General features: G+C 43.1%; 3 protein-coding genes and 1 pseudogene across 3 annotated transcripts; 1 reads left to right on the top strand and 3 right to left on the bottom strand.

The window, feature by feature from the left end:
* Window positions 1-8,900: 8,900 nt before the first annotated feature.
* LOC139168638 (cytoskeleton-associated protein 5 pseudogene) lies at window positions 8,901-12,746 on the bottom strand (annotated as a pseudogene).
* A 9,118-nt stretch (window positions 12,747-21,864) lies between these two features.
* SST (somatostatin) lies at window positions 21,865-32,038 on the bottom strand. The gene is made up of 2 exons (XM_070754181.1): window positions 31,841-32,038; window positions 21,865-22,276 (listed from the first exon to the last, which is right to left on the bottom strand). The coding sequence occupies exons 1-2, from the start codon at window positions 31,982-31,984 to the stop codon at window positions 22,064-22,066; spliced, it is 357 nt and encodes a 118-aa protein (XP_070610282.1). The 5' UTR covers window positions 31,985-32,038; the 3' UTR covers window positions 21,865-22,063.
* Window positions 32,039-52,011: 19,973 nt separating this feature from the next.
* Window positions 52,012-125,167, top strand: MASP1 (MBL associated serine protease 1). Its single transcript, XM_070753807.1, is given in 18 exon segments — window positions 52,012-52,390; window positions 59,193-59,418; window positions 79,487-79,664; window positions 80,060-80,191; window positions 82,024-82,094; window positions 82,096-82,221; window positions 82,467-82,614; window positions 84,850-84,968; window positions 89,695-89,773; window positions 106,181-106,318; window positions 108,589-108,663; window positions 112,835-113,567; window positions 117,187-117,321; window positions 117,552-117,665; window positions 118,912-119,097; window positions 121,437-121,504; window positions 123,675-123,774; window positions 124,244-125,167. Coding segments are annotated over 15 exon segments (2,331 nt in total). The 5' UTR covers window positions 52,012-52,385; the 3' UTR covers window positions 118,964-119,097; window positions 121,437-121,504; window positions 123,675-123,774; window positions 124,244-125,167.
* Window positions 125,168-128,063: 2,896 nt separating this feature from the next.
* On the bottom strand, window positions 128,064-140,612 carry LOC139168637 (programmed cell death protein 1-like). Its single transcript, XM_070754260.1, has 6 exons — window positions 140,497-140,612; window positions 140,260-140,381; window positions 134,326-134,628; window positions 132,066-132,239; window positions 129,913-129,947; window positions 128,064-128,375 (listed from the first exon to the last, which is right to left on the bottom strand). The coding sequence occupies exons 1-6, from the start codon at window positions 140,610-140,612 to the stop codon at window positions 128,154-128,156; spliced, it is 972 nt and encodes a 323-aa protein (XP_070610361.1). The 3' UTR covers window positions 128,064-128,153.
* Window positions 140,613-144,179: the final 3,567 nt, after the last annotated feature.

Here is a 144,179-nt window from a genome sequence, read left to right as displayed (position 1 = left end):
CTCTTCGGCTTTGAAGCGGAGATAAGCAGCGCCCCCTAGAGTCAGAAACTACTAGCACATAGGGGAACTTTGACTATTACCTTGCTTAGCAAATGGAAGTTTTGGACTCTATTTTATTTGTTTGTTTATTGACTTATTGACATATTTATTGATTTATTGATTTATTGATTTATTGATTTATTGATTTATTGATTTATTGTATGATTTGATTTGATTTGATTTGATTTGATTTCAATTTGATTTCAATTTGATTTGTATGCCGCCCTAGGGACTCTAGGCAGCTCCCAACAAAAATCAAAACACATAAATCACATTAAAACCTCTTAAAAAACCCAATTGAAAACAATTTAAATCCCACAGTTGAAAAACTTCCCCCCCACATACATGACATTTATGGCTGGATCTCGAATAATGCATTCCGGTCGTAAGTCGAGGACAAATGTACCTGGGCCTCCAAGTCACGATTCTAGCTGCATTTAATGAAGTCCGACTCTGATTTAATTTGTTTAACGTACCAGGCAGACAATGCACAAGAGAGAGAGAGAGAGATGGTGTAGTAGGAAGAATGAGAGGCAGCCCAGGCCTAGTGGAAGATTTAAGGCAAAGCAAACACAAGCTGGATAAACAAACCCATCAAAGCCATAAAAACCCTTAAAGAGAGGCACGCTAATTAAAAATATAATAAACTCCATATTCACACCGGAGGCGCATTTAACCTTTCGTGGAAAGGACAGGCTTTCTCGCTCCGCTGGAGTTTGCAGAGAAAAAAAAAGAAAAGTGCAGGCAGGCAGTAGGGAAAGCGAGTAGGATGCTTGGCTGCATAGCTGGAGGTATCACAAGCAGGAAGAGGGAGATTGTGATCCCACTGTACAGAGCGCTGGTGAGACCCCATTTGGAATAATACTGTGTCCAGTTCTGGAGACCTCACCTACAAAAAGAGATGGATCAAATTGAAGGGGTCCAAAGACGGGCTACAGGAATGGTGGAAGGTTTTAGGCATAAAACGTATCAGGAAAGACTTCATGAACTCAGTCAGCATAGTCTGGAGGACAGAAGGAAAAGGGGGGACATGATCAAAACATATATGTCAAAGGGTTAAATAAGGTTCAGGAGGGGTTTTTAATAGGAAAGTGAACCCAAGCACAAGGGGGCACAATATGAGGTCAGCTGAGGGAAAGATCAGAAGCAACATGAGAAAATATTATTTGACTGAAAGAGTAGTAGATGCTTGGAACAAACTTCCAGCAGACGTGGTTGGCAAATCCACAGTCACTGAATCTAAACATGCCTGGGATAAACATGTATCCATCCTAAGATGAAATACAGGAAAGAGTATATAAGGGGAGACTACATGGACCAGGAGGTCTTTTTTCCTGCCATCAATCTTCTATGTTTCTTTGGGTTCAGTGCAGTAGTGGAACAGTAAAGAACGCCACACACCAGTACTAAAAGTTGAGCTGCACGCACAGCTCCAGGTCTCTGGTGTACGCTCACATGCTTCCCAGCATGGTGCATGCACAGAAAATCGCCAAAATCTCTCTCGTGTGCATTCCTTCCTTCCTTCTTTCCTTCCTTCCTTCTTTCCTTATCCTTCTTTCCTTCCTTTTTTTGTTATCTTTCGTTTCTTCCTTTTTCCTTACGCATCCTTCCTTCCTTCCTTATCCTTCTTGCCTTATGCATCCTTCCTTCCTTATCCTTCCTTATCCTTCCTTCCTTCCTTTCTTCCTTATCCTTCCTTCCTTCTTTCCGTATCCTTCTTTCCTTCCTTTTTTTGTTATCTTTCATTCCTTCCTTTTTCCTTATGCATCCTTCCTTCCTTCCTTATCCTTCCTTATTCTTCCTTCCTTCCTTTTTTCCTTATGCATCCTTCCTTCCTTATCCTCCCTCCCTCCCTCCCTCCCTTCCTTATCCATCTTTCTTTCCTTCCTTCCTTCCCTCTCTCATTGTAGGGAGTTAGCCTACTGACCTCTTGAATTATCTCCCCCTGCCTACCTTCCAGATCCACCCATGGCCCACCCTTGCGAGGGCTTTGTGGGAGCTGAAGTCCAGCACATCCCAAAACCACATTGAGGATCCCATTTTGGGGGTTCCAAAGCCCTTTAATAAACCTTCTCAGGAGGCTCTCGAGGGTGAAACGGGGGTGTGAAAGGGTGGGGGGGTTTTGCATCTTGGACTGCCACTTCTGACCTCTGCTTCTCTCTCCTTGGATCCTCTAATTGGAAATGGCTCTTTTAATTTCATCTCGCCGTCATTTGCAGCCTGCCAGTTAAATGCTCGTGACCCATTTATTTATTTTATTTTATCTTATTATTTATTATTTTATTTTTCCTCTTCTAGGCTCTGGGTATGTATTTCCTATCGCAGTAAATGAGGTTGAATGTGTATCATTTTAGAAGAGCTGTGTGTGTGTGTGTACATACACATACAGTTTATATAGTAGATCAGTGTTTCCCAACCTTGGCAACTTGAAGGTATCTGGACTTCAACTCCCAGAATTCCCCAGATATCTTCAAGTTGCCAAGGTTGGGAAACACTCTAGTAGATAATGTCTATTTTTGTGTGCCTGGGTATAATATATATATACACATATGGCATATACACATAGAATTAAAGAGTATGTTTTGGATGTTCAGCAATAGTAAATAGAGAGGGAAATTGTCTCTCTTTGAGACGAGGAGAGGCCGGGCACCCTAACTCTAACACTTGATGTGATTGACATCAAGATGGCCAACTTTAAGCCAGTCACATGACCTTTAAGCCACTCTCCCGGTCACATGATCATCAAGCCACTCCCACCTGGTTCCATGGCCAGCAAGCCACACCCACAAAATAAGCCACACCCAGAGTGGGATAGTAAAAATTTTTGCAGCCCTTCCCGGAGGTCGTGAGAGCTCCAACACTTGAGACTTTCAAAGGGAAACAGGATGTCCATTTGTCCGAAATGGTGTAGGGACTCCCGCTTGAGCAGGGGGTTGGACTAGATGACCCACAAGGTCCCTTCCAACTCAAATGATCATAATCTAATCTACAATTTTTCAGCTTTAACTCCTGGGCGAAAGTCGAGCACGTGCTAGACTCGCTTGGGCCAAATGGCTCATTTAATCTGGCCTTTTGCAATTATATGAGGAATAAATATAAATATTAACTTTGCGGGAGGGTTAACCCCACCCTCCTCCCCCCGAGCCCTCCCGTTTTTAAAATGGAAACATTGCGCCGTCCAGCTAATTAATCAGATTAGGCCTCCAGAAGCAATTTCCCTTTTCTGGGCTTCCTCTCTGTTTTGCCAGCAATTAACACTGATGACTCGAGCGAGCAAGTCCTTTTGCAAAGAGTCCTATTGGAAGGAGGGAGGGAGCGAAGGAGAGGAGGAAGAGGAGGAGGAGGAGGGGGAAGGAGTGGCGCGGTGGGTTTAATGGAGCTGTAATGGGGAGGAACTAATCGTGTGTGAAGGCAGGGTCTGTTTGCCCTCGGCTGGGTAATGATTTGAAAGCTTTTTGAAAAGCGTTGCCAAAATCCTTCACTTCCTCTCCTCTTCCTTCGTTCCATCCTTCCTTTCTCTCTTTCTCTTTCTCTTTTTCTCCCTCTTGTTCTTTTTCACTTGCTCTTCCATCCTTCCTTCCTTCCTTTCTCCTTCCTTCCGTCCTTCCGTCCGTCTTTCCTTCCTTCCTTCCTTTCTTTCTCCGTCCTTCCTTCCTTTCTTTTTTCTTTCTTTCTTTCTTTCCTTTTGCTTCCTTCCTTCCATTCCTTCTTTCCTTTTCTGCCTTCTCTCTCCCTCTCTCATTTTTCTCATTCTGTCTCTCACTCTCTTTTTCTCTCTCCCTTTCTCTCCCTTACACGCTCTCTTTCTTTCACCTTTTTCTTTATTTCTTTCATTTTCTCTTTTTCTCTCAGGTTATTTTTTTCTTTTTTTCTTTCTCTGTTTCTATTTGTTTCTCTCTCCCTTTCTCCTTTTTTCTTTTTTTTTCTCTCCCTTTTTTCCTTCATTTCTCTGTGTGTGTGTATCTTTCTTTTATTTCTTCTCTCTTTCTGTCCTTTTCTGTCTCTTTCAGTTTCTATTTATATGTCTCCCTTTCTCTTTCTTTCTTTCTTTCTTTCTTTCTTAATTTCTTTCTCTCCCTTTCTTTCTTTCTTTCTTTCTTTCTTTCTTTCTTTCTCTCCCTTTCTTTTTTTCTCCTTCTTGGTCTTTCTCTTGCCCTTTCCCCTTTCTTTTCTTTCTTTCTTTCTTTCCTTTTCTCCCTTCTATCTCTCTCTCACATGTTTCTCACTTTCTCTCTGTCTTTCACTGTTTTTCACTCTTCCTTTCTCTCCCTTTCACACTCTCTCTCTCTCACACACTTTTTCTCTTTCTTTCTTCCTCTCTTTTTCTCTGATGTTATTTGTCTTCTTTCTCTTTTTTCTTTCTCTGTTTCTATTTGTCTCTCTCTCCCTTTCTCTGTTTCTTTCTCTCCCTTTTTTCTTTATTTCTCTCTTTCTTTCTTTTACTTTTTGTCTTTTTCTTTCTCTTTCAGTTTCTATTTGTCTCTCCCTCTCTTACTTTCTCGCCCTTTCTTCCTCTTTCTGTCTTTCTTTTACTGTTTCTTTCTCTCTGTTTCCATTTGTATCTCTCTCTGTCTCTTTCATTTTCTTTCTCTCCCTTTTTCTTCCTTTCTCTTTCTCTCTGTTTCTTTTACTTTTTCTGTGGATCTTTTATTCTTTCTCTGTCTTACTCTCTCTTTCACTTTTTCTAGCTTTCTATTTTTCCCACACTATTTCTTATCTCTCTCTCTTTTTGTCTATTTTTCCTTCCTTCCTTCCCAAATTAATCCAGACTCTGCCTTTGCCTTCAACCTGACCAGCTGCCTTGCAATTATTAAAATAATGAAGGGAGTCTCCATTCTGCTTTCCTGCTAACTGTTATTGGAATTCAACTAGGTTATGATTATATCGTAGGAATCCTAGACAATTTGTCTGAAACAAATTGTAGCTATTATCCCAATTTATAATAGGGACAAGGAAATTGATATAAAATTATTCTAATTCTGTGCTTATGTGACATATATAATCAAGGCAGTTCTTTCTATGGCTGCTCTCATATCACAAGCCAAGCGTGGTTTGTGTTAACCTGGTGTTAGTTGTCCCAGATGGAACAAAGCCAGATTGAGTGATGAATTAACTTAAGAGTCGAAGTATGGTACAAACCCAGAAAATCAGTGAATCGGCGAACTGGGGTTAAACATGCTGTGTGAATGTGGCAGTAAAACCTCGGGAGAATTTGCTGTTTCCCTAAATCTTCTAACAGAAATGGAGCGAGACTACGAGACTGATTCAAAAATTAGCCTTTGCGGGGCCTCAAGAGGAGCTTTAAATGGCCCCATCAACAATTAATCAGCGGAACAACTTGCCCCCAGCAGTTGTGGATGCTCCAACACTGGAAGGTTTTAAGAAAAGATCAGATACTCCCTTGTCTATATTCTATTCTATTCCGTTCCATTCCATTCCATTACCTATTCTATATTGTTCTGCTCTGTTCTGTTCTAATCCATTCTATTCCATTCTATTCTATTCTATTCCAATATATTTTCTATTCTATTTTATTCATTTGTATTCTATTCATTTCCCTATTCTGTTCTGTTCCTATTCTATTCTATGCTATTCTATTCTATTCTATGCTATTCTACTGTATTCTATTCTCCAATTACAGTATTCTAATCTATTTCAATGTATTTTCTATTCTGTTTTATTCTATTCCATTCCATTCTCTCTCTCTCCTTCCTTCCTTCCTTCCTTCCTTCCTTCCTTCTTTCTTTCTTTCTAGCAATAGTGTTAGCATTTAGACTTATATCCCACTTCCTAGTCCCTTTCCAGCTCTCTCAAAGCAGTTGACAGAATCGGCATATTGACCCCCAACAATCTGGGTCCTCATTTGACCCCCCTTGGAAGGATGGAAGACTGAGTCTACCTTGAGCCGGTGGTGAGATTTGAACCGATGAACTACAGCTAGCAGTTAGCTGAAGGAGCCTGCAGGGTTGCACTCTAACCACTGCACCACCCCTGGTTAATCGGGGTTCCTTGTTCTGGGGCTTCAAGATGTGGCTTAAACCCAGTTTATATCCTTGCCAGAAGTTTGGGAAATAGCGCATGTTTCATTTCCCCTGCCTGCTGTTTGTCTTTCCTGACATAACACATTTCCAAGTTGCATGCAAACTTGCTCTCCATATTTTTCACACCATGCCCCCCCCCTCTTGGGCCGCTGTGTGTATATTTATTTACAATATATACGTATACAGTAAATGACTCTGTAATCATAGAGCTCTCTTAAGGCACCATTTGGCCCGAAGGATGGTAACGCAGCCCCCAAACTGTAATTTAATGCTTGATGCATTAAAAAGAGCCTGGCATATAAATACGACAAATGCAATAAAATGAATAAATGAAGGAAATACAAAGGAGGGGGGAATGGATGGATGAAAAGAGGCCCCATTAGAAATATTACTTTGCTGGTTTTTAACTTCAACTCCAAAATAAGAGGTCCATGAATCTTCAGCTGTCACCAAATGCAGGGGGATATTTTCATCACAAATGCATGAAAAGAAGGATCAGGGGAGACATGACAGCAGCCTTCCAATATCTCAGAGGTTGCCCCCAAAAAGGACTCAACCTCTTCTCCAAAGCACCTGAGGGTAGGACAAGAAGCAATGGGTGGCAACTAAAGAAGGAGAGAAGCAACTTAGAATAAGGAGAAACTTGTTGACAGTTGGAATAATTAACCAGTGGAACAGCTTGCCACCAGAAGTTGTGAATGCTCCAACACTGGAAGTTTTTTTGCAAAAAGGATGTTGAGACTCTAGAAAAAGTGCAGAGAAGAGCGACAAAGATGATTAGGGGACTGGAGGCTAAAACATATGAAGAACGGTTGCAGGAACTGGGCATGGCTAGTTTAATGAAAAGAAGGACCAGGGGAGACAGGATAGCAGACTTCCAATATGTCAGGGGTTGCCACAAAGAAGAAGGAGTCAACCTATTCTCCAAAGCGAAAGAAAGAAAGAAAGAAAGAAAGCAGGAAGGAAGGAAGGAGAGGGAGGGAGGGAGGGAGAAGGAAGAAGAAAAAAGGAAGAAAAGAAAGAAGAAAGAAAGAAAGAAAGAAAGAAATATCAATCTGAGCAAACCATGGATGGACAGAAGACATGGCTAGTTGAATGAAGAGAAGGACCAGGGGAGACATGATAGCAGTCTTCCAGTATCTCAAGGGTTGCCACAAAGAAGAGGGAGTCAGTCTATTCTCCAAAGCTCCTGAGGGTAGAACAAGAAGCAATGGGTGGAAACTAAACAAGGAGAGAAGCAACTTAGAACTAAGGAGAAACTTCCTGAGAGTTAGAACAATTAACCAGTGGAACAGCTTGCCACCAGAAGCTGTAAATGCTCCAACACGGGAAGTTTTTAAAAAGAGATGATTGAAATGGTATAAGGTTTCCTGCCTTAGCAAGGGGTTGGACTAGATGACCTCCAAGGTCCCTTCCAACTGTTGTAGCCGACAAACTCTTCCAACTCTTCCAACTGGGGACGGGGCGAATCTCTGGGGGGAGCTGATTCCAGAGGGCCGGGGCCGCTACAGAGAAGGCTCTTCCCCTAGGCCCCTCCAAGCGACATTGTCTAGTTGACGGGACCTGGAGAAGGCCGACTCTGGGGGACCTGACCGGTCGCTGGGACTCATGCGGCAGAAGGCGGTCCTGCAAGTCATCTGGTCCAATGCAATGTAGAGTTCTGTGGGTCATAACCAACACTTTGAACTGTGTCTGGAAACCAACCGGCAGCCCATGCAGTCCACGGTGTGTTGGAGAAACATGGACATGCCTTGGAAGGCCCATGACCGGCTGCGTTGGGCACGATTTGCCATTTCCGAACGCTCTTCAAAGGCAGCCCCATGTAGAGTGCATTGCAGTAGTCAAACCTCAAGGTGATGAGGGCATGAGCGACTGTGAGTAGAGACTCACAGACCCATCCTTGAATACAGCTCATCTATCTGGAACCCATACCACATCTCAGACATCAAAACCCTTGAAAACGTCCAAAGATATTTCACCAGAAGAGCCCTTCACTCCTCCACTCGAAACAGAATGAAAGTAGACTAACAATAAAGCCTAGAACTACGGCGCCTAAAACACGATTTGAGTATTGCCCACAAGATCATATGCTGCAAGGTCCTACCTGTCAATGACTACTTCAGCTTCAACCTCAACAACACAAGAGCACGCAACAGATTCAAACTTAATATTAACCATTCCAAACTTGACTGTAAAAAATATGACTTTAGCAATCGAGTTATCGAAGCGTGGAGCTCATTACCGGACTCAGTAGTGTCAACCCCTAACCCCCAACATTTCTCCCTTAGACTATCCACGATTGACCTCTCCAGGTTCCTAAGAGGTCAGTAAGGGGCGTATATAAGTGCACTGGTGTGCCTTCCGTCCCCTGTCCAATTGTCTTTCCTTTATCTCATATATCATATATATTTTCTTCCTTTCATATATCCTCTCCTCTATTTTTACATATTATCTTTATATATATTACTTCATGTCTATTCTCTTCCATATGTATTGTGTATTGGACAAATGAATGAATGAATAAATAAACAAGCAAACAAGCAAACAAACAAATAAATAAATAAATAAATAAATAGAGTTATAGCTTTGGGTTGGGGGCAGAAGGGGAACCAAACCCTGCCCACGAACCCCAAATAATGTTCTTGCAAGCACACAACATTTTGAGCAAGAGACAGCTGATTTTATTGTTTTAGTTTTTCACCTTGTCGATGACTTTCTGGCACGCAAGGAGGGGTTGTGTTCAAAAGTATAACCTAGCCCGTCGTGGGCTCTTCTTCTGCACCTGGAATTCCTTACTTAAGACATTTGGGGGACATGATTTCACCCAACGTTCTCGCACAAAACGTTGGTTTCCGGTTTGTTTTCCCTCTCGGACATGATCACCGCTAAGCCGTGTTTGACGTAACTCCGGAAGAGGAGGGAACAGTTTTTCAAGTAAGGTTCCAAATCTGCTTCGGGATGCCTCTCCTTGAATTCGTGGAGATCTTCCAAACCTGCCCTGGCGGTTTCCTTAGAGTTGATCTTCTTGAAGATCTCAGCCAACGTTTGGTGGACGTCATCCTGGGCTAGAGAAGAAGAACCACCCGACGCTCCGTCCATGCCCGGCTGCCCGTCAACATGGCTGAGAACTTTCCTGAGGTTGGCTTCCAAATCGGACTCTTCCCGGTCCTCGATCAGCGTGAGATGACCCAAGATCTCCCCGCCCTTCAGCTTGCAAAGGGTGTGGAGAAGAATTTTCAGGGCCCGCAGTGGATAATTGCTCTGATATTGCTTTAATCTCTCCTTGGGCAGGACCTTCATAAATAGGTGGACATCCAGCAGGATCTGGTCTAGGTAGATGCCTTCAATGGTCTGAGGAAGTCTCTTGGCCGTTTTCCACAAGCATTTGGCCACCATTTCCGCAAAAGCAAAGAGGTTGGCCGAGGCGGTCATACTTTCCCGTAGAAGCAGAAGCAAAGAACTAAGGATTCGGGTCTGGTTGGACTTCTCCAGAACCTTCATCACCACCTGTTTAGTGGACTGCTCATCTGGGAGCTCGTCGACTGGAGAATCCAACAAGAAGCCGATGAGACAACTGATGAGGTCCTTCAGAACTCCGGCAGAAGCTTCCTGGGCCAAGAGGTCTACCTGGAAGAGGGAGACCAGGTTGCAAGTGATGGAGTGGTAAAACTCGACCACCTGTTCCTTCCTCGCTTCTTCTTCTGCCGTAACGTGGAGGTGGTGGATGAACTTCAACTGCCGGAGGGCGGCTATCAGGAACGGGTTGATGTGGCCAGACATGAGCTCTACGTTTTCCTCCTGCTCCAAAATCTCCTGTATCTGGACTAAGGCTTCCGAACTTGTGACGATACTGCCGCTGGCCACGTGGCAAATTATCATATTGACGTTAGGCAAGACCCTCCTCTCAGCCCGAAGCTCCGTCTTCATCGTGGGTGGTTTTCCAATTGCTGGTTTGGGATTTGGGGAGGGGTCCCCCTGGTGGAAGTTCTCCTGCTCTTGGACAGCATCTGAATAGTCCTCTTCAATCTGGTTCCCGGTTGTGATGTTCTGCCTGAAACCTTCTGCCCAAGTCTTGGAGAGATGCGTTTTCATTTTTTCCTCTCGGACAGTCACAACGCCTGCCTCCTTGATGCTCTCCTCCAAAAGGACCATGTGCTTCTCCGAGATATTCCCGATGACCCGGAACGCTTCCACTCCAAACGCATCCCGAGCGGTTGCGATGACTTTAAGAGCAGCTGTATGGACTGCGTTGTTGTAGTCTCCGGTCAAGACAAGGATAGTCTTCAGGATTTTGCTGGGGTTCGGCTGGCAGACCTCTGGGCCGTAGGTTTTGAGCATCCAACCCAACTCTTTCAAGCAGCCTACCCGTTGGTTGGTGTTCTTGACCTGGGCTCCTTCCAGGAGGAAAGAAAACGTCTTGAAGGCCGGATAGATGAACAACATCTGTTTCACAATTGCCCGGACTTCTTTAAGGATGGATTCCTTGGTTCCTCCCAGCTTGAGAAGAAGGTAGGGGAAAAAAGAGGAGACTTCATTATCCGTCAGCTGGTACTTCTCTTCCATGAGCAGGTGGAAAAGTCTTTGAAGGTACTCCAGAGTCTTCATGAGGACCCAAGTGTTGGTGTCAAACAACCGAAGGCTGAGCCATTTCAAGATGAGGTCCAGGCAGCTGAGGACTCCATCTTTCTCCGTCTCCAAGTGCTTGGACATCACCGCCAAGGCTTTGATGTGGTGTTGAAAGTTGGAATGAAACATCTCCTCTTGAAGCCAGTTGGAGACGCAACCGGACATCTGAACTTTGAGTTGCTCGATATATTTGCTGCTCGGGGTGCTGAAGTTCCATCTCAGGACTTTCAAAGACTTCTCCTCCTTGACCCTTTGCTCTTTCCCTTTGGGGACAATCATAAAAATGGGGCCGAGCTTGCTGGGACCTTCTTTTAAGGCGACTTTGGATGAGGACTTGATGGCTGGGAATCGCTTCGTTTTGGGAACGGTCCCTTCCGAGTTGGCTTTTCGGACATCCACACTCAACTCGTTCAGCCCGACGTTTTCCGTCGAAGAGGAAGGGGCTGGTAGGCAAGTTTGAGGAGGGTCCAATCTGGACACGGACTTGCCTCGTGGGAGCTTGGATAAACTCCTGGAGAAGATAAGGGTGCCCTTGGAGGATCTGCTTTCTTTGACTTTTTCCAGGAGAAGGAGGACCTGGTCTCGGGAAGGTGGCTTCAGCTTGCTGGTAGCTTCACACATCTTCTCGAAGCCGAGGTGGAGGAGAAAAAACGGCAGGGCCTCCTGTGCAGAGAGGCGCGTCTCCTCGTGAGAAGTCTCCAAGGCCAAATAGAGGTGAGGGACACAACGGAGAAGGTCAGTAGAAGCCGAGTTGGAAGATGGCAGCTTGTCCGCCAGCCAACCCAAGAAGCCCTGCCTGGGGGACGCCGCGTCCTTCTTCAGATCTACCAAGAGGTCGTCTCCTTCCAGCCATTCCTTCATGCTGGTTTGCTCGGCCCAAGCCTCGATGGTGGTAAGAGCCATGGGCCTCAAGTTACTCTTGCTGTCTTTGAGAACGGCCAGGATGGACATTCCCAGGGTCTTGACGTGGTGCTTCAACCCCGGACCCAGGGCCATGGCCAACTGCTGCAAGACAGCCAAGGTTTGCTTCACCACAGCCTTGTTGGAATCGTGCAGGCACGCTTTCAAGGCCAACGGGAGATCTCCCAGGTTGGGCTGGATGGAGGCGACGTCGTTGAGGATCTTGGAGACTTCCTCCAGGCCTTCCTTCCTCACTTTCCAGCTGGCGTCCTGCATTTTGGACAAGAGCTCTACGGAGACCTTCTGGCTGATGTCCACCGTCTTTTTCTTCTTCCAGTAGGGTTGCGCATCTCCGCCCTGCTGGACGTTGGTAGCATTTCGACAGAACCTGCAGCGGCCTCGGGTTTGAGGTGGCGGGATTTGGCCGCTCAGCTGTTCAAACCTGGCGTCGATCTGGGAGAGGACGGGGGGTCTCTCGTCCTCAAAGAAAGCCCTCAGGGGGCTCCCCACGTAGAGGAACATGACCCCGAGGAGGTTGAACGCAGAGGTCCTCACATCCGGGTGGGCCGCAGACAAGGAAACTTTAATGTAGCCGACAAACATTTTGGCCTCCAGGCCATCGAAGCCGAAATCACGGATGGCTTCGGAGAGCCAGTTCAGAGTTTCCGCGTGAGTCCTGGGGCTGTCTTGCAAGAAAGCGGCTTCGGTCACTTTCTCGGCCGTCCAGGGCAAGCCGCAGGCCTCGGCCACTGCGGTGAGGGCTTCCTTGGTGTCGCTGCTGCAGATGACGTCTCCGATCTTGTCCACCAGGTTCCCCAGGACGAAGAGCGCGGAGGTCCTGGAGAAGTTGCCCTTGCGGGCGATGAGGGTGACGATGTGCAGCTTCTTCTGCATGACCTGGAGCTTGGTTTCGTTCCAGCCGGGCTCTTTGCGGAGCAGCCTGACCAACGCTTGGCAGGGCACCTGGTGGTTCTCCATCCCTTCGACGGCCTTCTCCAGCGCCTCCAGGCAGGAGATGCGCTCTTTCCAGTCGCTGCTGTCCAGGTGTTGGAGGCAGGAGTCGGGCAGGACCGAGGCCGCTTCCAGCTCACATGACTCCTCCGAGAGTTCCTTCTCTGTCATGTCCTTCGGCATTAGCATCCTGGCTGTCTCTGGGTTCTAGAACCTGGGTCGGCCGTGGGCAACATGGCGGCTCAGCCCTCCGTCGGGTGGCGATCAAGCCGGTCAGCGCCGAGGACATTCCGAGGAACCAGGTAGATAAGCCAAGGTCTCCTTCCTAGCAGGGGAGGGGGGAAGTCTGGCTTGCGAACTGCCACTCCGCCCTTTCCAGAGAGGAGATGGTGGTCCCTCACTCTTTGGAGCGGGAAGGGGGCCTTCTTAAGCGGCTGCTATACTCCGTCTTATCAGTGGTCCCCTCTGCTTGAAGACCCACCGGGGGCCTTTGTGATGTCACTGATGCCACAACAGACAGGAGAAAGACTCCAGGAACTTATGAATTGAACTTGTAGACGACCCTCACTCTGTCAAAAGGACCTGGAGTACTCCTGTCCAATGCCCTAAGTCAGTGATGGCGAACCTATGGCATGGGGGCCACAGGTGTCACAAGGAGCCATACCTGCTGGCACGTGAGCCGTTGCCCTAGCTCAACTCCAATGTGCCTGTGTGTGCCGGCCAGCTGATTTTTGGCTCGCACAGAGGCTCTGGGAGGGCGTTTTTGGCTTCCAGAGAGCCTCCAGGGGGATGGGGGAGGGCGTTTTTCCCCTGCCCAAGCTCCAGGGCACTTGGGCAGACGCAATAGTGCGCACATACACTTTTTCAGCAACCGAGGAAAACAAAGTTCACCATCATTGCCTTATTACAAGACCTCCCAATCCTATGCTAGTTAATCTACCATGGTGGGTTACAACCTATAACAGGGATTTATTGTTATTATTCCTTTCAATTGGTTTGCTTGGAATCTCAGCTCTTTTTATAATTATTTTACTTTTTATTATTTTTGCTTTTTAATTTTTTTTATTTTATTATTAGAAACATAGAAACATAGAAGACTGATGGCAGAAAAAGACCTCATGGTCCATCTAGTCTGCCCTTATACTATTTCCTGTATTTTATCTTACAATGGATATATGTTGATCCCAGGCATGTTTAAATTCAGTTACTGTGGATTTACCAACCACGTCTGCTGGAAATTTGTTCCAAGGATCTACTAGTATTTCAGTCAAATAATATTTTCTCACATTGCTTCTGATCTTTCTCACAACTAACCTCAGATTGGGCCCCCTTGTTCTTGGGTTCACTTTCCTATTAAAAACACTTAAACCCTCCTGAACCTTAATTAATCCTTTGACATATTTAAATGTTTCGATCATGTCCCCCCTTTCCCTTCTGTCCTCCAAACTATACAGATGGACTTCATGAAGTCTTTCCTGATACGTTTTATGCTTAAGACCTTCCACTGTTCTTGTAGCCCGTCTTTGGACCCCTTCAATTTGATCCATATCTTTTTGTGGGTGAGGTCTCCAGAACTGGACACAGTACTCCAAATGTGGTCTCACCAGCACTCTATATTTTACTTTATTAATTTACTTATTATTTTACTTTTTTCAAATTTAATTTATTCTTTGTTATTTCAGTTTTTTAAAATTTTATTTTATTTTAAGGGATGCATGCCTGAGGTTAAACCCCACGGCACCGCTGCGGATGAGTGCCGAGGGGGAAATATCCTGCTTTTTTCTGCTTCCCCCCCCCCCACTCCTCCCCGTTGTCCCTTTCTCGTCTCCTTTAAATAAACCTTCCCTAATGAAAGCTGTTTTAGTGAGAAGCACATCAGCCCAAGAGCATCGCATCACCTATTTGCGTCGGTCTGGGTTTTTTCCAGGAAACGCCACCATGGGCCTCGCGGACCTTCTTAGAAATTTTTCAGAACAAATAAATAGCATGATCTGGGAGAGGGTCAGCCCAGCCACCCCAGCCCAAAGGCAGAAAAATAAATTGTGTGTGTGTGTGTGTGTGTGTGTGTGTGTGAGTGATGTTGCGTGCATTATTTTTTTTTAAAAAAACACACAGATTGTACTCAATTAAATTGACCCAGATTCTCAACAGCCATCAAAACAAGGAGTGCGTTTTCTGCTCCAAAGAACTGGACATCAGTGTGTTTGTGTATGTTTTGTGTGTGTGTGTGTGTGTGTGTTCCTTACAGGTGGTCCTCAAACACAATTGAGCCCCAAATTTGCTAAGTGAGACGGGTGTCCAGTGAGCCTGGCTCGACTTTACGACCTTAGAAACATATTTATTTATTTTATTTTATTTGTCATACAAGTATAGTATTGCATTGTAGTATGTTTAACATAATATAAGTATAAAGTAGAGATAGAAAAGATAAAAAGACATTAGGACAGGAATGGTAAGCACGAAGGTGCACTTATGCACGCCCCTTACAGACCTCTTAGGAAAGGGGAGAGGTCTATTGCAGAAACATAATAACATCCTATTGTCTCTCCTATATCTCCTATATCTTCTCTTCTCTTCTATACCTATATCTTTTTCTGCTATTCTCTCATAGTTATATCTCACTCCTTTATTTTCTCCTCTATTCCCCCTTTAATACATTCTACCTGATTACATCCTCTATAACCCTCATTTTGTATTATTGTGTATTGGACAAAACAAACAAACAAATAAATAAAATAAATAAGATTGACGGCAGAAAAAGACCTCCCGGTCCATCTAGTCTGCCCTTATACTATTTCCTGTATTTTATCTGAGGATGGATCTATGTTTATCCCAGGCAGGTTTACATTCAGTTCCTGTGGATTGACCAACCACGTCTGCTGGAAGTTTGTTCCAAGTATCTACTACTCTTTCATTTTCTCACGTGGCTTCTGATCTTTCTCCCAACTCACCTCAGATTGTGGCCCCTTGTTCTTGGGTTCACATTCCTATTAAAAACACTTCCCTCCTGAACCTTATTTAACCCTTTAACATATTTAAATGTTTCCATCATGTCCCCCCTTTCCCTTCTGTCCTCCAGACTCTACAAATTGAGTTCATGAAGTCTTTCCTGATCCGTTTTATGCTTAAGACCTTCCACCATTTTTGTCGTCCGTCTTTGGACCCCTTCAATTTGATCAATATCTTTTTGTAGGTGAGGTCTCCAGAACTGGACACAGTATTATTCTAAAAGTGGTCTCACCAGCGCTCTCTACAATGGAATCACAATCTCCCTCTTCCTGCTTGTGAGACCTCTAGCTATGCAGCCAAGCATCCTACTTGCTTTCTCTACTGCCTGACTGCACTGTTCACCCATTTGGAGACTGTCAGAAATCACCACCCCTCAATCCTTCTCTTCTGAAGTTTTTGCTAGCACAGAACTGTCAATACAAGACTCAGATTGAGGATTCCTTTTCCCCAAGTGCATTATTTTACATTTACCTTCCTTGGCACAGTTGTTGAGCAAATCACTGCTGGTTCTAAATTGAGTCACACATGAATTATGTGCAGAGGTTGGTGACGTATCAACAGTTTGCTACACTATCTATAAGAGGCCTGATGTTGATGGGAACTTGGGAGGGGGGATTTTCAGGAGGGAACAGTAGCAGCCACAAAGCATTATTTTGAGGGCTTCAAGATCATCCTATGTCCACCATCTGGGCGGAAGCAGAAGGAGGACTGGTCACGCTGGCACAATCTGAGTGGGCATCGTGACAAGGTTTGTGAGTGGATGATGTGACAAGGGAGGGAGGAAGGAAAGAAGAAAAGAATGGAGGAAGGGGGAGACAAGGAGGGAGGCAGGGAGGAGGAAGGGAAGAAGGAAGGAAGGAAGGAGGGAGGGAGGGAAGGAAGGAAGGAAATGGATGGATGGATGGAACTTAATCCTGGAGACAAGCATCTGACAACTAAGGAGAAATTTCCCGACAGTGAGAACAACCAACCAGTGGAACTACTTGCCACCAGCAGTTCTCAATGCTCCAACATTGGAGTTTTTTCAAGAAAAGACTGGACAATCCTTTGTCCAAAATTGCACATGGCCTTCTGTTTGAGCGAAGGGCTGGACTAGAAGACCTCCAAGGCCCCGTCCAACTCTGTTTACTCTCTCTTCTCTATCCAAGCCAGCTACTATCCATCGGGATGGGGCTGAGCTGAGAGGCCTGGTCTGGCTTCTCCTTTCCCTTTGCAAAAAAACCCCCATTAAGCCCAAACACGCAGAAATAAATCCCCTCTCACTAAATCAGGACTTGAAGTTTTCAGCTCTGGCAGGTGCAGCTTGTTCTGCCGGCAATTAGGTGCGCGGAGTCTCCAATCTCCCTAGATTATGGCAGAAACATATTTTGCAAGGAGCCTTTCATTCTGCTTCTGCAGGGTACAATTTCTCCGGGCTCAGCTGCGCACAGGGAGGACAGGGTGGGGGGAGCAACGGAGCTGAAATAAATTTGATTTCCTTCCGTCTGGCTTTCTCGGAAAATTAAATAGAGTCGGCTTGCATATTCGCCCGGGGAATATAATAATTCCCCCACCCTCTTCCTTTGGCTTTACATTTCATTACTGGTCTCACTGAAAAGTTCCAAGAATTACCAAACAGAAGAACAGAGTTGGAAGGGGCCAGTGATGGTCAGGTACGCAGAACCGGTAGAAAAAATTTGGCCAGGTAGAAACATAGAAGATTGACGGCAGAAAAAGACTTCCTGGTCCATCTACTCTGCCCTTATACTATTTCCTGTATTATATCTCAGAATGGATCTATGGTTGTCCCCGGCATGTTTAAATTTCGTTCCTGTAGATTGACCAACCATGTCTGCTAGAAGTTTGTTCCAAGCATCTACTACTCTCTCAGTCAAATAATATTTTCTCGCGTGGCTTCTGATCTTTCCCCCAACTGAGCTCAGATTGTGCCCCCTTGTTCTTGTGTTCACTTTCCTATTAAAAACACTTCCCTCCTGAACCTTATTTAACCCTTTAACATATTTAAATGTTTCCATCATGTCCCCCCTTTTCCTTTTGTCCTCCAGACTATACAGATTGAGTTCATTAAGTCTTTCCTGATACGTTTTATGCTTCAGACCTTCCACCACTTTTGTAGCCCGTCTTTGGACCTAAAGATGTAGAGCCAGTAGAAAAAATTGTAGCCCATCTTTGGACCCAAGGTACGCAGAACCAGTAGAAAAAATTATTATTTTTTCTTTCTTTCCCTTCTGGGCTCTGGGTATGTTTTTCCTATCGCAGTAAATGAGATTGAATGGGTATAATTTTAGAAGAACTACAGTATGCTTGTGTGCATGTGTGTACATACAGTTTATATAGTAGATAATGTATACTGCTCAAAAAAATAAAGGGAACCCTCAAAGAACCCATCCTAGATCTGAATGAATGAAATATTTCCACTGAATACTTTGTTCTGTACAAAGTTGAATGTGCACAACAGCTTCTGAAATTGATGGTCAATCAGTGTTGCTTCCTAAGTGGACAGTTAGATTTCACAGAATTTTGATTTACTTGGAGTTCTATTGTGTTGTTTAAGTGTACCCTTAATTTATTTATTTTTTGAGCAGTGTATATTTTTGTGTGCCTGTGTATGATGTGTATGTACATATATGGCAATTCTATAGATAGAATTAAAGAGTATATTTTGGATATTCAGTGATAGCAAATAGATAGGGAAATTGAAGGCAGGAAGAGGCCAGGCACCATAACCCTAACCCTTGATGGGGGTGACATCAAGATGGCCACATTTAAGCCAGTCACATGACCTTTCAGCCGCCCTCTAAGTCACATGATCTACTCCCACCTGGTCACATGGCCAGCAAGCCACACCCACAAAATAAGCCACACCCACATGTTTATCCATTCCAGGTGAAAATAACTTTATTTTAATTTATTAGTCTAGGACATACTAATAAAAAGCCATGGGATTGTTTGCTGGCTTTCACCTATCATGGATTTTGTACCGAAAGAGCCCAGAATTGCACCTAAATAGAACACAGAATAGATAAAAGATAGAAGAGTTGGAAGGGACCTTGGAGGTCATCTATACCATAATGGCACTTAATGCTTTTAATGTTGGGTCTTTTGTGTTCCTATCATAGCACTTTTTTTTTCAATGATGCTCAGGTTAGCTGCATTTCTCATTTATCTCCAAAGTGGAACAAGCAGATTACAAAAATAAATAAATAAATAAACGAATAAAAAATAAAGCAGCCAGAGGCGTCTCTTTTGAAGTCGTGAAAAACCCCGTCGCTTCCGTGACTGATCTCTATTTTTTATTTCCCTGTAAAGAATCTATCGATTTTCCCCCCTTCGGTTGTGCTTTGAAAGGTGGAAGACTTGGGTGCACAGTAGATGCACAAAGCCATTTCCTCGCACACTCTTTTAGATTGATGCCACAGCCAAAGTTCTCGTACTATTTACGACTCAGGTTAAAATGGTTTTGCACAACTTGCAAAGATTAGTCGATAGGAATTTTGGTTCATGCAGTGTGCATTAAGTCTGTGTGTTGTTCATGCATTGCGCAGAGAGGCCTATTGCTTCTTGGTGAATCCGTGTAGTGTGGAAATTCAAGAAATGTGTTAATTCGATAACTTTGGTTTAGTTTTTGTGGCGTGCACAGAACTCATTGTGCTTAGTTTTATGCGTTAAGTGATGTAGTGCTTATATCACTCAAGATAGCCTATATACATTCCTATGAAATTGTTGTGGGTTTTATTTTCAAACTTGGCAGTTCTAAAAAGTTGCTTCTTAAAGTTGCCAAGGTTGAAAAACAACTGCTATAAAAAGAATAATCCATACAGAAAAACAAATCTATAAAAATCCCTCTGTCTTCATAAAACAGCCACTCATTTCCCCTTAAATATTGTTGAAAAACTGTTTCTGCTATAAGTTCTGATTTTAAGCTTTTCCTACTGTTGCATTTTCAGAGAACTTCCATATTATCTGAAAATGTAACAGTAGGAAAATTGTCAACAAAGATATTTTGTGTGTTTTTGCTAGAAGCATCCAAGAAAGGTTTGATTGCAAGAAAAAGTTTTTAATTTCCATATTTCCCTTGCCCCTTTCTCTAACCAAATGGGTTAACCCAATGCCTTAAATTCAAAATACTGTATGGAAACAGGTATTAGAATAGAATAACAGAGTTAGAAGGGACCTTGGAGGTCTTCTAGTCCAACCCCCTGCTTAGGCAGGAAACCCTACACTACTTCAGACAAATGTTTATCCAACATCTTCTTAAAAATGTCCAATATCTTCTTTAAAACCTCTCTCTCAATCCTGTTCTCTGCTACTTTGTCTTTGTGACTATGCTGTAGAACTGTGTTCAAATGATGGTTTGATGTATTTGTAAGCTGAACAAGTAAGGCTTGTAGTATTGTATATTTATTGAGAGTTATTGACTGATTTAAATGTATATGACTAGGATTGTTCATGACTAAGATATTTGCCAAAGTGTTGGAGCACCCACAACTTCTGGAGGCAAGCTGTTCCACTGATCAATTGTTCTCACTGTCAGGAAATGTCTCCTTACTTCTAAGTTGCTTCTGTCCTTGTTTAGTTTCCACCCATTGCTTCTTGTTCTACCTCAGCTGCTTCTTGGCTCCTTCTTCTTTCTGGCAACCTCTGAGATACTGGAAGGCTGCTATCCTGTCTCCCCTGGTCCTTCTTTTCACTAAACTAGCCATGCCCAGTTCCTGCAACCCTTCTTCATGTGTTTTAGCCTCCAGTCCTCTAATTATCTTTGTTGCTCTTCTCTGCACTTTTTCTAGAGTCTCAACATCCTTTTTGCATCATGGCGACCAAAACTGGATGTCATATTCCAAGTGTGGCCTCACCAAGGCCTTATAAAGTGGTAGTAGCACTTAAATTGATCTTGATTCTCTCCCTCTGTTGATGCAGCCTAGAACTGTGTTGGCTTTTTTGGCAGCTGCTGCCCACGGCTGGCTCCTATTTCAATGGCTGACCACCAGGACTCCAAGACCCCTCTCACAGTTACTACTCTTGAGCAAGGTACCACATACACTCTACCTGTGCATTTTCAAAGGTCTGACGGGACCCAATGATCAGCCATTCCAAGCGCAGAAATTGAAGCAGGAACAAAATGGTTTGTCTTTGTCTTCTTTTTCCAGAAAAGTTTTCCAACTTCCAAGACTAGCTGGGATATCTCCTAGTGGTGCACCATCCTTTATGTAACATTAGAGCCCATTAAGAGCTGCTGGTTAGAGTGCAGCACTGCAGGCTCCTTCAGCTAATTGCTAGCTATAGTTCAGCAGTTCATATCTCACCACCAGCTCTAGGTTAACTCAGCTTTCCATCTTTCCAAGGGGGCTCAAATGAGGACCCAGATTGTTGGGGGCAAGAGGCTGACTGCTTGGAGAAGGCTGAAACAGTGTGTAAGTCTAAATGCTATTGCTATTTAGTACACATACACACACAAACAAACAACCCCCTAACCCCCAACATTTCTCCCTTAGACTCTCCACGATTGACCTCTCCAGCTTCCTAAGAGGCCAGTAAGGGGCGTCCATAAGTGCACTGGTTTGCCTTTCGTCCCCTATCCAATTGTCTTTCCTTTCTCTCACTTATCATATATATTTTCTTTCTTTCATATATCCTCTCCTCTAAGTTCACTTTTACCCTTATATATATTACTACATGTCTATTTTTCTTCCTATGTATTTGAGTATTGGACAAATGAATAAATAAAGACCAATGTACATTTTTGTACAGTTTCACTAGTGTATGAATTCACCCAGTGAGTTTAATTTAGACAGTTGTTGTTTTCACACCAGATGTAAACCTTCCAACTCTGTTATTCTATTCTGTTCTGTTCTATTCCTTATTCTATTCCAATTTAATATTATGTTCTATCTCATTCTATTCCATTCCATTCTACTCCACTCCACTCCATTCCAAAAGGCCTTTCTAATTACATTGTGCTTCCATTCACACAACATACATTAACCTGAATGTTAATTTCTCAAATCTCATTTTAGGGGCCCCTCCCTAATTTCAGACCAGTTACTTGACAGATTTTGCTCAATTTTTTTCATTGTGTAAAAGGACATTTAACGGAAAAGATGTCTTGCTTTGAATTTCAATCGGTGGATGATTGTTTTCATGATTGATTGATTGATTGGTTGATGAGCCTTAACCCATCAGTGGTAGAGAGAAAAGCTGCAAGGAGGAAGCTTTGCAACACAAGCTTTTATTGCTAGAATTCCAACCAGCAAAAAAACGCAGCAAAGAGAGAAGGCAAAACTCCAGAAGGGTGTGTAGAATTTGAAACAGGAAGCTTTATTAAAACAGCTTGAAAACCAAGTGGTACCTTTTTTTCCCCATCTTTCCCCCCCCTTATTACCTTAACAATATCGTTTTTATTATTATTATATTACAGTCTTCAGCTCCTGGCATGAAGAGACTGAGAAATGAGAGAGGGGGGGGGGGGAGGAGGAGGAGGGAAGGGGAGATTTCAAAAGCTAACAAGAAGTGAAAGTTTTCCAAAAGAAATTTTTGCATCCGGCTTTGCGCTCCCGAGCGGCCAGACCCGGGTTCAAGTTGGCTGATCTCTCCAGTTCCAGTCGGACCTCATCTTGTTCAGCGCCGCGCGAGAGGTCGTCGGAACTCAGGGCCTCGTTGTCCGGCTGGTTGGGTTCGGAGAGTAACTCCGCCAGGAAATATTTCGCTAGTTCCTTGGAAGGCAAAAAAACACACAAAAAGAGATATATTTTTTCAAAAAGTTTTTTAAAAATTTTTTCCACCTTCACATACAAATTATACAATTTTAACATGTGTAGTGGGACCTGTACTTACGGACTTTATTCGTTCCATGACCAGGTTCTTAAGTAGAAAGTTTTATAAGAAGAAGCGATTTTTCCCATAGGAATAAATGTAAAAGCAAATAATGCGTGCGATTGGGGAAACCACAGGGAGGGTGGAGGCCCTGTTTCCTCCCAGGAGATTCCTAGAGAGGCCCCACGGAGGCTTCTCCCTGCCTTTTCTGGCCCTTCCTCCCTGGAGATTCCTAGAGAGGCCCCACAGAGGCTTCTCCCCACCTGTTCCGGCCCTGTTTCCTCCCAGGACATTCCTAGAGAGGCCCCATGGAGGCTTCTTCCTGCCTTTTTCAGTTACAGTTTTGGAGGCTCGGGTTTATAAGTGGAAAATGGTTCTTGAGAAGAGGCAAATAAAATCTGAACACCCAGTCCTTATGAAAAGTTCGTAAGTAGAGGCATTTGTAGGTAGAGGTACTACTGTATATACCTTTCAATATTACATAATCCCAAATTATTCTTTATTTCACAAGCCAAAATCGTAATTAATTGATTGATTCCCCCGCTTTTGACCAACACCAGTCTGCCCCTCTAGCTGTTCTTTTTGGCACACTCCGTCCTTCATCAAACCCTTTTCTCCTCCTACCTACTTTTCCTTCACTCCTCCTTGTCCTCTCTTTCCTTCTGTCTCTCTCTTTCTTATATAAAATCATCTATGGGTTAAAAAAGGTGGATAGAGAAAAATTATTTTCTCTATCATGTAATATTAGGACGAGGAGGCCCTCCCTAAAGCTTCCTTCCTTCCTTCCTTCCTTCCTTCCTTCCTTCCTTCCTTCCTTCCTTCCTTCCTTCCTTGAGCTTTGCAGAAAGGTTGGTCTTCTCTTCTTTGTGGCAAGCCCCTCAAATACTGGAACAGATCTCTTCTGATCCCAATTGCCAGTCGCAAGATGAGGATTTTACCTGGGGGTGATGGCAACAGCATTAACTAGGAGTGGGATGGCTGGGAAATCCATGCATATAATTTTAGAGGCTGCGTTTACGCAACGTGCAAAATCCACCTTGGTTTAGCTGCGATGCAACACAACTGTTGCGCTTTCATGCTATGGATTTATTTATTTTTTTGTTTAGCCAAGATTTTACCCATTCTATGCATTCTACTCCGAATCATGGCATTATATTAGATTGGGTTGGATTGGATTAGATTAGATTAGATTGGATTGGGTTGGATTGGGTTGGGTTGGGTTGGGTTGGCTTGGCTTGGCTTGGCTTGGCTTGGGTTGCATTGGGTTGGGTTGGGTTGCATTGGGTTGGGTTGGGTTGGATTAGATTGGATTAGATTAGATTAGATGAATTGGAAGGGACCTTGGATGTCCTCTAGTCAAAACCTCTACCCAAACAAGATACCCTAAATCATTTCTGACCGATGGCTGTCCAGTCTCTTCTCGAAAGCCTCCAGGGATGAAGTTCCCACAACTTCCGAAAGCAATTTCTGCTCCATTGAATATAGAATTACAAGAGTTGGAAGGGACCTTGGAGGTCATCTAGCCAAACCCTCCACCCAAAGCAGGAGACCCTGCACCATTACTAACAAATGGCAGCCTTGCAAAAGGAAAAGACGACGTTTGTGCCACAGGCTAATCTTTACAAAAAAGGAACACCTGGATGGAACAGCTGCAATAACCGAAAATATTCAATTTAGAGCTCATATCGCACATGGAACGTGAAGCCATTGAAAGGAGCTAAATTACAGGAAAGGAGAATAAGATTTGGACCAGTAGTCCTGAATTTACAACCACAACCGAGCCTCAGATTTCTGTCAATAAGAGAGACGGCAAAGTGCACTATGGCCAGCCCCATTTCCCCAACCTTTCTTGCCAAGCGAATTGCTGCCGTTGGTTAATTTAGCCACAAGATTGTTAAGCAAATCCTGGTGCTTCCCCATGGAAGGAAGGAAGGAAGGAAGGAGATGGGAATGAAATGGAGGGAGGGAAGGAAGGATGAAAGGAAAGAAGGAAGGAAGGAAGGAACAAATGAAGGAATGAAGGAAGGAGGATGGAAGGAAGGAAGGAAGATGGAAGGATGGATGGATGGAAGGAACGAAGGAATGAAGGAAGGAACAAAGGAAGGAACAAAGGAAGGAACAAAGGAAGGAAGGAAGGAGGATGGAAGGAAGGAAGATGGAAGGAAGGATGGATGGATGGATGGAAGGAAGGAAGGAAATAGCAATAGCACTATACTTAAATACTGGCTGTGATCGAATCACGGAAGGAAGGAAGGAAGGAAGGAAGGAAGGAAGGAAGGAAGGAAGGAAATAGCAATAGCACTACACTTATATACTCCTTCAAAGTGCTTTATAGCCCTCTCTAAACTGTGTCCGGAGTCAGCCTCTTGCCCCCAACAATCTGGGTCCTTGTTTTACTGACCTCGGAAGGACGGAAAGACAAGGCAACCTTTAGCTGGTCAGGATCGAACTTCCTGGCTGTGGGCAGAGTCAGCCTTGCAATTCTGCATTCTAACCACTGCGCCACCGTCCCAGATCCAAGGGGCAAATTAAGAGTTCCAGTGATGATGCCATTGGAGGTCCCCCCAATTCTCACATTTACACTGTGGGCGCATCCCCACAGTCGCAAGTTCAACCTTCAGGCAGCCTTTTTTGAGTGTGGGTTTTAACACAACGCACATCCAACTGACTTTCTTTTGCTCTTAACTGTGAACTATAAACTCACCACAAATTGCATTTGTTATGACAACTTGAGCAAGGAACAAGCGGTTTATTTAAGGTTAACTCTCATCTAGCTTAACAGGTCGTGCAATTGCAGCTAACCTGGTTAGATGTGAATGAATGTGGCTAACTCGGTTATCGGTGGCTGTGGGCCCCCAAGTCCCTTATCGTGTTAACTAAAAGTCACTGCTTTTCCCAGATTCACACAATACAATGAACTGGAAAACTGGAAACAAGCAGAGGTGAATAATTCTGCATTAGTTATTATGCTACAAGAATGAGAATATGAATTAACATTATCTTTTAACCACCTCATAACCCCTATATAGTAAAGATGGATGGATGGATGGATGGATGGATAGGTAGATAAGTAAATAGGTAGATAGGTAGATACTATAGGTAGGTACTGTAGGTAGATAGGTAGATAGGTAGATACTATAGGTAGATACTGTAGGTAAATACTGTAGGTAGATAGGTAGGTAGATAGGTAGGTAGATAGGTAGATAGGTAGATAGGTAGATAGGTAGATAGGTAGATAGGTAGGTAGGTAGATAGGTAGATAGGTAGATAGGTAGATAGGTAGATAGGTAGATAGGTAGATAGGTAGATAGGTAGATAGGTAGATAGGTAGATAGGTAGATAGGTAGATAGGTAGATAGGTAGATAGGTAGATAGGTAGATAGGTAGATAGGTAGATAGGTAGATAGGTAGATAGGTAGATAGGTAGATAGGTAGATAGGTAGATAGGTAGATAGGTAGATAGGTAGATAGGTAGATAGGTAGATAGGTAGATAGGTAGATAGGTAGATAGGTAGATAGGTAGATAGGTAGATAGGTAGATAGGTAGATAGGGATGGGTGGGTGGGTGATTAAATAGTTAAATGCATGATAGAACTAAAGATAGATAAAGAGAGAGAAATAGATAAATGGATGGATGGATGGATGGATGGATGGATGGATGGATGGATGGATGGATGGATGAATGGATGGATGGTTATCGTTAAATACATGATAGAACTAAAGATAGACAGACAGACAGACAGACAGATGTATAATATCTATTGGATCTTTCATTAACTCAAATTAAGGAGCAGGTAAACCTCAATTTATGACCATAATGGAGCCTACCATCCCATCATACGTTGGGAGGATCATAAAATACAGGGACAGTTGTAAAATGACATTTTTGCAGTATTCATTAAACAAATCAACAGTTTGCTATGGGCCCAGTTTCGCCGAATGTTGGAAATAGCCATTTTTCTGCAAAGCCATTATAAATACGGTCACATCACCGTCGTATGCTGCAAATGGCGTTTGGTCCCATGACTTGGGTGAGGTGAGGAAGGGCCTGCCCTTCAGAGTTTCGAATCTGGGTCTTAAGTTATCCCAAAGGTAGGTCCGTCGTAACTTCTAGTGTTCACTAAGCAATCCATCATAAATTGAGGACTGGCTGTCCTATCTAGTCCTCAAGTGACGATTATAACCGAGCCCCAAATGTATGTTGCTAAGGGGAATTATTTGTTGCGGCGAGTCTGTCCCACCTGGTGACTTTTCTTGCCACAATCCTTTAAGTGAAGCATTGCATTTGTTAAATTAGCGACATTGAAAATAAAAAACCCTCATATATGACAACATATATCACCTCTGCACATATTTATATGTATGTATATATTATTCTAAATAAATGTATTATACTGTATAACTATATTTTAAATAGGAAAGTGAACCCAAGAACAAGGGGGCACAATCTGAGGTTAGTTGGGGGAAAGATTAGAAGCAACGTGAGAAAATATTATTCTACTGAAAGAGTAGTAGATGCTTGGAACAAACTTCCAGCAGACGTGGTTGGTAAATCCACTAGCACTGAATTTAAACATGCCTGGAATAAACATAGTTCCATCCTCAGATAAAATACAGGAAATAGTATAAGGGCAGACGAGATGGACCAGGAGGTCTTTTTCTGCCATCAATTTTCTATGTTCTTATGTTTCTATGTATTTACAAATTAAGAATTCACTAATTGCATAAATGCAATTGGAAACAGTTCGCTTAAATACGTGAGTCAACGGAAACAGTTGACCAATAGCATCTCTTTCTTTTTCCTTCCTTTTTTCTTTTTTTTAACCTTTCTTTTTCTTTTTTCTCTTTCTCTTTTCTTTCCTTTTTTCTCTTTTCTTTTTTTCCTTTTTCTCTCTTTTCTTTCCTTTTCTCTTTATCATGTATAAATTCAGTCTAGGCTTATGTGATAACTGGATAATTAAATAAGAACAAATTACTTAATTGACCTAAAATGTATGTAGAAAAAAGAATGGTAAGCTGCTGAAATTTAAACCTAAAAACTTCAACCAATATCAAGCATGTTTGTTAATTTTGTTTATTTTAATTGTTTAATTTTGTTTATTTTAATTGTTTGTTAATTTTGTTTATATTAATTGTTTGTTAATTTTGTTTATTTTAATTGTTTGTTAATTTTGTTTATTTTAATTGTTTAATTTTGTTTATTTTAATTGTTTGTTAATTTTGTTTATTTTAATTGTTTGTTAATTTTGTTTATTTTAATTGTTTAATAAAGTCTATTTTTAAAAAGGAGTAAATAAAAAACCCTTGCCAAATTTCTGAATTTGGATCACCTGAGTATTGGGATACTGTCATAAATGTGAAAAACAATCTTAATTCACTTTTTCCCCTTGCCGCTGTAACTCGGATCGGTCACTAAATGAACAGTTTGTAAGCTGAAGACTAGCTTTGCTCTCCACAGGAGCAGAATAATAATCTCCCATTAAAAAGAGATTGTAGATGCAAAAGTAGTAGATGCCTGGAACAAACTTCCACCAGGCATGGTTGGTAAATCCACAGTCACTGAATTGAAATCTGCTTGGGATAAACATAAATCCATCCTAAGGAAATAGTATAAGGGCAGACTAGATGGACCAGGTGGTCTTTTTCTGCTGTCAATCTTCTATGTTTCTATGTTTCTAAAAATCCAGAGAGTGAACCCCCGTGGTCTTTTAGGAATCGCCATTGTAAAATACAGCTTGGCTTACTTACGCGAGCGTTCTGCCATTTGATTTCCCTCTCCTGTCTGATTTGGTGAGCGCATAGCCACCCTTTCCAACCCCTGGCCATCTTCCAGATGTGTGGGCCTTCCCCACTTAGACCTCCCCACTGATGGAATTAAACACATTGGTGTTGCACCACATCTGCAGATGGTTCAGATTGGGGGGAAAACAAACACAGACCAATTCCTAAAGAAGCAAAATGCCTTCAAGGATTAATGGCTGGAAAGCAGCTCAAAAGAATATTTTTCCCCATTTAATACAGTTGTGTTTTTCAACCTTGTTAAACATCTTAAAGTTGTTAAACTTAAGAAAAAAACCATGCTAAAAATCTACACTGACTCATCCATCTTGCTTCTCTACAAGTTGTTACTTTGCATGATTTTTGGAACAGGTTTGTGCAAAGAAACAAAAGCAAAAATTGTGTTCTTATTTCTACAGAATTCCACCTTCTTCTTTGGCGTTCTTGCTCATTGGTCTCATGCCTCCAACCTTTCAAAAGCCAAGATGCGCTGGCTTTCTACAACTCGCTTAATCGCAGCCTCATTCAGACAAGCGTTGTAAAACTTGCCTGCATTCATTTAGCTAGTATGCAATACGAATGTTGCTACGTAGTTATTTTGCAGTTCTGTTTACCGTTAGCCACAGTTTTCATATCCCCAGCAAGGTGGGTATAACTCCAGCTGTATTTTTTTTAATGCAATCTATAAATATTCTAGATTTCTGGTCCACTCCGTTGTATCATCTCTTTGCTACAAATTGGAATACTGTGCTCAGCTCTGGAGACCTCACCTACAAATGGATCAAATTGAACGGGTCCAAAGGCGGGCTACAAAAATGGTGGAAGGTCTTAAGCATAAAACGTATCAGGAAAGACTTTATGAACTCTCTCTGTCTAGTCTGGAGGACAGAAGGGAAAGGGGGGACACAATTGAAACATTTAAATATGTTCAAGGGTTAAACAAGGTTAAGGACGGAAGTGTTTTTAATAGGAAAGTGAACCCAAGAACAAGGGGGCACAATCTGAGGTTAGTTGGGGGAAAGATCAAAAGCAACGTGAGGAAATATTATTTGACGGAAAGAGTCATAAATGCTTGGAATAAACTTCCAGCAGACGTGGTTGGTAAATCCACAGTAAATGAATTTAAACATGCCTCTTTCTGCTCAAGATCCCCATGGACAATTGGGGGGCCACTGTGTGATATAGAATGCTGGACTCGATGGGCTTTGGCCCCATTCAGCAGGGCTCTTCTTAGGTTCTTATCTAGTCCAACCCCAACACACAAGCAAGGAGTCCCTACTACACAGGTGGCCAGATTCTGCACAGTAGCAGATTCGTCACAAATGTGTGCCTTCATCATAGGGAGATATGTACATCTTTTATTTACAGTGGGTCAATTTTGGTTGTTCAGCCAAAAGTGCTGAATTTTGTAAGTCATATGTCTCCAGATGTCCAAGAACCTCAACACCCATCATGTCTTTGTTGACTTGGGTGACAACCAACTTTGGATGATCAACCAACTGTTGTAAGTCGAGGACTGCATTTATCACCCAAGAATCTGCTACTAGGATCAAAGAGATACTAAAATGTCTAGATTCTAAGAATCGGAAACGGTTCTTGGATGTTCTGTTTTTCTGGGTTTTTTGTTTTTTAAATTATTATTATTATATTGATGGTCTTTGGCTATAATAAAGGTCTATATTTATTATGTTCCTATCTAGTCCAACCCCAACGCACAAGCAAGCAGTCCCTACATCATTTTAGACCAAAGGCAGATCAATCTCGCGTTAGAGTGTGTTGGTGTATTTTTTGTGTGGTCTGTGCATGTGTATATATGGCGCATCTATCAGAAAAAACAACCCATGTACTATTTAGAGCTGCTTACATCAGCAAGACCGGCTATCCGAGTTTAATCTTGGACTGTCGGAGCGGAAACCTTTTTTTCAGGACCCTGGACAGCTTCACACTTTCCCAGCTGCGCAACTTTCATTGAGTAGGTTTCTCGTTTTTGCTCACTTCATCCCGACCTATGCAATTATTTAGGGGGCAGCAGGATGGTGGGGGGGTTTGGAGGGTGGAGGCAAATCTGGGGGTCTTTGTCTATGGGAAGAAGCGGCTGTGCTGGCTTACAAGGAACAGAGAAAATCTGTTTCTCTCTTTCTTCCTCGTTCTCTCTCCTCTTATTTCTTCTCTCTCTCTTGCTCTCTTTCTCTCTCATTTTCTCTCTTGCTTTTTCTCTCTTTCTTTCTCTCCCTCTTGTTTTATCTCTCTCTAGTTCTCTTTCTTGTACTCTTTCTCTCTCATTCTCTCTGTGTGTTCTCTCTCGTTCTCTCCCTCTTTCACTTGTTTTTTCTTTCTCTCGTTCTTTTTCTCTTTCTTGTTCTTGTCCTCTCTTTCTCTCTCTTTCTCATTCTCTCTCATTTTCTCTCGCTTGTTCTCTCTTTCTTAGTCCCTCTCTTGTTTTATCTCTCTCTCTGTTCTCTCTTTCTCTTTCTTGTACTCTCTCTCTTTCATTCTTTCTCATTTTCTCTCTCACACTTCTTTCTCTTGTTTTCTCTCTCTGTGTGTGTGTTCTCTCTTGTTTCCCTTTTCACTTGTTCTCTCTTTCTTTCTTTCTTTCTTTCTTTCTTTCTTTCTTTCTCTCATTCTCTCTTTCTCTTTCTTGTACTCTTTCATTCTCTCTCTTGTTTTCTCTCACACACTTGTTCTCTCTTTCTCTCTCGTTGTCTCTCTCTTGTTTCCCCCTCTTTGTTCTCTCTCTCTCTCTCATTCTCTCTCTCTCTTTTTCACCCTTCTCTCTCATTCTCTTTCTTGTTCGCTCTCTCTCTCTCTCTCTCTCTCTCTCTCTCTCTGCGTGGGTGGGTGTGAGTTTGGGTGTCTTGTGTGTCTGTGTATCTCTTTCTGTGTATCTCTCTCCTTTCTCTATCTCTCTGTCTCTCTATCTCTCTGTGTGTATCTCTCTCTATCTCTCTGTCTCTTTCTGTCTCTATCTCTCTCTCTGTGTCTCTCTCTGTCTCTATCTCTCTCTTTCTCTCTCTCTCTCTCTCTTTGTTTCTCTGTATCTCTCTCTCTGTGTGTGTGTCTCTATCTCTGTATCTCTCTTTCTCTCTCTTTCTCTGTGTCTGTCTATCTGTCTGTCTGTCTCTACCTACCTACCTATCTACCTACCTACCTACCTACCTATCTATCTATCTACCCATCCACTCATCCACCCATCCATCTATTCATCTACCCATCCATTGCTCCCACTGACACCCAGCCCTTCACGGGGGGAGCTGGCCAGATTCCCCCCTGCTGAATCCTCAGCCTGATTTCACCGAACCGTTCCTTCATGAGCCCTAGCAGCTCAGTTTCGAGCCTCCAGCCTCAGCCACAGTTTATTCCCAGCGAACGTTTTCCAACGGAAACCAATCAAGCCGGGGTCTTCGCGCGCTGCTCCCTTCGGGCGGGTCGAGACCGTTGAGCTCCGCTAGCCTAAGACAACTTCCCTGCCCTTCCTACCCAAGAGTCGGGAATGGAACCTCCAGGGGCGAGAAGAGTCTACCTTCGCCTTTAGCGAGTTCAACAAAGCAGGGGATCGGGCCCGTCCCAACCTCCCGCCGCTCTTGGGATGGAGAGGGGGAAAGACGTAACTCTGTCCTGCCCTGGGAGATCACCTCTTGGTGCCACCTCCATCCTACCCCCCTCCAGCCTGGGATGCTTTTTACCTGCTTCCCCGCGGCTGCGGCCAGGGATTTCTGCAGGAACTGCCGGAGCCTGGGGTCGGAAGGCGCGGCTGCCACGGTGCTCCACGCCACGGCCACGGAGACGAGCAGCGCCAGGGCGCAGCGGAGGCGACACGGGAACAGCATGCCGGCGAAGCTGGGACCAGGGCGCGGTTGGGATGCCTTCACTTGCTCCGCTGCCGGGTGCCGAACGAGGCCGATCTTGGCTCCACCGGCGCGCCCCCCCTTTTATAAAGCCCCTCCGCTGACGTCAAGGCAGGGGGCGCGACCCCCTCCTCCTCCCCGCGCCGCCACCCCTTCCCCGCGCGCTCCGAAACGCGCCCGGCGGGGTTTTGATGGCCCATTAAGCGCGCAGCAGATCCATCAAGTTAAGGCGGAGAGGCGTGGGGGGAGGAGGAAAAAGGGAGGGGCAGACCCACGGGGACCCCTGCGTGGCATCCCCACGCCCTCCTCCTGAACGGGCCCTTCGCTCTCCCTCCACCCCTTCCTCAAATGCCATGGAGAGAAGAAAGATGATTTCGCGATTCCCCCAAAATTGATTTTACGCGGCGGGTTGGGGGACTATTTGCTCTGTTGGACCCCTCGCAAAGATGATTGATGGAGCGGGGTGGGATGAGACGGGTGGGGGGGAGTTGGAGGAGAAACTTTCTCTAGACCCTGATGGGAGGCGGAAACCTTCGGGCTATTTCCAAACTGCTGGCAACCGGTGATGGGCAGAAGTAGCTTGCGATTACTGCGCTCTAACCACTGAGCCACCGAGGCTCTAACCACGAGTCGGGAGATAAGCCCAGGGGGGAAAGATTCAAGGGATCCTAAGCGATGGAGCAGCGTTGGGGATGCGCTGGCTAGATCTTTGAAAGAAACTTGGCTGAGCCCCGCCTGGGGTCTTTCATAAGGGCGACTTGGTTAGAAAATCAGCTGCGCCAAACGCGCAGAATTCCGGCCTCGAAAGGCGGCTATAGGATGGGGATATTACAGGAACGGGGTGGATTTGGGTTCATAGCAACTCGGATAGGATCTCAGAAAGCCTAGCTAGGCTGTATTCGCGTTCCTCTTTCTCACTACCTCTTTCTCATTCCTTTGTTCCTTCCTTCCTTCCTTCTCTCCCCTCCCTCCCTCCTTTTCTCCTTCTTTCTGTTCTTCCTTGCTTCCTTCTCTTCCTTCCATACTTACATTCTTCCCTCCCCCCTTTTCCCCATCCTACCTTCCCTCTTCTCACCCACCCCCCACCTCTACCTTCTCAGAAACTTACTTCCTCTCTAACCCTCTTAAGTGACTTCAATTCTATGAAAATTTTATGTTAAACAGACTGGTAGGATATTGCTAATTAAATTAGCAAATAAAAAACCAACACAGTTCTAGGCTGCATCAATAGAGGGAGAGAATCAAGATCACACGAAGGGTTAATACCACTTTATAAGGCCACACTTGGAATATTTGCATTCAGTTTTGGTCGCCACGATGCAAAAAGGATGTTGAGACTCTAGAAAGAGGGCAGAGAAGAGCGACAACGATGATTAGGGGACTGGAGGACAAAACACATGAAGAACGGTTGCAGGAACTGGGTTTATGTTTAGTTTAATGAAAAGAAGGACCAGGGGAGACAAGATAGCAGCCTTCCAATATCTCAGGGGTTGCCACAAAGAAGGAGTCAAGGCACCTGAGGGTAGAACAAGAAGCAATGGGTGGAAACTAAACAAGGAGAGAAGCAACTTAGAACTAAGGAGAAATTTTCTGACAGTTGGAACAATTAACCAGTGGAACAGCCTGCCACCAGAAGTTGTGAATGCTCCAACACTGGAAGTTTTTAAGGAGATGTTGGATCGCCATTTGTTTGAAGTAGTGTAGGGTTTATTATTATTATTATTATTATTATTATTATTATTATAATTATTATAAATTATATTCTCTTGGTGTCCCTTCCCTTCTCCTATGTTATCTTTCGCTAAATTTATGACCATTATCCTTTAATTATTGGCACATACTTTAAAACTCTAAAACATACTTGAGCTGTATGCGAGGTATATGCACTGATATTTGTATGAATACAAAGTGGGGGGGGGGAATTTAAAAAAACCATTTAACAATAAAGGAAGGAAGCCAAGCCAGACCTGGAAAAAGATCACTAAGGTGAAGCTGAAGCTGAAAATAAAATAAAATATAATGAAGAGAAGTAGAGAAAATCCCAGAATCTATAAAGCTCAACTGACCCACAAATGTAGAAAACTAAGCTGGCTAATAAAGAAAAAATATAGAGGTTGTGAAACAGCAAAGTTTTTTTCCGCAGAGAAAAACCTTCGCGGCTGATCATAAACTCCTGAGGAAATGGAGCTGGGCTTTAGTGGCATCTGGGCTTCCTGCTTTGTGGGTGGGGGTGGACTAGAAGACCTCCCAGGGTCCCTTCTGACACTGTTATTCTTCTTCATTTTTTGTCCATCTGGAATAAAGCCAGTAACTGGGGACGGATCTTTTTGATCAATCGTTGTGTAGATTAGTAAATAATTATTTCACGGAAGGGAGACCACAAGGAGATCCCAAGGCTTGGGAAGGAAATTCTGACCAGGAATGAAACGCCAGGCTGTTTTTAATTGTTTTTAATGGTTGGTTTTTATATTGTTGCGTTTTGTTTGGGGGGATTTTTATATTGAATTTAAGTTTATTTGGTGTAAGCCGCCCAGAGTCCTCCGGGAATGGGATGGTATATACATCCACATAGATAGATAGATAGATAGATAGATAGATAGATAGATAGATAGATAGATAGATAGATAGATAGATAGATAGAGATAGATAGATAGATAGATAGATAGATAGATAGAGAAGATAGATAGATAGATAGATAGATAGATAGATAGATAGATGATAGATAGATAGATAGATAGATAGATAGATAGATAGATAGATAGATGATAGATAGATAGATAGATAGATAGATAGATATAGATAGATAGATAGATAGATAGATAGAAAGATAGATAGATAGATAGATAGATAGATAGATATAGATAGATAGATAGATAGATAGAAAGATAGATAGATAGATAGATAGATAGATAGATAGATAGATAGAAAGATAGATAGATAGATAGATAGATAGATAGATAGATTGATAGATTGATAGATAGAGATAGATAGATAGATAGATAGATAGATAGATAGATAGATGATAGATAGATAGATAGATAGATAGATTGATAGATTGATAGATAGAGATAGATAGATAGATAGATAGATAGATAGATAGATAGATAGATAGATAGATAGATAGATAGGGATGGATGGATGGATGGACGGAGGGACGGATGGATGGACGGAGGGATGGACAGACAGACAGATAGATATGGATGGACGGATGGATGGACGGATGGATGGACGGACAGACAGACAGACAGACAGATAGATAGATAGATAAAGATAGATAGATAGAATTAAAATAAAATAAAGTAAAGTAAAGTAAAATAAAATAAAAAATAAAAGATGGGAATGAGAAGAATGGATGGAGAGAGGAAGGAAAAGGAAGAAAAGAAGGAAGGAAGGAAGGAAAGAAGGAAGGAAGGGAATGGAAATGAGAAGAATGGAGGATGGAAGGGAATGGAAGAATTGAGAGAAAGGGGAGGAAGGGAAGGAAAGGAAAGAAGGAAGGAAGGAAGAAGGAAGGAAGGAAGGAAGGAAGGAAGGAAGGGGAATGGGAAGAATGAAGAGAAGAAAGGGGGAGGGAGAGAGGAAGGGAGGAAGGAAGGAAGATGGAAATGAGAAGAATGGAGGATGGAAGGGAATGGAAGAATGGAGAGAAAAGGGAGGGAAGGGAAGGAAAGGAAAGAAGGAAGGAAGGAAGGAAGAAGGAAGGAAGGGGAAGGGGAAGAATGAAGAGAAGAAAGGGGGAGGGAGAGAGGAAGGAAGGAAGGAAGGAAGGAAGGAAGGAAGATGGAAATGAGAAGAATGAGATGGAGAGAGGAAGGAGAAGTAAGGAAGTGGAATGGGAAGAATGGAGAGGAAGGAAAGGGGAGGAAGGGAGGAAGATGGGAATGAGAAAGGAAGGAAGGAAGGAGTATCTAATTAGTTTTTGTCTTAAACAAACGGAAGGATTTCAATTACCTAAGGTCAATGGAAGCCTAAATAATTATTTCCTTAAACTAATCAAAAGGGTGAGTTACCTTTGACCAGGCATGTAGCTTTAATCTTATCTTGTCTACAGAGGGCATTCCAAATTCTTGTAGACATGGATAGTTAACCCACACCTAAATACTGGCTGGGGAATTCTGGGAGTTGAACTCCACACAGGATGGCTGGGGAATTCTGGGAGTTGAAGTCCACTCAACTAAAGTACTTGAGAAACACTGATTGAAACTGTCATATTATTAAAAGTGACCCATAAACGGAGGCCGCGGTGCTCTTCCCATGCATTCTCCTCCCTAAATCTTTGGCTCTGAAAGCTCTTTAGGCCTCTATGAAGACAAGAGACAGAAATAAGTCTCATTTCTTAAGTGCAACGATTTAGAAATCATTCGGACAATTGATCTGAAACTCCGTTTATTCCGATTCACCAAGTTGCTTCAATTGGTTAAATCGCACATTTTCCACCATTTCCGTCATTTCCCCAATGCTTCTGAACACTTCCACATTGATTTTCCCCTCCCATTTTTGTTCCCGTGTCCTTCATTGTCATCCGGCCATCCAGTTGCATTTATTGATGGAAGAATTTTGCATCGATAACCGTTCGGTGCCCTTTTGCCTGTAGGCTAATGTTTGCCTTTAGGTTTATTCCAACTTTGCAACTTTGGTTTAAAATTTAAAGGGTTCAATAAGGTTCAGGAGGGAAGTGTTTTTAATAGGAAAGTGAACCCAAGAACAAGGGGTCACAAGGTTAGTTGGGGGAAAGATCAGAAGCAACATGAGAAAATATTTTACTGAAAGAGTAGTAGATGCTTGGAACAAACTTCCAGCAGATGTGGTTGGTCAATCTACAGTCACTGAATTTAAACATGCCTGGGATAAACATAAGAACCTAAGAACCTAAGCAGAGCCCTGCTGAATCAGGCCAAAGCCCATCGAGTCCAGCATTCTGTGTCACACAGTGCCCCCCCCCAATTGTCCATGGGGATCTTGAGCAGAAGGAGAAGGCAGGACCCTCCTTTTCCCTGGACCCCCAACAAATGGGACCCAAGGGAACCCTGCTTGCCTCAACCACCATAGAGGTGGCACATGGACATCTGTTTCAATCACCACCTATGATACACTTGGCATCCATGAATCTGTCTCATCCTGCCTTGAAGCTCTCCAGGCTGACAGCTGTCACGACCTCTTCTGGAAGGGAATCCCATCAACCAAGGACCCTCTGGGTGAAGAAGAAATATCTCCCTTGATTTGTCCTCACTTTCTCACCTGTGAGCTTTAGGGAGAGACCCCTCGTCCTAGTATTGTGGGATAGAGAAAAGGATTTTTCTCTATCCACCTTTTCTATCCCATGCAGGATTTTATTCACTTCGATCAAGTCACCTCTTAAATGCCGCCTTTCAAGGCTGAAGAGACCAAGGCGTTGCAACCTGGTTTCCTAAGGGAGGGTCTCCATACATCCACCCTAAGATAAAATACAGGAAATAGTATAAGGGCAGACTAGATGTTTCTAATATGGAATTTGGCCAGTTAACAGGCAAACTTAAATGTAGGCTCAATTGGAACGCTTTTGTTGTAAGGGAAAAAAGAATGTCAGAATGGTCCAACTTCTGGCAACTCCAAATCTCAACCAAGAAATGCTCTCTCTTACACATGGGCAAAAAGAATCAGAACACCAAATACAAGCTGAATAAACAAGACCTTGCAGGCAACCCTTACTCCATAAAAGACCTTGGAGTTCTCCTATCCAAAGCCCACTGCAACAACATCACCAAAAAGGCTTCAAGAGTTCTTCACCTAATCCTACGTAGCTTCTGCTCGGGTAATCTCACACTACTAACCAGAGCACACAGAACTTCCGCCACACCAATCCTTGAATACAGCTCATCTGTCTGGAACCCACACCAGATTTCAGACATAAACACTCTAGAAAACAGAGATACTTTAAGAGAAGAGCCCTCCACTCCTCCACTCGCAACAGAATCACCTACACAACTAGACTTACAATCCTAGGTTTAGAAAGCTTAGAACTACGTCGCCTTAAACACGACCTAAGCACAGCCCATAAAATCATCTGCCACAACGTCCTTCCTTTCAACGACTACTTCAGCTTCGACCACAACAACACATTAGCACACAACAGATACAAACTTAAAGTAAACCGCTCCAAACTCGATTACAGGAAATATGACTTTAGTAACCAAGTAGTGGATGCCTGGAACTCACTACCTGACTCTGTAGTATCATCACCTAACCCCTAAAACTTTACCCTTTAGACTGTCCACTGTTGACCTCTCCCAATTCCTAAGAGGTCATTAAGGGTCGTGCATAAGTGCACCAGTGTGCCTTCCATCCCCTGTCCTAATGTTTCTCTCTTACTGGTATCATGTATATAAACATTGTTATATCTTTGTATACCACCAATACAGACTTGAGAAAACAAGTATAGATAGACAGACAGACAGACAGACAGACAGACAGACAGACAGACAGATAGAGGATGGATGGATGGATGGATGGATGGATGGATGGATGGATAATCTATGCATCCCAAGGTAATGTTGCTGTTGTGGTTAGCTCTGGCCCAGCTCCTGCCCCAAGGACTGTGGATGTGGGGGAGACATCCACATGCCGCAGGCCTGTTTTGCTCCCAGTGGAATCTGCTGATGAAGGCTCCTCTGACCAAGAAGACATGAGTGACAGGGAGGAGGAGAGTGGGGCAGACAGCTCAGAAGGAGATCACTTATCTAGCTCCTCTTTGGATTCGGAACAAGAGTTAGTGATACAGCCATGCATGAGGAGAGCGATGCATAAGCAACAACAACTGAGAGATTATTATCAAAAAAAATGAGGCCACCTGTGGTTGGGTGGGGCTGTGGTCCTTAGTTAGGCTGTTATAAAGAGCAGCCTGTGGGTTTGGCCATTGTGGAGGATTATCTGATCGTTGTGTTTCATGCCTGCTTTGCTGACTTTGACCTTTTGTGTGCTGATTTTTCCCCGCTTTGAAACTAAGCCAGAGCAAAGTGTGTTTCACTTTGTGAAAGAAGAAGGACTGTGAATTGCCTCCCAGCTGCAAGCTAAGTATCACAGAACTGAACAGGGACTTGTACAAATTACCAGTTGTTTGGAGACGAGTGCTCTTTGCTATCCCAAAAGAGGGCTTGGGTTAAGTGAATTTTCATTATAAAGAACATTGTTTTGAATTTTCAAACGTGTGTGTGTCTGAAATTTGTACCTGTGAATTTTCGGGAGGATTCTACCAGAGAGCCCGACAGAACCGTTGCTAGATCCGATCTTTTGTCGGTCCCTGGGACCAGAAGTTTCATATTCTGAACGTTTTGACTCATGCTGCAGCCAATCCTTGGAGAACCATTCTGCCTGCTTTGGGCTCTTCAGTGTGTGGGATATTTATGATTGTGTGCATTGTTTTTAGTTGTGGATAGGAAGGGTTTGGTGACTGGCTCGTTTTTGCTGTGAGCAAAACCTCGGTGCTTAATTTCTGCATGAATATTTGGAGGCACGATGCCATTTGTTGCCAATACCTGGTGGGATCATGAATTGAAAAGGGGGTGGGTGGGGGCTGGGAATGAAAGAATGCTGGATGGAAAGCAGGGGCCTTTGGATGCAGAATCTCCCGATGAGATGTTAATTTTTATGCTTTTGTATTTATGTTTTTATGACATTGCAACCTGCTCAGAGTCACTTTGGATGTAAGATGGGTAGAGAAAGAAACAGACAAACAGACAGAGGAAGGTAGTAGAGAGGTAGAGGAGTAGGTAGGTTGGTGAGAAGGTAGATAGATAGATAGATAGATAGATAGATAGATAGATGATAGATAGATAGATAGATAGATAGATAGATAGATAGATAGAAGATAGATAGATAGATAGATAGATAGATAGATAGATAGATAGATAGATAGAAGATAGATAGATAGATAGATAGATAGATAGATAGATAGATAGATAGATAGATAGAAGATAGATAGATAGATAGATAGATAGATAGATAGATAGATAGATAGATAGATAGATAGATATTTGGACAGGGAGTCATTGCTCACAGTCACTCATGCCCTCATCACCTCGAGGTTCGACTACGGCAACGGTCTCTACATGGGGCTACCTCTGAAGAGTGTTCAGAAACTTCAGATCGTGCAGAATGCAGCCGTGAGAGCAATCATGGGCTTCCCTAGGTACGCCCATATCTCGTCAACACTCCGCGGCCTACACTGGCTGCCAATCAATTTCCAGTCACAATTCAAAGTGTTAGTAATGACCTATAAAGCCCTACATGGCATCGGACCAGAATACCTCCGGGACCATCTTCTGCCACACGAATCCCAGCGGCCGATTAGGTCCCACAGAGTTGGCCTTCTCCCGTCCCGTCGACTAAACAATGTCAGTTGGCGGGGCCTAGGGGAAGAGCCTTCTTTGTGGTGGCCCCAGCCCTCTGGAATCAACTCCCTCCAGAGATTCGAACAGCCCCCACCCTACTCGCCTTCCGTAAAATGCTGAAGACTCACCTCTGTCGCCAGATGTGGGTATGATTACCTCCCCCCTTCGTTGTTTCTCTGACCTCTATAGCATGATTAATTGGGTTGAGTGTGTACGAGTGCGCAGTTGTGATTTTATATTGATTATTTTATATTAATGGTTTTTTAAAGGACTTTTTAAATTTTAATATTAGATTTGTAATGCATTGTACTATTGTTATGTTGTGAGCCGCCCCGAGTCTTCGGAGAGGGGCGGCATACAAATCTAATAAATTATTATTATTATTATTATTGTTGTTGTTGTTGTTGTTATGTTAATACAACTCAGCAAACAAGATCACTATGCTGGATTTCGTATTTCATCACCAGTCAGGCGCTTCCCAAGCACCTAGGACTGCGTGATGTAGTGGTGAATTATGTTTGCCGATCCCAGTAAAGCCGCCTTTTGCAATTGACAGATGGAGATTTTGTCAATTCCGATGGTTTTCAAATGTCCGCTGAGATCCTTTGGCACTGCGCCCAGCGTGCCAAGTACCACTGGGACCACTTTCACGGGCTTATACCAGAGTTGTTGCAGTTCGATTTTTAGATCTTCGTATTTCACTAATTTCTCTAGCTGCTTCTCCTCAATTCTGCTGTCTCCTGGGATTGCGATGGCGATGATCCATACTTTCTTTTTCTCCACGATCACAATGTCTGGCGTGTTATGCTTCAGAATTCGGTCAGTCTGAAGTCTGAAGTCCCACAGTAGTTTTGCTTGCTCATTTTCGACCACTTTTTTGGGCTTAGAATCCCACCAGTTCTTTGCCACTGGTAAATGGTAGTTCCGGCACAAGTTCCAGTGGATCATCTGTGCCACAGCATCATGTCTATGCTTGTAGTCAGTCTGTGCGATCTTTTTGCAGCAGCTGAGTATGTGATCTATTATTATTATTATTATTATTATTATTATTATTATTATTATTATTATTATTATTACTATTACTATTACTATTATTATTACTATTATTATTATTGTTATGATAGATAGATAGATAGATAGAGATAGATAGATAGATAGATAGATAGATAGATAGATAGATAGATAGATAGGGAGATAGGGAGATAGGGAGATAGGGAGAGAGAGAGATAGCAGGGGTGGGACAGAAAAGGGGAGAGAAGTAGGTAGATAGGTAGGTATATTTATTTATTTATTTATTTTTATTTATGTATTTGTCAATCGTGTATAGGATAGCAGTTAGTTTTTGTAAACATAACATAAGTAAAAAGTAACGATAAAAGAGGACAATAGGACAGTAGGACAGGGATGGTGGGCAGTTGCCCTTCCGATTGGTGGCAACCCACCCACAACAGCCTCTGAGTGAACCATGTCCTCTCTGGTGCCACCATCTCACCTGGCATGAATGCCCCCCAGTTTAAAGAATGAAAATGCATTTCTGCAAAGAATAATTCAATATACGGTTAATGCTGCGCCAGAGGAACAGAAGAGAATGGCTCCACCCTGTGGCCAGAAATGAAATTACTTTTCTCCCTTATACATGCCTCATTTATTTTTGTTTGTTTGTTTTGTCGAGTATGCATTGGTGGTATACAAAGATGTAACAATATTCATAGACATGAATGCACATCCCTTACTGACCTCTTAGGAATCGGGAGAGGTCAACAGTGGAGAGTCTAAAAGGGTAAAGTTTTGGGGGTTTGGTGATGATACTACAGAGTCAGGTAGTGAATTCCAGGCATCCACTACTCGGTTACTAAAGTTGTATTTCCTACAGTCGAGTTTGGAGCAGTTTACTTTAAGTTTGTTTATTTGTTTGTTTATTCAACTTTTATGCCGCCCAATCCCAAAGGACTCAGGTCGGCTTACAACAATATAAAAATACAATTAACAATAAAAAGAAGTCGAATTTAAATTGAAACAATAACCCCAGTTAAAACCCACGACTCCACAATCAACACACACATGCCATTCAATATGATTTGGCCATTAAAGAGGGACAATTCATCGTCCCCCCAGGCCTGCTGGCAAAGCCAGGTCTTCATAACCTTACGGAAGGCCAGTAGTGTGGGAGCAGTACGGACCTTGGGGGTGAGGGTTGTAGATGGTTCCATAGAGCCGGGGCAGCCACAGAGAAGGCCCTGCCTCTCAGTCCCGCCAACCTGCATTGCTTAGGCGATGGGACCCGGAGGAGGCCAACTCTGTGAGCCAATCCGGGTCCTCATTTGACCCACCTCGGAAGGATGGAAGGCTGAATATATATTTTCAGATATATTTTCTATGAGTATATCCTCTATAATATTCATTATGTATTTTACTACGTGTATATCCACTATAACCCTAATTGAGTAATGGACAAAATCAATAAAATCAATAAAAAATAAATGTCTCTTTTCTTGTTTTCTGAAGTGATGAATATTTCCCCCTTTGGCCTCTAGAGGGCAGCCTTGGTCAAGAAATCATTCAACAGCAGTCTTAAAGCAAAGTCTCCCAGCGATTTTAAGATACGCGGACTTCAACTCCCAGAATTCCCCAGGCAACAAATACTGGGAGTTGAAGTCCACCCATCTTCAAGTTGAAGATGAGATGAAGAAACCTTGGAGCGGGACCTGGAGAAAGGCTGGCTGGGGAATGCTGGGAGTTGAAATCCCAGCCGCCTTCAAATTGCCGAGGGCTTCAAACTTCTGGTGAGCATCTCAGCGCAACTAACTTCAGAGAGAAAGGGGCTTGTACGCTGCCTTCTCTTCCTTTTTTCGCTGCTCTGAAATATTTTATCTTGACAGCCATCCTCATCCCCGTGGCCTCCAGACTAAGACCAGGGATGCAGCCAGGCATCAAAGAACACGGTGGAGAGACAACAACAAAGGGAGAGGGAGGAGGAGGAGGAAGAAGAAGAAAAAGGTGGAGGAGGAGGAGGAGCAGAGGGAGGAGGAGGAGGGGGAGGAAGAAAAAGGAGGAGGAGAGGAGGAGGAGGAGGAAGAAGAAGAAAAAGGTGGAGGAGGAGGAGCAGAGGGAGGAGGAGGAGGGGGAGGAAGAAAAAGGAGGAGGAGAGGAGGAGGAGATGGAGGAAGAAGAGGAGGAGGAGGAGCAGAGGTTGGAGGAGGGTGAAGAAGGAGGAGGAGGAGAGGGAGGAGGAGGAGGAAGAAAAAGGAAGAGGACAGGAGGAGGAGGGAGGAGGAGAATAGGAGGAGCAGAGGGAGGAGATGGAGGAGGAAGAAAAAGGAGGAGGAGAGGGAGGAGAGGAAGAGGAAAAGAAGAAGGAGATGGAGGAAGAGGAGGTGGGAGAGCAAGAGGAAGAGGAGAAATAGGAACAGGGTGGTAGAAGAAGAGGAGGAGGAAAAGGGGGAGGAAAACAAGAGGAGGAGGAGAGGGGAGAGGAAGAGGAAGAAGAGGAGGAAGAGGAGGAGGACTGTGGAGTTCTTGGTCCTCTCTGAGCTGGGTTGTTTTCTTGTAGATGTTTCATTACCCAACTAGGGAACATCCTCAGTGCTGGAAGGCAGAGGGAGGAGGGGGGAGGGACTCCCCAGATCCAGGGGTTCTGTTTGGGGCATCCAGATGAGCCACAAAGCTCCCTGCCTTCAGCAAGACGTCTCCTCCAACTGCTGTGAGATCAGCGATGCCGAAAGAAACCCTTCTTCCTCTCTTCTCCCAACAGCCTTTCCCAGATGTCTCCCAAACCACCGAGCCCAGCGTGCCCAACCAGACTGGCTGAAGGCCTCCCCATCTGGAAGCCACAAAGCTGAAGATTGCGTTGTGTTGTTGTCACCCTCCTCCCACCCACTGCCTGGTTCTTTGCGAGAAACGATAGCGCTGTCCTCAGCGCATACTTGGGAGGTTGCACAAACGTTGGCTGAAGAGAATGGAGACGCTGGCCAGGTTGGGCAACTGTTCTGGTGCAGAGTTCCTTCAAGAGGGGACGTGCCCTGGGGACCTCCTACTGTTTGGGGAGGGCCCCGATCCAAGCTTGTCCATATGACCTCACCTACAAAAAGAGATGGATCATATTGAACGGGTTCAAAGACGGGCTACAAAAAGGGTGGAAGGTCTTCAGCATCAAACTTCTCAGGAAAGACTCAATGAACTCCATCTGTATAGTCTGGAGGACAGAAGGGAATGAGGGGACAAGATCGAAACATTTAAATATGTGAAAGGGTTCAATAAGGTTCAGGAGGGAAGTGTTTTGAATAGGAAAGTGAACACAAGAACAAGGGGGCACAAGTTGAGGTTAGTTGGGGGAAAGATCAGAAGCAACGTTAGAAAATATTATTTGACTGAAAGAGGAGTAGATGCTTGGAACAAACTTCCAGCAGATGTGGTTGGTAAATGCACAGGAACTGAATTTAAACACGCCTGCGATAAACATACATCCTAAGATAAAATACAGGAGGAAATTTAAAAAGGATATTGATAAACTAGAGCAAGTTCAAAGGAGAGTTACAAGGATAGAATAGAATAGAATAGAATAGAATAGAATTTATTTGCCAAGCGTGATTGGACACACAAGGAATTTGTCTTGGTGCAGATGCTCTCAACGTACATAAAAGAAAAAGAGACATTTGTCAAGAATCATGTGGTACAATACTTAATGATTGTCATAGGGGTCAAATAAGCAATGAAGAAACAATCAATATTAATAAAAATCTTATGATACAAGCAACAAGTTACAGTCCTACAGTCCTAAGTGGGAGGAAAAGGATGATAGGAAGGATGAGAAAAACTAGTAGATATAGAAGTGCAGATTTAGTAAAAAGTCTGACTGTGTTGAGGGAATTATTTGTTTAGCATTCGGGGGGAAAACTGTTCTTGTGTCTAGTTGTCTTGGTGTGCAGGGCTCTGTAGCGATGATTTGAGGGTCGCAGTTGAAACAGTTTGTGTCCAGGATGCGAGGGGTCAGTAAATATTTTCCCCGCCCTCTATTTGACTCATGCAGTCTACAGGTCCTCAATGGAAGGCGGGTTGGCAGCCATTGTTTTTTCTGCAGTTCTGATTCTCCTCTGAAGTCTGTGTCGGTCTTGTTGGGTTGCAGGACCAAACCAGACGATTATAGAGGTGAAGATGACAGACTCAGTGATTCCTCTGTAGAACTGGATCAGTGGTCAGTGAATGGTCTGGAAACCATGTCCTATGAGGAATGGTTAAAGGGTGTACAGATTTTCAGTCTGCAAAGGAGAAGACTGAGAGGAGACTCGATAGCTGTCTATCAATATCTGAAGGGCTGTCACAGAGCAGAGGGGTCAGCCTTGTTCTCCTTAGCACATGGAATGACAAGAAACAATGGGATGAAACTGCAAGGGAGGAGATTGAGATGAGATATCAGAAAAAACTTTCTAACTGTGAGGGTGATAAACCGGTGGAACAGTTTGCCACAGGAGGTGGTGAGCTCGCCTTCACTGGAGGTCTTCAAACAGAGACTGGACAGCCATCTTTCTGGGATGGTTTAGTGAATCCTGCATTGAGCAGGGGGTTGGACCCGATGAACCTCGAGGTCCCTTCCAACTCTATCATTCTATCATTCTATGAAATATTATTTGACTGAAAGAGTAGTAGATGCTTGGAACAAACTTCCTTAAAACATGGTGTTGTGGTTAGCTCTGGCCCAGCTCCTGCCCCAAGGACTGTGGATGTGGGGGAGACATCCACATGCTGCAGGCCTGTTTTGCCCCCGGTGGAATCTGCGGATGAAGGCTCCTCTGACCAAGAAGACATGAGTGACAGGGAGGAGGAGAGTGGGGCAGACAGCTCAGAAGGAGATCAATTATCTAGCTCCTCCTTGGATTCAGAACAAGAGTTAATGATACAGCCACGCATGCGGAGAGCGATGCATAGGCAACAACAACTGAGAGATTATTATCAAAGAAAATGGGGCCACCTGTGGTTGGGTGGGGCTGTGGTCATTAGTGAGGCTGCTATAAATAGCAGCCTGTGGGTTTGGCCATTGTGGAGGATTATCTGATCGTTGTGTTTCGTGACTGCTTTACTGACTTTGACATTTTGTGTGCTGATTTTTGCCCGCTTTGACACTAAACCAGAGCAAAGTGTGTTTCACTTTGTGAAAGAAGAAGGACTGTGAATTGCCTCCCAGCTGCAAGCTAAGTATCACAGAACTGATAATGGACTTGTACAAATTACCAGTTTCTTTGGAGACGAGTGCTCTTGGCTATACAAAAAGAGGGCTTAGTTTAAGTGAATTTTCATTATAAAGAACATTGTTTTGAATTTTCAAACGTGTGTAATTTTTGGGAGGAGTGTACCAGAGAGCCCGACAGAACACATGGTTGGTAAATCCACGGGAACTGAATTTAAACATGTATGGAATAAACACAGATCCATCCTAAGATAAAATACAGGAAATAGTATAAGGGCAGACTAGATGGACCTTGAGGTCTTTTTCTGCTGTCAATCTTCTATGTTTCTATGATTCTGATTCTATGATTCTATTAAATATTATTTGACTGAAAGAGTAGTAGATGCTTGGAACAAACTTCCAGCAGACATGGTTGGTAAATCCACAGTAACTGAATTGAAACATGCCTGGGATAAACATAGATCCATCCTAAGATAAAATACCCTCAATGCCCTCAATCTTCGAGGTTTCTATGTTTTCTATGTTTCTATGTAACCTCCAGCCTTATCTCCCCATGGGTCTACAAATGAGCTAAGCCATCCTTAACTGTCCTCTGGTTGAACTTACTTACAAACACTCTAGAAAATGTCCAGAGATACTTTACGGGAAGAGCCCTCCACCCCTCCACTTGCAACACCACGCAACTACACTTGCAATCCTAGGTTTAGAAAGCTTAGAATTACATTTCCCTAAACACAAGCTAAGCATAGTCCATAAAATTATCTGCTACAATGATCCTACCTGTCAACGACTACTGCCTGCCATCCTTATCCTAAAGTTCCCAAGTATTTCATAAAATACCAGGTGCTCAAACCATGCTTGTACTTTATGTGTTCATATTAATACTTTTGTTTGTATTCACTCTAGAAAATGTCCAGAGATACTTTACCAGAAGAGCCCTCCACTCCTCCACTCATGAAAGTTTACCTTATGCAACTAGACTTACAATCCCAGGTTTAGAAAGCTTAGAACTATGTTGACTTAAACACGACCTAAGCAGAGCCCATAAAATCATCTTCTACAACATCCTTCCTGTCAACGACCACTTCAGCTTCAACCACAACAACAGACGAACACACAACTGATACAAACTCAAAGTCAACTTCTCCAAATTTGACTGCAGGAAATACGACTTTAGTAACTGAGTAGTTGATGCCTGAAGCTCACTACCAGACTCTGTGGTATCATCACCTAACCCCCAAAACTTTACCCTTAGACTGTCCACTGTTGACCCCTTCCGATTCCTAAGAGGTCAGTAAGGGGCGTGCATAAGTGCACCAGTGTGCCTTTCGTCCCCTGTCCTAATGTTTCTCTCTTACTAATATCATGTATATAAACATTGTTATATCGTTGTATACCACCAACACATACCTGACTGACTGCCTGACTGACTACATCAACCAATCAGTCAATTTGGGAGGCTACCAGGGAAAGGAGAGAGAAAATAGAATGGTAGCATTGGAAAAGGGACCTTGGGGGTCTTCTAGTCCAATCCCACCCCACCTAAAGGCAGGAAGACTCTTATATATGTCACCCCAGTCAAAAGGGCTGCCCAATCTCTTCTGGAAGACCTTCATTGATGGACACCTGCAGCTAACTGCTAGCTGTAGTTCAGCAGTTCAAATCTCACCACTGGCTCAAGGTGGACTCAGCCTTCCATCCTTTGGAGTGGGGTCAAATGAGGACCCTGATTGCTGGGGGCAAGAGGCCGATTCTGTCAACCGCTTAGAGAGGGCTGGAAAAGCTCTAGGAAGCAGGATATAGGTCTAAATATAGGTATATTTGTGTGTATGTTTGGTTTTTAATAAGGGGTTTTAGTTGTTTTAAGTATTAGATTTGTTATATGTTGTTTTATTACTGTTGTTAGCCTCCCCGAGTCTATGGAGAGGGGCGGCATACAAATCAAATCAAATCATAAATAAATAAACAAACAAACAAACAAATAAATCCTAATGCTATTGCAATCCATTCATTCATTCATTGTTCCCACTGTCAGAAAATTCCTCCTTAATTCTAGGTTGGTGGTCTCCTTGATTGAGTTTCCACCCGTTGTTTCTTGTCCTGGTTTCAGATGCTTTGGAGAAGAAGTTGACACCTGCCACAAGGTGCAGCCACCGCCAGTGCAATCCTAAATTGCATTAACACAGGGATACAATCTAGGACTAAGAAGGTACTAACACCATTCTATAATACCTTTGTTAGACCACACCTGGAGTACTGTATCCAATTTTGGTTATCACACTATAAAAAAGACATTGAAACTCATAGAATAGAATGGAATGGAATGGAATGGAAGAATAGAGCAAGGAATGGAATGGAAGGGAAGGGAGGGGAGGGGGAGGCAAGGAGGAGAGAAGAAAAGAAAGGATAGAATTGAAGAGAAGAAAAGGAAGAGGAGAAAAGAAAGAAGAGAAGAGAATTGAAGAGAAGAGAAGGGACCTTAGAGGTCTTCTAGTCCAGTGTTTCCCAACCTTGGCAAGTTGAAGATATCTGGACTTCAACTCCCAGAATTCCCCAGCCAGCATTTGCTGGCTGGGAAATTCTGGGAGTTGAAGTCCAAATATCTTCAACTTGCCAAGGTTGGGAAACACTGTTCTAGTCAAACCCCCTGCTCAAACAGGAGACCCTTTCCCGTTTCATACAAATGGTTGTCCAATGTCTTCTTTAAAAGATTTGCACCGTATCCTCAGCCTCCTTCCCAAATCAGAAACCGTAGGAAGGCAGGTTTAATTCTATTTAAACTTGGTACATCATGAAATCCGCTGCCCTCTTTATTTTATTTATTTATTGTATTTGTCCAACAAGTATAGTTACATTTTGTATTAAGATAACAAGTATAAAGAAGTGATTAAAAAGGATAATAAGACAGAAGGACAGGGACGGTAGGCACAATGGTGCGCTTATGCACGTCTCTTATAGCTCTTTATTTAAATACATTGTGCCAACGAAACCTCCCTCCCCCCCCCTCTCTCTTGGCAACAAAGGCCAAGGTCTAATGTTGCCCTCAAAGCAACCACAAAATAAGTGGGACCAAATGTTGTTCAGTGGTTAGGAGTTTCAGGGCCAGGCTGAGCCAGGGCTGGTTTTCGTGGGCAAAGAGAAAGTTATGGAAAGGAGAGGGGAGGAGGGGAGGGGTAGGGGAGGGAAGGGAAGGGAAAGAGGGAAGGAAGGAAGGAAAGAACAGAAGGAAACAGAGGAGAGGAGGGAGGGAAGGAGGGAGAACAGTATAGAAGGGAAGGGAAAGGGAGAAAGAAGAGAGGGATGAGTGAGGGACAAAGGTGGGGAGGGGAAGGGAAGGCAGGCAGGAAGGAAAAAGATAACAGAATGAAAGAGAAGAGAGGAGGGAGGGAAGGAGGGTGAAGAGTACGGAAGGGAAGGGAAGGGAAAGGGAGAAAGGAGTGATGAAAGAACAAAGGCGGGGAGGGGAGGACAAAAGGGAATGGAGGGGGGAGAGAACAGAAGGAAGGAAGCAAGCAAGGAAAAAGAAGAGAAGGGAAGACAGGAGGGAGGAAAGGAGGGAGAAGAGTGCAGAAGGGAAGGGAAAGGAAGGAAAAAGAAGGGAGGGATGAGAGAGGGACAAAAGAGGAGAGGGGAGGAGGAAGGGGAAGGGAGGGGGAAGAGAAAGGAAGGAAGGGGAGAGAACAGAGGAGAAGAGAGAGGGGAGGGAAGAAGAGAGGAGAAAAGAAGAGGAAAGGTGAGGGAGGGAGGAAGAAGAGGAAGGGGAAAGGGAGGAAGATGAAGAAAGGAGAGGAGAGATAAAAGGAGAAAAGGATTGAAGCCATTTTGCTCTTTCTCAGCCACTGAATCTTTCCTGAGTAGCTACGTTGCGGAAATCATGGTGTCTTGATAAGCTGACATGTACAACGAGTGCCAATGCCGGCCCCTTCCCCACATTGGAGAAGGGAAGGGAAGGGAAGAGAAGAGAAGACAGAGTTTGGAAGGGACCTTGGAGGTCTTCTAGTCCAACCCCCTGCTGAAAAGCAGCAGACCTTAGACCATTTTAAACAAATGATTGTTCAATCTCTTCTTAAGTCGAAACCCAACCACTCAGAGCATGCTGGGTGGGGAATTCTGGGAGTAGAATAGAATAGAATTCTTTATTGGCCAAGTGTGATTGGACACACAAGGAATTTGTCTTGGTGCAGATGCTCTCAGTGTACATAAAAGAAAAACATACATTTGTCAAGAATCATGTGGTGCAACACTTAATGATTGTCACAGGGGTCAAATAAGCAATCAGGAATCAAACAATATTAATAAAAATCTTAAGGATACCAGCAACAAATTACAGCCATACAGTCAAAAGTGAGGAAATGGGTGATAGGAATAATGAGGAAAAAACTAGTACCAATAGTAGTGCACACTTAGTAAATAGTTTAACAGTGTTGAGGGAATTATTTGTTTAGCAGAGTGATGGCGTTTGGGGAAAAAACTGTCCTTGTGTCTAGTTGTCTTGGTGTGCATCGTTTTGAGGGTGGGAGTTGAAACAGTTTATGTCCAGGATGCGAGGGGTGAGTAAATATTTTCACCGCCCTCTTTTTGACCCGTGCAGTCTACAGGTCCTCAACAGAAGGCAGGTTGAGAGCCATTGTTTTGTTCTGCAGTTCCGATTCTCCTCTGAAGTCCGTGTCGGTCTTGTTGGGTTGCAGAACCGGAGCAGACAGCGATGGAGGTGCAGATTTATTTATTTATTTTGTCCAATACACAATAATACACAATGAAGGTACTAGAGGACACCTTCGAGGAAATAGAATTAGAGAAAGAATAGAAGAGAGAGTATAGGATAAAATAATCAATGAGAGAATAGAAGAAAGATAGAGGGATAGAAGAGAAGATATATGGGATATAGGAGAGACAATAGGACAGAGGTCGGAAGGCACTCTAGTGCACTTATGCACGCCCCTTACTGACCTCTTAGGAATCTGGAGAGGTCAACCGTAGATAATCTAAGGGTAAAATGTTGGGGGTTAGAGGATGATACTACAGAGTCCGGTAATGAGTTTCACGCTTCAACAACTCTATTACTAAAGCCGTATTCTTTACAGTCAAGTTTGGAGCGGTTAATATTAAGCTTGAATCTGTTGCGTGCTCTTGTGTTGTTGTGGTTGAAGCTGAAGTAGTCGTTGACAGACAGGACATTGCAGCATATGATCTTGTGGGCAACACTTAGGTCATGTTTAAGATGACAGATTGCGGTCCAAGCAATTCAAGCCTGCTGAATGGGGGATTCTGGGAGTAGAAGTCCTTCCACCTTCTAGGGCCAAGCCTGGGAAACCGGCCTTTCCACTGAAACCCGGCCATGCTCAAGCCGGCCTCTTGCTCCCACCCCGCCTGCCTCCTGAAGCCATCTGCCCCTTGATCGCCGCAGGGCAGTGGAGCTTTGACAAGCGGCGGATTCCTCCCTCACACCCCTTTGTGTGCGCAAAGAAAGCAGCCGGGGTTGTGAAAGGCTCCTTTCCTGGCAGAAGGGCAGCGAGGGAGAAGGGGGAGTGTGTTTCTTCTGCTGGTGTGTGTGTGTGTGTGTGTGTGCAGAGCAAAGAAGGCGTGACCGGCATGGGGAATGCCAGATCCCTGAGACACACAGCCTGGCGCATACACACAGCCACACAACCTCTGCCTTTCACTGCCTTTCTCGCTTCACTCCAAAGCTCTGGACAGAGATAACCCAGCCGGCGCTGAGCATCGGACACAGCGCACTCGGAGCATTAGTCTCTCCAGGGAGGATCCAAGGACCACCACCACCACCACCCAAAAGATAAAGGCCACCCTCACCCAGAGGAGGAGAGGGGGGGGAAGCATGAGGTGAGTTGCTGGCGGAAGGGGAGGGAGCGTGCAAGGTTGCCAACGAAATGGTCTTTTGTGCCATGATGCTACTCCAGTGGTTTTTGTGCCCACAGGAGCATTTCTGGCAAGGAAGGGCCATCAAAAGCTCCCTCGTCTTTCTTTGAAAGACAACCTGTCAGTTTGGCAGCTTGGTTCAGAAGGGGCAATGCTCCTATTTTTTCCCCCCCTTGGTTTTTAAATGTCAGATGTAGGATTTTAATTCGATTTATTTGTTTTCCCCTTTACTGGGTGTGTGGCTGGCAGGCATCAAGAAATGGAAGGGTAAATTAGGGGTGACTTTCTGGATTAAAGATATCCATTCTGGGGAAGGCAACACCTCACCCCACCCCACCCCAGGATTTATTGTTTGTTTGTTTGTTTCTTTGTTTCATTGAACGTGGATAGTTTCTTTTATTTTATTTGTTTGTTTTGTCGGGTGTGCCTTCCTGCTTTAGCAGTGGGTTGGACTAGAAGACCTCCAAGGTCCTTTTTCCAACACCATCATACTATTTTCTATCTCCTGTCCCTGATAGTCTTTCAGTTTTTTTATTTATTTGTTTGTTTGTTTTGTCAAGAACATATTGGTGGCATAAAGAGACATAACAATGTTTATATACACGATACTAGTAAAAAAAGGACAGGGGACGGAAGGCACACTGGTGCACTTATGCACGCCCCTTGCTGACCTCTTAGGAATCGGGAGAGTTCAACAGTGGAGAATCTAAGGGTGAAGTTTTGGGGGTGAGGTGAGGATACTACAGAGTCTGGTAGTGAGTTCCATGCATCAACTACTCAGTTGCTAAAGTCGTATTTCCTGTAGTCAAGTTTGAAGCTGTTTCCTTTGGGTTTGTATCTGCTGTGTGCTCGTGTGTTGTTGTGGTTGAAGCTGAAGTAGTTGTTGACAGGAAGGATGTTATAGCAGATGATTTTATGAGCTATGCTTAGGTCGTGTTTAAGGTGACGTAGTTCTAAGCTTTCTAAGCCTAGGATTGTGAGTCTAGTTGCGTAGGGGATTCTGTTGCGAGTGGAGGAGTGGAGGGCTCTTCTCGTCAAGTATCTCTGGACATTTTCTAGAGTTTAATACAAACAAAGTATTAATAGGAGTACATAAAGTACAAGCATGGTTTGAGTACAGGGTATTTTACGAAATACGTGGGGTCTTTAGGACAAGGACGGTAGGCATGCTGGTGGGCTTATGCACACCCCCTTACAGACCTCTTAGGAATGGAGTGAGGTCAACAGTTGACAACCTAAAGTTAAAGTTTTGGAGGTTTGGGGAAGAAATCACAGAGTCGGGTAGTTTATTCCAGGCATTGATCACCCTGTTGCTGAAGTCGAATTTTTTGCAATCAAATTTCGAGCGATTTACATTCAGTTAGTATCTATTGCGAGCTCGTGTATTGTTGCGGTTGAAGCTGAAGTAGTCATTGACAGGTAGGACATTGTAGCAGATGATTTTGTGTGCTACACTTACGTCAGATCAAAGGTGGTGGAGTTATAAATTTTCCAAGCTCAAAATATCAAATCTGGTGGCATAAAATATTCTGTTGCAAACGGAGGAGTGTAGTACTCGTCTCGTGAAATATCTCTGGACATTCTCAATTGAATTAATGTCCAATATGTAGTGCAGGTTCCAGACAGATGAGCTGTATTCGAGAATCGTTCCAGCAAATGTTTTATATGCTATGGTTAAAAGTGCAATATTACCAGAGGAGAAGCTACTCAACAATTAGGTTGACCACTCTTAATGCCTTCTTAACAATGGAGTGAGCTCTGGCACTTGGATCAGTAGAGATGAGTACTCCAAGGTCCATAACTGAGTATGGATCATCAACAAAGTCGTGATCATCTAGCTTGTATTTTGTGTTCTGATTCTTTTTGCCAATGTGCAAGACTGATCATTTGTTGATTGAGATTTGAAGTTGCCGTTGTTTGACCATTCTGACATATAGTCAAGGTCTTTTTGAAGGGTAGTGGTGGTGTTGGTGGTGTTGAAGAGTTTTACATCGTCGGCAAAGAAAACACAGTCGCTTGTAATTGATCGCAAAGGTCATTTACATAGCGTATAAAGAGTGTTGGTCCTAGTAGGCTGCCTTGGGATACACCACTGTTAATAGGAACAGAATTAAATAGGGCACTCCCTATTTTGAGCACTTGTTGTCTGTTTGACAGGAACGTAGTTACTCAGTCATGTAGTGGTCCAGAGATGCTGTAGGATTTCTGTTTCAGAAGTAATTTATCATGAACCACTGAGTCGAAGGCTTTACAGAAGTCAGTATAATTTGCGTCTATTGTTTTAATGTGGTCAAGTTTTGAGGTCTGTATGTTTTTGCAGCATAGTAGTTGTATATTGCAGGATAATTTTTTCCTGAACCCCAATTGCTTGTTTGAAAGTAGGTTGTTAGATTCTAGGTGGAGGGTAATGGATTGGTTAATGATTGATTCCATGACTTTGCAGCTGATGCAACATAAAGAGATTGGTCTGTAATTTTCAACTAAACTGGGGTCTCCCTGTTTGAAGATGGGGATTGTTAGTGACCATAGGTTGAGTAGCAGCTGGTCCGAAAGATATTTCAAAAATGATGCTCAGTGGTTCTGTTAGGGCAGTGGAAAGATTTTTAAGAAGTAGGCACATAGTCCTGATCAGGTCCAATGGATAGAGATGGTTTTAGATTGCGTAGAGCCTTTCCTATGCTGTCTTTTGTGGGTTTTGTGAGTTGGAAGAGGGAATTGTAACTAAAGATTTGGGATTGCAACTAAAGATTCGGGATTGTAACTAAAGATTTGGGGTTGTAACTAAAGATATGGAATTGTAACTAAAGCTTTGGAATTGTAAATATAGATTTGGGATTGTAAATAAGGATTGGGGATTGTAACTAAAGATTTGGAATTGTAACTAAAGATTTGGGATTGTAACTAAAGAGTTGGGGTTGTAAATAAAGCTTTGGGATTGTAACTAAAGATTTGGAATTGTAAATATAGATTTGGGATTGTAAATATAGATTTGAGATTGTGAATAAAGCTTTGGGATTGTAAATAAAAATTTGGGATTGTGAATAAAGATTTGGGATTGTAAATAAAGATTTTGGATTGTAAATATAGATTTGGGATTGTCAATAAAGCTTTGGGATTGTGAATAAAGATTTTGGATCCTGGACTGATCTCTGGAAACGTTGCAGGCCGGAGAGGTCCGAGTGGAGAAAGAAACGAAAAAAAGGATCCAACGTTTTTTCTTGATTTCTTCCTGGGATCTCGGTGCAGCCGCTCAGTTTTTTAAAAAGTGGCTTTTGGCAAAAGGATCATGAGTTTTCCAAACAACAGGGCGCCTGGCCATCAGAAAGACTTTGTTTATTTACTCTTTGCATCTGCCTTCACCCTGCTAATTAAGTTTGCAACTTTGCAACTTGTTTTGCAAAGTTGGGAATTAATCCAACCGGTAAAAATTTTGCCAATAGGAAGGTTGTGTTCAAAAGTGGCAGGGTTTGGAGCTACACAGAGCTCTATCGAGAGAGAGGGACGGGCTTGAGGGTTGCATAGAACTCTTGTCCGCTTAGTTAGGAATTGCAGAGGAAAGAAAGCAAAGTGTAATTAAAGGCTTTCATTTGGTGAGCCTGGGAGTCAGTTGTAGCCTCTACTATTTATTTTGGTTTGCAACTAGGGGGATTAACCTCCTTGCTAGACCTATAGAATATCGGCCCGTTTTACAGAGGTTGGGCCCAGAGGACCTGGATATTTGAAAAACTGGGGTCTCTAATTACATACACCTCAGTCCCAAACCTACCATTGCAACCAGAGAGCTAAAAACTCAGCTGCTGATCTCCAGCAAGAATGCCCTGTGGGCAATAGGGTCAAAAAAGTCAAAATGGTGGCAGGGACCAACCACTCAAAAAAGTCCATTTTTTAAGTGCCTTGATAGAAATCAGGAGATGGTGAGTTCTAGTCCTGCCTTAGGCATCAATAATAATAATAATTAATAATAATAATAATAATAATAATAATAATAATAATTTATTAGACTTGCATGCCTCTCCTCTCCAGAGATTCGGGTTGGCTCACAACAATAATAACACAATATAAATACAAATCTAATAATTAAAATTATAGATAAAACCCATTATCTTAAAACAAGGAGTAATACACAATCAACTCAATATTACAATCATACACACACATAACTTTTAATGGTCAGAAGGGAGGGGGCATATGCTAGTTGCCCCATGCCTGGCGACATAGGTGGGTCTTAAGGCTCTTGCAAAAGGCGGGTGGGGGCAGTTCGAATCTCTGGAGGGAGCTGGTTCCAGAGGGCCGGGGCCACCACAGAGAAGGCTCTTCCCCTGGGGCCCACCAAACGACATTGTTTAGTCGACGGGACCCAGAGAAGGCCCACTCTGTGGGACCTAATCAGCCGCTGGGATTTCTGCAGCAAAAGGCTGTCCCGTAAGTAGTCTGGTCCGATGCCATGAAGGTCATCACCAACACTTTGAATTGTGTCCGGAAACCAATCGGCAACCAATGCAGGTTGCCAATTGGTTTCTCAGCCCAACCCACCTAACAGGGTTGTTGTTGAAGGGAAAATAGGAGGAGGAAAGAGTATTAGATATGGTTGTCCCTTGAGCTTATTATTAAAAATAATTTCATTAAATTATGTATTAAATAAATACATAAATAAGAAGGGGCCGGCTCCAATTACAGGGTCACAGCCACCATCTTGACTTTTTCGACCCTCACCCAGTTGCCCCTGATTTCCCAAGCTGATAAACCAGGTTGAAATGTTGAACCTGGCTTGCTTTCAAAAATATTTTTCCCCATGGATTGGCACGCTATGTAGATTTAGCTCAGTTTACAGTTTCGCACACTGTTTAAGTTAGTTTACGGTGAGTTTACAGTTCAACGCACTGGGTGAAAACGGTTGAATTCCATCGCCAGACTCACAACATTGCAAGAACGCAGCCATCTGCGAAATTGACAAATCTGTCACAAGTTGTTTATAGGAAATCAGAACAGAGAGATTCGGGATGGGTTTCTTGGTGTTGTTGTGTATTTAAAATGGTGTGTGTAGCATGTTCTCACTGTCTCGGGCCCCTTAAATCTTCACGGGAGGGATGTGGAGTTCTCAAAACAGGCTGCTCAACTTTAGGAAATTTTAAGAGGGGTGGACTTCGACTCCCAGAATTCCCCAGCCAGGATATGAGGAGGACTTCAACTCCCAGAATTCCTCAGGCAGGATATGAGGACTTCAACTCCCAGAATTCCTCAGGCAGGATATGAGGACTTCAACTCCCAGAATTCCTCAGGCAGGATAGATGGACTTCAACTCCCAGAATTCCTCAGGCAGGATAGATGGACTTCAACTCCCAGAATTCCTCAGGCAGGATAGAAACATAGAAATATAGAAGTCTGACGGCAGAAAAAGACCTCATGGTCCATCTAGTCTGCCCTTATACTATTTTCTGTATTTTATCTTAGGATGGATATATGTTTATCCCAGGCATGTTTAAATTCAGTTACTGTGGATTTATCTACCACATCTGCTGGAAGTTTGTTCCAAGGATCTACTACTCTTTCAGTAAAATAATATTTTCTCATGTTGCTTTTGATCTTTCCCCCAACTAACTTCAGATTGTGTCCCCTTGTTCTTGTGTTCACTTTCCTATTAAAAACACTTCCCTCCTGGACCTTATTTAACCCTTTAATATATTTAAATGTTTCGATCATGTCCCCCCTTTTCCTTCTGTCCTCCAGACTATACAGATTGAGTTCATTAAGTCTTTCCTGATACGTTTTATGCTTAAGACCTTCCACCATTCTTGTAGCCCGTCTTTGGACCCGTTCAATTTAGTCAATATCTTTTTGTAGGTGAGGTCTCCAGAACTGAACACAGTATTCCAAATGTGGTCTCACCAGCATTCTATATAGTGGGATCATAATCTCCCTCTTCCTGCTTGTTATACCTCTAGCTATGCAGCCAAGCATCCTACTTGCTTTCCCTACCGCCTGACTGCACTGTTCACCCATTTTGAGACTGTCAGAAATCACTACCCCTAAATCCTTTTCTTTTGAAGTATTTGCCAACACTGAACTGCCAATACAATACTCAGATTGAGGATTCCTTTTCCCCAAGTGCATTATTTTACATTTGGAAACATTAAACTGCAGTTTCCATTGCTTTGACCATTTATCTAGTAAAGCTAAATCATTTACCATATTACAGACGCCTCCAGGAATATCAACCCTATTGCACACTTTAGAGTCATCGGCAAATAGGCAAATAGGATATGTGGACTTCAACTCCCAGAATTCCTCAGGCAGGATATGAGGACTTCAACTCCCAGAATTCCTCAGGCAGGATACGAGGACTTCAACTCCCAGAATTCCTTAGGTCACATGATCCCCTTTTGTGACCTTCTGACATGCAGAATCAATGAGGAAGCCAGATTCATTCAACAACCTTGTTGTTAATTTAACAACTGGGGAGATTCACTTAACAACCTTGTTGCTAGCTTAACAACTGTAGTGATTCACTCTACAACGGTGTTACTAATTTATCCACTACAATGATTTATTTAACAATGGTGGCCCCAAAAAAGGTGGTAAGCGAGGGCCAAATTCGTTTAACAAACGTCTCACTTAACGACTAGATGTTTTGGGCTCCCTTGTGGTCATAAGTCGAGGACTTCCTGCAAAGCTACCTCCTTGAGTATTCCATCCCTTGCTTGGCCTACCTTGCAGGGCTGTGAGCGCATGGAGACACCCAGGCATCACCTGGTCCTTGTTTTTCTAGGTATTTGCTGATTTGGTGCCTTTGTGCCGTGAGGCTCTTCCGAGCAACCGCCGTCGAATTGAACGAGATGTTTGGACAAATCACCTCTCCCGGTTATCCGGAGTCTTATCCCAGCGATTCGGAAGCGACGTGGAATATCTCGGTGGCGGAGGGCTTCCACGTAAAACTCTACTTCATGCATTTCGACCTGGAATCGTCCTACCTTTGCGAATACGACTACTTGAAGGTGAGCCCCCCCCCCCAAAAATGTAATTTCCTTTATTGGGTGCCTGGAAAAATTTTACTTTCTGAGATTTATATTCTGCTTTTATTGGGTTATTTTTAGAAAAGAATTTTATTTATAAACACATAAAACAAAACACACAAAAACATTTAAAAACATTGGACTTTTTGAGATGTACCTGTTCTCTACCACATATAGCTGCCCCGAGTCTACGGAGAGGGGGCGGCATACAAATCAAATCAAATCAAATAAATAGATAGATAGATAGATAGATAGATAGATAGATAGATAGATAGATAGATAGATAGATAGATAAATAAATCAGTAAGTAAGTAAGTAAGTAAGTAAGTAAGTAAGTAAGTAAGTAAGTGAATGAATGAATGAATGAATGAATGAATGAATGAATGAATGAATGAATATCTAATATTTACATACCGTATTTTTCAGTGTATAAGACGCACCTTATTTTGGGGGGAAGAAAAAAGGGAAAAGAATCTGCTTACTAGTATTCATCTGGCTAGCATCCTTAGTCTGTTCACCTTAAGCGCATTATTTTATCCCCTGGTTAGGGCTTTCAGAAAACCTTATTTGGAGAGAGTAACAATGAAAGAGCTTGCAAGCCAGTAAGAGCTGGGAACATTATTAGCACCTGGAAAGAAACATTCAGAGCAAGAAGAGCAATGAAAAAAAAAACCCAGCAAAGACTTAGGGCTTGGAAAAACATTCTTTGCAGAGAGTAACAATGAAAGAGCTTGCAAGCTGTAAGAACTGGGAACATTGTTTAGTACTTGGATAGGGCTGGAAAGAAACTTATTCCGAGCAAGTTAGAGCAATGAAACAAACTCTGCAAAGACTTATAGCTTGGAAAACATTCTTTGCAGATAGTAACAATGAAAGAACCTGCAAAGATAAAAGCTGGGAAGATCGTTAGCCCCTAGTTAGGGCTGGGGGGAAAAAGCTTGTCAGAAGGTCACAAAAGCAGTTCTGTGTTCAGTTTTATTCATTCATTCATTCATTCATTCATTCATTCACTTATTTATTTATTTATTTGTTTATTTATTTTGTCCAATACACAATGAGGGTTTTAGTGGGTATATATTTATATACACATAGTAAAATACATGATGAAGGTTATAGAGGAGATACTCATAGTAAAATATATATATGTAGACTTCGCTGACCAAAAGATATTGACAAAACTGAATGGGTCCGAAGACGGGCTACAAAAACGGTGGAAGGTCTTAAGCACAAAACCTCTCCGGAAAGACTCCATGGACTCCATCTGTATAGTCTGGGGGACAGGAGGGAAAGGGGCGACATGGTTGAAACATTTAAATACGTTAAAGGGTTAAATAAGGTTCAGAAGAGAAGTGTTTTTAATAGGGAAGTGAACCCAAGAACAAGGGGCCCCAATCTGAGGTTAGTTGGGGGAAAGATCAGAAGCAACGTGAGAAAATATTATTTGACTGAAAGAGGAGTAGATGCTTGGAACAAACTTCCAGCAGACGTGGTTGGTAAATCCACAGGAACTGTATTTAAACATGCCTGGGATAAACATAGATCCATGCTAAGATAAAATACAGGAAATAGTATAAGGGCAGACTATGGACCAGGAGGTCTTTTTCTGCCGTCAATCTTCTGTGTTTCTATGTTTCTAAATGGCCCAAGGTCACCAATTCAGCTTTCGTGATTAAAGAGGGAGTAGAACTCACCATAAATGGCCCAAAGTCACCCAGCTGGCTTTCATGGTTAAATTTAATTTAATTTAATTTAATTTAATTTATTATATGTATAGGCCCCTTATATGTATACGTATATGAATATGGCATTTTTATTATATGAAGTCTTGCTGGCCTAAACAGCATCCTTTCTGGGTTATCTTTTTAGTATGTTCTATCAGTTGCACAATTCTGTTAAAAATGACAATTATCTGTTATTTTCTTAGAACCAAAGTGCCTTCTAATCAGGCCCCAGAATTGTGTTAAAAACACAAAATGGCCTTTTTGTTTCTTCAAATCCAGCTTGGACATTAACTTGGGCTGGTTTGGGCTGCAGATCAAAGGTTGCTCATTCCTAAATCTAGTTCCACTATTATCTTGTCTCCAGAAATCCTAGGTATATTTTGTCTCGTGCTTCGTGGGTCAGATATATTGCCTTTCAACATGGTGTCTCTAAAATTGGATTTTGCAATGCCGTTTTGAATTTAACTCAAGAGTGAATTAGTAACCATGAGCCAAAAAGGGTTGAATGTTTTGAACAAAGGTTAACTTTCCAAAAAGAACTGACAAAGAAAGAAAGAAAGAAAGAAAGAAAGAAAGAAAGAAAGAAAGAAGAGGGAGGGAAGGAGAAAGAAGAAAAAGGAAGGAAGGAAGGAAAGACAGAAAGAAGAGGGAGGGAGGGAGAAAAAAGAAAAATGAAGGAAAGAAAGAAAGAAAGAAAGAAAGAAAGAAGAGGGAGGGAGGGAGAAAGAAGAAAAAGGAAGAAAGAAAGAAAGAAAGAAAGAAAGAAAGAAAGATGAGGAAGGGAGGGAGAAAGAAGAAAAAGGAAGGAAGGAAGGAAGGAAGAAGAGGGAGGGAGGGAGAAAGAAGAAAAAGGAAGGAAGGAAAGAAAGAAAGAAGGAAGAGGGGGGAGTGAGAAAGAAGAAAAAGGAAGGAAGGAAGGAAGAAGAGGGAGGGAGGGAGAAAGAAGAAAAAGGAAGGAAGAAAGAAAGAAAGAAAGAAGAGGGATGGAGGGAGAAAGAAGAAAAAGGAAGGAAAGAAATAAAGAAAGAAGAGGGAGGGAGGGAGAAAGAAGAAAAAGAAAGAAAGAAAGAAAGAAAGAAAGAATATGCGGGGGTCAAAATGGCAGCCCAGCCCTGTGATCAAAGCCCCCCCCCCTTTTTATGTGCAACTAACGACAGTCACAAAAACCAAATTTCACAGCTTAATGTAGTGATGGCGAACCTTTTTTGTGTTCTCATGCCAAAAGGGTGTGTGTACATGTGCTAGCACACACGGACATGCCCATACCCATTCCACCCCCCCCCATGCTTGCGCACCCTCCCGTGCTGCTGCACATGCGCACAATCCCCCCAACATCCCTTTACTATTTATTGATTTTATTTATTTATTAGATTTGTATGCCGCTCCTCTCCGTAGACTCCATTGACTTTACACACGCAATGACCAAACTAAGCCGCATTATATAAAAACAAGCATTTCTTCAATGGTGATTTTAATATTCTGATGAAGTCAATAGCGATTGACAAAAGCTCAATAATTTTTAATAGTTTAAAATAAATGTTAAATGTTCCAGAGATCGTGATGGCTATTGCCTCTTCATTTATAACTATACCTGGAACTTTCTTTCTTTCTTTCTTTCTTTCTTTCCTTTCTTTGCTTTCTTTCTTTCTTTGCTTTCTTTCCTTCTTTCTTTCTTTCTTTGCTTTCTTTCTTTCTTTGCTTTCTTTCTTTGCTTTCTTTCTTCCTTTCTTTGCTTTCTTTCTTTCTTTGCTTTCTTTCTTTCTTCCCTTCTTTCTTTCTTTCTTTGCTTTCTTTCTTTCTTTCTTCCCTTCTTTCTTTCTTTCTTTTCTTTCTTTTCTTTCTTCCCTTCTTTCTTTCTTTCTTTGCTTTCTTTCTTTCTTCCCTTCTTTCTTTCTTTCTTTCTTTATTTAAATGTACTGATCAAATGACGTGTTGTTATTTAAAAGCCCTGTAAGAGTCACGACAAAATGTTGGAACTCACCCCAATTTGACAGATTAATGAAATTGTCGCCCTGCTGGTTCCCTCCAACGGTGTGTGATTCACACCTCCCTGGTGTTTGGGCTCTTCTGGAGGCGACAAGAAAAATGCACCTTTTTGTCTTTTCTCTCCTCGTTTTAATTGCTTTTTTAGCCCTTTTGAACTTTTTATTATTATTAATGTGTGTGTGTGTGTAATTGTTATTATTATTGTCAATACAACACAGCAAACGAGATCACTATGTGCTGGATTTCGTATTTCATCCCCAGTCGGGCGCTTCCCAAGCACCTAGGACTGCGTCATGTAGCAGCGAATGATGTCTGCCGATCCCAGTAAAGCGGCCTTTTGCAATTGACAGATGGACATTTTGTCAATTCCGATGGTTTTCAAATGTCCACTGAGATCCTTTGGCCCTGCGCCCAGTGTGCCAAGGACCCCTGGGACCACTTTCACGGGCTTATGCCAGAGTCGTTGCAGCTCGATTTTTAGATCTTCATATTTCACTAATTTCTCTAGCTGCTTCTCCTCAATTCTGCTGTCTCCTGGGATTGCGATGTCAATGATCCCTACTTTCTTTTTATTTTATTTATTTATTTTGTCCAATACATAATACGCATTGAAGAGAATAGATATGTAGTAATATAAATAAAGAAGAGAAGAGAAGAAAAGATATAAAAGTATAGGTGAACATATTTGAAAGGAAGAAAAGATAAATGAGATAAGGAGAGACAATTGGATAGGGGACGGAAGGCACACTGGTGCACTTATGCACGCCCCTTACTGACCTCTAAGGAACCTGGAGAGGTCAATCGGGATAGTGTAAGGGAGAAATGTTGGGGGTTAGGGGTTGACACTACTGAGTCAGGTAATGAGTTCCATGCTTTGACAACTCGGTTGCTGAAGTCATGTTTTTTACAGTCAAGTTTGGAGCAGTTGATATTAAGTTTGAATCTGTGTTGTTCTCCACAATCACGATGTCTGGTGTATTATGTTTCAAAATTCAGTCAGTTGGAAGTTGGAAGTAGTTTTGCTTGCTCATTTTTGACCACTTTTTCAGGCTTATGATCCCACCAGTTCTTTGCCACTGGTAGATAGAAACATAGAAGACTGATGGCAGAAAAAGACCTCATAGTCCATCTAGTCTGCCCTTATACTATTTCCTGTATTTTATCTTACAATGGATCTATGTTTATCCCAGGCATGTTTAAATTCAGTTCCTGTGGGTTTACCAACCACGTCTGCTGGAAGTTTGTTCCAAGCATCTACTCCTCTTTCAGTCAAATAATATTTTCTCACGTTGCTTCTGATCTTTCCCCCAACTCACCTCAGAGTGTGCCCCCTGTCCTTGTGTTCACTTTCCTATTAAAATCACAGAGCCGTGGTGGCACAGCAGGTAGAGTGCTGTACTGCAGGCCACTGAAACTGCCTGTAGATCTGTAAGTCAGCGGTTCAAATCTCACCACCGGCTCAAGGTTGACTCATCCTTCCGAGGGGGGTAAAATGAGGACCCGGATTGTGGGAGCAATAGGCTGGCTCTGTTAAAAAGTGCTATTGCTAACATGTTGTAAGCCGCCCTGAGTCTAAGGAGAAGGGTGGCATAAAAATAGAATAAATAAATAAAAATAACTGCCTTCTGCCGCACGAATCCCAGCGACCAGTTAGGTCTCACAGAATTGGCCTTCTCTGGGTCACATCAACTAAACAATGTCGCTTGGAGGGACCCAGGGGAACAGCCTTCTCTGTGGCGGCCCCAACCCTTTGGAACCAACTCCCCCTGATATCAGAGTTGCCCCCACCCTCCTTGCCTTTCGTAAGCTCCTTAAAACCCACCTCTGTCATCAGGCATGGGGGAATTGAGACTTTCCCTTCCCCCTAGGCTTATAAAATTTATGCATGGTATGTCTGTATGTATGATTGGTTTCTTAAATTGGGGTTTTTAAATTAACTTAAATATTAGATTTGTTTATATTGTCTTATTATTGTTGTTAGCCACCCCGAGTCTACGGAGAGGGGCGGCATACAAATCTGATAGATAGATGATAGATAGATAGATAGATAGATAGATAGATAGATAGATAGATAGATGAGGTAGGTAGGTAGGTAGGTAGATAGAGAGAGAGAGAGAGAGAGAGAGAGAGAGAGAGAGAGAGAGAGAGAGAGAGAGAGAGAGAGATAAATGCATACATACATACATACATACATACATACATACATACATACATACATACATACATACATACATACCCACCTGAACTTAGATGGTCGTTCTGGAACAAGTTCCAGTGATAGCAGTTTAGTTTAGTTTAGTTTAATCAGATTTGTATGCCGCCCCTCTCCGCAGACTCGGGGCGGCTCACAGCAACAGCAGCCTTCCAATATCTCAGGGGTTGCCCCAAAGCAGCTCAGATGCTGACTGGGGAATTCTTGGAGTTGAAGTCCACCCATCTTGAAGCTTGCCAAGGTTGAGGGACCCCGCAGGCTGTCCTTCCCTAGGATCTTTGCGGTCATCCCACCGATGGCAGGACATTAACACTCTTCTCCACTTTGATGGCAACCCACAAATAATTTGGGATCGTCCGAAAGTCAAAAGGGCCCATTTAGTCACAGAGGATTTATTGCTGCTGTGGTTTGAGCTAATTCGTATAAACATGACGCTTGCATAAATAGACATATGGGAAACAGACAGCGGTTTCGATGCAATCCAGCCAAAATTACTAGTTTTCCACTTTTGCTGGATTTCTCAGGCTTTACCGGCAACATTGACCATGTGGAGTCTCCACTTTTCCTGCAAATTGGCTGGACTTCAGTTCACTGAACTTAAAGCTTGTTTTCCACTGGAGCTTTCAAATCTTGGGGCCTATTTTCTTTTTTTCCAGATTCAAAATTTGAGTGGTTGAGCTTTGCCCATTTTTATGATCTCCCAAAACAGAATGCCATCGCCCGTTGCATTTTTCCTAAATATAGATAGTCCTCGGTTTACAACCATTCGTATACTGTAGGGACTGTTCAAAAGTAGTGATGGGCGAACCCAACAGTGTTCGGGTTCGGCAAGTTCGGACGAACTTTACGCAAAATTCGGCTGAACCCGAATCGAACCCGAACCTGAACCCAACCCGAACGGGCAATCCCACCAAGAGATTTCAAGGGCAGAGCTTTGACGTCACTTATACCGGCAGGTTGCTAAGGATGCCAAGGTGATCACTTCCTGGATTCCATGGAATCCAGGAAGTGATCACCTTGGCGTCCTTAGCAACCTGCTGGTGACGTCAAGGCTCCGCCCACGGAATCTCTTCGTGGGAGGGATTCCCCAGCTCCTTCAAAGGGAGGTCTTCACGTAAAAATAAACATGTTTATTTTTACGTGAAAGGACCGCCCTTTGCTTGGCAGCGCTGCTGCGGCGTCCTTTTTTCTAAAAATATCAATGTTTATTTGATAAACAGAAGGAAGGAAGGAAGGAAGGAAGGAAGGAAGGAAGGAAGGAAGGAAGGAAGGAAGGAAGGAATAGTTTAATTTCTATTATATTTCTGTCAGGAAATTTCTCCTCAAAGGAGGAAGGAAGGAACTGTCCATTTAATTTCTATTTTTTCCTGAATCCTTCCATCTTTTAAACCAGCATCTAATAGAAAGAGTTCCCTTGACTCCGCAATGGCCAAATGAATTTGATATTAATAATAATATTAGCCAAGGGTGCCACCTCAAAACAACTGGAGCACAACTTGAAAACCACGTCCCTCTTGGCCTTGGCGGTGCCGGTCTTTCCCCCAGTGGGAGCGCCCTGTAGGCAATGGGATTTCTTCCCTCTTTTCCTTCTTCTGTGGTTTCCACAAATTACTTCCATCCTGCCACAGAATGCCAGACTCTTAATGAGGAACACAGTTGAGATATGTATACATATATATCTTGTTTTTACAAGGAATGGAACCAGGCGCCCCTCCGCCCAATTAATGCATTCCAAGATAGGCCTAGAGGAGGTCAGCGGCCTCCTCCAGGGACGACAGGCCGGAGGGTCAGTCACACAGGCTGTGACCAGCCAGGAGAGGTTTCCCATAATATGTCTTGAAGGAGACATTTTGAATCCGATTTAATAGAATTGGAAGGGACCTCACAGGTCATCTAGTCCATCCTCCTGCCTATTTTTGCTTAGGGGGGGCAGGAGCAGGCAGCTGGTCTGGGGGGTTTTCAGCCCATGCCAGGGGACACTGCTGAGTTAGAAGAGGGGTTTGGGGTCAGAGACCTTGAGGTGACCCCTGTGTTTGAAGCTGTCCTTTGCCAGGTCAGCAGTTTTTGCTGGATGGGGAATTCTGGGAGTTGAAGTCCATAAAGGATGGCTGGGGAATTCTGGGAGAATAGATATAGAATAGATATTGGAATGAAGAAGGATAGGACAGAATGGAATGGAATGGAATGGAATGGAATAGAATAGAATAGAATAGAATTTTATTGGCCAAGTGTGATTGGACACACAAGGAATTTGTCTTTAGTGCAGAGGCTCTCAGTGGACATAAAAGAAAATATTGACAAATATACATTTGTCAAGAATCAGGAGGTACACCCCCTAATGGTTATCATAGGGGTCAAATAAGCAATGAAGAAACAATATTAATATTAATTAGAAATCGTAAGGATACAAGCAACAAGTGACAGTCATTGTAACTTGATGTCTTTGAACGGCCCTTGATTTCTTACTACTATGTTCATTTAATTCATTGAACGACGTTTCTTGATTGATCATACAATCCAGGGTTAATTCATTTACGATAAACTCACTTTTCTCAATCTTGTATTCTCTGGGTGTACTCATTTCAATTCCCACAATTCTGTCATAAGTCATAAGTGGGAGGAGATGAGTGAGAAGAACGATGAGAGGACCAACAGAAATAGAAATGGAACCTTAAGTGAATAGTTTGACAGGGATGAGGAAATTATTGGTTTAGCAGAGTGATGGCGTTCGGGGACAACACTGTTCTTGGGTCTAGATGTTTTGGTGTGCAGTACTGTTCTGGTGGGGTCTGTAGCATCATTTGAAGAGTAAGAGTTGACACAGTTTGTATCCTGATGGGACACAAATTCCAAAATAATATTTCCCTCTTTCTCACCACGATATCTTTCAGCTGTGGCGAGGGGGGCGTTTGCCCAGGTTCGCCTGGTGCACCAGTTGCGGCCCTATCTGGACCGGGACTCACTGCTCACAGTCACTCATGCCCTCATCACCTCGAGGCTCGACTACTGTAACGCTCTCTACATGGGGCTACCTTTCAAGAGTGTTCAGAAACTCCAGATCGTGCAGAATGCAGCTGCGAGAGCAGTCATGAGCTTCCCTAAATATGCCCATGTCACACCAACACTCCGCAGTCTGCATTGGTTGCCGATCAATTTCCGGTCACAATTCAAAGTGTTGGTTATGACCTATAAAGCCCTTCATGGCATCGGACCAGATTATCTCAGGGACCGCCTTCTGCCGCACGAATCCCAGCGACCAGTTAGGTCCCACAGAGTGGGCCTTCTCCGGGTCCCGTCAACTAAACAATGTCGTTTGGCGGGACCCAGGAGAAGAGCCTTCTCTGTGGTGGCCCCGGCCCTCTGGAACCAACTCCCCCCAGAGATTAGAATAGCCCTCACCCTTCTTGCCTTTCGCAAGCTTCTTAAAACCCACCTCTGTCGTCAGGCATGGGGGAATTAAGATATTCTTTCCCCCTAGGCTTCCACAATTTATGTATGGTACGATTGGTTTTAAAATAAGGGTTTTTAGCTTCTTTAGTATTGGATTGTCGCATGTTGTTTTTACTACTGTTGTTAGCCGCCCCGAGTCTACGGAGAGGGGCGGCATACAAGTCCAATAAAATGAAAATGAAATGAAATGAAATGATATAAAAACAGATGAGACCCTAGAAAGAGTGCAGACAATAGCAGCAAAGATGAAACATGAAGAACGCTTGCAGGAACTGGGTTTATGTCTAGTTGAATGAAAAGAAGGACCAGGGGAGATACGGTAGCAGCCTTCCAATATCTCAGGGGTTGCCCCAAAGAAGAAGGAGTCAAGCTATTCTCCAAAGCACCTGCGGGTAGAACAAGAAGCAATGGTTGGAAACTAAACAAGGAGAGAAGCAACTTAGAACTAAGGAGAAACTATTTATGAGGACAATTGCTGGTTAAGGTTGCAACCATTCATTTCATAACTGCACAAAGTTATGACAGCTCTGAAAAAAAGTGACTTATTTGCATTGCTCACTCTTTGGTGTTCTCTGAATTTGGCAGGTTTCTTTCAGACGTTTCAGAACCCAGCTAGGTAACATCGTCAGTGCTGGGAAGGAAGGTAGAGAAAGCGAGTAGAATGCTTGGCTGCATAGCTAGAGGTATCGCAAGCAGGAAGAGGGAGATTGTGATCCCACTGTATAGAGTGCTGGGGAGACCCTATTTGGAAAACTGTGTTCAGTTCTGGAGACCTCACCTACAAAAAGATATTGATAAAATTGAACGGGTCCAAAGACGGGCTACAAAAATGGTGGAAGGTCTTAAGCATAAAACGTATCAGGAAAGACTTCATGGACTCCATCTGTAGAGTCTGGAGGACAGAAGGAAAAGGGGGGACAGGATCGACACATTGAAAAATGTTCAAGGGTTAAATAAGGTTCAGGAGAGAAGTGTTCTTAATAGGAAAGTGAACACAAGAACAAGGGGACACAATCTGAGGTTAGTTGGGGGAAAGATTAGAAGTAACGTGGGAAAATATTATTTGACTGAAAGAGTAGTAGATGCTTGGAACAAACCTCCAGCAGATGTGGTTGATAAATCCACAGGAACTGAATGTAAACATGCCTGGGATAAACATAGATCCACCCTAAGTAAAATACAGGAAATAGTATAAGGGCAGATGAGATGGACCAGGAGGGCTTTTTCTGCCGTCAGTCTTCTAGGTTTCTAGGTTTCTATATGAAAAAAGAAAGAGGGGGTGGGGGGAAAGAGAGGAGGAAGAGGACTGTGTGATCCTGGTGCTTTCTGACCCTGGTTGTTTTCTTGCAGACATTTAATTATCCAACTACACTGCTAAAAAAAGGCTTGGCGGGGGAACACTTAAACAACACAATATAACTCCAAGTAAATCAAACTGCTGTTAAATCAAACTGTCCTCTTAGGAAGCAACACCGTTTACAGTCAATTTCACAGGCTGTTGTGCAAATGGAATAGTTGTGCAAATGAAACATTCAATATCTCTCCAACTCTTTTTCTTTTGTTATGTATTTCCCCCCTTTTTTCCTCTTGTTTTCTTTGAATGTGTTTATATCTGTATTGTGCATTTGAAAATAAAATAATATTTTTAAAAAGGGGGGCAAAGAAATTTCATTCATTCAAATTCTAGGATGTGTTATTTGAGTGTTCCCTTTATTTTTTTGAGCAGTACTGTATAGTTAACATCCTCAGTGCTGCAGGAGGAGGAGGAGGAGGAGGAGGAGGAGGCATGGCAGTCAAAGGATGCCACCAACGAGCCGTCCTTCTATTTCCCTCTGAGCAGCTCTGGATAAAGAGAAAACGAGTTCAATTTGGAAGGGAACCAATCTGTCTTGGAAATAATCCAGAAGGCTGACCTGGAATGGTACCCATTAATTAATCAGCCCTTTGCTCTCCGCTGGTATTAAATTAATGGCTTATTAGCCAGTGGGAGGGACAGAGGCACAGCCCAATTTCACAACCCCTGCAATTTCTTTGCTGTGTAAATTTAGGTCCGGCGACAGTTCCCGTGGACTTTGGTGGGTATTTCACATCAGCTTCGGCATCCAAATTTGGCGTGAACTCCTGCCAGTTTCCTATCATTCGGCTCGCGGTGCCTTGGGAGGGGTGGGGCAAATTTGGAGGGATTCCTGGGGTCTCTGCTGTGGTTTTTCCTGGTGATGCAAAGCAGTGATTTGAGGTTGTCTTTTTGGCAGGGTCCCACCTTAACTTAAAACCCTGGCATTTCCCTTTTTAAAAAAAAAAATCAACTATTTTATTTTATTCAAAAGGTTTTAAAAGCCCAAGCATTTCTGAGTGGTCTCCCATCCACCCTGCTTATTTTTCTTTCTTTCTTTTTAAAAAACACACCTTTTAATTATTTATTTATTTTAGAGAGCGTGGTAAACTTCAGAAGAGAAGGATTGAGGGGGTCGTGATTTCTGACAGTCTCCAAATGGGTGAATCGTGCAGTCAGGCGGTAGGGAAAGCGAGTAGGATGCTTGGCTGCATAGCTAGAGGTATAACAAGCCGGGAGAGGGAGATTGTGATCCCGCTATATTTTTATTTATTTATTTATTATTTAGATTTGTATGCCGCCCCTCTCCGCAGACTCTGGTGAGCGCTGGTGAGACCCCATTTGGAATAATACTGTGTCCAGTTCTGGAGACCTCACCTACAAAAAGAGATGGATCAAATTGAACGGGTCCAAAGACGGGCTACAAAAATGGTGGAAGGTCTTAAGCACAAATCTTATCAGGAAAGATTTAATGGACTCAATCTGTATAGTCTGGAGGACAGAAGGGAAAGGGGGGGACAGGATCAAAACATTTAAATATGTCAAAGGGTTAAATAAGGTTCAGGAGGGAAGTGTTTTTAATAGGAAAGTGAACCCAAGAACAAGGGGGCACAATCTGAGGTTAGTTGGGGGAAACATCAGAAGCAACGTGAGAAAATATTATTTGATTGAAAGAGTAGTAGATGCTTGGAACAAATTTCTAGTAGACGTGGTTGGTAAATCCACAGTAACCGAATTGAAACATGCCTGGGATAAACATAGCTCCACCCTAAGATAAAATACAGGAAATAGCCAAATAAGGGCAGATTAGATGGACCAGGAGGTCTTTTTCTGCCGTCAATCTTCTATGTTTCTATGTTTAATCAGCAAAGTCTAAAATCAAAATCTAATTTTTTTCCCCTTTCTCAAGCAATAAGATCTTTGCATAAGGACGAGGGTTCTTGCTGGATAAAGTCAAAGTGGTAACTATATCCATGCGATGAAAGCTGCACCCTCTTTTTTATCCAAACGCATCTTAAATTTAATATTCGCTTTAAAATCTCTGATTTTGGGGTCCATATCCCACAGACATGCCTGTGTAAAGGGTTGTGTTTCATTATTTCAAAGTAGAACATGCAAAAAAGCAGGACCGGCAAACAAAAATCATATAAAATAAATATAGATTGAAGGGGTGATTGAAACCAGCTGGGCTGGCACTATTTGTGTGTGCTGTCTGAAAATAATAATAATGTCAATCTTTCCAAATGTTCCACTCCCAAAGCCAAATAGATCAAAAGGAAAAGGAGGAAAAATATAATGGAAAATATGGATTATAGTCTTTGAAACCTCCATCCTTGCCTTTCTGACACATGGTAGAAAACTTTCGGGCTATTGGCCGAGCATTATAATTTAATATAAAAAATAAATTTAATATAAAATAATATAAAGTATAATTTGGGGTTCCAACTCAAACTGGGGTTGCATGAGAATAAATAAAAATGTGATCCTGACAGCTGTGAGGAAAGAATAAATATTTATTCCTAAAACAAGACAGTTTATTACAGAGAAATGGGGTACAGTGGCAAACAGAGTCTCAAAGGAGTTGGGCAGCTTATAAACCCAATAAATTAAATTAAATTAAACTTTTCTAGTTGGAGCGTGTCCGGAGTGTGGAAGTGTCTATATGTAGAGGTGTGTGTGTGTGTTTGTGTGTGCGCTGGGAGAGTTAATTTAATTAACACTATTGCATTTGGAGACCTTATCCTTTGAAATGTGCATTGGGTCTGCGTAGCTTATTTGGGGGTTTGAGGAAGTTTGCTAATTTGAATCCGGGGCTCCATCATAAGGAATCTGCATTCTGATTGGTTGCTAGGTGTAAAGGGGGTGTTTCCCTCACCTACAAAAAGATATTGACAAAATTGAAGGGGTCCAAAGACGGGCTACAAGAATGGTGGAAGGTCTTAAGCATAAAACGTATCAGGAAAGACTTCATGAACTCAATCTGTAGAGTCTGGAGGACAGAAGGGAAAGGGGGGACATGATCGAAACATTTAAATATGTTAAAGGGTTAAATAAGGTTCAGGAGAGAAGTGTTTTTAATAGGAAAGTGAACACAAGGACAAGGGGGCACAATCTGAAGTTAGTTGGGGGAAAGATCAAAAGCAACATGAGAAAATATTATTTGACTGAAAGAGTAGTAGATCCTTGGAACAAACTTCCAGCAGACGTGGTTGGTAAATCCACAGTAACTGAATTTAAACATGCCTGAGATAAACATATATCCACTGTAAGATAAAATACAGGAAATAGTATAAGGGCAGACTAGATGGACCATGAGGTCTTTTTCTGCTGTCAGTCTTCTATGTTTCTATGTTTCCCTCCTTTTTCTTCTGCATGCTCAGTAGGTTGTTAAGATTTACCTCAGGATGATTTTACCTCAGGATGATTTTACCTCAGGGTGATTTTACCTCAGGACAATCTTGTCTGTGGTGAATATAGATGTTAAATATATTTATTGATATCAAACTATAGATTTATGTCAGTATCTCTGGCTTCATTTGGTCACCGGCTGTGCAATTCCATGACAGGCACTCCCATCACTAAGGAAGGCGAGAGTTCAGTGAATGATGCCCACCTTAATGACTTTCCCCCCCATGTCATTAAGCAAGTCCCATGGTTGTTAAACAAATCCAGCTTTCCCCTAGACTTAGCTAGTCAGAAGCTGGCTGGGAAAGTCATAAATAAGGGGCGTGCATAAGCGCACCATTGTGCCTACCGTCCCTGTCCTATTGTCTTCTTTTGTTACTTTTTATCATTACTTATCTAATGTTTAATTTGTACAAATTATTTATAATTGTTTGACAAATAAATAAAATAAAATAAATAAAATAAAAATAAAATAAAAATCATGTGGTCCCAAATGTGGACGCAGCCTTAATGAGGGAAGGCCCCGTGGGATTTCTCCAGAAGTACTTCTCCAAATGGGTTGACCCCATCTAGCTGAGGCTGGTCTCTTTTCCACAGGAGGAGAATTTGGTCCTTAAATCTCTCCCCCTGGAATCTTTTAAATGTCTGCCTGCTTTGTAGATAAGTGTCTACTAATTGCAGGGAAGGCAAATCTACGGAGCTATTTCATATGGCTGGAGGCAGTAAGAGAAATTGTGTTTATTTCCATAAAGTTTTATAGAGATTTTTTTTACAGACAGCATAAAAAAGCAAAGCAAACTAAAAAAAAAAGCAGGGAGGGAGGAATTAGGAAGGAGAGGAAGGAAGGAGGGAGGGAAACAGAAGGGAGGGAGGGAGGAAGAAGAGAGGTTTGGAGGAAAGAAAAGGAAAGAGAGAGAAGGGAGGAAGGAAAAGGAAGGAAGAGAAAGAGAAGGAAGAAGAGACGGAGGGAGGGAGGAAGAAGTGAGGGAGGGAGGAAAGAAAAGGAAACAGGGGGAAGGAAGGAAAGAAAGAAAAGGAAAGAGAGAGAAGGGAGGAAGGAAAAGAGAAAGAAGGGGGAGGGAGGGAGAGAGGAAGGAAGGAAGGAAGGAAGGAAGAAGAGAGTGAGGGAGGAAAGAAAAGCAGAGGGAAGGGAGGAAGGAAAAAATTCAAGGAAGGAAGGAGGAGGAAAGAAAAGCAAAGAGGGAGAAGGAAGGGAGGGTGGATGGAAGGAAGGGAAAGAGGGAAAGGAGGGAGGGAGGAAGAAGAGAAGGATGGAGGAAAGAAAAACAAAGAGGGAGAAGGAAGGAAAAGGAAGAATGAGGGAGGGAGGGAAGGAAGGAAGGAAGGAAGAAGAGTGAGATGGTGGGTAAAAAAGCAAAGAGGGAGAAAGAAGAAGAGAGGGAAGAAAGGAAAGAAGATTCCATTTTCCTTTGCAGCAATTGCATTATTATCTTCTACTCTGTGATCGAAATGAACTCAGGGGAGACAAACAGCCTTTTGCCTGAGCTTTGATTTGGAAAAACGGAGCGAACTCGATGGAAACTTTTCACTGGTTCCCTCCTGACTTCACTCCTTGGCAACTGATGCCATCACACGCTTGTGGCAAAGTGGAGATGAAAAAGGGGGCAGAGGAGGCAGCCTTAATTTAAATTAGGGCAGGATGGAGTAGGGTGACTTGGAAGCCCCAGTGGCTTGGCTCAGCTCAGAGTGGGGCGGGGGGGGGGGGGGCTTCTTCCAGGAAAAATAAAAAGGCTGCTCTCCATCCAGCATGACCGCATGTTGTCAAACCAGGTTGCTCTTAGGCTGACCAGGGAAGGGAAGGGAAGGGAGGAACGGTCCTTTCAGGAAATGGCAGCCCCCCCCAAAGCAGAATTTATTCATGATCTTGCCTTGTTCTGAGGTTTTGGAGAAGCTGGCAAAACCTGCAGGATGAAAGTTACATGGGAAGGGAGGGAAACCAGATTAAGGAAGACCAGCATTGGTCAATCTTGGCGATTTGTAGATAGGTAGGCTTCAACTCCCTGTATTCCCCCAGTTTCTTCAGCTTGTTTGGTGGTGATGGCGTTTCTGTCCTTCCTTCCTTCCTTCCTTCCTTCCTTACTCCCTCTCTCTCTCTCTCTTCTCAACACCCATCTCACTTATACAAAGTGTGTCTGGGCAGCTAAGAATTCCACAAAAACATCAATATAAAAGCATTAAAATTAACAACCATTAAATTTGTCTGAAATTGTCTATCTTTCTTCTTTTCTTCCTTTTTCCTTCCTTCGTCTTCCTTCCTTTTTTCTTTCTTCCTTCCTTTCTTCCCTTCCCTTTAACTTCCCTCCCTTTTTTCTTTCTTTTCTTCTTTTCCCTCCCTCCCTCCTGCCTCTCTCTTTCTTCCTTTCTTCCTTCCTTTCTTCCTTTCTTCTGAGAAAATATTATTTGACTGAAAGAGTAGTAGATCCTTGGAACAAACTTCCAGCAGACGTGGTAGATAAATCCACATTAACTGAATTTAAACATATCTGGGATAAACATATATCCATCCTAAGATAAAATACAGAAAATAGTATAAGGGCAGACTAGATGGACCATGAGGTCTTTTTCTGCCATCAGACTTCTATGTTTCTCTGTTTCTTCTTTCCTTCCTTTTTTTCTCCCCTCCTTTCTTTCTTTTTTCTTTTCTTCTTTCCTTCTTTTCCTTCCTCCTCTTTTTCTCTCTCCCTTCCTTCCTTCCTTCCTTCCTTCCTTTCTTTCTTCTTTCCTTCATTTTCACTTCCGTTTTTTCTTTTTCTTTCTTTTCTTCCTTCCTTCCTTCTTTTCCTCTCTCTCCTCTCTCTCTCTGTCTTTATTTCTTCCCTTCTTTCTGGTTTAAATCCTATATTTTCCCCCCGTTCCACTCCTGCCTCAATGCACCCATCAGTTGAACGAAACATCCTCGTTGCTTCCAAATCCTGTTCAGTCTTTCAATCACGGCTGGGACTGGGAGAAATATAATTTCCCCACCAGTATACTCTTTGTGGCATTCAATTTCCACACTCAGGCTTTGCAGAAGGACGTCTCGGTGGTGCCATGTTTCAGGATCTGATTAGTTTTATTAATGTGATGTTGCAGATGGAGCTGGTCCATGATCCACCCTCCTGCACAAATCTCTCTTCAAAGCCCAGTTGGTGGTTCTGCTTCTCCTTCGAGGCATCCCGCAAGGGCCGGCTGCCAGTTTTCCATTCGGTTCCACTGCCAAAAACATTTCTTAGGAACCTTTTTTTAGTGCCCTGTTTCATAACACAGATTAACAGAGTTGGAAGGGACCTCGTAGGTCATCCAGTCCAACCCAGGACCAGGGGAGACATGATAGCAGTCTTATTTATTTATTTTATTTATTTATTGGATTTGTATGCCGCCCCTCTCCGGAGACTCAGGGCGGCTAACAGCAATAATAAAAACAATATACAATAATAATCCAATAAATACTAAAAATGATTAAAAACCCATTAATATTAAAAACCAATCATACATACAGACATACCATGCATAAAATTGTAAAGGCCTAGGGGGAAAGAATATCTCAGTTCCCCCATGCCTGGCAGCAGAGGTGGGTTTTAAGTAGCTTACGAAAGGCAAGGAGGATGGGGGCAATTCTAATCTCTGGGGGGAGTTGGTTCCAGAGGGCCGGGGCCGCCACAGAGAAGGCTTTTCTCCTGGGTCCCACCAAGCGACATTGTTTAGTTGACGGGACCCGAAGAAGGCCAACTCTGTGGGACCTAACCGATCGCTGGGATTCGTGCAGCAGAAGGCTGACCTGGATGTATTCTGGTCCGGTGCCATGAAGGGTTTTATAGGTCATAACCAACACTTTGAATTGTGACCGGAAACTGATCGGCAACCAATGCAGACTGCGGAGTGTTGGTGTGACATGGGCATACTTAGGGAAGCTCATGATTGCTCTCGCAGCTGCATTCTGCACGATCTGAAGTTTCCGGTCTTCCAATACTGGAGGGGCTGCCCCAAAGAGGAGGGGGCCAGGCTGTTTTCCAAAATTCCTGAAGGCCAGACAAGGAATAATGGATGGAAGCTGACCGGGGAGAGATTCAAACTGGAAATAAGGAGGAACTTACTTATAGAGCCCAGTCTCTTCTTTTAAGCCTCCAGCAATGAAGCTCCTACAACTTCCGAAGGCAACTTCTGTTCCACTGAATATACACTGCTCAAAAAAAAAATAAAGGGAACCCTTAAACAAAACAATATAACTCCAAGTAAATCCAACTTCTGTGAAATCTAACTGTCCACTTAGGAAGCAACACCGATGGACAATCAATTTCACCTGCTGTTGTGCACATTCAACTTCGTACAGAACAAAGTATTCAATGAGAATATGTCATTCATTCAGATCTAGGATGGGTTCTTTGAGGGTTCCCTTTATTTTTTATTTTTTGAGCAGTGTAGATGAACAGGAACTAGGAAGGAATTTCCTTCAGAAGTTGTGGGAGCTTCCTCACTCGAGGAGGGAAGTGTTTTTAATAGGAAAGTGAACACAAGAACAAGGGGACACAATCTGAAGTTAGTTGGGGGAAAGATCAGAAGCAACGTGAGGAAATATTATTTCACTGAAAGAGTAGTAGATCCTTGGAACAAACTTCCAGCAGACGTGGTTGGTCAATCCACAGGAACTGAATGTAAACATGCCTGGGATAAACATAGATCCATCCTAAGATAAAATACAGGAAATAGTATAAGGGCAGACTAGATGGACCATGGGGTCTTTTTCTGCTGTCAATCTTCTATGTTTCTATGTTTCTATGTTTCAAGAAGAGACTGGGCTGCTGCTATCGGTCAGAAATGATGTAGTAGGGTCTCCTGCATGGGGAGGGGTGTTGGACTAGCTGACCTCCAAGGTCCCTTCCAACTCTATTCTTAGGTACTTTTTTTGTGCCCTGTTTCATAACACAGATTAACAGAGTTGGAAGGCACCTCGTAGGTCAACCAGTCCAACCCAGGACCAGGGGAGACATGATAGTGGTCTTCCAATACTGGAGGGGCTGCCCCAAAGAGGAGGGGGCCAGGCTGTTTTCCAAAACCCCTGAAGGCCAGACAAGGAATAATGGACGGAAGCTGACCGGGGAGAGATTCAACCTGGAAATAAGGAGGAACTTTCTGTCTTTTTTTAAATTAAGTTTCTCTTTTCTTTCTTTTCTTTTTTAATATTTTCATTAATTTTCCACTTTTAAAAAAGAAAACACAATATTAAGTACAGAAGAGAATCAAAGACAATTAAATTAATAGTAGTATATACAGATATTAGCATTATACTAACATTAAAGTAACTATATTTATATTATGTTTAAAAAATAATCTTTATTAATTATTTACATAATTAATACAGAATACAGAAAAAAACCCTGCAAAACAGACAGAAACAAAACATGACCTATACATCACCCATATTTATATTTATATTATATTAATTATACACCAGACTATAATTGGTCTCAAGTATATAAATAAGTACATGCTTTTTCCCATTAACAAATTAATTTCATATATACTTCAATGATTTATCATACATGCTATATTGCCTTCTTCTTTCTATATTGGCCTTCTTCAAGTTCCAATTTATTAACATAGCCATGTTGGGTACGAACTGTAGTCAACCCGATACTAACTTCTCCTACAGTTCTCCACCCAGCTTAAGGTTCATCTCTCGTCTCCACACCCACAAGTTCATCATGTGGACCTCCCCGGTTTCTCTCAATGTCCACGATCCTCCCCTGTACTTCCGGCTGGTGCTGAACAAAGGATGACCTTGAATCTCTGGAAAGAATTTGTTGTGGCTAGTATTTTCCCTTCTCATGCAACCACCCTTCCCAAATTCCCACAGCACTATTTCACCTTGTGGCAGGCCAAAGACTACAACTCAAAACGAGGGCTTCGGCCTGACACGAACGTTATCCCGTTATCTCTGCCTAGCTCGAGTCAGAGGATCAGGTCTTCGCGACCTTCTGTGGGAAAGAGGACCGAGATCCGGAACAGACCCCCGGACGAGAGCCCATCACCTCTCCGGGATCACACCTGAGGCTGACTTTCCGATCCGACTTTTCCAACGAGGAACGGTTCACGGGGTTCGATGCGCACTACGCCGCTGTGGGTGAGTTTTGCGATCTCAGTTGGTTCTTTCACTCCTCTGGACAGATACCAGGCTGATAATTGGAACTCAGAACCAAGGAGAAAGGAGGAATCCTTGGATGCGGGGAGAGGGGGGTTGGCCTAGATGACCTTCTAGCTCCCTTCCAACTCTGTTATTCTGCTAAAGTCACCTCGGAGCCATGATGGCGAGCCACGGATACCACGTGGAGCCATATTGGAGGGCATGGTAGACTTTGCCCTGTGTCAGCTGATTTTCGGCCTTGGGAAAGGCTCTTTCACCCTCCGGAAGGTTCAGGTTGTGAGCCACCCCGAGTCTACGGAGAGGGGCGGCATATAAATCCAACAAATCTAATGTAATCTAATCTTTATTGACGTGGTTGTGGTGTCCCGGCACAGATATCGATGAATGCTTGGAGAGCAACGATGAAGAGCTGGCCTGTGACCACCACTGCCACAACTACATTGGGGGCTATTATTGTTCCTGCCGCTTTGGGTACATTCTCCACTCGGACAACAGGACCTGCAAAGGTAGGGACCCTCCTGCCATCCATTTTTCTCTTTGAAGATGTAGAAACGTAGAAGATTGACGGCAGAAAAAGACCTCCATGCGTGAAAGCAAAAACATTGACAAAAATTGCTGCAATCTCACTCGCGGGCATGTCCTCATGCGAGGTTTCTCTTGCTGCCCAGAAGCCAAATCTTGCACTGGTGTGTGTGTGTGCACGTATTAGGGGCATGCAAAGGGCATAACAGCAAGCCATGTACAACTACCAAAGATAGACAGTAAGCAATACACACACTTAACTAAAACACAACTACAACCACAAAACTTGCTAAAACTTTCCCAACCTCTCCAATGTCTTCCCCTCTTGCTGATCCCCAGAACAAGGATGTTTCAATCTGTCGAATCAAAGAGGAATAGTCACACGGACAAACCAGAAGTAGCAGAGAGTAATCAGAGAGAGAGAGATGCTCCCTCTTGTGGCTAACTGCAGAACTAACTCTTAAAGCTATAGTGTTATAATTTGTTTAAACCTACATTGATAGTTTGTTTCTATATTGCCAAACCCAACCAGTTATGTACATAGTACTAGCAGAACTGCAAAAAACTTGGTCGGGATTAAACTTGGATAGGTTTTTCCCATGATCCACCCAGCCAGAGATTTTACGAGACAGCCAAGATTGGGTTTCGAAGGCAGAAAATGGTGCGATCCTGCCTGCAGATTCCAAACGATTGCAGGTGGTCCTCAATTTACAATGGTTTGTTGTAAAGTGACTATTTGAAATTACAGCAACACTGGGGAAAAGGACCATTTTTTCACACTTATAACCATCGCAGCATCCCCCTTGGTCACATGATCAAAATTCAGAGGCTCGGCAACTGGCATGTACTTATGACAGTTGCGGTGTCCCGGGGTCACATAATTACTTTTTGTGACCTTCTCATAAGCAAAGTCACTGGGCAAGCCAGATTTAATTAACTGGGTTACTAAATTTAAAAACTGCAGCAATTTACTTAACAACGGTCGTAAAATGGGACAAAATTAACCAAACAGATGTCTCAGCAATATACATTTCTGGGTTTTATTATGGAGGTAAGTTGAGGACTACCTGTACTAAATATATACTTGGAGGTAATGAACTTGTAGATGACCCTCACTCTGTCAAAGACCTTGGAGTACTTATATCCAATGACCTAAGTGCTAGAGCCAATTGTAACAACATTGCCAAAAAAATTGTCAATCTAATCTTACGTAGCTTCTTCTCTGGTAACATCGAACTGCTAACCAGAGCTTACAAGGGTTTTGGTGGGTATACACATAGTAAAATACATAATGAAAGTTATAGAGGATATACCCATAGTAAAATATATCTAAGAAAGAATAGAAAAGAAGATATAGGAATATCAATGAAAGAATAGAAGAAGAGATATAGGAATAGAAGAAAGGTATAGGAGATATAGGAGAGCAATAGGACAGGGGACGGAAGGCACTCTAGTGCACTTGTACTCGCCCCTTACTGACCTCTTAGGAATCTGGAGAGGTCAACCATGGATAATCTAAGGGTAAAGTGTTGGGGGTTTGGGGGTGACACTATGGAGTCCGGTAATGAGTTCCACGCTTCGACAACTCGGTTACTGAAGTCGTATTTTTTACAGTCAAGTTTGGAGCGGTTAATTGTGTTGTTGTGGTTGAAGCTGAAGTAGTCGCCGACAGGCAGGACGTTGCAGCATATGATCTTGTGGGCAATACTTGATTGACAAATATAATAAACAAATACCCAGACTACAAACCCATCCATGCCGTCAACCCAAAACTAACCAGGTTAATGTTGCGATTTTGTGTGTGTGTGTGTTGCAGTGGAATGCAGCAACAACCTCTTCACCCAGAGGAGTGGGGTCATCCACAGCCCCGACTTCCCCAACTCCTACCCCAAAAAGCTCCGACTGCGGATACCGCATTGGGTTGGAGGAAGGATTTTTCATTACGCTCCAGTTTGATGAGAGTTTTGACATTGAGGATCACCCGGAGGTCACCTGTCCCTACGATTACATTAAGGTCAGCGCTTTCAATCCATTTGGACCCAGAACAAGAGCAGAGGAGGGAAAGAATGCTGTATTGTGTGGGATCCTGGGTGCATCCTGAGATGGATTGCTCTCTTCCCCATGTTGCATAACCCAGCTAGGGAGCTCACTCTAACCACTGCACCACCCTGGCTTTTAATCCTCTTGGTTCTCTGCACTTTGTAGACTCTCTGGGGACCTGGCTTGGCCTTTAAACTTTGCCTTTTATCGCTTGAATAGATCAAAACTGGATCGAAAGAACTTGGGCCCTTTTGCGGAGAAAAATCTCCAGGACGGATCGAAACTCGGAGCAACCAGGTTCAAATCCTGTTCCACAGCGATAATTCAGGAGAGAACGGAGGGTGGAAATTAACCTACACGACCACAGGTAAATATATAACCCTGGTACCTTGCAAGGTACCTTTAAGGTCATCTAGACTGATATTGCTCAATCTCAGGAAGTTTTAAGATGGGTGGACCAACTCCCAGAATTCCCCAGCCGGCCAAACAATTCCCAATAATGTTTGTTTTATTTAACCTGCCTTTATTATGTTTTATAAATAACTCAAGGGTTTTTTTTTCTCCCAATGACAACTCTATGAAGTGGGAATGACAAGAATTCTGTCGGCCCAGAGAATAACTAAACCCTCCAGAAAGCCACATCAATTTTAAAGATCTGCAAAAAGTATAATCTGAAATATAACAGAGTCCTGTTTAGTATTAAGATAAAGCAGCTGAGTTAAACCCTGACTTATTTATTGATTTTTATTTTATTTATTTATTTATTCATTTGTCCAATACACAAATACATAGGAAGAAAATAAACATGAAGTAATATATATAAGGATAAAAGTGAAAATAGACTTTGTCATGTTTATTTAAAAACACCTCCTGGTCCATCCAGTCTGCCCTTATACTATTTCCTGTATTTTATTTCAGGATGGATCTATGTTTATCCCAGGCAGGTTTACATTCAGTTCCTGTGGATTTACCAACCACGTCTGCTGGAAGTTTGTTCCAAGCATCTATTACTTTTTCAGGGATGAGTTAGTGTGACTACATTTAAGAAAAGTTTCTGGCATTAATATTCTGCCATAATGCACATTTCTCCAATTCTTTACTATTTCTATGGGCCAAGCACACATGCACAGAAATACACATGAAACAGTGTATATGCTCTGTACTGGTTGCTTTTTGCCGGGAGGCAGCGACAGAATTTTTCCCCCTTGTTTTCCTCCCCCAAAACTATGGTGCATTTTATGCTCCCAAAAATATGGTATGTTGCAAAGTTTGGAGAACTGTACCTTCAGGTTTCTGGCTTGCTTGGAGAATGCAACATTCTCTAAATTGACAGCCAGCAAAAGAGAAAACTCAGGAAACTAACACATCAACCCCTAACCCCCAACATTTTCCCCTTAGAACTATCCACGATTGACCTCTCCAGGTTCCTTAGAGGTCAGTAAGGGGTGTGCATAAGTGCACCAGTGTGCCTTCCGTCCCCTGTACAATTGTCTCTCCTTATCTCATCTATCTTTTCTTCCTTTCAAATATGTTCACCTATACTTTTATATCTTTTCTTCTATTCGTTTTTTAGTTATATTACTACATATTGTTCTGTCGAGCTCTCTAGTAGAATCCTCTCAAAAATGCACAGATACAATTTCAGACACACACACGTTTGAAAATTCAAAATAATGTTCTTTATACTGAAAAATGCAAATAAACGAAGCCCTCTTTTGGTATAGCCAAGAGCACTGGTCTCCAAACAAACTGGTAATTGGTACAAGTCCCTTATCAGTTCTGTGATACTTAGCTTGCAGCTGTGAGGCAATTCACAGTCCTTCTTCTTTCACAAAGTGAAACACACTTTGCTCTGGTTTAGTTTCAAAGCGGGGGGAAATCAGCACACAAAAGGTCAAAGTCAGCAAAGCAGTCATGAAACACAACGATCAGATAATCCTCCACAATGGCCAAACCCACAGGCTGCTCTTTATAGCAGCCTCACTAATGACCACAGCCCCACCCAACCCCAGGTGGCCTCATTTTCTTTGATAATAATCTCTCAGTTGTTGCTGCCTATGCATTGCTCTCCGCATGCGTGGCTGTATCATTAACTCTTGTTCTGAATTCAAGGAGGAGCTAGATAATTGATCTCCTTCTGAGCTGTCTGCCCCACTCTCCTCCTCCCTGTCACTCATGTCTTCTTGGTCAGAGGAGCCTTCATCATCAGATTCCACCAGGGGCAAAACAGGCCTGCAGCATGTGGATGTCTCCCCCACATCCACAGTCCTTGGGCCAGGAGCTGGGCCAGAGCCAACCACAACACATATCTATTCTCTTCAATGTGTATTATGTATTGGACTAACTAACTAACTAACTAACTAACTAACTAACTAACTAACTAACTAACTAACTAAATAAATAAATAAATAAATAAATAAATAAATAAATAAATAAATACGCGATGCTACACCATTTGCATTTTGAAAAATTAGCATTGTTCTCCGAGCAGGATTTTGGGGGTGCGAAGAAACCTCAGAAAACGCGTAACTCTGGGGTTGTTTCACCCAAGACTATTTCTTTTTCTTTTTCCTACCTGCTTAATCCCTTCTCTTCAATGCAGGGGATGCGTGTCCCCTTCTGGATCCCCCCATCCATGGAAAACTGGAACCCTCCCAAGCTACCTACACGTTCAAAGACCAAGTTGTGATCAGCTGCAATCCGGGATACAACGTGGTGAAGGTAGGTGGAGAAATCAAGAGAAACGGTGCTTACCTGAGGTTCAGGTATGAAAGGTGGCTGCTAGCCCTGTTGTGGAGCCTCCTTGGACAGGAGCAGTCTACCTCCAGGCAGATGCTAACAATCTCCAAAATGGCCAAACTTCCCTTCCATGTCTAAACATTCACATTTGGCCAGATCAAAGTTATTGAAATTCAGATTTAGTTCAATTCGTACTCCCACAACACATTTTAACCAATATTGGTTGGCAAGCTGGTTTCGAAAGTCATGTCCCTCCCTGGTCCTCATGTCTCTGGGTGGTAAACCAAATTTAAAAATAAAATAACAGTATTCAGAGAAGAATGGAATGGAATGGAATAGAATTAGACAGTAGAATAGAGTAGACTAAATTAGACTAGGATGGGATAGAATGGGATGGGATGGGATTAAACAGTAGAATAGAATAGACTAAATTAGACTAGGATGGGATAGAATGGGATGGGATGGGATTAAACAGTAGAATAGAATAGACTAAATTAGACTAGGATGGGATGGGATTAAACAGTAAAATAGAATAGACTAAATTAGACTAGGATGGGATGGGATGGGATTAAACAGTAGAATAGAATAGACTAAATTAGACTAGGATGGGGTAGAATGGGATGGGATGGATTAAACAGTAGAATAGAATAGACTAAATTAGACTAGGATGGGATGGGATGGGATTAAACCGTAGAATAGAATAAACTAAATTAGACTAGGATGGGATAGAATGGGATGAGATGGATTAAACAGTAGAATAGAATAGACTAAATTAGACTAGGATGGGATAGAATGGGATGGGATGGATTAAACAGTAGAATAGAATAGACTAAATTAGACTAGGATGGGGTAGAATGGGATGGGATGGATTAAACAGTAGAATAGAATAGACTAAATTAGACTAGGATGGGATGGGATGGGATTAAACAGTAGAATAGAATAGACTAAATTAGACTAGGATGGGGTAGAATGGGATGGGATGGATTAAACAGTAGAATAGAATAGACTAAATTAGACTAGGATGTGATGGGATGGGATTAAACAGTAGAATAGAATAGACTAAATTAGACTAGGATGGGGTAGAATGGGATGGGATGGATTAAACAGTAGAATAGAATAGACTAAATTAGACTAGGATGGGATGGGATGGGATTAAACAGTAGAATAGAATAGACTAAATTAGACTAGGATGGGATAGAATGGGATGGGATGGGATTAAACAGTAGAATAGAATAGACTAAATTAGACTAGGATGGGATGGGATTAAACAGTAAAATAGAATAGACTAAATTAGACTAGGATGGGATGGGATGGGATTAAACAGTAGAATAGAATAGACTAAATTAGACTAGGATGGGGTAGAATGGGATGGGATGGGATTAAACAGTAGAATAGAATAGACTAAATTAGACTAGGATGGGATAGAATGGGATGGGATGAGATTAAACAGTAGAATAGAATAGACTAAATTAGACTAGGATGGGATGGGATTAAACAATAGAATAGAATAGACTAAATTAGACTAGGATGGGGTAGAATGGGATGGGATGGATTAAACAGTAGAATAGAATAGACTAAATTAGACTAGGATGGGATGGGATGGGATTAAACCGTAGAATAGAATAAACTAAATTAGACTAGGATGGGATAGAATGGGATGAGATGGATTAAACAGTAGAATAGAATAGACTAAATTAGACTAGGATAGGATAGAATGGGATGGGATGGATTAAACAGTAGAATAGAATAGACTAAATTAGACTAGGATGGGGTAGAATGGGATGGGATGGATTAAACAGTAGAATAGAATAGACTAAATTAGACTAGGATGGGATGGGATGGGATTAAACAGTAGAATAGAATAGACTAAATTAGACTAGGATGGGGTAGAATGGGATGGGATGGATTAAACAGTAGAATAGAATAGACTAAATTAGACTAGGATGGGATGGGATGGGATTAAACAGTAGAATAGAATAAACTAAATTAGACTAGGATGGGATAGAATGGGATGGGATGGGATTAAACAGTAGAATAGAATAGACTAAATTAGACTAGGATGGGATAGAATGGGATGGGATGGGATTAAACAGTAGAATAGAATAGACTAAATTAGACTAGGATGGGATGGGATTAAACAGTAAAATAGAATAGACTAAATTAGACTAGGATGGGATGGGATGGGATTAAACAGTAGAATAGAATAGACTAAATTAGACTAGGATGGGGTAGAATGGGATGGGATGGGATTAAACAGTAGAATAGAATAGACTAAATTAGACTAGGATGGGATAGAATGGGATGGGATGAGATTAAACAGTAGAATAGAATAGACTAAATTAGACTAGGATGGGATGGGATGGGATTAAACAGTAGAATAGAATAGACTAAATTAGACTAGGATGGGGTAGAATGGGATGGGATGGATTAAACAGTAGAATAGAATAGACTAAATTAGACTAGGATGGGATGGGATGGGATTAAACAGTAGAATAGAATAAACTAAATTAGACTAGGATGGGATAGAATGGGATGAGATGGATTAAACAGTAGAATAGAATAGACTAAATTAGACTAGGATGGGATAGAATGGGATGGGATGGATTAAACAGTAGAATAGAATAGACTAAATTAGACTAGGATGGGGTAGAATGGGATGGGATGGATTAAACAGTAGAATAGAATAGACTAAATTAGACTAGGATGGGATGGGATGGGATTAAACAGTAGAATAGAATAGACTAAATTAGACTAGGATGGGGTAGAATGGGATGGGATGGATTAAACAGTAGAATAGAATAGACTAAATTAGACTAGGATGGGATGGGATGGGATTAAACAGTAGAATAGAATAAACTAAATTAGACTAGGATGGGATAGAATGGGATGAGATGGATTAAACAGTAGAATAGAATAGACTAAATTAGACTAGGAGGGGATAGAATGGGATGAGATGGATTAAACAGTAGAATAGAATAGACTAAATTAGACTAGGAGGGGATAGAATGGGATGGGATGGGATAGAATGGAATAGAATAGAATGGAATGGAACGGAACGGAACAGAACAGAATAGAATAGAATAGAATCAAATGGAATGGAATGGAACGGAACACAATAGAACTAGAACTAGAATAAGGGCAGCTAACAACAATAAAACAGTTACAACATTAAAATACCCCAATACATAAAATAAGGAGAAGTAGAAAATTTAAAACCCAATATAAATAACATAGAATCATCACTCATTCATACTACTGGTCAGATTGGATTGAACTGGATTTAGTATTTTCCTTTGTTTGTTTTTATTTTTATTTTATTTATTATATTTCTCAAACAAGTATAGAAATTATAGTTTGTATTAACATAACAGCGCCAGTCGATGATCTACTGACCCCTGGCTCTGCTCGTTCTCATCCGCTGGCTTCCCGCTACACGATAGTCATACCAACTTCCCCCGTGAACATTCCCCGAGAGAGCTACGGGCCTTGTGACCTGACTTTCTGGATAACCCTTGTACATCAGCAAAGCAAGTACTGTAATTGATCACAAATCTCTCATTAACACGACTCACTCTGAGTTGCCAGGAAGCCCGGAGACAAAGATTCCACTTTCTAAATTTTTAATTCAACATAAATAGTTCAAGAGCCAAATCCGAACATTCATCTGGTACATTCAAAAGTTGACTAGGTGATGATACTACAGAGTCAGGTAGTGAGTTCCAGGCATCAACTACTCGGTTACTAAAGTCGTGCAGTGGTACCTCTACCTACAACCGCCTCTACTTACGAACTTTTCTAGATAAGAACAGGGTGTTCAAGATTTTTTTGCTTCTTCTCAAGAACCATTTTCCACTTATAAACCCGAACCTCTGAAACTGTAACCCGAAAAGGCAGGGAGAAGCCTCCGTGGGCCTCTCTAGGAATCTCCTGGGAGGAAACAGGGGCGGAAAAGGCGGGGAGAAGCCTCCGTGGGCCTCTCTAGGAATCTCCTGGGAGGAAACAGGGGCGGAAAAGGCGGGGAGAAGCCTCCGTGGGCCTCTCTAGGAATCTCCTGGGAGGAAACAGGGCCAGGAAAGGCGTGAAGAAGCCTCCGTGGGGCCTCTCTAAGAATCTCCTGGGAGGAAGCAGGGCCGGAAAAGGTGGGGAGAAGCCTCCGTGGGGCCTCTCTAGGAATCTCCTGGGAGGAAGCAGGGCCGGAAAAGACATGGAGAAGCTTCCGTGGGGCCTCTCTAGGAATCTCCTGGGCAGAAAGAGGGCCGGCAAAGGTGGGGAGAAGCCTCCGTGGGGCCTCTCTAGGAATCTCCTGGGAGGAAACAGGGCCAGAAAAGGCAGAGAGAAGCCTCCGTGGGGCCTCTCTAGGTTTCCCCAATTGCACACATTATTTATTTATTTTATTTATTTTATTTATTTATTTATTTATTTTATTTATTAAATTTGTATACCGCCCCTCTCCGTAGACTTGATTCCTATGGGAAAAATGGCTTCCTCTTACAAAGTTTTCTACTTAAGAACGAATTGAGGTCACGGAACGAATTAGGTTCATAAGTAGAAGTACCACTGTATTTCCTGCAGTCGGGTTTGGAGCGGTTTACTTTCAGTTTGCATCTTCTTGTGTGCTCGTGTGTTGTTGTGGTTGAAGCTGAAATAGTCATTGACGGGAGGGACATTGTAGCAGATGATTTTCTGCCTTGTTTTTTTTTTTTTTTAGGAGGACGTGGAAAGCGAGACCTTCCAGATGGAATGCATGAAGGAGGGGGTGTGGAGCAGCCAGGTGCCGGTTTGTAAAAGTAAGAGGTCGGTTTCAGGGTCTTCGGCAATGGGAGGGGGGATCCGACAGGGCCCAAGGAGGGACTGTGGCTTTGTGCCCACCCACAAATCTCCTTCCAGGGTTTCGACTTCCTTTTGCCTTCCTTCCACAATCGATTTAACCCGGGTTAATCCTTCTTGCTGGGGCTGCTTATGAAGTTTGCATGGTGCATGTTCTCACTGGCTCTCCTTGCCTCTTTCTCTCTTCCTCCCTTCCACTCTCCCCTTTTTCTTCCCTGCCTTCTATCTTTCCCTTCTCCCAACCTCCCACCTTCCCTCCCTTCCTTCTTCTCTTCTCTCTCCTCCTTTCCTTCCTTCCGTCCATCCTTCCCTTCTCCTCCCTCATTTCTTCTTCCTCTCCCTCCCTCCATCTGCTCTCCCTCTCTTCCATTCACTTCTGCTTACTCCCTCCTCCGTCTATCCCTTCTTTCCTCCCTCCATCCTTTCCATTCCCTTCTCCTCCCTCATCTCCTGTTCCTCCCTCCTTCCTCCCTCCTTCCTCCATTCCATTTCCTTCTTCCTTCCTCTTCCCTCCTTCCTTCCTTCTTTCCTCCATCCTCCCTCTCTCCTCCCTACTCTCTTTCTCTTCCCTTCTTCCTCCCTTCCATTTCCTCCTCTCTCTTCCTCCCTCTTTCATTCCTCCTTCCTTCCTCTTCTCCTTCCCTCCTTCCTTTTTTCCTCCATCCTCCCTCTCTCCTCCCTACTCTCTCTCTTCCTTCCTTCCACCCTTCCATTTCCTTCTCTCTCTTCCTCCCTCTTTCATTCCTCCTTCCTTCCTCTTTCCTTTCTTCCTTCCTTCTTTCCTCCATCCTCCCTCTCTCCCTCCTACTCTCTCTCGTCCTTCCTTCCACCCTTCCATTTTTGTCTCCTCTCTCCTTCCTCCCTCCCTCTTTTGTTCTTCCTTCCTTCCTTCCTTCCCTTTCCTTCTTTCCTCTTTCTCTCCCACCCTTTCCATTCCCTTCTGCTTCCTCCCTTCTCCCTCCTACTGTTTCTTTCTTTGTTTGTTTCTTCCTTCCTTCCTCTCTTCCATTTTCCTCTCCTCTCTCCTTCCTCCTTCTTTTGTTCTTCCTCCCTCCCTCCCTCTTCCCTCCCTCCTTCTTTCTTTTTTCTCTCCCTCCATCCCTTCCGTTCCCTTCCGCTTCCTCCCTCTCTCCCTCATCCTCCTCTCCCTCTCTTTCTTCCTCCCTTCCCTCCATCCCTCCACCTTTCCTCTTTTTGCCTTTGCCATAGTGACCGATCCCGAACCAACCCAGAACTGGCTGATAAACAAGGACTCGGATTCTGCAACAGCCTGACCCAGAAGCCCGAGGAGCCCATGGAGGAGGCGGTCCGAGCTCCTCAGCCTCCCTGGTGGGGTGGGGGAAATGTTACATTTACATCCTGGGATTATATGACCCCATCCTCTCACAGGTTTTTTGCAGCTCTTCCAGCTGCGATATTCGGAAGCGGCTATTTTAAACCTTTCCTCCCCCACCAAGCCAAGCTCATAGAATCAGAATTTCTGCAAGGAAAAAAAATCAGCCAATGGCCTTCTGGACATAGCATGCAACCAAAAGGAATTTATCCCTCGGTGGGGTGGATTTTCTCTCTTCTTTCAGTTGCCTCCTTTTTGCTACATTCTCCCTCTTTATAACCCAGGAATGACAAATGCTCTTTGCAAGAACGGGACTAACCATGGTTTTCCTGGTGATGGGGATGGCTGAATCCTTCTGACCCCGAATTTATTCATCTCTCTTCGGTTCTTCTTGCCACGCTGATGGGAATTATTCTGGTGCTCTTTTTCCCCTATATCTGCATGCTCTCCCCATCACTGCGAGGTGCCAGGAATCCAGAACAACAGCCCTGCGGAGCGGGAAACGTGGGCCCAGATCCACAGAACAAGATTTCTGTCTTTTTTTTTTTTAATGTCTTATGTGGCTTCCAAATCCTAGCAAATCTATCGGAGCATCAGTGAGAGATTAAAAGGGGAGGGGGGTGGAAATGATGGTGGCCACCATCCAATAGAAGTCCAGTCATTTTTTGTCACCACATACTGTATGCCACTGGATACTGAGATTTAATTTGATAATTAAATTGAATTAAATGCCGCCCAATTCCATGGGATTCAGGGCAGCTAGAGATGAAGAACATATAAGTTAAACAAATGTTGGAGTAGCCCACCCAGATAGCCAGAGCAGGTAGCCAGCATTGCCTCAATCCAGGATATCAGGAACCGTAGTCTTGAAGATTGGACTTAATCCCTGGATAGTTCAATGGATTTGCAGCTGGCTGAAGCGTAGACATCAGAGAGTTATTGTTAATGGCGAGTATTCTGAGCAGAGACAGGTTACAAGCGGTGTGCCACAAGGGTCTGTTCTGGGTCCTATTCTTTTTAATATGTTTGTGAGTGACATAGGGGAAGGTTTGGTAGGGAAGGTTTGCCTATTTGCCGATGACTCTAAAGTGTGCAATAGGGTTGATATTCCTGGAGGCGTCTGTAATATGGTAAATGATTTAGCTTTACTAGATAAATGGTCTAAGCAATGGAAACTGCAGTTTAATGTTTCCAAATGTAAAATAATGCACTTGGGGAAAAGGAATCCTCAATCTGAGTATTGTATTGGCAGTTCTGTGTTAGCAAATACTTCAAAAGAAAAGGATTTATGGGTAGTGATTTCTGACAGTCTCAAAATGGGTGAACAGTGCAGTCAGGCGGTAGGGAAAGCAAGTAGGATGCTTGGCTGCATAGCTAGAGGTATAACAAGCAGGAAGAGGGAGATTATGATCCCGCTATATAGAATGCTGGTGAGACCACATTTGGAATACTGTGTTCAGTTCTGGAGACCTCACCTACAAAAAGATATTGACAAAATTGAACGGGTCCAAAGAGGGGCTACAAGAATGGTGGAAGGTCTTAAGCATCAAACGTATCAGGAAAGACTTAATGAACTCAATCTGTATAGGGGTTAAATAAGGTCCAGGAGGGAAGTGTTTTTAATAGGAAAGTGAACACAAGAACAAGGGGACACAATCTGAAGTTAGTTGGGGGAAAGATCAAAAGCAACATGAGAAAATATTATTTTACTGAAAGAGTAGTAGATCCTTGGAACAAACTTCCAGCAGACGTGGTAGATAAATCCACAGTAACTGAATTTAAACATGCCTGGGATAAACATATATCCATCCTAAGATAAAATACAGAAAATAGCATAAGGGCAGACTAGATGGACCATGAGGTCTTTTTCTGCCGTCAGACTTCTATGTTTCTATGTTTCTAAGATAATTGAAGACAAGCACTGCAGAGATTCTTAAGAAAATATTTACTTCTTTCATAGCAAAACTACACTGATTATTTATATTGTAGTTATCTCCCGGATAATACTATACACAATACAGTGATACCTCATCTTACAAACTTAATTGGTTCCGGGATGAGGTTCTTAAGGTGAAAAGTTTGTAAGATGAAACAGTGTTTCCCATAGGTATCAATGGAAAAGCGATTAATGTGTACAAGCCCAAAACTCATCCCTTTTGCCAGCCAAAGTGCCTGTTTTTGCGCTGCTGGGTTTCCCCTGAGGCTCCCCTCCATGGGAAACCCCACCTCCAGACTTCCGTTGCCAGCGAAGCACCCGTTTTGCGCTACTGGGATTGACCTGCTGGGATTCCCCTGCAGCATTACAAAAAAACGCAAGTCCAGAAGTGGGGTTTTCCATGGAGGGGAGCCTCAGGGAAATCCCAGCAGCGCAAAAACGGGCGCTTCGCTGGCAACGGAAGTCCGGAGGCAGGGCATCCAAGTGGCAGTGGTGGGTTTGTAAGGTGAAAATAGTTTGTAAGAAGAGGCAAAAAAATCTTAAACCCCGGGTTTGTATCTCGAAAAGTTTGTATGATGAGGCGTTTGTAAGACGAGGTATCACTGTACTCATAAATCTCTACTCTCAGTTACAATACATAGCTACAAGTCTTCAGCCACAATATTCTCCCACAATAATCAGTCACCACAAGCCACAATAATCCACACTAAGCCATACTAATCCACATTTATGCAAAGGTGCATCGTGGTATATACATTTGTCGACCAATTATGTTACATTACAATCTGCAGATTCACCCTGACTAAGCTGTTTTGCATTGTTAAAGTCATTATATTGATTACAATTCTTCTCTCTGCAATTTGGAATATTAGGTCAGGTGGGGCCCTGATCCTGGCAACAAATACCTTTTAAAAATATGTAACTCACACACAAAGAGAGAGAGAGAGATGCCCAGATGCAGCTGTTGAACCCATGAGAAAATTAAAATCGCCAAGACGGTGAGGGTGGGGCCACGACACCCCTCCATAAAGTCCATAAATCATTACGGAGCCGTGATTTCAGTGCAAGAATTGGGCTTTGCTCGGTCTTGCTCAAGGTCTCCATCAGAGTCCCCCAAGAGGGAGAGGGAGAACCCCCCCCCAAGTCCTGCATCAAGGCAGGAGTGAAACGAAGGATGGAGGATCTGCGTCGGTATTTCTTGACCCTGGAGTCTTGAAGAGGCGTGGGCTTCAACTCCCAGGAAAGAAAAATAAAATAAATATATATAAAACAAAATAATAAGAAAGGGAGGAAAGAAAGGGAGGAGAAGGAGGGAGGGAAGGATGGAAGGAAGGAAAAGGGGAGGGGAGGAGAAGGGAAAAGAAGAAAGGAAAAGAAGAGGGAGGGAGGGGAGGAGAAGGGGAAGGAAAAGGAAAGGAAGGGGCGAGGAGGAGGGGAAAGAGGAAAGGAAGAAAGAAAAAGAGGGAGGGTAGGAGAGGGAAGAAAGGGAGGAAGGAAGGGGGAGAGAGTCAAGAAAGGGAGGGAAGGAAGGTTAGGAAAAGGAGGGAGGGAGGGAAGGGCAGAAGGGAAGGGAGGGTAAGAAGGAAGGAGGTAGGAGGTAGGAGGAGGGGAAAGGAGGAAGGAAGGATAGGAAAAGGAGAGGGAAGAAGGAAGGAGAGAGAGAAGGTGAGGAGGGGAAGAATAAAGGAAAACAAACAACCTTGAATGAACCAGGTTTGCTAGCTGGGAATTCTGGGAACTGCAGTCCACCCACCTCCAAGTTGACACGGTTGAGAAATACATACTCGCCTAAAACCAAAGACCCAGGTCAACCCCTACAGGCATATTCACACAATAATAATAATAATAATAATAATAATAATAATAATAATAATAATAATAATTTATTAGATTTGTATGCCGCCCCTCTCCGAAGACTCGGGGCGGCTCACAACAAGCGATAAAACAATATTGTACAGGCACAAATCTAATATTAAAAAAACTAAAAACCCTATCAATTTAAAAAACAAACAGCACATACATACCAAACATAAATTATAATAAGCCTGGGAGAAAGGTGTCTCAAATCCCCCATGCCTGGCGGTATAGATGGGTCTTAAGTAGTTTACGGAAGACAAGGAGGGTGGGAGCAGTTCTAATATCCGGGGGGAGTTGATTCCAGAGGGCCGGGGCCGCCACAGAGAAGGCTCTTCCCCTGGGGCCCGCCAGACGACATTGTTTAGTCGACGGGACCCGGAGAAGGCCAACTCTGTGGGACCTTATCGGCCGCTGGGATTCGTGCGGTAGCAGGCGGTTCCGGAGGTATTCTGGTCCAATGCCATGTAGGGCTTTAAAGGTCATGACCAACACTTTGAATTGTGACCGGAAACTGATCGGCAGCCAATGCAGGCCACGGAGTGTTGTAGAAACGTGGGCGAATCTGGGAAGCCCCACGATGGCTCTGGCGGCTGCGTTCTGCACGATCTGGAGTTTCCGAACACTTTTCAAAGGTAGCCCCATGTAGAGAGCGTTGCAGTAATCGAACCTCGAGGTGATAAAGTCATGAGTGACTGTGAGCAATGACTCCCTGTCCAAATAGGGCCGCAACTGGTGCACCAGGCAAACCTGGGCAAACGCCCTCCTCGCCACAGCCGAAAGATGATGTTCCAATGTCAGCTGTGGGTCGAGGAGGATGCCCAAGTTGCGCACCCTCTCTGATGGGGTCAGTAGTTCCCCCCCCAGGGCAATGGACGGACAGATGGAATTGTCCTTGGGAGGCAACACCCACAGCCACTCCGTCTTGTCTGGATTGAGTTTGAGTTTGTTGACACCCATCCAGTCCCCAACAGCCTCCAGGCACCGGCACATCACTTCCACTGCTTTGCTGACTGGACATGGGGTGGAGATGTACAACTGGGTATCATCCGCATATTGATGATACCTCACCCCATGCCCTTGGATGATCTCACCCAGCGGTTTCATGTAGATATTAAATAGCAGGGGGGAGAGGACCGACCCCTGAGGTACCCCACAAGGGAGAAACCTAGAGGTCGACCTCTGACCCCCCACTAACACCGACTGCGACCGACCGGAGAGGTAGGAGGAGAACCACTGGAGAACAGTGCCTCCCACTCCCAACCCCTCCAGTCGGCGCAGAAGGATACCATGGTCGATGGTATCGAAAGCCGCTGAGAGGTCAAGAAGCACCAGGACAGAGGACAAGCCCCTGTCCCGGGCCCGCCAGAGATCATCCATCAACGCGACCAAAGCAGTTTCCGTGCTGTAGCCGGGCCTGAAACCCGACTGTTGAGGCCCTAGATAATCGGCTTCTTCCAAGGACCGCTGGAGTTGGAGCGCCACCACCTTCTCAACAACCTTCCCCATAAAGGGAAGGTTGGAGACTGGATGGTAGTTATTAAGCACGGCTGGGTCCAGGGAAGGCTTCTTGAGGAGGGGGCGCACAAGTGCCTCCTTATAAGGAGCCGGGAAGGACCCCCTCCCCAAGGAGGCGGTGACAATCTCCTGGACCCAGCTCCGTGTCACCTCTCGACTGGCCGAAACCAACCAAGAGGGACACGGATCCAGTAAGCAGGTGGCAGAACTCACAGCTCCAATGGCCTTGTCAACTTCATCAGGTGTCACCAAGTCAAACTCCTCCCAGACAGATGGACAAAGACTTTTAGCCCCAGTCACCTCGACTGACTCATTGTCAGCCGATACTGCTATGCAATTGGAGTCGAGTTCTGCTCGGATCCGAGCGACTTTATCAGCGAAAAACGAGTTAAATTCCTCAGCACTGCCCTGCAAGGGTTCCCCAACTCCCCCCTGATTTAGAAGGGAGCGGGTCACCCTAAACAGAGCAGCCGGCGGGATTCCGCTGATGCAATCAAGGCGGCATGGTACGCGCATCTTGCCACCTTGAGCACCACTTTGTAAGTCTTAATAAAAGCTCTTACAAGTGTTCGGTCGGATTCGGACTTACTCTTCCTCCATCGCTTCTCTAGACGTCTCTTCTGGCGTTTCAACTCCCGGAGCTCCTCGTTGAACCATGGAGCTCTATGGGGTCTAGTGCCACAGAGAGGTCGCAGTGGCACAATTCGGTCAAGAGCCTCCGCTGCAGCCTTGTTCCAGGCCTCAGCAAGAGACTCTGCCGAGCTGTGGACGAGTGAATCTGGTAAAACCCCAAGCGCCTTCTGAAAGCCCTCAGGGTCCATCAGGCGTCTGGGGCGGAACCTCCTAATCGGTTCCGCCTCCCTGCGGGGGAGGATTGGAGCCAGGAAGTTGAGCCGCAGTAGAAAATGGTCTGACCATGACAAAGGCAATGCTTCTAAGCCCCTTAGTCTCAGACCACTATTCAATTGCTCCGAGAAGAATACCATGTCGGGTGTGTGTCCACCCTCCTGAGTCGGACCCTGAACTACTTGAGTCAGGTCCATGGCTGTCATGGTGGCCATGAACTCCTGTGCTAATCCTGAGGAACCGCCGAGCGACGGCAGATTGAAGTCCCCCAGGACAATGAGTCCGGGGAACTCCACCGCCAGCCCGGCCACCTCTTCGAGCAGCACAGGCAGGGCTGTTGACACGTAGCTGGGAGGCAGGTACGTGAGTAACAAGCCCACCTGAACCCCCAAGTCCAACTTCACAAGGAGTGACTCACAACCCGCGATCTCAGGAGCAACGAGTCTACGCAGATGGAGGCTCTCCCTGGCTACAATAGCGACTCCTCCCCCCCTTCCCTGTGGTGGAGGCTGGTGCCATATCTGAAACCCGGCTGGACATATTTCTGAGAGAGGCACCCCTCCCTCTGGGCCCAGCCAGGTTTCAGTAACACATGCCAGATCGGCCTCCTCATCCAGGATCAGATCCCGAATGAGGAGAGCTTTATTCACGACCGATCTGGCATTGAGTAGCAGCAGCTTGAGCCCAGGGCCCGGATTACACTCGTCACCAGGGCTCCGGTTTGAGCTCACGGGACCGGAACAAGGGATCGCTATTAAGCAGCGATCTCTTTTTCCTCCAGAACGGCTAGCCCCGTGACTCCCGCCATATCTACCTCTCCCCAGCAGGACCGGAATATTCTGGCCCTCTGTCACCCCCAATACTTTGTGCTGGGTTCTGTCGCACCAACCCTGATCAGATCTGTGACTGTGCCAGGCGGAGGAGAAAGGGCCTCCCTGTGCCTTAACACAGCCTGTTCCTTTAGTTAATTAAGCATTGCGTAAAACAGACACTCACACACACACTCACACAAACACATACAGAAAAAGGGGGTTAATTCCTATGCAGGGCGAAGTTTATGGTGTGAACCGAGCAGCCAAGAAGACAAGCAGGTGGAGACAAGAAACGGCACAAAACAGCCCCCACCCCATGCACACTATTATGGGATACTATCAGTGATGTGGACCGGGGAGGGGGGGCAATTACAGGGAGCCCACAAAGACACCCCCCCAATTTCAGGCAGCTGTTCAGGAGAGTTTCGCCTCCCTTTATGACCTTCCTGGCTGAGGTTGTTAAGTGGAACTGCAGTGGGTAACATGGTCATTAAGTGAATCCAGCCTCCTTCATCGACTTCACTTGACAGAAGGGAGCCCGGGATCCTGCAAACGTCGTAAGTAGGAGTGCCGCCTCTATGTTGGTGGAGGCAGGCAGGGTTCCCTCGGGTCCCATTTGTTGGGGGTCCAGGGAAAGGGAGGGTCTTGCCTTCTCTTTCTGCTCAAGATCCCCATGGACAATTGGGGGGCCACTGTGGGACACAGAATGCTGGACTCGATGGGCTTTGGCCTGATTCAGCAGGGCTCTTCTTATGCGCTTATAGTGGCCACGCGTCTGAATTTCAGTCACAAATTCCAGCATTTGGAGATGTTGTAACGGTCAAAAACAGCCCTGCGTCGTTTTTCTCTGTGCCCTAATAACTTTGAAAAAAGACACTAAAAAAGACATTAAGGGAAGGATTGAGGGGTCGTGATTTCGGGCAGTCTCCAAATAGTTGAACCATGCAGTCAGGTGGTAGGGAAAGCAAGTAGAATGCTTGACTGCATAGCTAGAGGTATCACAAGCAGGAAGAGGGAGATTGTGATCCCGCTGTATAGAGCGCTGGTGAGACCACATTTGGAATAACACTGTGTCCAGTTCTGGAAACCTCACCTACAAAGAGAGATGGATCAAATTGAAAGGGTCCAAAGACGGGCGACAACAATGGTGGAAGGTCTTAAGCATAAAACGTATCAGGAAAGACTTCATGAACTCCATCTGTAGAGTCTGGAGGACAGAAGGAAAAGGGGGGACACGATCGAAACATTTAAATATGTTAAAGGGTTAAATAAGGTCCAGGAGGGAAGTGTTTTTAATAGGAAAATGAACACAAGAACAAGGGGACACAATCTGAAGTTAGTTGGGGGAAAGATCAGAAGCAACGTGAGAAAATATTATTTCACTGAAAGAGTAGAAGATGCTTGGAACAAACTTCCAGCAGATGCGGTTTCTCTCCAACATGCCTGGTGTAAACATAGATCCATCCTAAGATCAAATACAGGAAATGGTATAAGAGCAGACTAGATGGACCAGGAGGTCTTTTTCTGCCGTTAATCTTCTATGTTTCTATGTTCCGGGAAGCTTCCTGAAGCCTCCGGGGTGCAAAAAACAGCATAGTGGGCAAACCGGAAGTGCATTTTTTCAACTTCCAGTTTGCCCGTTGTGCTGTTTTTTGCACTCTGGATGGTTCACAGAAGCTTCCCGGAACCCTCTGGAGTGCAAAAAACAGCACAATTTCAAACCAGAAGTGCATTTTCCCAAACTTCCGGTTTGCCCTTTGAGGCATTTTTTTCACTTAAAGGTTTCAGAAACGCCTATGCGCTTGCCCGGGGGGGGGGGGGGGGGCAACACCCAGACACACCCCTTTTGGCACGCAAACCGAAAAGGGTTTGCCATCACTGTTCTAGAGAGTCATTGAAGCATTTCAAGTGCTTCAAAGACCCTCTTAGAAAAATAAAAATAATTTTTTAAAATGTTGACCATCAGAACCTAAGAAGAGCCCGGCTGAATCAGGCCAAAGCCCATCGAGTCCAGCATTCTGTGTCACATAGTGGCCCACCAATTGTCCATGGGGATCTTGAGCAGAAGGAGAAGACAAGACCCTCCCTTTCCCTTGACCCCCAACAAATGGGACCCCAGGGAACCCTGCCTGCCTCCACCAACATAGAGGCGGCACATGGACATCCCTTTCAATAACCACCTGTGATACACTTGGCATCTATGAATCTGTCTCATCCTGCCTTAAAGCCCTCCAGTCTGACAGCTGTCACGACCTCTTCTGGACAGGAACTCCATAAACTAAGGACCCTTTGGAAGAAGAAATATTTCCCTTTATTTGTCCTCACTTTCTTACCTATGAGCTTTAGGGAGGGCCCCCTCGTCCTAGTATTGTGGGATAGAGAAAAGGATTTCAGGGGGGACTTGATCGAAGTGTATAAAATCATGCAGGGGATAGAAAAGATGGATAGAGAGAAAAGAGTTTTTCTCTATCCACCTTTTCTGTCCCATACATGATTTTATTCTTTTCGATCAAGTCCCCCCTGAAACGCCGTCTTTCAAGGCTGAAGAGACCAAGGCCTTGCAACCTGGTTTCCTGAGGGAGGGGCTCCGTTTCCTTGGTCATTCTTGTTGCCCTTTTTTGCCATGACCAACTTCATTGCAATCAAACAAGGACTTGATTTCCTCAGCCAGGGCAGGAAATGAGGGGAGACCTTTGAACTGGCCTTATCTTGTCTTTCCTCTTCACAAACTGTCTTGTCCTGCTTCTAAACACGGACCACGGGGAACAACAAACAATGATTAGGCAGTGCCAGGAAAAGCAGGCCAGGAACCATGTGGATTTCAAGGAAATCCTTAAAAGAAGGAGGGAGACGCCACCCAGGTTGCATGGAAAAATCGTGTGTGTTTGTGTTTATGAGAGGGGGAGGGGAGGGAGAGAAAGAAAGAAAGAAAGAAGGAAGGAAGGAAGGAAGGAAGGAAGGAAAAAGAAATAGAGAGGAGAGAGAAAGGGGGAGAGAGAAAAGGGAGGGTAAGAGAGAGAGAAAAGAAAGAGAGAGAGAGACAGACAAAAGGAGACAGAGTGAAAGAAAGCAAACGAAAGAAGAAAAGAGATTGGAGAGAGAGAGAAAGGGGAGAGAGAGAAAGACAAAAATAAGAGAGAAGGAGGAGAGAAAGGGAGAAAAAAGACAGAGAAAGAAAAGAAAGGAAAAGAGAAAGAAGAGAGAGAAAGGGGAGAGAGAAAGAGAAAAAGAAAGGGGATAGACAGAGAAAGAGAGAGAGAGAAAGAAAGAAAAGAAAAGGGAAAGAGAGAGAAGGGGAGAAAAAGAAGAGAGAATGGGGAGAGAGAGAGAGAGAAAAAGAAGAGAGAAAGAGAAAGGTGATAGACAGAAAGAGACAGAGAAAAAAGGGAAAAGGAGAGAAAAAGAAGAAAGGGGAGAGAGAAAAAGAAAAAAGAGAGAAAGGGGATATAGAAAGAGAAAGAGACAGAGAGAAAGAAAGGAAAAAGGGAAAAGAAGGAAAAGAGAAAGAGGAGAGAGAAAAAGAGAAAAAGAAAAGAGAAAAAGGGGATACAGAAAGAGAGAGAGAGAGAGAGAAAGAAAGGGAAAGAAAAAGAGAGAAAGGGGAGAGAGAAAAAGAGACAGAGAGAAAGAAAGCAAAAGAAAGAGGAAAAGAGAGAAAAGGAGTGAGATAAAGAGAAAAAGAAGAGAGACAGAAAGGAGAGAGAAAGAGAGAGGGGGGTTGTGTGATTACAGGAAGGGAGGAAAAACACCCATAAATTGCCACAGAAGCTCTTCACCTTCGGACTGGACTTCCTGCACATGACTTAGACAATCAGCCGTGGAGAAAACATTGCTCGGAAGCGGTTACAGGGAATCCTCAGCTTACAACAGTTCATTTAGTGACCCTTTTTCACCCTTATGACCATTGCAGCCTCCCCATGATCCAAATTCACATGCCTGGCAACTGACTCACGTCTAGGACGGGTCACAGTGTCCCCAAAGGGTCACATCGTGATGCCCTTTTGCGACCTTCTGGCCAAACAGTCAGCGGGGAAGCCTGATTCACTTAACAACCACGTCGTTAACTGAGGAACTGCAGTGATTCACTTAACGACGGTGGCGAGAAAAGTCGTAAAAACGGGGCAAAAAGTCATTTAGCGAATTTCAACCACATAAATTCTGAGCTCAGTTGTCACCATAAGTCGAGGCCGACCTCTATTCTTTTAGGCCACATAATTTATTGATTGTTATTCCTCATTTTAATTGATGGGCACCAAACTCCAATTGACTCTGGGAGGCCTACAAAACTAGAGGAAACTTCTAAAATGTAAAATTAAATGTGTTTTAATTTCAGATCAACCAATTTTTTTTTTTTAAAAAAAAGAGAAAACATGAAAAAAAACCAGTTGAAAATGCTTCATCAAACAGTCCACTCAGACTATAATAAGGATAATCCTCATCTTACAACCAAAAACTGAGCCCAAAATTTCTTTCTTATTATGTATATTAAAAAATTATATTGAAAAAGTTTTATTTATAGACATATATACACTAAAGGGAACTCTTAAACAACACAATATAACTCCAAGTAAATCAAACTTCTGTGAACTCAAACTGTCCACTTAGGAAGCGACACTAATGGACAATCGATTTCACCTGCTGTTGTGCCCATTCAACTTTGTAGAGAACAAATTATTCAATGAGAATATTTGATTCATTCAGTTCTAGGATGGGTTCTTTATTTATTTATTTTTATTTATTTATTAGATTTGTATGCTGCCCCTCTCCGAAGACTCGGGGCAGCTAACAACGATGAAAAGACAATATAAACTTTGAGAGTTCCCTTAGTATGATCCTTCATTACTTTTAAAATAGGAAATAATTAAATAGTATCCTTTTACCCACAAATGTTTTAATCATTTTAATTGTTATCTAGACCTGGACCTTTATAGACATGAAAGGAAATTGAGCTACTTGCCTAATCTGTTATCATACTGAACCTTGTGGGTTCAGTACAAAACCTTCAACTGTTCCTGTGCTCCTCAACAAATGATGCTGTCTCTCATTTGTCCTTTTTGTGGCTATTCAAATACTGGGACTTAATCAACTGCAAAAGAGTCCAAGCACCTATTTGAAAACTTTTCTTGGTCGGCAAGCCACTCCCACCCAGTCACATGACCTTTAAGCCATCATCACATGATTGTCAAACCACTCCCACCTGGTCACATGACTGGCAAACTAGTGTCCCTTTAATCATTTTAAAATTAATTATTCTATTAATTGGCCTAGAAATGTTTTATTTATTGTATCTTTTTACCAAAATGTTGTCCACGGAGAGGGGCTGCATATAAGTTGAATAAACAAATAAACAAATAAACAAATAAACAAATAAACAAATAAACAAATAAACAAATAAACAAATAAACAAATAAACAAATAAACAAATAAACAAATAAACAAATAAACAAATAAATAAACAAATAAACAAATAAACAAACAAACCACTCCTACCCAGTTCCATAACCATCAAGCCACACCCACACGATAAGCCATGCCCACAGAGTGGTAATAAAAAAAAAATACTGCTTCCAACTCCGTTAATTTATTCCCTGGATGACTTCATTTTACATCCTTTGGGCAAGAGACACTGAGTGCGTTCGCGCCGCATGCTAAAACAGCCTACTAATAGCTTATTCGTCATTGCTAGCGTCCCTCTGATTCATTGTTGTTTGAAGGAGACAAACTATCGCTACCCACGGGTGGAAAATAAATTGGGGATAAAATCTGATGTGCCTTTTCAGGGAAGATATGAAGGGTTTTTTAATTTTTTTAAATTATTTCTTTCTTTCTTTCTTTCTTTATTTAGTTATTTAGTCAATATATATAATGTTGGTTTTAGAGGATATAATCTTAGTAAAATACATCAATAAAAGAATAGGAAATAAGGCATTAGGAATTATTATTATTATTATTATTATTAATAATAATAATAATAATAATTAGATTTGTATGCTGCCCTCTCCAAAGACTCAGAACGGCTCACAAACAATAATAAACAGTGTAACAAATCCAATAATTAAAAACTATCTAAAAACCCTTATCATTAAAATGGTCGTCAAAGCTCCGAACGCCGAACACGACCCCGAACTTTGCCCGAAGTTTGAAAAAAATTCGGTTTGGTGTTCGGCATACCAAACACCACAAAATTCGGTACGGACCCGAATTGTGTGTGTTCTGTTCGCCCATCACTATACCTGACCGTACTCGTAGGAGCCCATCACTGCTCCCATTCCTTCGTCAGCTATTCTATTCAGTTACAAACTACACAAATATTCCTATTCTTAGTGTTACATTTTTATCTAAAGCTATGAATTTTGCTGAGTTTAAAGAAACAGGAGTTATCTTCAAAAGGAGACAGCGTTCAAACATTGTCCAGCTACATTTCTAATTGTAACTATTGATTCATCTCTAGGGGCTGCAACAGGTTCTCACATTCTAACAAAATAAAATCTCACCATTTCTTATCGGATTGAATTCCATCCCAATTTAGCTTACAGAGACAAAACTTAAACTCTTTTAGGTTCCACTTTCAATCTGATGAGCAAAATACCCAGAGGAAGCCAGATTCACTTAACAACCATGTGACCAGCTTCACCACTGCAGGGATTCACTTAACAATGGTGGTGAGAGAGGTCGTACCATGGGGCAAAACTCACTCGAGACGTTTGTCTTGCTTACAAACATAAATTTTATTGTGGTCATAAATCAAGGACTGTAGTGGTCGTCCTCGACTTGCTACGATTCATTTAGTGACTGTTTGAAGTTACAACTGCGCTAAAAACAACCTATTGGCCTTCCGGAAAGCGGTAAAGCCCTGGCTTTTCCAACAGGCCTGGGGGCTTTAATTTTATGGTGGTAACCAGCGAGATCCGGCCATGTATTTTAAATTGCTTTTTAAACTGTTTTTATAGGTTGTTGTACTATTATTGATGCTTTATGTTTTTGCTATGAGCCGCCTAGAGTCCCTAGGGCCGTGATGGCTATAGTACGGGCGCCACAGATGGCACGCGGAGCCATATCTGAGGGCAGCTCCAGTGGAAGGCAGGGGGAGGCCATTTTCACCCTCCTTAAGCTTCACCAAAGCCTCCGGAGTCTGTGGAAGGTGAAAAATGGGCCCAATGGGCCTACAGGAAGTTAGGCCCATTGGGCCATTTTTCGCCCTCCACAGGCTTCAAAAAGTGTGGTAGGCCCATTGGGCTTGTTTTTTGCCATCCACAGACTCCACAGAGGCTTTCCTGAAACCTGTAGAGGGCAAAAAAACAGGCCCAATGGGCCTACCAGAACTCCTGAGGCTTCAGTGAGGTCTGCATGCATGCGCACAGGAGGAGGTTTTTGCAATTTTGCATACATGCATGTGGGGGAGGGCATTGCATTATGGGTGTGGGCACACACAAGTGCGCTATCACATGTACATACGTCATTTTGGCACCCTATCCATCACTGCCAGAGAGTTGGGCGGCACAGAAATTGAATAAATAAATATATAAATAAAACTGACTTAGGACCATTTTTCACTCCTATGAAATGGAGTGGACTGGCATTAAAGATAAAAGAAAAAGGAGACACAGAGTTGGATTTATTTTATAAATGGTTGAATAACAGAAATTAGGAGCTGGAAATGTATTATTATGTCAACAAATTGAACAACGCAATACACTTTTCACAAAGCACTTATATTTGTTAAATGAAAGTGTGTAAATAAACTGAAGCAAGAAAGCAGGAAGAAGGGAGAGCCAGAAGAAGGAAAGAAGGAAGGAAGGAAGGAAGGAGGGAGGGAAGAGAGAAAGAAAGAAAGAAAGAAAGAAAGAAAGAAAGAAAGAAAGAAAGAAAGAAAGAAAGAAAGAAAGACTAGTGAGCTGCTTTCTGCCTCTAAAACATGTTTCTCCTTTGGGGAAAATAATAAAATTCCTCCTCCTCAAAACATTTCATTCTTCTAGCAAAGGGAGAGGGCTTCCCACAAGGTCGAGACTAAGATGCTTACGGTGCTGTTTTTCAGAAGTAACCCACTTCCCTCTCTTCTCCTGTCCAGTTGCAGACTGCAAAGCCCCCCGAGAAATCTCACACGGCTTCATCACCTTCGCCACCCCCCAAAACCTGACCACGTACCAGTCGGAGATCCGGTATTTCTGCCATGAGCCCTTCTACCAAATGGTGCCCAACGTTACCGGTGAGGAAGCATCTCCGTGGGATCTTCCAGGGAGCCATGTTTTTTATTTGTTTGTTTGTTTTGTCAAGTACGTATTGGTGGTATACAAAGACATAACAATATTTCTATACATGATACTAGTAAGAGAGAAAAGATTACGACGGGATGGAGGGCCCTCTGGTGCACTTATGGACGCCCCTTACTGACCTCTTAGGAATCGGGAGAGGTCAACAGGGGACAGTCTAAGGGTAAATTTTGGGGGTTAGGAGATGATACTACAGAGTCTGGTAGTGAGTTCCAGGCATCAACTACTCAGTTACTAAAGTCGTATTTCCTGCAGTCCAATTTGGAGCGGTTTACTTTAAGTTTGTATCTGTTGTGTGCTCGTGTGTTGTTGCGGTAGAAGCTGAAGTAGTCGTCAACAGGAAGGACGTTGTAGCAAATGATTTTATGGGCTGTGCTTAGGTCGTGTTTAAGGACAAGGTATTCCAACGTGTTTAAGGCATTGCCGATTCCTAAGAGGTCAATAAGGGCCGTGCATAAGTGAACTAGCGTGTCTTATGTCCCCTGTCCTAGTGTTTCTCTCTTACTAGTACCATGTATATAAACATGGTTATATTTTTGTATACCACCAATATGTACTTGACTGACTGACTGACTGACTGATTGACTGATTGAATGATTGAATAATTGAATGAATAAACAAACAAATAAATGCAAAGCTAGGCCATTTACAGTACTTCATTGACATATATTTGAGTCACTATCCTTGTAGTTCAGCAGTTCAAATCTCACCACCTGCTCCAGGTTGACTCAGCCTTCCATCCTTTATTATTTATTTATTTATTTATTTATTTATTTATTATTTGGATTTGTATGCCGCCCCTCTCCGAAGACTCCTTCCTTCCGAGGTGGGTCAAATGAGGACCCGGAATGTTGGGGGCAAGAGGCTGATTCTGTCAACCACTTAGAAAGGGCTATGAAAGCATTATGAAGCAGGATATAAGTCTAAATGCTATTGCTATTCCAGCTGTGGTACAAACTCCCAAAATGTATTGAAGTTCCGATCCAGATTTAGCTTTGTTGTGTGAATGCAACCATGAAGTCACAAGGCAAGAGAGCAGATAAAAAATGGGGCAAAAAAAATTCAAGATATGGACGGTTGGACCAGGAAAGGATGCTTGGTCCAAGATGGCCCATCCTGACCGTTCGAGGAATAATTTGGGATCCCAACTCGAGCCGAGGTTGCACAAGAATAAATAAAAATGAGATCCAAACAGTTGTCAGGAAAGAAGAAATATTTATTCCTAAAATTAAAACAGTTTACCTTTAAGGGCCAGGCTGACAAGAAATAATACTAGGCTGACACTTAAAGGGTGTGTTTGTGTGTGTGGATTTATGTGTGAGAGTGTGCGATGGTATGAGGCTTATCCGGAAAGTCAGGTTACAAGGCACTTAGCTCTTGCAGGGAATGTACGCAGGGGGAGTTGGTGTGACTATTGTGTAGCAGGAAGCAAGGACTGATTACAAGCGGTGTGCCACAAGGGTCTGTTCTGGGTCCTATTCTTTTTAATACAGTATCTTTGTGAGTGACATAGGAGAAGGTTTGGTAAGGAAGGTTTGCTTATTTGCCGATGACTCTAAAGTGTGCAATAGGGTTGATATTCCTGGAGGGGTCTGTAATATGGCAAATTATTTAGCTTTACTAGATAAATGGTCAAAGCAATGGAAACTGCAGTTTAATGTTTCCAAATGTAAAATAATGCACTTGGGGAAAAGGAATCCTCAATCTGAGTATTGTATTGGCAGTTGTGTGTTAGCAAAAACTTCAGAAGAGAAGGATTTAGGGGTAGTGATTTCTGACAGTCTTAAAATGGGTGAACAGTGTGGTTGAGCGGTAGGGAAAGCAAGTAGGATGCTTGGCTGCATAGCTAGAGGTATAACAAGCAGGAAGAGGGAGATTGTGATCCCGCTGCATAGAGCGCTGGTGAGACCACATTTGGAATACTGTGTCCAGTTCTGGAGACCTCACCGACAAAAAGATATTGACAAAATTGAACGGGTCCAAAGATGGGCTACAAGAATGGTGGAAGGTCTTAAGCATAAAACGTATCAGGAAAGACTTCATGAACTTTCCTCTACTTCACGGAAATTCATTTTTCACGGGTGGTCTTGGAACGCATCCCCCGCGAAAAACGAGGGATCATAACACTTCTCACATGAGAAATGTTTCTGCAAATCTGTAAGTCATTACCCTATAATCAGATTTTTAACATTTTGCTTTTCGGTAGGGATCTTCACCTGTGATGCCAAAGGTGTTTGGAGAAGCAGCGAGCTGGGGACTCGTCTACCCTCTTGTCAGCCAGGTACTCCATTCCTCCCCACAACACAAACACACAAACACACACAGATCGCAAAGCTTCCTTTCTTTCAGGCCAAAATTGGGATCGCCTTCTGCAAAGCTCCTTCCTACACCAGCAATTTGACACCAGAGTCAAAGCAGGTGCCTCAAGGGTGTCCTTGGTTTTCAGGAAAAAAACAAGCCAGATTTTAACTAGGTTTTCTTCTTGGGGGAGGAACAAGACAGAGCTGAGGGTTTGACGAGCGGGCTACTAACTGGGTTTTCTTCCCAGGGGGACCAGGACAGCGCTTGGCGTGTCAACGAACGTGTGGAATCTTCAAAACTGCACAATTTCAAGCAATGTGGCTTTTAGCTGCTGCATTCCCACGACCTATTAAACAGGGTTGCAAAAGAAACCTGGTTCCGTTCACTGCCTCGTCGCTTCCCTTGTGATTAAAAAAAACCCTGAACATTACTTGCTGAAATTTCCTACAATCTATTGCAGGTTTGGGGGCTTTGCTTCCAAGGGGGGAGAAAATTCACAAGGTTTGCGCGGATGTTTTGACGCATCGAGAGGTTCTCGAAAGCTCAGCAAGGGAAGCGCATGGAGGGGAGGGAGAAATGTTTCTCTTTTGATTTGTTCTCCTGGCGTGGGATAGCAAAGGCTGGGCTGTGTTTGTGTTATTTTTTCACAATCTGGTGTCACGATTCAGCCTGGATGGTATAACCCAGTTTGCATGCCGGGGATGGGGGAGAACCTGACTCTTTTTTCTTTCTTTCTTTCTTTCTTTCTTTCTTTCTTTCTTTCTTTCTTTTCATTTCTTTCTTCCTTCTTTCTTTCTTTCTTTCTTTCCCTTTTTATTTCTTTCTTCCTCCTTCCTTTCTTTTTTCTTCCTTTCCTTCTCACTACCTCCCTCTTCTTTCTTTCTTTTTTTCTTTCTTTTTTTCTTCTATCTTTTCTCTTTTCTTTTTTCTTTTCTTTTCTTTCTTACCCTTCCTTCCTTCCTCCCCCCTCTCCCTTTCTTTCTTTCTTTCTTTCTCTCTATCATTCTTCCTTCCCTCATTCCTTCCTTCCTTTCTTCCTTCCTTCCTTTTTTCTCTCTCTTTTTATTCCTTTATTCCTCCTTCCTTTTTTTCTTCCTTTCCTTCTCACTCCCTCAATCTTCTTTCTTTCTTTCTTCCTATTTTCTTTATTTCCTTCTTCCTTTCTCTTTTTATTTCTTTCTTTCTCCTTCCTTTCTTTTTTCTTCCTTTCCTTCCCACTACCTTCCTCTTCTTTCTTTCTTTCTTTTTTCTTCTCTTTTCTCTTTTCTTTTCTCTTTTCTTTCTTACCCTTCCTTCCTTCCTGCCACCCTCTCCCTTTCTTTCTTTCTTTCTTTCTTTCTTTCTCTCTATCATTCTTCCTTCCTTCCTTCTCTTTTTATTCCTTTCTTCCTCCTTCCTTTTTTTCTTCCTTTCCTTCTCGCTCGCTCCCTCTTCTTTCTTTCTTTCTTTCTTTCTTCCTTTCTATTTTTATTTCTTTCTTTTTTCCTCCTTCCTTCCTTTCTTTTTTCTTCCTTTCCTTCTCGCTTCCTCCCTCCCTCCCTCCCTCCCTCCCTCTTCTTTCTCTCTTTCTTTCTTCCTTCCTTGCTTCCTTCATTGATTCCTTCCTGTCTTTCTTTCTTTCTTTCTTTCTTTCTTTCTTCCTCTTTGGATAATAGTTTGACTCCTTCTTCTTTGTGGCAGCCCCTAAGATACTGGAACACTGCTATCATGTCCCCCCTAGTCCTCCTTTTCATTAAACTAGATGTCCCCAATTCCTGCGCTTCCCCAGATGTGCAACCGACATCCCTACAACTTCCCTTGTTCTGTCCTAAATCATCTTCCAAAGTTCGAGCAGGTCATCCTAGCTAGACAGATCGATGTGGCAGCTTCCCACATGCGTGGCCATGCGCACCTTCGCATCCCACCGAGGTATTTGAGATGCACAAATAAGCAATGATGGATTGCGCTGTATAATGGGGTCTCCATCATTGCTGGTAGATCATGCCACTGGGCCCTTTTCAAAGAAGGGCAGGGGGGGGGAAATGTTTGGATAGGATGGAAATTGGTCAATTTTATTTAATGTATTTAATTTATTTAATTTGATTTATATGCCGCGCAATCCTATAGGAGTCCGGGCTCTCATTTTACTCTTAAGATCCATGCCGGTGAACAGATCCTGAGAGAATTCTTACGGGAATGCTATCCTATAGGTTGTCCTCGACTTATGATACCTCATAACAGTTCATAATGGGTGAACAGTGCGGTCAGGCAGTAGGGAAAGCAAGTAGAATGCCTGGCTGCATAGCTGGAGGTATAACAAGCAGGAAGAGGGAGATTGGGTTCCGGCTGCATAGAGCGCTGGTGAGACCCCATTTGGAATAATACTGTGTCCAGTTCTGGAGACCTCACCTACAAAAAGAGATGGATCAAATTGAACGGGTCCAAAGATGGGCTACAAAAATGGTGGAAGGTCTTAAGCATAAAACTTCTCAGGAAAGACTTCATGAACTCCATCTGTATAGTCTGGAGGACAGAAGGAAAAGGGGGGACATGATTGACACTTTTGAATATGTTAATGGGTCAAATAAGGTTCAGGACGGAAGTATTTTTAATAGGAAAGTGAACACAAGAACAAGGAGACCCAATCTGAGGTTAGTTGGGGGAAAGATCAGAAACAACATGAGAAAATATTATTTGACTGAAAGAGGAGTAGATGCTTGGAACAAACTTCCAGCAGACACGGTTGGTAAATCCACAGGAACTTAATGTAAACATGCCTGGGATAAACATAGATCCATCCTAAGATAAAATACAGGAAATAGTATAAGGGCAGACTAGATGGACCGTGAGGTCTTTTTATGCCTTCAGTCTTCTATGTTTCTATACTATTTCAGACAAGTGACTGTCCAAGTCTCTTCTCAGGGTTAAAAAAAAACTTGGCATGGATTTTAAGAGAAAGTTAATCAGAAAAAAATGGAAGAATCGCAGAGGAATTTTACGCTGGGGCAAATAATTGCACGTTTAAAAAAATAATAATTTATTGCACAAATTTATTTCTTTTTATTTTGTAATCCTAAAACTTCCTTCCTTTCGCTCTCCATACGCGCCTGGTTTCACAGGGATGAATCTGAACGTAATTAAAAGTTGAAAAGCATTCATTATCAAAACAAAATCGAAACACGAGCTTTCTTTCATTTCTAAATGGTGCATGCCAATTTGGGGTTTGGACAGCTGCCTATTGTCAATCCAGGGGTCTTCTCACAATGATGTGAAATGCAATTCAGGTTTTTTTAAAAATCGCCATCCAATGCAGGTAGTCCTCAACTTACAACAGCTCGCTTAGTTACCGTTCAAAGGGAAAAGTGGCTTATGACCGTTTTTCACACCGTTTTCCACGCACCGTTTTCAAACCGTTTTTCAGAGGGTTGCTACATTGTCATTGGTCATGGGATTAAAATTCAGACGCTTGGCAACTGGCAGGTACTTATGTCAGTTGCAATGTCCCGGAGTTATGTAATCGGTTTTTTTGTAACCTTCCCCGACTCCCCGACCACCAAATTCCAATGGGGGAAATCCAGATTTGCTGAATGACTACGTGATTCGCTTAACAAGGTAGTAAAATATTATTTTACTGAAAGAGTAGTAGATGCTTGGAACAAACTTCCAGCAGACGTGGTTAAGAAATCCACAGGAACTGAATGTAAACATGCCTGGGATAAACATAGATCCATCCTAAGATAAAATATAGGAAATAGTATAAAGGCAGACTAGATGGACCATGAGGTCTTTTTCTGCCGTCAATCTAAAATGGGACAAAACTCACTTATTTGCTTAGGCCTCGCTTCGCCCTAAAGAATTTGGGCTTAATTTGTGGTTGTGAATTGAGGATTACCTGTGCTACATCGTAGGCGGTAGTGAGTTCTAAATCCCGTTGCTAACTGCATGCGCAGAAGCGGGTGGGTGGGCGGAGCATCCTGGGTGGGAGGGCGGAGCCTGCTACCACTGCCGCCACCAGTTCACTAAAGCAGGCCGAACCGGGACCAACCAACCACTGGTAGTAGGAGATCAGACGACAGAGGGCAAAATTGGCATAATCTACCGCGATTCACAACTTTTCTCTATTTCGGAGGTGCCCAAAATCTAATTGTGCGTTGTGTTGTTTTCTCCCGTAGTGTGTGGACAACCCAGCCGCGGCCTGCCCACCCTGGTCAAGCGAATAATCGGCGGGAGGAACGCAGAACCTGGTTTCTTCCCCTGGCAAGCTCTGATCGTGGTTGAGGACACGTCTCGGGTGCCCAACGACCGGTGGTTCGGCAGCGGCGCCCTCCTCTCCGAGTCGTGGGTCTTGACCGCCGCCCACGTCCTCCGTTCCCAACGTCGGGACAACACGGTGATCGCCGTCTCCAAAGAACACGTCAACGTCTATTTAGGCCTTCACGACGTCCGAAATAAAATCGACGCGGTCAACCGGACGGTGGAGGAGATCATTCTCCATGAGTCTTTCGACATCCAGAATTACAACCACGACATTGCCTTGGTCAAGTTGAAGGAGAAGGTGACCATGGGGCCTGACATCATGCCGGTTTGTCTACCGCAAGATCCCCACGAGTTAGGAGGGCCTCAACCCAACACGCTGGGCTTGGTGGCCGGTTGGGGTATCTCCAACCCCAACATCACGGTGGACGAGGTGATCAGTTCTGGCATGCAGACCTTGTCCGACGTCCTTCAGTACGTGAAGCTACCTGTGGTCCTTCACGCGGAGTGCAAGACAAGTTATGAGTCCCGCTCTGGCAATTACAGCGTGACGGAGAATATGTTCTGCGCCGGTTATTACGAAGGAGGGAAGGATACCTGTCTCGGAGATAGCGGTGGCGCCTTCGTCATCCGAGACCTGGACAACCAGAGGTGGGTGGCCCAAGGATTGGTCTCCTGGGGAGGACCAGAAGAATGTGGCAGCAAGCAAGTCTACGGGGTTTACACCAAGGTGTCCAACTATGTGGAGTGGCTGCAGGAGAAAACAGGGTGGACCTTTCCGGAGAAGAGATGAACTGGATTGAAGCGAGACCCCAATCCACGGACTGGACCCGTGTTTTGAAGAACGTCAACACAGCTCGGCAACAGACCAAAGTTCTTTGAGGGCATTAGGGAGTAAGATCTGGAGATCTTTCCTGCTTGCATCAAATTATGGACACTCCAACTGCAACATTGCGTTTCTGAGCAGAAGCAAAATTCCTACTTTACTATCCCACAAACTTCGGAAAGTGTGGTTGACATGTATTGAAAGGCACCCATAGTATTGTTTACAACAGAGGGCAACTTTAAGACTTGTGGACTTCAACTCCCAGAATTCTCAGCATAGCTGGCTGGAGAATTGTGGGAGTTGGAGTCCACAGGTCTTAAAGTGGCCAAGTTTGAAGACCTCTGCTTTACAACTTTCTTCCCAACTTTTCGGCATTTGGCAACGGGAGTTTTAAATATACGCTGAATTTTGTCGTTTTGTAGAAAAGGGGATTCAAGACTGTGTTTTCTTATTTTTTTTTAAGGTGTGTGGACTTCAATTCCCAGAATTCCCCATTATTACTTGGGGAATTCTGAGAGTTTGAAGGGCAACCTTTTAAAAGTTTTGGGAAGTTGAGAAACATTGTTGGTGGAATGCTTGCTCCCTCTAGTGGCCGTTTCTGGGATAGGCCTTTGTACTTACTTCCTTTGTAAGTAGAAAGATATTTGAGCTTCTATCAGTTGTACCCTGAAATCTGAATGGTTGGGTGCATTTTTCCAGGTGAAATATAGAACCCCCAAATTCAAGGAGACACCCCAAACATTTGTGTGGTTGTGATCGTGTGCAGAATTTCAGTGGTGTCCAGCCTTTGACTTATCCAAATCAATCAATTTTCACTTTATCCAAATCAATCTTCAAATACAAATTATTTTCATTTCTTTAAAACTAACCATCATTTCCCATTTCTTCCCTATCTCATCCCCCCAAAAAAGAAAGAATTGCAGGAAACATTGGGTCAGATAGACTGAGACCTTGACTTACAACTACAACGGAGCCCAAAATTAGGTCGTTGAGTGAGAAACGTGTTAAGTGAGTTTTGCTCTTTGTTATGACTTTTCTCCCCCCAGTTGTTAAGTGAATCAATTTTAGCGTCCTTTGTAGGATGCTAAAATTAAACAAAGATGCAGTGTCTCCCATTTTATAACTGGTTTACTAAGTGAAGCCCTGCAGTTAAGTTAATAATATGGTTGTTAAGTTAGGGATCGTGATTTCTGACCGTCTCAAAATGGGTGAACCATGCAGTCGGGCGGGAGGGAAAGCGAGTAGAAGGCTTGGCTGCATAGCTAGAGGTATCACAAGCAGGAAGAGGGAGATTGTGATCCCGCTGCGTAGAGTGCTGGTGAGACCCCATTTGGAATAATACTGTGTCCAGTTCTGGAGACCTCACCTACAAAAAGATAATGACAAAATTGAACGGGTCCAAAGACGAGCTACAAGAATGGTGGAAGGTCTTAAGCATAAAACGTATCAGGAAAGACTTCATGAACTCCATCTGTAGAGTCTGGAGGACAGAAGGGAAAGGGGGGACATGATCAAAACATTTAAATATGTGAAAGGGTTAAATAGGGTTCAGGAGGGAAGTGTTTTTAATAGGAAAGTGAACACAAGAACAAGGGGTCACAATTTGAGGTTAGCTGGGGGAAAGATCAGAAGCAACGTGAGAAAATATTATTTGACCGAAAGAATAGTAGATGCTTGGAACAAACTTCCAGAAGACGTGGTTGGTCAATCCACAGGAACGGAATTGAAACATGCCTGGGATAAACATAGATCCATCCTAAGATAAAATACAGGAAATAGAATAAGGGCAGACGAGATCGTGGTCGTGAGTTTAGGATTACCTGTGCTACGTCGTAGGCAGTAGTGGCACGTACTTATGACGCTTGCTGTGTCACACGGGGGTCACACGATTCCTCTTTTGCGACCTTCTGACAGGGCAAGTCAACGGGGAAACCCGATTCACTTAATGACCGGATTACTAATTTAAGAAGCGCAGTGATTTACTTAACAACAGTGGAAAAGACAGGTGGGCAAATTTGATTCACATCTGTTTCACTTAGTGACAGGAATTCCGGGCTCAATTGCGGTTGTAAGTCGAGGACTCCCTGTACAATAATTTTCTGGGTTTTTTCGGACGTCAGGCCATATTTGAAAGAAATATAATATTCCAAAATACATTTAGGTTTGTTATATATTCTGAGCTCTGTTACATATTTAAGAGACACTACTCACTTTATTATACTCTGTTCTGTAGCCTTTGTATTAACTTTGATAAGAAAATGAATAAAACTATTGACATAACAATTTGGTGCCTTTAAGATCTTGAAAGTAAATTCAAATTTCCGTTAGCAATAGCAGTTGAGGTGGTGGTTAAGTCTGTCCTACGGGTAATTCTTGATTTATAATCCATTTAGTGACCATTAAAAGGACTCCACGACACTGAAAATCGTGGTTTGCAGCTGGTCCTCTACTTATGACCATTGCAGCATTTGTAGAGTCGCGTGATTCAAATGTGATCAATGGGCCTGTATTTACGACAGGTTCCACTGTCCTGCGATTGTGTTATCTCTATTTGTGACCCTTCCAGATGGCTTTTGGCCAACAAACCACTGAAGATAGCCGGTTTCGCTTAATTGTGGCACAATTCATTTAACAACGGCAATCGTTTGTGTTGGCAAAAAAAATTCGCAAATTATTTAACCATCACCTACCTTAGCATGGTTCGAATTGTGGTCATAAAAGGAGGACCACCTCTGTTAAGCTGCTGGAGATTGCCGTCCCATAATCTTGGCTAATAAAACTGGATAAAAATTGTTAAGGGGCGTGCAGAATTAATTAGTGCTCAGTCATTGTTTGGTCATACAAAACAGATACATTAAAGTTTATAAAATATGGTTTACTTTTAGAAATAGTACAGTCCGGTCATACACATTGAAATCAGTCAATATCTCTCAATACAATAATAATATTACAAGCCTGTCTTTGTCATACATTGCAGCTTACAAATACATCAAATAACACAGAGTTTACTACATCAGTCACAGTGAATCAGCAGAAAGAACAGAGAGAGAGAGAGAGAGACAGAATCGTGCTTTTTGGCTCCCTCCAGTGGTCATTTGCAGCATTGCCTCTTAAAGTTATAGTACTTCAATACATACAAGCATTCATTGTTAGCTTGTTTATATATTGCAAACTCAACTGTTTTATACAGAGTAGTAACATATGCCTAAAATATGGCTTGCGGATCCATACGCCCCTTTTCAGCCATTTTGTTTTTGGTTCCAGATCAGAATTCTCTGCAAACCTGAGAACTTTTAAGGCCGGTGGACTTCCTCTCCCAGAATTCCCTAGTCAACCAGGCCGGCCATGTTGGCTGGGGGAATTCTGGGAGTTGAAGTCCAACCCGTATGAAATTGGGAAAAAATCCAACACTTCTAAATCTTGGTTGTTTTCTGTTCTTCCTAGTTTGTGGGAAACCAAAATTTTCCAGAAACTCCTTGGGCCGGATTATCCAAGGACGATATTCCCAGAGGGGGATTTCCCCATGGATCGCCATGCTCCAAAGGAACGGACGCCCCTTCTGTGGAGGCTCACTCATAGGTAAGAGATTTCCAGGTGGGGAGGGAACCCCAGGAAGGGGGGTTGAAATACAAGTACAATGGTACCTCTAGATACGAGCTGCTCCACATGCGAGTATTCCAAGTTACGAGCCACGAGGGGAGAGAAATTTCTGTTCCAGAAACAAGCCCAAATTTCTCGGCGGGGGTGCGAGACGGCGGATCCAGAGAAGGGGAAGGGGGGCTCCTGACATTCCGGGTTCTACTTCCCAGGCAACCGATGGATCGTGACAGCCGCTCACTGTCTCCACCACGAACTCGACCCGGAAAATCCAGTTTTCCAAAATACGGACGTGGTCAGCCCATCTTCCTTCAGCGTTATCTTGGGTAAGAGGCCGCTGCGGAAGAAAGCGGGTTTGCAAACTCAAGGAGGGAGGGGGAGCTTGGCAGGGGCCCCTCGACTTACATCTCTTTCGTGGCATTGAAGAAAAGTCCCTCACAACCGATCCTCGTAGTTATGACCGTCTCAGCCCACTATCAATGGCACATGGAACCGGTCCTCACAGTTATGACCATTTTAGCCCCCTTTCCATAGTGCTGAAGAAAGTCACTTGAAACTGGTCCTCGCAGTTATGACCGTCTCAGCCCACTTTCCATGGCACTTGGAACCGGTCCTCACAGTTATGATAATTTAGCCCCCTTTCTATGGCGCTGAAGAAAAGTACCTTGCAATCAATCCTCACAGTTATGACCATTTTAGCCCACTTTCAATGGCACTGAATAAAGTCACTGGCTCATAATTATGACCATTTCAGCCCCCTTTCCATGGTGCTGAAGAAAGTTCTTTGCAATCGGTCCTCACAGTTATGACCATTTTAGCTCATTTTCCACAGCACTGAAGAAAGTCCCTTGGAACCAGTCCTCACAGTTATGACCACATCAGCCCCCTTTCCATTGGGCTGAAGAAAGTCTCTTGGAAAAACCAATCACGCTGTTGTTGTTGTTGTTATTATTATTATTAATTATTGGTATAGGATCTCCTGCTTGAGCAGGGGATTGGACTAGATGACCCCCAAGATCCCTTCCAACTCTCTTATTCTGCATTCTATTCTTGGACCAGGTATAATGGGGAGGAAGATTGTTAGAGATCCAATCTAGAACCAAGGAGAAATTTCCTGACAGTGAGAACAATGAACCAGTGGAACTAATTGCCACTAGATTTTCTGAATTCTTCCATCATTGGAGGATTTTTAAGAAGTGACTAGGCAGCCATCTGTCTGAAATGGTGTAGGATCTCCTGCTTGAGCAGGAGGTTGGACTAGATGGCCTCCAAGGTCCCTTCTGAGTCTATTCTTCTGATATTCTTCTTCCTCCTACTCCCAAGTTTCTCCAACACTGAAGATCATTAGAGATCGGATCTAAAACTAAACAGAAATTTCCCGACAGGTGAGAACAATTACGGTAACCAGTGGAACTACTTGCCACTAGAAGTTGTGGATGCTCCAACACTTGGAAGTTTTTAAGAAGAGATTGGACAACCATTTGTTTGAGGTTTCCTGCCTAAGCAGCGGGTTGGACTAGATGACCTCCAAGGTCCCTTCCAACTCTCTGATTCTAATTCTACTTCCAACAGGGAAGCACCACACTCAGAGACGAGACGACACGGAGCAAAGTCTCCAACCTAAGATCATCCACATCCACCCGTCCTACAAGGCGGCCACCTTTGAGTACGACATCGCCCTGGTCAAACTCTCCGGAGAAGCAACCTTGAACAACTATGTCGTCCCCATTTGCTTCCCGGACGGATCGCTCCAGAAAGGTGAGCAGCCTGGCTGGAGGATTATTGTGTTTATTTATTTTATTTTGTCCGATTTATGTTGTGGTTCAGTCTGGGACCCCTCCGGGAATGGCTGACCTTCTGTCGGTTTCCAGCTCAGAGGGAGAGGCTGAGGAACAGGAGGTGCAGACTGACGAGGAAGAGGAATCCCAGGCTGAAGAAGAAGGACAGCCAGAGTCCCACCAGGGGGAGCTCTCCCCAGCAAGCAGCCTGGATTCCTTAGGGGAAAATGCTCAAGACATCATAGATATGCGACAAAGGAGAGCTAATCAGAGACGGACTCAATTGGCTAAGTATTTCCAGCATTAGAGGTCACAGCTGGGTTTGGGTGTGGTGCTCTTGGGAAAGGATAAAAGGCGGACCCACCCTTCCTGGCTTGTGGAGTTTTATCTTGGAGATTCGTGAGACCTGTCTGTGAACTTTGGTGGCTTACAATCCTGGTTTGTGCCTTGGACTATTGAAACCTTGGGGGGGGGTGCCAGCAAGAAGCTTGTGGTATTGACTGGACATCAGGACCCTGCTGTAACGTATTATAGCCTGTCTGTTGTGAAGACAGGTTTTCCTTTGTGCTTATTTTTTCCAGCTATAAAATACTTTTGGCTTTTACCAGAGTGTCTGGCTGTTTTTTCAGTTGGTGTTGAGGTCTGGGAAAACCCAGACAGAACAATTTATAAGCTGCCAAACTCCAAAATGGACTCTGGGCGAGGATCCTGGGAGTTGAAGTCCACGTTCTCTCCTAAAGCAGCCACATTAGAGAAATGACAGCCTAGGTCCCACAGAGTGGGCCTTCTCCAGGTCCCGTCGACTAAACAATGTCGGCTGGCGGGACCCAGGGGAAGAGCCTTCTCTGTGGCGGCCCCGACCCTCTGGAACCAGCTCCCCCCGGAGATTAGGATTGCCCCCACCCTCCTTGCCTTTCGTAAACTACTTAAAACCCACCTCTGCCGTCAGACATGGGGGAACTGAGACATCTCCCCCTTGCCCATGTAGTTTTTGTGTATGATATGATTGTGTGTATGTTTTTATATATTGGGGGTTTTTTAAACTTTTTAATGTAAAATTGTTATTTTTAGATTTTAAATATTAGATTTGTTACCATGTATTGTTTTTTATCACTGTTGTGAGCCGCCCCGATTCTACGGAGAGGGGCGGCATACAAATCTAATAAATAATAATAATAATAATCTTTGCAAATGGCCTGTCAGATTTTATTGACATCTTGGGAACTGAGTTCAAGTTTACTGTGGGATGCTTGGGGCGCTCTGAAATTGGTGGTTTGCTTGCAGATGTTTATCTATTTATTGTATTTATATTCGACTCATTCCACAGCGGACTCAGATATTTTATGACCCAAATAGGTAACATAGTACTAGTAGGGAGAATAGAACTAGTAACAGCACTTAATCTTATATAACGCTTCCTAGTGCTTTTACAGCCCTCTGTAAGCGGTTGACAGAATCAGCAACAATCTGGGTCCTCATTTGTCCTGCCTGGGAAGGACGGAAGGCTGAGTCAACCTTGAGCCGGTGGTGAGATTTGAACTGCTGAACTACAGCTGGCAATTAGCTGAATGAACCTGTAGTGCTGCACTCTAACCACTGCACCATCCCGTCTCTCTCTCTCTCCATCCATCCATCCATCCATCCATCCATCCATCCATCCATCTATCTATCTATCCTACCTTCCTACCTATGCACCAAGACAAATTCCTTGCATATCCAATTACACTTGCCCAATAAAATTCTATTCTATTCTATTCATCGATCGATCGATCGATCTATTTATTTATTTATTTATTTTGTCCAATACACAATGAGAGTTTTAGTGGATATATATATAAAATACATGATGAAGGTTATAGAGGAGATACTCATAGTAAAATATATCTATGAAAGAATAGAAAAGAAGATATAGTAATAGAACATATCAATGAAAGAATAGAAGAAGAGATATAGGAATAGAAGAAAGGTATCTATCTATCTCTATTCATGTCTGTCTCTCTGTCTCTCTGTCTCTCTGTCTTTCTTTCTCTAACTCTCTATCTTTCTCTATCTTATGGAATTTATACATGGTATGTTTGTATGTATGAGTGGGTCTTTAAATTGGGGTTTTTTAGATTGTTTTAAATATTAGATTTGTTTACATTGTCTTTTTATATTGTTGTTAGCTGCCCTGAGTCTTCGGAGAGGGGCGGCATACAAATCTAATAAATAGATAGATAGATAGATAGATAGATAGATAGATAGATAGATAGATAGATAGATAGATAGATAGATAAATCTTTCTATCCATCCATCCATCTCTTTGCCTTCCTCCCCCAGGTGCCATGGTCATCGTCAGCGGATGGGGGAAACGGTTGCTTCAACGTCTCCCAGAGGCCTTGATGGAGGTGATGTACCTGATCACGTCGATCTCGCAATCTATGGATCTATTTCGTGGGAGGGAGAGGGATGGACACCGAGACTTGCTCCTCGGTATCCTAGGATTGCAGCCATCTCCACTTGAGAGGGGAGGGGCTCTTTAAAGAATCCACCAAGGCAACAGGGCTCCCCCCCCCCAATCTGCCATCTCCAACCCGGCACCTTTCTGGTGTGGGGTCCAAAGTATGTGTTTCAGAGATTTCTCTTACAAACCATGGTTCGTATACATGACTTTTTATTTATTATTAGAGTTGAAAGGGACCTTAGAGGTCATCAAGTCCAACCCCCTGCTTAAGCAGGAAATCCTACACCTCCCCACCCAGATGGCAGTCCAGTCTCCTCTTGAAAATGTCCAAAGTTGGGCAGTTCACAACCTCCACCGGCAAGTTGTTCCACTGGTTGATCACTCTGACCATCAGGAAGTTCTTCCTTATCTCCAGGTTGAATCTCTCCTTGGTCAACTTTCAGCCGTTGTTTCTCATCCGGCCCTCTGGTGCCCTGGAAAATAGTGTGACCCCCTCCTCTCCATGGCAACCCCTCAAGTACCTGTAGACTGCTATCATGTCCCCTCTGTCCCTCCTTTTCTCTAGGCTACCCATGCCCAGTTCCCGCAATCTTTCCTCGTATGGCCTTGTCTCTAGTCTAGTGTTTCCCAACCTTGCCAACTTGAAGATATTTGGACTTCAACTCCCAGAATTCCCCAGCCAGCATTCGCTGGCTGGGGAATTCTGGGAGTTGAAGTCCAGATATCTTTAAGTTGGCAAGGTTGGGAAACACTGCTGTAGTCCCCTTATCATTTTAGTTGCTCTTTTCTGCACCCTTTCCAGAGTCTCTATATCTCTTTTGAAGTGTGGTGACCAGAACTGGATGCAATACTCCAGGTGTGGTCTGACCAGGGCCTTATAGAGTGGTATCATTACCTCTCTGGTCTTGGAGTGTATCCCCCTGTTCATGCAGCTTAGGATGGTGTTGGCTTTTTTAGCCGCTGCTGCACATTACTGGCCCATGTTTAGCTGGTTATCCACCAAGACCCCGAGACCCCTTTCGCAGTCACTTATGGTGAGTGTGGTTTCGCCCAGTTTGTATGCATGTTTTGGGGGGGGGGGGTTCCTTGGTGCAGGATTTTACTTTTCTCTACATTGAACTTCATTTTGTTTGTTTAGGCCCACTTTACAAGTCTGGTTGAGATCAGTGGCTCTCAACCTTTCTAATGCCGCGACCCCTTAATACAATTCCTCATGTTGTGGTGACCCCCAACTATAAGTCTAGCGCCACTTCTCCCAACAAAGCTTTAAGGTGATTGGCAGGAAGGTCAGAGAGACAGCCCCACTGTAAACGCCTGATTGGTCGGATTGTAAAAATATGTTCCAAGGCGCCAGAATAGAAACTTTAGTTCCTAACACCATGGCTCCCTCTTGTGGCAACTCCCAACACCAACCCTTAAAACCATAGTGTTTCAATACACAAGCATTCATTGTTAGCTTGTTTATATATTGTTTATATAACACCCAACCCAATGGAGACTCTGGGAGGGGCAGAGCAGGTAGGGCCAGCCAATCCTCCGAGTCTTCGGAGAGGGGAGGCATACAAATCTAAATAATAATAATAATAATAATAATAATAATAATAATAATAATAATAATAATGGCTTATGCTGCAACGACTCTGGCATAAGCCAGTGAAAGTGGTCCCAGTGGTACTTGGCATACTGGGCGCAGTGCCAAAGGATCTCAGAGGACATTTGAAAACCATCGGAATTGACAAAATCTCCATCTGTCAATTGCAAAAGGCCGCTTTACTGGGATCGGCAAACATAATTCGCCCCTACATCACGCAGTCCTAGGTGCTTGGGAAGCGCCCGACTGGTGATGAAATACGAAATCCAGCATAGTGATCTCGTTTGCTGTGTTGTATTGACATAATAATAATAATAATAATAATAATAATAATAATAATAATAATAATAACAACAACAACAACAACAACAACAACAAAAACAAAAACAACAACTATCGGTTCGGTGAACCAGATGTAAAATGTAGCATCCAGTTCTCCTGAACCGGTCCGAAATGATTGAATCCGACCCCTGCTTACCCCACACCCAAATCAGCCGTTGGTTCTGGCTTTTTTCTCCTGCAGATTGAAATCCCCCTGATCGACCACGAAGTGTGCACGAAAGCCTACGCCAAGCTGCAGAAAATTGTCACAACGGATATGATTTGCGCTGGAGAGGAAGAAGGTAAATGGGTTTTTTAAAAAGGGTTTTACCCCAGCAGCATCTATTCGGTGGGTGTTAGGAGTGTGCAGAGGGGTCCCTGAGTTTTCCAAGATACACGGACACAGAGGAAATGTCCAGCTGACAGCCCAGAGATACGATTTAGGATGTTTTATTTTTATTTTTTTTATATAAAAGAGAACTTTTAGCTTGGTTGTGTTAGAAAGATAGAGTAATGCTGGATGAAGTGAAAATAAAGTTTTAGGGTGTTTTATTAATTTTTTATATCAGAGATTATATAAGCATATTGTTAGGCATTGATGGTATATGTGTTTTTGTGTATGTATGTCTTTCCAAGGAGAGGAAATTAAAAAAAATATATACCCAGGAGAAACATCTGGAGATATAAATTATGTTGGACGATTGAGCAGAAGTTTTGAATTCTCCCCTCTTTCTCTCTTTCTCTCTCTCTCTCTCCTTCTCTCCCTCTTAGGGGGAAAAGACGCTTGCAGTGGGGACTCTGGGGGTCCCATGGTGGCTTGGAGCAACCGGACTGGCCAATGGCAACTACTAGGAACCGTGTCGTGGGGCGATGGATGTGGCTTGCAAAACCGCTATGGGGTCTATTCAAACGTCCTCTTATCGGTGCCTTGGATACGGCAAGTGGTGGAGATGGAAGTCTGAAGCCTCGCCTCCAGAGAGTTTCCTTCCTTCCTTCCTCTCATTCCCACTTCCTTCCTCCCTTCTTTCATCTCTGTCCCTGTCTTCCTCCTTTCTTTACTCTCTCCCATTCTTTCCCTCCCATTTTTCCTTCCTTCACTTTATTTTTCCTTCTTTCTTTCCTTCTTCTCTTCTGATTTTTTTCCTTATTTTCTCCCTCCCTCCTTTCTTTCATCTCTCTCTCCCTTGTTTGCTCCCTCCTCGCTCTCTTCTTTTCCTTCCTTCCTTACCTGCCTTCCTTCTCTTCTTCCTTCCTTCCTTCTCTTTTCTTCCTTTATTCTCATTCTTTTTTCATCCCTCTCTCTCTCCCTCCCTTCCTCTTCTCTCCGCTCCCCTTTCCCCTCTCCCATTCTCTCTTGTCAGTCTTTCTTCCTTCCCTTCCTTTCCTTCCTTCTCTCCTTTCCACCCTTCCTCACTCCTATCTCCTTCCTTCCATCCTCCTTCCCTTCCCTTCCTTTCCTCCTCTTCATCCTCCCTCCCTCCCTCCCTTATTCTCATTCCCATATCCTTTATTTCTTCCTTCCGTCCTGCTCCCCTCCGTTCATCTCTTCTTCCTCCTCCTCTTTCATTCTTCAATGAAAATCTGATCCAAGCTAGGATTCAGCTTGTGCAAACTCAGGTCCAAAGACTCAAAGCTAAACCCACTTAAAGGAAGAAATGTGAATTTATTTTAATAAAAAGCCACAGGACATCTGCAGCTGTTGCTCATCCTTAGGAAAGGACGGAATAATCAGCTTGCCTCCAGAAGTTGTGAAGGCTCCAACACTGGAGGTTTTAAAGAAGATGTTGGATAACCACCTGTCTGAAGTAGTGTACGGTCTCCTTTCTAAGCAGGGGGTTGGACTAGAAGACCTCAAGGTCCCTTCCAACTCTGTTGTTATTATTATCATTATTATTATTTGGAGCAGCCCCTCAAAGACTGGAAGCCTGTTATCCTGTCTCCCCTTAGTTCTTCTTTTCATTAGACGTACCCAATTCCTGCAAAGGTTCTTCATATGTTTTAGCCCCCAGCCCTCTAACTGCCAATTATTTGGAGCAGGAGGGGACTTTTTGTAGGGTGTGGAACCAAAAACAGAGAAACATAGAAGATTGACGGCAGAAAAAGGCCTCCTGGTCCATCTAGTCTGACTTTATACTATTTCCTGTATTTTATCTCAAGATGGATCTATGTTTATCCTAGGCATGTTTACATTCAGTTCCTGTGGATTGACCAACCACGTCTGCTGGAAGTTTGTTCCAAGCATCTACTACTCTTTCAGTCAAATAATATTTTCTCACGTTGCTGCTGATCTTTCCCCCAACTAACCTCAGATTGTGCCCCCTTGTTCTTGGGTTCACTCTCCTATTGAAAACACTTCCGTCCTGAACCTTATTTAACCCTTTCACATATTTAAATGTTTCGATCGTGTCCCCCCTTTCCCTTCCGTCCTCCAGACTATACAGATTGAGTTCATGAAGTCTTTCCTGATTGGTTTTGTGCTTAAGACCTTCCACCATTCTTGTAGCCTGTCTTTGGACCCGTTCAGTTTGATCCACCTCTGTTTGTAGGTGAGGTCTCCAGAACTGAACACAGTATTATTCCAAATGGGGTCTCACCAGCGCTCTATAGAGTGGTATCACCATCTCCCTCTTCCTGCTTATGATACCTCTAGCTATGCAGCCAAGCATCCTCTCTGCCCACATCTGGTTGGCCTTCCCCTCAGCCAGCCCTTTCCGCCACAATATCGGTTTGATCGGCCCCCAAAAGAGACAGTTTTTAAAAACACCAAACCGCCCACGATGGTTTGCACAGAAACCTCTACAGATCTCTAAAGGAGGCGGAAAGGTGACAGAGGGGCTGGGCTAACTGAATTTTCCACCAAGCCCTGTCAGGATTCGCACCCAGTGCTGGGGAAACGTCACAATTGGCATCTCAACTTTTTCTTGAATTTATGTTGTCCTTGTTGTTGTTTGTTAGTTTATTTGTTTTGTATTCCACCTGCTTTCTTATTTTTAGAAATAACTCCAGGCGGTGAACCTATCCAACTTTCCGTCTCCTGTTTTGCCTATAACAACCACCCTGCGAGGTGGGTTGGATTGAGAGAGAGAGAGACTGGCCCAAAGTCACCTGGCAGTTTTCCTGTCCATGGCTGGGATTAGAACTCACAAGCCCCTGGTGATTGGCCCAAAGTCACCCAGTGGGCTTTCATGCCTAAGGCGGGACTAGAACTCCCCATCTCCTGGTGATTGGCCCAAAGTCACCCAGTGGGCTTTCATGGCTAAGGCGGGACTAGAACTCCCCGTCTCCTGGTGATTGACCCAAAGTCACCCAGTGAGCTTTCATGGCTAAGGCGGGACTAGAATTCCCCGTCTCCTGGTGATTGGCCCAAAGACACCCAGTGGTCTTTTCTGTCTAGGGCAGGACTATAACTCACAATCTCCTGGTGATTGGCCCAAAATCACCCAATGGGCTTTCATGCCTAAAGCAGGACTAGAACTCCCCGTCTCCTGCTTTCTAGCCTGGTACCTTAACTAGTAGACCAAACTGGCTCTCGGTTATGGGTTTTCTATTTTTATTTTGCTTCTGCAAAGACGGTGGGTGGGCTCAACTTCTTTACCTGATGGTACAGGTAATTCTCATTTAGTGACCATTACAAAGTTACAACAGCTCTGAAAAATAGCAACTTGCAGCCATTTTCCCCACGCTTAACAACTGGTGCAGCATCCCCACGATCCATAGTATCAAAATGCAGATGCTTGGCACCTTATTTATGACGCTCACAGTGTCTCCGTCTGACAGCGAGGAAGCCAGATCCACTTAACAACCGTGGTCCTTGTTTAACGACTTCAGGGATCCACTTTAAAACGGCAGCAGGAAGAGTCATAAAACAGGGCAACGTTCACTCCCCGACAGCTTCGATTCCAGTTGGGGGGGGGGGGTTTGGGGGGAGTGCATTTTTTTTCCCCTCTCAGGTGTGATTCCAGTTGTTAAGTAGAGGACTTCTGCACCTGACCGAGAAGGACATAGAAACATAGAAGATTGACGGCAGAAAAAGACCTCCTGGTCCATCTCGTCTGCCCTTATACTATTTCCTGTATTTTATCTTAGGGTGGATCTATGTTTATCCCAGGCAGGTTTCAATTCAGTTCCTGTGGATTTACCAACCATGTCTGCTGGAAGTTTGTTTCAAGCCTCTGCTACTCTTTCAGTAAAATAATATTTTCTCACGTTGCTTTTGATCTTTCCCCCAACTAACCTTAGATTGTGCCCCCTTGTTCTTGTGTTCACTTTCCTATTAAAAACACTCCCCTCCTGAACCTGATTTAACCCTTTAACATATTTAAATGTTTCGATCATGTCCCCCCTTTCCCTTCTGTCCTCCAGACTAGACAGATTGAGTCCATGAAGTCTTTCCTGATACGTTTTATGCTTAAGACCTTCCACCATTTTTGTAGGCTTTGCAAACCTCTCTTTGCAGCCCCTACTAGGGAGAGAGTACTTCTGCGCCCATGCAGAGTGCCTCCCACTGATAGCCCCCCCTTCGCTCTTTCGATTCGCAAAAAGTTGCAGCCGTTCGGAGGATGTGGTTTCCAGGCCGACATGATATTCGACGTGTCTGGTTTCCCCCAATCAGTCAGTGCTCGCGGTCAACATCTGCACAGAGTTGCAATCTGGAAACCACAGCAAGGAGCCGATGGCCGGGTCAAGAGTGCTGCACACAGACTGGGCAAGTTGTCTGTTGGGAGTCCATTGCCTCTGCATCCTCTGGAGTCTTCGACGGGAGGAAGACGATGGTGGCGTATTCGGTGGGTTCCCGCTGGACGGGTTTCGGAGAAGCCGGCGGCTTGGTCTTTGCCCCTCCAGGAAACGCCAGCATTTCGTAATCGACCGTGAAAACGGCTACGGACGGAGGATCAACTTCGTCCTTCGGTTCAAAGCCCCCCCCCCAAAAAAATTTATGTTTTAATAAAGCCTTTATGTCTAATTATTTTTAAAAGAGAGTTAAAACCAAATTTTATTTTATTTCTAAGTAGAAACTTAAATTCTGGTTTTATTTCTGAGCAGAATCTTAAATTATGATTTTATTTCCGAGCAGAAACTTAAATTCTGATTTTATTTCTGAGTAGGAACTTAAATTCTGATTTTATTTCTAAGCAGAAACTTAAATTCTGATTTTATTTCCGAGCAGAAACTTAAATTCTCATTTTATTTCTAAGCAGAAACTTAAATTCTCATTTTATTTAGGCAGTAGGGAAAGCAAGTAGAATGCTTGGCTGCATAGCTAGAGTATAACAAGCAGGAAGAAGGAGATTGTGATCCCGCTTTATAGACCCCATTTGGAATAATACTGTGTTCAGTTCTGGAGACCTCACCTACAAAAAGATATGGATAAAATTGAATGGGTCCAAAGACGGGCTGGAAAAATGGTGGAAGGTCTCAAGCATAAAACGTATCAGGAAAGACTTCATGGACTCCATCTGTGTAGTTTGGAGGACAGAAGGAAAAGGGGGGACATGATCGAAACATTTAAATAGGTTCAAGGATTAAATAAGGTTCAGAAGGGAAGTGTTTTTAATAGGAAAGTGAATCCAAGAACAAGGCACAATCTGAGGTTAGTTGGGTTCCTGTGGATTTACCAACCACATCTGCTGGAAGTTTGCTTCAAGCATCTACTACTCTGTCAGTAAAATGTATTTTCTCACGTTGCTTTTCATCTTTCCCCCAACTGACCTCAGATTGTGCCCCCTTGTTCTTGGGTTCACTTTCCTATTAAAAACACTTCCCTCCTGAACCTTATTTAACCCTTTAACACATTTAAATGTTTCGATCATGTCCCCCCTTTTCCTTCTGTCTTCCAGACTAGACAGATGGAGTCCATGAAGTCTTTCCTGATAGGATTTATGCTTAAGACCTTCCACCATTCTTGTAGCCCGTCTTTGGACCCATTCAATTTTGTTGATATCTCTTTGTAGGTGAGGTCTCCAGAACTGGACACAGTATTCCAAATGTGGTCTCACCACCGCTCTATATAGTGGGATCACAATCTCCCTCTTCCTGCTTGTTATACCTCTAGCTATGCAGCCAAGCATCCTACTTGCTTTCCCTACCGCCCGACTGCACGGTTCACCCATTTGGAAACTGTCAGAAATCACGACCCCTCAATCCTTCTCTTCTGAAGTTTTTGCTGATACAGAACGGCCTTCGGGAAATCCTCCAGAGTGCGAAAAACAGCACAACGGGCAAACCGGAAGTCTGTTTTTCTGAACTTCTGGTTTGCCCATTGTGTTGTTTTTTGCACTCCGGGGCTTTAGGAAGTTTCGTTGAAGCCTCTGGAGGGTGAAAAGGCCTTCCCCAAGGCTGAAAATCAGCTGGCACGCAGGTCCCTTCCAGCTCTATTCTGATTCTAATGGCTGTGGTGCTGCTGTGACCCAATTTTCAGAAGCAAAAAAAGGGGAACTTACCAAAGGAGCCTTTCCCTGCTTCTGTTCCTTTCGCTCTGGAAGAAAAAAATGAGAATTAGAACTCGCTCCGTGTCCTGTGGCAACAGAATTTTCCCTTTTAATAATACGCTCAGGCGTTGCTATATGTCAGCTCCAGCATGCACGCATGCGCATGAAAGCCAGCTGAGAATAAGAACCTAAGAACCTAAGAAGATCCCTGCTGAATGGGGCCAAAGCCCATCGAGTCCAGCATTCTCTGTCCCACAGTGGCCTCCCAATTGTCCATGGGGATCTTGAGCAGAAAGAGAAGGCAAGACCCTCCCTTTCCCCTGACCCCCAACAAATGGGACCCAAGGGAACCCTGCCTACCTCAACCAACATAGAGGCGACACATGGACATCCATTTCAATAACCACCAATACACTTGGCACCCATGAATCTGTCTCATCCTGCCTTGAAGCTCTCCAGGCTGACAGCTGTCACAACCTCTTCTGGAAGGGAATCTCATCAACCAAGGACCCTCTGGGTGAAGAAATATTTCCCTTTATTTGTCCTTCCTTTCTTACTATGAGCTTTAGGGAGGGGCCCCTTGTCCTAGTATTGTGTGATAGAGAAAAGGATTTTTCTCTATCCACCTTTTCTATCCCATGTGTGATTTTATACACTTCGATCAAGTCCCCCCTTAAACGCCACCTTTCAAGGCTGAAGAGACCAAGGCGTTGCAACCTGGTTTCATAAGGGAGGGGCTCCATTCCCTTGATCCTTTTTTTTTGCACCTTTTCCAATTCCATTCTATCCTTCTTGAGGTGAGGTGACCAGAACTGTACACAGGACTCCAAGTGTGGTCTCAATATCAATTTGTACAGAGGCAATACAACCCTTACTGACTTATTTTCGATTCCCTTCCTAATCATGCCATGTATAGAATTTGCTTTTTTTTTACTGCTGCTGCACACTGGGTTGACATCTTCATTGAGCTGTCCACCAAAGCCCCAAGATCCCTTTCTTGGGTTGTCTCAGGAAGCTTGGTCCCCATCATTTGGTAGGTATAATTGGGGTTCTTTGCCCCGATGTGCATAACTTTGCACTTGGTTAAAATGCATTTGCCACTTTGTTGCCCACTCACTCAATTTCGAGAGATCCTTCTGGAGCTCCCGACAATCAGTTTCACTACCGGGAACAATTTAGAATACACCTTGGTTTCATTTTTCACCCATTTTTTTGCAAAAAATGGGGTGCACTCTGCAGTCCTCAGTTTTGGAAAAAAAAACATGCCCATTTTTTTTTTTGCAAAAATGGGATGTGGGAGCAGAACTTCCGGAGGCCAAAAATGATTGTATTCAGTGTATAAGACGCACTGATATTTCCACCCCATTCAGTGGGGGTGGAGGTGCGATTTATACTCCAAAAAATACGTCGTTGTTGTTTTTTAAGTTGGTGGAAACTGTTGCTTAGCACATATGGCTCAGTGATTGGGGGTCCTACAGGGGTCAGGTACGCAGAACTGGTAGAAAAATTTTGAATTTTTTTTCTTTTTTTCCCTCCTGGGCTCTGGGTATATTTTTCCTATCACAGTAAATGGTTGAAATGTGTATAATTTTAGAAGAGCTGTGCGTGCGTGTGTGTGTACATCCACATACAGTTTATATAGTAGATAATGTATATTTTTGTGTGCCGATTTCATTCTATGTGTATGGCATATACACATAGAATTAAATAGTACATTTTGGATGTTGAGTAATAGTAAATGGGGTAATTGAGATACTCTTTCCCCCTAGGCCTTTACAATTTTATGCATGGTATGTCTGTGTGTATGTTTGGTTTTACAATAGGGGTTTTTAACTGTTTATATTGGATTGTCCTATGCTGTTTACTACTGTTGTTAGCCGCCCCGAGTCTACGGACAAATCCAATAAAATAAAATCAAAAATTAAATAAATAGACCTCTTTGAGTCAAGGAGAGGCCAGGCACCTTAATCCAAACCTTTGACACGAGTGATGTCAAGTTGGCCACCTTTAAGCCAGTCACATGACCTTTAAGCCGCCGCCCAGTCACATGATTGTCAAGCCACTCCCACCTGGTCACATGGCCAACACGCCACACCCACAAAATAAGCCACACCCACAGCATGGTAGTAAAAAAAAATGCAGCCCTTCACTGATACGGTACTTACTTTGCCTTCGCCTTCTGATGATCCAAAACGAGAAATACAACGCAACAAGCAAGATAAACAACCCAGAGCCTCGTAAGTTAGAGAAAGAACTCTTAGAGGCTTTTCGGATGCCCTTGCCCTGTTCTTTGACCCGGGTGGGAATCTTGTCTGGAGGTCGAGTTGCAGCGAGTTTTTCTAGAAGCGAGAACATCGAGATTACTTCTGGAATCTCTATTATAAAATGCCAGTGAATCCCGAGTGAATCCAGGTGCATAGGAGACACACATAATAATAATAATAATAATAATAATAATAATAATAATAATAATAATAACAACAACAATAATAGTAACAATAATAATAATAACAATAATAATAATAACAATAATAACAACAATGAGTTGGAAGGGACCTTGGAGGTCATCTAGTCCAACCCCCTGCTTGAGCAGGAGATCCTACACTACTTGAGACAAATGGTTGTCTAACATCTGCTTAAAAACTTTCAGTGTTGGAGCATTCACAACTTCAATTGCAAAAGGCCGCTTTACTGGGATCGGCACACATAATTTGCCGCTACATCACAGAGTCCTAGGTGCTTGGGAAGCGCCCAACTAGTGATGAAATAGGAAATTTTCTGTGTTATATTGTTGATAATAATAATATAGTATAGTATAATATAATATAATATAATATAATATAATATAATATAATATAATAATAATATAATATAATATAATATAATATAATATAATATAATATAATATAATATAATATAATATAATATAATATAATATAATATAATATAATATAATATAATATAATATAATATAATATAATATTATAATATAATATAATAATATAATAACAATAGCAATAACAATAACAATAACAATAATGGCTCCGTGTGCCACCTGTGGCATCCGTGCCATAGGTTCGCCGTCACGTCCCTACAGCCTAGGGAATTGTGGGAATTGAAGTCCGTCCAGAGGTGGTTTCAGACTGGTTCTATGAAACCGGTAGTAATTTGGCAGCCTGGGTCGCTCGAACTGGCCTGCCATGCCCCCAAACTAGCTCTCTGGCAGTGCCATAGGCGTCACCATCTTTTGTTTTGCTTCGGTGCATGCACATAAGCTAGTTTTTCAACACTCCACATGTGGGCTCGAAGCGCAACACGCCTCTACCCGCACAGTCCGTCAAGGAGGCGAACCAGCAGCGAATAAAACCAGAACCCTGAGCCCAGCCCCCTTAAAGTTGCTAAGAAACAATTAACCAGTGGAACTGCTTGCCACCAGAAGTAGTGGGAGCTTCTTCGCTGGAGGATGTTTTGTCTGCAATTGTATAGAGTCTGCTGCTTGAGCAGGGGGTTGGACTAGAAGACCTCCAAGATCCCTTCCAACTGATTCATATTTATGACAGTGGCAGTGTCCCGGGCTTCTAAATATAATAAATTAAATTGAAATAAATATTGAGACTTCCCTACAAGCAAAGTCAAAGGGGAAGCCAGATTCATTTAGTGACCTTGTTACCAACTTAACAATTGCAGCGATGCACTTAACAACCATGACCAGAACAGTGACACAATGGGACAAAACATATTTTATAACTGGCTGCCGATCGGTTTCCGGTCACAATTCAAAGTGTTGGTAATGACCTTTAAAGCCCTACATGGCATTGGGCCAGAATACATCTGGAACCGCCTTCTACCGCACGAATCCCAGCGGCCGATAAGGTCCCACAGAATCGGCCTTCTCCGGGTCCCATCGACCAAACAATGTCGTTTGGCGGGCCCCAGGGGAAGAGCCTTCTCTGTGGCGGCCCCGGCCCTCTGGAATCAATTCCCCCCAGAGATTAGAACAGCCCCCACCCTCCTTGTCTTTCGCAAATTACTCAAGACCCACCTTTGTCACCAGGCATGGGGGAGTTAGGATATTCCTTCCCCGAGGCCATTACAAGTTATGTATGTTATGTTTGTGTGTATGTTTGGTTTTTTATAATAAGGGTTTTTAGTTGTTTTATTAAATTGGATTGTTACATGTTGTTTTTTTATCATTGTTGTTAGCCGCCCCGAGTCTGCGGAGAGGGGCGGCATACAAATCCAATTAATAATAATAATAATAATAATAATAATAATAATAATAATAATAACATTTCCTTGCTCAGCAACGGAAACTTTGCACTTCACCGACAAAGTCATAAGTCGAGGACTACCGCTATCTGCATCATTGATTGTTTTTTTGCTGCCAAAACCAGCCCAGCCACTCCTCAAAATACTCGGTCACACCTGTCACAATGAGTTTGCTTCGGTTGCTCTCCAGCATGGTCCCTTGTGGATGGAAAGGGTTCACCCAGCAGTAGTAAATCCCGCTGTCGTTCTTCTCCACCTCTCGGATTTCCATCTCGTACCTGCAGTTGTCTCGTTGATAAAACCTATACTTTGGACTGCCGCTGTCCAATTTGACCGGCTGGTGGTCGTGGCCCTGTTTGTACCAAAGCAAATGTTTTCCCACACCAGGGTTGCACATGGAACAGGTAAATGTGGCCGTCTCTCCTTCCGTTAAATTTAACTGGGGTGGGTAAAAATATACTGGGGAGAAGAAAAGAAACAAGCAGAAGAAACATAAACTCACACAATTGAATTATCATAATTTTTTGGAGTATAAGATGTGTTAGTACTATGTACATAAAACTGGTTGGGTTTTGCAATATATAAAACAAACCAACGACATATGCTTAAATCCTGGGCCTAGAAAGTTTAGAACTAAGACGCCTTTAACAAGATCTAAGTATTGCCCACAAGATCATATGCGGCAACGTCCTGCCTGTCGGCGACTACTTCAGCTTCAACCGCGACAACACAAGAGCACACAACAGATTTAAACTTAATATTAACCGCTCCAAACTTGACTGTAAAAAATATGACTTCAGTAACCGAACTGTCGAAGCGTGGAACTCATTACCGGACTCCATAGTGTCATCCCCAAACCCCCAACACTTTACCCTTAGATTATCTACGATTGACCTATCCAGATTCCTAAGAGGTCAGTAAGGGGCGAGTACAAGTGCACTAGAGTGCCTTCTGTCCCCTGTCCTATTGCTCTCCTATATCTCCTATACCTTTCTTCTATTCCTATATCTCTTCTATTCTTTCATTGATATGTTTTATTACTATATCTTCTTTTCTATTCTTTCTTAGATATATTTTACTATGAGTATCTCCTCTATAACCTTCATCATGTATTTTACTATGTGTATATAGATATATACCCACTAAAACCCTCATTGTGTATTGGACTAAATAAATAAATAAATAAATAAATAAATAAACAAACAAACAAACAAATTAATGTATTAGTACACTATTGCTTTAAGAGTAGTATCATGGATTGCCATAAGAGGGCACCAGAAACGGGATTCACTCTGCTATGTGCCACAGAATTGGAAAATAGAAACAACCCCTACAACTTTAAGCTTTATAATCAAGGTCATTGAGTGCACAAAATTTTGAATTCTACAAAATATAGGAAAATTAATACAAGTGGCTCAAACAGAAAAAATACATTAACAAATCTAAAGGAAAAGCAAAACTAGGCACTCCTTCCTTGCGTACTCAAATAAGATGAAAATATAGAAACATTGCACCATAAATCAATGGAAAACAAAACCCCTAAAAACGAATCCATATCTTCCTCACAAATATGCAAAATGAATACATAATATACAGAACTAAAGAAGACAAACCACTGGATACAAATACTTAGTATTAGGTCGCTTGATAGTGAGAGTCAACAAAACAGTTGAAAAATTAAGTCTTCAATATAACTAATAAATATATGTTCCCAGTGAAAGAAAATATTAATTGATGATAAGCAAATACCTATTTCTAGGTATTTATTTCTAGGCATATTTATTTATTTTTATTTATTCATTTGTCCAATACACAAATACATAGGAAGAAAAATAGACATGTAGTAATGTATATAAGGGTGAAAGTGAACTTAGAGGAGAGGATATATGAAAGAAAGAAAATATATATGATAAGTGAGAGAAAGGAAAGACAATTGGATAGGGGACGAAAGGCTCACCTACTGTAACTGAATATGTTTTATATGTTGTTCAGGTATCTTTGTTCATCTATCTATTTTTCTTGGGGGGGTTTCTTGGTATGTTTTAGAAACATAGAAGATTGACGGCAGAAAAAGACCTCCTGATCCATCTAGTCTGCCCTTATACTATTTCCTGTATTTTATCTTAGGATGGATCTATGTTTATCCCAGGCATGTTTACATTCAGTTCCTGTGGATTTACCAACCACGTCTGCTGGAAGTTTGTTCCAAGCATCTACTACCCTTTCAGTCAAATAATATTTTCTCACGTTGCTTCTGATCTTTCCCCCAACTAACCTCAGATTGTGCCCCCTTGTTCTTGTGTTCACTTTCCTATTAAAAACACTTCCCTCCTGGACCTTATTTAACCCTTTCACATATTTAAATTTTGTTTGTTTATTTTTTTTTTTTCTATTTTTATATGTAGAAACTAATAAAGATTTTTTTTGTTTGTTTTAAAGAAATAGGATTCACTTACTTAGCTATTCTCTGCTGTTTCTTTTTAGTCTTTGTAAGAACTGTGTGTTCAAATGTTGGTTTATGTATTTCTAAGCTGGGCAAGTAAGGCTTATAGTTTTGTATATTGATTGAGATGTATTGACTGATTTAACTGTGTATGGCTAGGACTGTCCTTGACTAAGATATTTGCCAAAGTAAATAATATTTTATACACTTAATGTATCTCACTTGTATTACTGAGTTCTACCGGATAAATCAATTTCAATCATGTATTTGCAAATATAAAGGCTATTTGTAGCATCAGGCTAGATTATAGCCAAAAAAACTACACAGTCCTAGGTGCTTTCTGAGCCTTGTTGTTTTCTTACGGATGTTTCACAACCCACCAAGGTAATGTCATCAGTGCTGGAAGCAAGTGGTGATGCTACTGATGAGGCTACCTAGTTGGGTTATGAAACGTCTGCAATGAACCCAGCTCATTTTCTATGAGCTCATTTTCTATGAGCTATGACGGGCTACAAGCATAAAACGTATCAGGAAAGACTTCATGAACTCCATCTGTCTAGTCTGGAGGACAGAAGGAAAAGAGGGGACATGATCGAAACATTTAAATAGGTTAAAGGGTTAAATAAAGTTCAGGAGGGAAGTGTTTTTAATAGGGAAGTGAACACAAGAACAAGGGGGCACAATCTGAGGCTAGTTGGGGGAAAGATCAGAAGCCACGTGAGAAAATATTATTTTACTGAGAGTAGTAGATGCTTGGAACAAACTTCCAGCAGACGTGGTTGGTCAATCCACAGGAACTGAATTGAAACATGCCTGGGATAAACATAGATCCACCCTAAGATAAAATACAGGAAATAGTATAAGGGCAGATTAGATGGACCAGGAGGTCTTTTTCTGCCGTCAATCTTCTATGTTTCATTTCAAACCTGAGCTACAAATATTCCCTTTTATCAAAACTACACAATGCTGCTGAGATATGGTTTTGACCAATACAGTTCTCTCCTCATTAATGCTGGCGTGAATTCCACCTTTCTGGGGTTCAGCCTTTGACTTCGCTCACCGATCGTTTCTGGAGAAACTGAACTTCTCAACTTTCATTCAATCCTTGGGCCGCTTCTTTCTGCACCCAACCAAGAGAATAATTACAGAATTACAACAGAATAGCCAAATGGCAGAGTTTATAAGGGGCTTTTCTCTTGTTTGAGCCCCTAAAAATCACTTATTTTTGCTCTTAAGGATTCAATAACTGAATTTCAGAACAGCGAACTGCTCTTATAAGACGAGACCGCCTTCTGCTGCACAAATCCCAGCGACCAGTTAGGTCCCACAGAGTGGGCCTTCTCCGGGTCCCGTCAACAAAACAATGTCATTTGGCGGGGCCCAGGGAAAGAACCTTCTCTGTGGCGGCCCCGGCCCTCTGGAACCAACTCCCCCCAGAGATTAGAATTGCCCCCACCCTCCTTGCCTTTCGTAAGCTTCTTAAAACCCATCTCTGCCGTCAGGCATGGGGGAACTGAGACATCTCCCCCGGGCCTATACAGTTTATACATGGTATGTTTGTGTGTATGTATGTTTGGTTTTACAAATAAGGGTTTTTTAGCTGTTTTAGTACAGTATTGGATTTACATGCTGTTTTGTCCTACTGTTGTTAGCCGCCCTGAGTCTACGGAGAGGGGCGGCATACAAATCTGATAGATAGATAGATAGATAGATAGATAGATAGATAGATAGATAGATAGATAGATAGATAGACAGACAGACAGACAAACAAACAAACAAACAAACAAACAGTAGAAATTAGGAAAACTTCAGAACTCTTTTTATTAGGTATTTCACCACATAAATATAAAAAAGACAGACAATATATGATAACGCACATTTTAGTAGCTACTAGAATTGTTTTCGCTCAAAGATGGAAAGATGCAGACCTCCCAAAAGAAGATGTGGAAATTAGGAAAATTATTGAATGTGCAGAGCTGGACATGATGACAAGGCGGTTGAAAAATCAAGAAGAGACCGAATATTATAAAATCTGGGATAGGGTCAATATTTGGTTGAATAGAAGAAATTCTCAATGAATCCAAGACTACGTAAATTTATTATCTTGAAATGTATATAAATAGAGATATGAAGTAGGTGTTTGTGTTCCATTGAAATGATCTAATTAACAAACGTTTTTTCTTATTATTATTATTAATTACTATTTTGAGCAGAGCGATTGGAGCTCCTTTGTTATGTGTTTTGTTTTGTATCTTTATGTATGTATGTTTTGTTTTGTCTTTGAAAACAATAAAAAAAGTTTTAAAATTTTTTAAAAGACAAGCAGTAGGGGGAAAAAGTGACTGATATTCAGCGGAAGAGAGCTGGAAGGGACCCTGGAGGTCTTCTAGTCCAACCCCCTTGGCCAGACGAGAAAGTCCTACACCATTTCGGACAAAGGGTTGTCCGATCTTCACCACAAGCTTTCCATTAGTGTTTTAAAGCCGGGATGAGCTAGGATGGCGCAATGGTTAGAATACAGCAAGTGGAATCTGAATTTTATAAAATTTGGGGGAAAGTGTATAAATGGTGGAATTTGAGAAAAAAATATTATTGAAGATTAAAAAAAAGAAAAACAAAGTATGAAACAGTAAAATGTATATTTTTGAATATAACTTATAGTGAAATTCAATGAATAACACTATTTCTAATAACTGAGATTAACAATTTAATTATGATTATATAATCAATAGAAAATGTTTGAAATTTTAGGTTTCTTTTTCTTTGCATATTAGTATTGTATACAAACAGATATTTCATTGATAGGTTCACTTTTCTGTATTGATCTAAAATAGAATTAGCTTTTTATTTTTTTTATTTTTGTATTAGGAAGACTTCTATAATAAGAGGAGCAGTGGTAGCTCCTATATATGTTCAATGTTGTTAGTTCTGTCTGTCTTATACTTTTAAAAAATTCAATAAAAATTATTTTTTTAAAAAAAGAATACAGCACTGCAGGCTTCTTCAGCTAGCTGTAGTTCAGCAGTTCAAATCTCAGCACCGGCTCCAGGTTGACTCAGCTTTCCTTCCTTCCGAGGGGGGTCAAATGAGGACCCAGATTGTTGGGGGCAAGAGGCTGATTCTGTCAACCGCTTAGAGAGGATTGTAAAAAAGGACTATGAAGTGGTATATAAGTCTAAATGCTATTGCTATTGAAAGAAAGAAAGAAAGGAAGAAAGGAAGAAAGAAAGAAAGAAACAAACAAACAAACAAACAAACAAACAGAAGTAGAGGGAGGGAGGGAGCCATGGTGGTGCAGTGGTTAGAGTGCAGCCCTGCTGGCTATTTCGGCTAACTGCTAGCTGTAGTTCAACAGTTCAAATCTCACCACTGGCTCCAGGCCAACTTAGCCTTCCATCCTTCCCAGGTGGGTCAAATGAGGACCCAGATTGTTGAGGCTGATTTTGGAAACCCCTTAGAGAGGGCTGTAAAAAAGCACCATGAAGTGGTATACAAGTCTAAATGCTTTTGGAATTGCTATTGCTAAAGTTTACGGGGTCTATGGAGTCGCCCTGAGTCTACAGAAAAATCCAAATCATAAATACAGTAATAAAGTCATTGTCTTCAACTGAGACCGTTAGTCGCGAGAAACACCGCTGGGTACGTACCGGAGGGTTTGACCTGCAGAGCGGAAGAGCAGAAAAGGAACCCCAGCAGCACGTAAAACACCTCCTCCATGGTCACCCCAAAAAGTTGGCAACCTTTAGAGGGGTTTTCTGATGCAGCGTTTCTGCCGGGCAAAAGAGACCTGCCACATCAGGACGAGAGGGGATGATGGGATTCGGTCTTCTTGCCCCTGGGGGTACCCCGAGAATGGACTGAGCTGGGTGGGAGGAACCGGCTACCTCCCCCTGCGTCCCTCTGTTGCCTCCGACGCCTGGAAGCGAATCTCTGCGAGGCCCATGAGCAAAGGAAGTGACACCCGAGGAGGGGAGAGAGTGAAGGGCTCAGCCTCCCACATCTGCCCACAGGTTGCATGTAAAACGGCAGCGATGGCAGGTTTTGGAGGCACAGGAAGCAGACGCCTCTCGCAGGGGGTGCCAGTCTGGGCCTCGAAAGCACAAAGTGGCAGGGAACTGGCTTTTGGCAACTTTTGGGGCCTGGGTAGGATGGCGGTCCTAAGGGAAAGAGGCAGGGAGGGAGGATGGAGAAAAGGAAGGAAAGAGAGAGAAAGGAGGATGGAGAAAAGGAAGAAAAAAGGAAGGAAGAGAGGGAGTGAGGAGGAAAAGAAGAAGGAAGGAAGGAACAGTGGGAGTGAGGAGAAAAGGAAGATTAAAAGGGTGGAGAGAGAGGGGGAGGGAGGAGAGAGAAAGGGAGGGAGGAGAAAAGGGAGGGAGGGAGGATGGAGAAAAGGAAGAAAAAGGAAGGAAGGAAGATGAAAAGGGAGGAGAAAGGAAGGGAGAGAGGGAGTAAAGATGGAGAAAAGGAAGGAAGAAAGGGAGGGAGGGAGGGAGAAAAGGAAGATTAAAAGGGAGGAGTGAGAGAGGGAGGAGGAGAGGGAAAGGGAGCGGGGAAGGAAGGAAGGAAGGTGAAAAGGGAGGAGAGAGAAAGGAAGTGAGAGAGGGAGGAAACATGGAGAATAGGAAGGAAGGAAGGGAGAGAGGGAGGAAAGTTGGAGAAAAGGAAGGAAGGAAGGAGTAAAGGAAGATTAAAAGGAAGGGAGGAGAGAAAGGAAGGAGGGGAAAGGTGAGGGAGGGAGGAGGGAGAAAAGGAAAGAAGAAAGGAAGGAAGGAAGGAGAGAAGGAAGATTAAAAGGAAGGGAGGAGAGAAAGGAAGGAGGGGAAAGGTGAGGGAGGGAGGAGGGAGAAAAGGAAAGAAGAAAGGAAGGAAGGAAGGAGAAAAGGAAGATTAAAAGGAAGGGAGGGGAGAAAGGAAGGAGGGGAAAGGTGAGGGAGGGAGGAGGGAGAAAAGGAAGGAAAAAAGGAAGGGAGGGAGGAAGGGAGGGAGAAAAGGAAGGTTAAAAGAGAGGAGTGAGAGAGGGAGGGAGGGAAGGAGGAGAGGGAAAGGGAAAGGAAGGGAGCAGGGAAGGAAGGAAGGAAGGAAGGAAGGGAAAGAGTCCAAGAATTTCCATAGCATCTTTTCAGCTCCTTTGTTGACCCTTGGTATTGTGTGAGCGCAATCAGTGGTAATTCTAAATACAGTTAAAATGCAGACATTTCAAAAAGTTTTAAATCTGCAGCGTTGTTGATGCTACCTGTTGATCTGGAGTGGATTTTACAATTTCCTCTTTTATTCGAATCAAAGACCCAGGCAGGAACTAGCAATATTTTTCCATTTGAGGTTTTTAGAAGAACTGAAAACCAATACTTAACGGTTCTTTTTTGATTCCATATCTGATTCTGCCTATCAAGTTATCGCTTGTGAGTAAGACGGTCCAGCCCTCCACATTGACATTTGAAACGAAAGGCAAGCAAAATTTGCCGTGCCGAATTTTTAACTCAGCTCTTTTTTTAATTATTATTATTCTGGCTGTGAACCGAGGGAATCTTTATATACAGTATTTCGTTTTTGCAAGGCTAAGAAATTATCTTCATTCAACAATGGAAAAGTGAAAATGTACCTACTGAAGAAGGCTTAATAGAAACATTTATAACCGGTGCAGAAATGGACAAATTAACAATGGAGGATAAAAGATAAGTCAGAATATTATGAACGTTGGAATAGGTTTTATTGTTGGTTGGGAAAAAAGAAAATATAAACATACATAGTCAAATGAAATAAAGATTTGGAGCTAAAAGAAAAGAGGATCGGTTAAAAGTGTAACAAAAAGAGATACCGAAGTAGTATTGCCCACAAGATCACATGCTGCAACGTCCTACCGGTCAATGACTACTTCAGCTTCAACCGCAACAACACAAGAGCACGCAACAGATTCAAACTTAATACGAACCGCGCCAAACTTGACTGTAAAAAATATGATTTCAACAATTGAGTTATCGAAGCGTGGAACTCATTACCGGATTCAATTGTGTCAACCCCTAACCCCCAACATTTCTCCCTTAGACTCTCCACGATTGACCTCTCCAGGTTCCTAAGAGGCCAGTAAGGGGCGTACGTAAGTGCACTGGTTTGCCTTTCGTCCCCTGTCCAATTGTCTTTCCTTTCTTTCACCTATCATATGTATTTTCTTCCTTTCATATATCCTCTCCTCTAAGTTCACTTTTACCCTTATATATACTGTATTGTCTATTTCCTTCCTATGTATTTGTGTATTGGACAAATGAATAAATAAATAAATAAATATATAGTATCAATGTACAATATACTGTATATATTGTCTAAAATAATAGTCATACTGATAATATAGTATTAGAATAAGAAATAGGAAAGAGGTATGTCCAACAGTGTCCAATGTTTTCAAATGTTTGTGTTTGTATGTCTGTGTTAAAATAAATATTTTTATTTATTTCTGTTGGTGTCTTAACCAGCTCTGGCACAGCTGGTTAAGACACCAACTAGAGGGGAGAATATTCTAGATTTAGTTTTTACGAATGGGAATTGGGTTTCAGATGTCAAGGTGGGAGAAAATTTAGGTTGCAGTGACCATCTATGTTTGTGGTTTGATGTAAAAACTCATTGTGAGCAATCCTATAATGCAACCAAAGTATTGGATTTCAGAAAAACAAATTTTAATGCAATGGGAGAATATTTAGATAATGAATTAAAGGGGAGGGATAAAATGGCAGGAGCGAGCATCCAGTGGACTGTATTAAAAAAGGCCATCTTAATAGCCACTGGACTGTATGTAAGACAAATAACTAAAGGTAAAAGGAAGAAGAAACCGCTATGGTTTAGCAATGATGTAAGGGCTATAGTCAATGAAAAAAAGGCTGCCTATAGGAGGTATAAAGAGTCTGGAAGTATAGCTGATAGGGAGGTATATAAAATGAGACAGAAGGAGGCGAAACAGATAATATATGCTGCTAAAGCCTCAAAAGAGGAAGAAATTGCCAAATCTGTAAAGAAGGGGGATAAAACCTTCTTCAGATATATTAATGATAAGAAGAAGAAAAACTGCGGCATCACGAAGCTTAGTACCGGGAATAATACATGCATTAATGGGAATAAGGAGATCGCTGACCATTTCAATAGCTACTTCTGTTCAGTTTTCTCAAAAGACACCTTACAAAATAATACTATAGAGGGATATAGCATTGCTTCCAGCTGTACGGATTCAGCTCCAGTGATCTTAGAAGCCGATGTCTTAGAAGAACTTGAACGATTAAAGATAAATAAGGCAATGGGTCCAGATGGCATCCACCCCAGAGTTCTTAAAGAACTCAGATCTGTCCTTGCTACCCCCCTGACTGATTTGTTTAACCAATCCTTGTTAACAGGAGAAGTTCCTGAGGATTGGAGAATGGCCAGTGTTGTGCCTATTCACAAGAAGGGCAGTAGAGAAGAAGCTGGTAACTACAGGCCAGTTAGCTTGACATCAGTTGTAGTTAAAATGATGGAGACTCTACTCAAAAAGAGGATAAATCAGCACCTAAAAAACAATAACTTATTAGACCCAAATCAGCATGGC

Source organism: Erythrolamprus reginae, chromosome 5 (assembly GCF_031021105.1).
Source record: "Erythrolamprus reginae isolate rEryReg1 chromosome 5, rEryReg1.hap1, whole genome shotgun sequence".
In the NCBI taxonomy this organism is placed as follows: domain Eukaryota; kingdom Metazoa; phylum Chordata; class Lepidosauria; order Squamata; family Dipsadidae; genus Erythrolamprus; species Erythrolamprus reginae.
This window is presented reverse-complemented; position numbering and strand designations above follow the sequence as displayed.

Coding starts and splice junctions, on each gene's coding strand:
- SST (XM_070754181.1), bottom strand. CDS start 31,984: ATGCTGTTCCCGTGTCGCCTCCGCTGCGCCCTGGCGCTGCTCGTCTCC. Junction 22,277..31,840: donor CCGCAGCCGCGGGGAAGCAG/GTAAAAAGCATC, acceptor TTGCCTTCCAAG/GAACTAGCGAAATATTTCCT.
- LOC139168637 (XM_070754260.1), bottom strand. CDS start 140,612: ATGTGGGAGGCTGAGCCCTTCACTCTCTCCCCTCCTCGGGTGTCACTT. Junction 134,629..140,259: donor TCTGCAGGTCAAACCCTCCG/GTACGTACCCAG, acceptor TCTTCTCCCCAG/TATATTTTTACCCACCCCAG. Junction 132,240..134,325: donor AAGCAAACTCATTGTGACAG/GTGTGACCGAGT, acceptor TCTCGCTTCTAG/AAAAACTCGCTGCAACTCGA.